The sequence below is a fragment of the Hyaena hyaena genome, unplaced genomic scaffold, assembly GCF_003009895.1.
Source record: "Hyaena hyaena isolate Hyena2069 unplaced genomic scaffold, ASM300989v1 scaffold_1470, whole genome shotgun sequence".
NCBI lineage: Eukaryota > Metazoa > Chordata > Mammalia > Carnivora > Hyaenidae > Hyaena > Hyaena hyaena.
Genome location: NW_024082100.1, coordinates 47,402 through 191,580, shown reverse-complemented (window position 1 = coordinate 191,580; position 144,179 = coordinate 47,402). Strand labels below are relative to the sequence as shown.

The following is a 144,179-nucleotide window of genomic DNA, read 5'->3' as shown; positions in this document are numbered from 1 at the left end:
ACTTATCTTTGCTGAAACGTATGGAATAGCTTCCTCAGAGGAAAAACGGTTCTTCTATCAAAGAATTGGAAAAGGGGAAGCTAAATAAAACAGATGTTCATTACCCACAGGACAATTTTTTGACTAAATCTTTCAGAAGATACATGAGATGTTCTGTTTTTACTATTGCAACATAGCATTTGTCTTCCAGCTCAGCAATAGGCCCTCTATTTGTTAAAAATTCATTATTTTCATAACAACAGAACAGAGAAGGAAGAAACAGGACCTGAACTGTTTAAATAGTCCTTTGTTGCCATAAAGCTTACTTTGGTTCACAATAGCCCACATGACTACAGCTTATAATTGTAAGAACCAAAAGAACATGGAAAGGGTGAACCAAAATTCTAACACACACAATCAGTACAAATTATGCTTTAACATGTTCTCTTTCAAATGAACCCTTTTCCTGCGCTTTTTCTTCTGCTTGAGTATTATTAATGGCATGGCAGGGTATGGGGCTAAGTCACCTGTAGATTCTTGGCCACTTTGCATTGCTTCTGTTTTGTAGTTGTCCTGCCTGCAAAGGGAAAACTCACTCCTACACCCAAAATCAATTCAAATATCAAGACTAATGACATCAGACATCACCAAGAGGGTATAGAAAGGTTTGTTACTCATAAAATGGGATTTTTTTTTTTTCATAAGGCAGGATAGGCTCCCAAGCCGGTTGGGAGCAGTTGGAGGAGAGAGAGAAACAAGTGGTGTAGGTATTTATTGTGGGTAAGAGTTAAGAACAGGGGTGTTCTGCTTATGTCCTGAAGTTTGTGTGATTTGAGTCTCCTTTTATAGTGACTTGCTCAGATGTAGGGCAAAAGGGAAATGTGGAGGGTGGTGCCTCAAAGCCGCCAGTGGTCAAACATCAAAAATGGAGGCAGCTGACTTATTAAAGCCTAGTGGTAGAATCCCAGCTCTACCATTTGCTAGCTACATGGTCTTAAGTGACATCAGGTTTCTAAATTGGCTTATATTGTAAATGAAGACCATCATACTTACATTATAGTGTTGTTGTAAGGATTGAATAAGTAATAGTAGAGGGCTTAAAACTGTGCCTGAATCATAGTAAAAATGTAACAGATATTATTTCCCCTCCCTCCTGTGCACCTGTAATCTTCTTTATGCTCTAGCTGGTATAGTCTAGGAGGCCATTCTTGATCTTCTTCACACAATACATTTATTCATAAATATATATGATATGTGATATATAATACACACACATACATATAATCAAATGTATGTTTGTTTATAAGAAGAGAATGCCAAGGTAAAAGAAAGGATTAACCCAAGACAATGAATGGCTAAAGAAGGGAAAATAAGCCATCTAACAGGCCACAGAGGACAAGTGGGTGGCTATAGCTCAGTTCAACCACCACAGACATCAGCCTACTTCATATATGTTAAGTGTACCATATCACATTCAGAATGATGGCAAGGCAGATATTACTTTCTGTGAAACAGCTTAAAGATGGACATAGGAAGTAGCATCCAAGAATGTAACCGGGACAGCTTTAATCTTTCCTCCAGATTGACCAAACTTTAAGCAGGTTTCTTCCTATCTCTCAGCTTGTGACCTCCCTTTCCTTAGAGCACTTATTTGAGAAAACTTGTAAATTCCTTTTCTACTCCTCTCAAATGTATATGAATTTTCTCCAAGCTCTTGCCAGTTTTACCACCTAGGAAATGTCTTTCTCAAGAATGTGTACACCAACCCTTTAAAATATAATCATCAGTGAAGAGAGCACTCCTATCTCACAGTTTCCATAGGAGAGTGAGACCCTTGCTCCAACTGGTAAAACTACTTCTTGTCATGAAGATACAAGAAAGCTTAGTTTTCTAATGGGTAAAGACAGTTAGCAAACACAGATGGCCTATGATCCCCTCCATCTCAGTTCCTACAAACCCTCCAGCACTTTGTTTCAGTGGACTTGGGCTCCTATGGGTTCCATTCTCTCTCTTATATTGCAACAGTCTTGAATAAAGTCTTTATCTGTTTATCTTTGTCAGGAAGCCATTTTGCTTTAACAGGTACTTTCTTTGTATATCCAATCTTATCATTGCTTTACTTTGCAGAAAATACTTTCATGCATGACCTGATAGGTTTTCTTTTCCTCTCTCTCTCTCTCTCTCTCTCTCTGTGTGTGTATGTGTGTGTGTGTGTATCCAGGGACATATGTTTGTGCTGTGCATTTATCCAGTGAAAAGGAAACTCCATTCAGGCAGTAAATACACTCTGAATGACACTTGAGTCTAAATTGCTCAACCTTCCTCAGTGACTTCCTGCATGAGATTTTCATACACTGTGGACAATGAGTTATCCCTCTTATATTTCAAAAGTTGCAATGTTATTTACTTCAGCATGAAGAGAAGAGTGTTATGTTCTAAGTGCAGAAACTCTTTGGGGAGGGTGGATGGCAGTACTCTTCAGACTCAGGAAAGGACTGTAAACTTCCCAGTGTCTCACTGAATGTCAGTGCATCTGTTAAAGCTGAATTTCCAGTCAGAGGCAATAGCCCATTGGAGAAGCACCCTATTCCTTTTGACCTGCTGCTATCAGTGTGGAGATGACAACTGGTAAGCTTAACCAAGAGGAACCAGTGCCTGGGAAATGAATGAGAAAGGGAAGAAAAAAAAATAGAAAGAAATGATCATGAGAATAACAGATGGCTCACTTAAAAGAAAAGATGGTCAAAATACTATAAGATGCAATTTATTCCCAATAATGTTACCTCTATTTACACTGTGGTTTTGTATATTTTACACAATAGTTACATTTCCATTCTCTGAAAATTTATGCCGTAATTCACATTTATAGGGTATTTTACATCTACTCATCAACTGAATCCTATTCTCAGAGTTGTAAAATATAGCATACCTACAAAAAGATTAATAAGAGTCTCAAAAATAGTTGTGGCCCTAAATTATCAGACCCTGTAAAATCTAGGTTAGGTAAACCAAGTTACCAGGTATATCACATACTACTGTAAGAGGCAGAAGGAAGTAATAGGAGACCTAGGCTTATGCCTCCACCCCAAAGAGCAGAGGAATGCCAAAAAGAAAAACCATAGGAGAGTATTCCCAATAACACTCTGGAATAGAACTCTAGGGTAAAAGCTGCTTCAGAAAGATAACAGCAATAAGTAGAGAGAGACCTCTCCAAAAACAAGAGGAAACATCCAAGTGAGTTCAAAACATGTTTCCTTAATAATAAAGAATATATGAGTTTCAATCCTAAATTTAATATTAAAATCATCTTCATTTAAATTGTTGAGCAAATAGCAATTGAAAAATATTTATTCAAGTTTTTAAAAGACATTTCCCTTTGAAAGTTTCTCTTTTAATTTTCTGTCATCTTAATTATTATATTTAATATATAAGCTAACTTATCATTTAAATGGTTTTTTAATTATTTTATATAATTTTACTAGGTCATCATTTTTTAATGCCAAAAGATATTGAGAAATAAAGCCATCTATTCCCACATACAACTTGGAAACTAAGAAACAAAACTACCTCCTCTCACAGAGCTGTCTACATTAACATGACTTTATTATTCCCACTTCTTCATTAGCATAAATTTATTATTCTATAAGCCTCATGCCCAGGCAAATAACTTGGTTGCTAATTACAGAAACTTCCTGAAATATCCATCTACTCTCCCATAGAATGCATTAATAGACAGTTATGCCCTAAGAATCTTCTGAACCTCTTGCCTTTAAATCATCGCCTTCAAGGTTCTACCAATTCTAAATGGTTCTATCATGGTACTTACTCGGTTCTAATTAAGCCTTCCTCATCCTCCCAGTGCTAACATCGAAAGACACACCTTAGCTTCCAATTATCAATAAATTCCAACTCTCATTCTCCCCTGAGACACTACCAAAGCTTTGGAAATTTTGTTTCCTCTTACCAAGAAAAGCAATACACTCAGTTTTGTCTTATCAATAGGCTGTGATTATTCAAACGATGACATTCAATGATATTTCTGCTTAAATGACTAGAATTCCCATGCTATGAATGAAAACTTGAGCTCCAGAGCATAGACAGTCAGGTTCCATCTGGCCACCAGATTGGCATCCAAAGGAGACATAAACAGTGTTCCAGACTAGCCACTGTTTTTGTCTCCCCAACAAATTATTTCTTCCTCCCTTCTTCTCATAACAGAACACATTTTCTTATGAGAAACTCATCCCAAAGATTTTGGCTGAGACTCTCCCCTCTCTCATTACTGCATGTGTGGCTCATGATGCCAGCCTGGGTAACCAGAGCACTGCAAGCCACAACAGTCCCAAAAGGATTGAATCAGAGGCTCCCCCGTAACTACCTATTTTGGAAAAGGGATGTTGTCTTCTCTGGAATGTCAAAGTATGTGACTGATTTACATTTACAGTTTCCAGGGACCGTCTTTCCTGCCAAATGGTGAGAACTTTTTTGAGAAGGAAACCAGAACAGGGGTAAGTAGACCTGGGGGTGGGGAATAGACATGATCTCTGATGACCTGAAAATTCCTGAATCTAGCCATTATTGAAATATTGCCCTTGAATGTCTATGTGAAATAAATTCACCTATTAAAAAGTCCATAAATCCTTTTAGTTCAACTTGAGGATGAGTTTCTGATATTTTCTGTGATGGAAAGAAGAACAATGCTAATGGACTGGTCACACTGAAACAAAATGTATAATCCCAGACCAGGGCTATACATATTGCCATGAGTTATTATCAAGTTCATTGGAGTGGCTCTGTGAGTACATCCACATGTTTCTGCTAACTCTGGCCTAGCTCCAGACATACCTGAAGCTCCTTGGGCTTGACTATCAATTAAGAGTCAAATGAAAATGTTCCTGTTATTATGAACAGGAAAACCTTTTCTCACATTCTGCCACTGAGAGTTTCATCCACAGTTTACAGATATGTATGCTCAGTGATCTCCTTTGTATATCTAGTAAGTAGTTTTTGATACTCATTCTTGGTATTTGTTCTCCTCACTCTAAGAACACTAGACCCACCATGCTGAAGAAATACATTTTGCTTTTCTTTCTTCTATCATACTCAAATAACTCTAACTTCTCTAACCTAAGATGATCACAGGCCATGGCATAAAATAAAAAGGAATAACTGGGAAATTATAAGGGAAAAATTGTCACTTAGTTTCAAGGAAAGAAAAGCTAATTTTGACTAAATTTTCAGATCTGAAAAAAAGGAAAATATTTATTCTGTTTCCCAAAAACATTTCACCCAATTTTGATTATGTGTATTACTTTAAGTACCCCTCCCCTAAAGATAACTTATTTACTTGGTATATAATAGTTATTGTGAGAGCACCTGGCTGGCTTAGTCGGTTAAGTGTCCAACTTGGTTTTGGCTCAGGTCATGATCTCACCATTTATTTGTGAGTTCAAGCCCTATGCCGGGCTCTGCACTGACAGCACAGAGCCTGCTTGGTATTTTCTCTCTCTGTCTCCTTTTACTCCCAGCTTGCTCTCTCTGTCTCTCTCTGGAAATAAATAAACTTAAAAAAATAGTTATTGTCAAATAAATTTGCTATTACTTCCCCTCAAATTTCCATAAAGTACATTATAACAGCATAAACTAGGTTATGCTGTGATAATAAATATCCCCAAATTTCAGTAGCATACAACAAAGGTTTATTCTTTATTAAAACCTTCTTGGGGCATCTTAACTCTGGGAGTGATACTGACAGATCAGCCTCTAGGTGGAACATTACTGGTTATTGTGGCAGAACTTGGTAACACACACACTGGGAATAAAAGCTGCCAATCCCATTTTGTTAACCAAGCCTAATATCAGTGGGGTAAGGACAGCATAATCCTCCCCCCCCCCAAAAAAAATCAGCAAATATTCCATTACAATAATGTTGTCTACGCTACACATATTGACAGAAGGCAATTGAATTTTTAAAAAATCAGAGATACTGTTGGAAGTCTATCACCTAATCTAAAATACTTTTTAAAACTCGAGAGAAACATGCTTTAAGACATAGATTACGGATCTGATAAAAATTCATTAGGAATCTGTGACAAGCATTTTCATACCTATTCTAGCTGAGGAGATATTTGCCCCTGCTCTGGTGTCAACTGAAAGATAGCAGAATGTGCCACTCCAAAATATGCCTCTTTGGCATAAGAACTATTTTGAGCTGATAGCAACTGAGAGGAAGCAGATACAAGAAAAGCTGTCTGCCCACCACTTATTTGCCCACAAGCAGAAAATAAATTTTCAAAAGTATCCCCACCCCCTTCTCTACCAGGAGAAACAGAGGTTAGAAGATAAATTTTCAAAAGTATCCCCACCTCCTCTCCATCAGTAGGAACAAAAGTTAATGACTAGAGACAACTTTAAACCCTATCAGCTTGAAGAGGGCACTAAAGGAATCTACATAACAAACTGTACTTTGAAGCCTAAACCGCTTTCTTTTGTTTTGCCATTTCTCCACAAATTTTCTTGTTCTTAATCAAAGATGGTCAATAATCTGGAGTTCTAAGCCACTGCTTTGAGTTACTCGTTTTCCCTGGATATCTCCCAAGTATACAAGAAGTTAATAAACTTATTTGTTTTTCTCATGTGAATCTGTCTTTGATCATAGGATGCTCCCCGAGTATGCAGAAGAGTAGAGGGAAAGTTAGTTCTCTCCTAAAAAATCAATAGGAAGCTACAATAAAAATAAATCCAACATTATAAGTTTAAGGAGGATCTAGCCTGACAGTCAATAAATTTTAAAGAGTTCAGTAAACTCTTCTATGCCCACCCTTACTTGGTAAAGCACATAGCAAGAAATATTTATTGGTTAAAATGACACCGTCAATAACACATACAGAAAACTCCTGAATTACAAACAGTCCCACTGACGATTCATGTAGTGCTCTTCCTAGCACTTTTCTAGTGCTGAGGAGTTGATGCTTGCAGATGATAAAAGTATTATTCTTTTTTCAGTACATTATCATTATATGATAGAAAAGATGATGATCTTGTCCTTTAATATAATACTTTGAGGGAAAAGAAGAGAGAAAAATGCCACTTCTATTGGTCAGTAGATTTTTTACAAGAAAAAATATCTAATAAAAACTAAATAATTGTATTCACTTTGTTTTAACATTTTTTTTAAAAAGGTTAGTATAGATTTCTCAGTTTCCTTTGTTTTGTTAATATGGAGAAAGCTTGTAAAATAACAATGGGCTTCCTTCAGAAATCAAATTACTTTAGTAATAAAGAGTTTCATTTATAAAATCCAAAGGAGGTAATACGATATTAGAAAAGCACTTGATCCAGTGTTTTTGGTACAGTTGGATTGATAACACTGTCAAACTCAGCCCCTGGACAGAACCAGTCACTAAGATGCCAAAAACCACTGACTCAGGGACCATGAAAAAGTGACAGCACTGATATGGAGTGTTATTAGGTTGCTTGGTATATTTTGCAGCCAATCTGTTCACACACAGATTTCTATATAGACTTATTGCATGAAACCCACGTCAGAATTCTACTTGGCATATAATCTATTCTTACTCTCAAACATGCCAGGTTTGTCTTTGGAAAATTCAAATAAAATGTTTTAGTAGGAGGGAAAAAAAAAGAACTTGCACTAATATCCTAATATATCACTAGAGGGAAAGAGGATCCCTGAGACACATTAGGGGCCATTAGCTGTACTTAGTGCAGAAGTACATTTTAGTTGTTCCTTTTGAAATGACTATAAACACGAGAATTTATTTGGAAAGGGTCAAATAAACTGAGATTGGATGAATAAAATTGATAAGGTAATTACTCTTACACGGCTCATCATACCAACAAACATCATAAACATGGGTAGCCTGATTAATTACAAGTATTCAATCACAGAGATGCTGGCTATATTAGCTTCATGGGCTTATTTAAAATGTGTTGCACTAATAAAATGGAAAGGAATAAATGAATAAAAATTCTCCCCAGAAGCCATCATAAATAATTCATGTAAAATACTTCTTAAATTGGTACAAATTTCAATGTAAACTGGGTGCAAATTTTTCCCACTATATCTCCAATTCCCCTTATTAGTTTGTATTCTGAGACCAGGGCAGGTATCCTGAGGTCTGAAAATCAGTAATACATTGCTATTGCTATTAATGAAAGGCATTCATTCATTCACTTATTCATCCATTCATTATGAAGGGGATTCCTTTTAGTTTCCAAAATTTAATATCAATGGGGGGGGGGGAGTCTTATTTTATGCCTTCATTGTTAAAATGGAAATAAGTCTTTTACTGAGAAAGTCTCCTGATCCCAGCACCTCCCACCAGCCCATAGCCCAAATCCAAGTCTGGATTGAAACCCTAGTTCTGCCTGTCTAAAATTTAGAAGAACTCAGTACACTTCTAATCCAGTCACACACATTGAGCTAATTTCTTAAAGCTGTCAGGGTCTCGCTTCTTTCACACAATGAGAGGAATGGTATCCTCACTGCTGGCAAGCTACAATTAATATTTTAAATAAAATTCAGAGATCTTTCCAGAAATAGTGAAGATAATTTGTTGTAGACAGAATTATAATCCATTGAAGTTTTCCATTCCCATTTACCAAAGTGTCTAGATAACTCTGTTGAGAGGAAAAACTTTTTCCTCTTTCAACCTGGGTCTAGTAGTTGAGGGTCTGCAGATGAACTGAAAATAGACATAGAGACAAAAGGAAAGAATACTTTATGTACACATGCACAGGAGAGTTGCTCTGGAAATGAATAATTTGTGAAATAACTCTAAGTAAAGGTTTATATGTATCAACTTAACAAAGCAGGGGTTTTTAGGACTTCAAAAGGAGATTATGGAGGATTCTGTTGGGTTTTCTGGGTATTCATGGGAATGAGCAGTCTGTTTCCAAGGCAGCTGAATTTTCAGGAAATTCCCTAGGAGGGGGGTTAAGGGTAGTTGTATTTTACGGAGGCTCTACTTCAGTCAGGTAAGTGTTCTTCCTGAATCTTCTGTAGCTCAAATATTTCCACTTTAAAATAATCTTTATATACCAACTCCAAGGGTCTGAATCTGTCCATACAGCTCTCTAGCTGCATATTCCTAGGGTCCAATACTGTCTTTACTTTTTTTTTAGAAAAATGCTGACCATAAACAGGGTCTACTGATGGAAGAAAAGATTTTAAAAATAAAAGCCCTTTTGCTTGGACTTTCATTTGCATTTAAAAGAGAGACCAACTAGGCTGTGTATGTGATTTGAAGATAATTACACAGCATGTGGACACATTAAATTTTGAGGATTTGTTTTAAGTTACTTTTAGAAAAAGAAACAGAGTCCTAAGTTGTTTTGTTTTGGTTTTTTAATGAAAAGTTTTGTAGTCTTTATGTAATTATTTGTCTAGGACAAAATTTGAATATTTTTATAAATCGATTTTGCCTTTTTCATAATATTTAGTTTTTCTCTGTAATATTTTAGGTTTCATCCTTATGTCTGCAAGGTTAGTGATCTTGCCAACTAGGGTTTATTCTTAGGTCACAATAAAACTTAAAGAGCATCAAAGCTTTTCTGTTTTTCTTTCTTCCATTCCATTTTTCATTCTTGTAGCCCACAGATGAAGTTTCTACAACATTTAATACATAAGGCATTTGTTTTCATATGAATCAAAGTTGCTATTATCTTTTTAATCAAACAGTGGATATATTAAGCCACTTACAATCTTGTGCAATGATGCAGGAATCAGAGAAACTGAAAGACAAAAATACATAGAGCAGAACACAAAACAAAAGGCAAATTAAAATAACGAGATTCTTAACTTTCATTAAGTTAAACTTATGCTAGTACTTAAATTTTTCCTGAAATCATGTAAAAGAGTTTATTTAAGCCTGAAGGATAGCAGAATATCCACCCTAAAATATGCCTTTTTTGGCATAAGGATTATTTTGAGCTGTTTATTCTTAAGAAACTGCAGTCACAGGAGAAGCTCTAAAAACAGATTACTCTTTTGTAAGGGAAATATACATTTACAAAGGAAATCTCCATTTATAAGGGTGTCTCCCAGCCTATACCAAGAAGAGAAGGACAACTCTAAATCTCAAGAAACTCTCATTAAAAGAAAAGGCACAGACTTAAATCTGCATAACAAATCTTACCATTGTTTACAGTACTTTTGCTGATAATCTCCCATAACTACACTCCCACCTCCAATCCCTAATATCTCTATTTTCTCTTTAGTTAAAGCCAGTATTTATGCATCACGAGATATACATATTATTGAGTTTGTTTTGTTGTGGTGGTTGTTTCTCTTAATAATCTGTCTTTTATTTTCAGCTACAGAACCTAGAATGGTGGAGTGAAAATTATTTTTCTTCCCTTATAGTCTTCTGCTCAGATAGTTTCTTATTCAGAATTATTACTAATTTTTGATCCTAAAGATTCAAAGAAATGTCAAAAACAATGGAACATTTTTTATGAGATCACTTCTCAAGTAGGGGCAATTCTGGCCCCTAAAGACAACATCTGGAGAATTTTTGGTGTTCTACTGATATCTACTGACTAGAGGCTGATGAGGTGATGGTGGGGTGGTACAGAGCATATGGCCAAGAAAGAATTCTTGAAGACATCTTTGGTGCAAAAAGTTGATTTTATTAAAGCATGAGGACAGGACCTGTGGGCAAGAACAGCGGCACTGGGGTCATGTGGGGTGACTGATTATAAATCCTCAGGTTGGGAGGAGGTTAGGGATAGAGTAATTCTCTAAGGAATTTCGGAAGCAAGGTTTCCAGGACCTTGGGAGTTTAGATGTTGTTAGGAAAATGCCATTTATTACCGTTTAGTAAAACCTCACTCATGAGGCCCTTCCAATGTACATCAGGAGACCATAAGCTTAGAGTATGATTGCCAGCATATATCTTGGGGCAGCTGAGATAAAGGAAGTTTCCAAAGTATTTTATATGTTAAAGTAGACTTATAGGATCCTCAAGGTTGGGGTAATGTTAAGCTAAGATTCTCTTTTGCCCCTCGCTGAGTGTCGTCATCCAGGCAGCTGAGTTCCTAGGTGACACTGCAGGTTTCAAGTACTTGTCAATGGGCTGTGGGCAGAAAGGGGATTTAAATTTCCATTTGTCTTGTTTCCCACATCACCATGGTAAACATTTAAACTCCTTTCCTTTGTTCTTGGGTAGCCAGGAGTGTCTGAAGAATATCACACATATTCCACTGGGGGAGGGGGGGTGTACTGTTAGTCTATATTTGCTCTCATCTTGCCCCAAGCTTCCTCATCAGGGACCAGGGATGCTGTTCAACATCCTACAATACACAGGACCTCCCCTGTAACAAATAACTACCTGGCTCAAGACGGTCTACCACAGGTTGAGACACCCAGTAATACCTTGAGAATACGAGGCTTGCTCTACAGACCCACACAAAATGGATGCTATTTTGAACTCTAGGGAGAAAAATGTATTTTAGTAGATTCAGGTTATGAGGAATTTGGTATGTAAATATTTTTGTTTTGGTTTTGATTTTTTTGTTGTTGTTGAAAAGTATAAACAAAATCTTCTTTTGAGATTAACCACATGGTTTTGTTGTACCTGAATCGCGAGTCCTCAGAGACCTCCAAGGAGCTGGCACCGATGCAAATACAAAAGAGTCTTTACTACAAGCTCGAGCAGAGGCTCATCTGTCTACCGGTGTCATGGCAGCAATGTGAAACCCCGAACAATAGTGAACAGGGTTTTTAAGGAGGAAGGGATGGGGGTGTTACAGTATGTATAACATCATCACATAAGCACCAATTACAATTGTACAGCCCCCATGGTAACAGTTTTGACCATTCAGTATCTGTGAGGTGTTCATTACTTTTGGTGGGACCCAATCATGACTTATGAGACTCCTTTGAAAATGACCAATTATGAGGTGAGTTCAAAGGTCCCATGTGGGGTTCAGGCAAACGGTTAGAAATTGGCTAGTTTGTATAAAATAACTGTCTGCAGTTCCCAGCCTTGACTCAGACGATAGGAATGTTTTTTGATTAGCTGATCTGAGGGCGGTCCGAGGATGGCTTTAGCCTTCAACAATCTGAGGCTTTTCCTGGAACTGGGGCTATGTGCAGCCCAAGGGTGCTCTTAATGGAGGCCTTAATTTTAGGCTTTTCAGTTTCAGATCTGACTTCATCTATATATCGGGCCAAATGCTTACTGTACAGGTAATTTAAATCCTGGACCTCCCATCTGTGATAAAAAGAAAGCAATTAAAGGCTGGCATCTTAATCTTAAAAAGGGAATTTTGAAAAATGTATTGTTGATGCTACATAATGGTTTATATCCATATGAAGCAAAATGATTCAAGAGAAAAACACAGAACCAAATTTACATCAAAAGGCACACAAGAAATTATGAATTGGATCATGCTTCTGAGGATTCTAAAATCATAATTATAAATAAATAAAAATCCAGGGCATTAATTGAAGAACACCTCTGCCTAAATAAAATTTTATGATAGGTACAGTCAACTTCATAAGGAAAAGTATGAGGTATTATTTTTCTTTTTTTGCCTTAATTTTTTATTTATTTATTTATTTTTTTTTTGAGAGAGAGAGAGAGCGCACACAAGAGCGTGCGCTTGCACTTGCATGGGGTAGTGGGGAGGGAGACAGAGAGAGAGAATCCCAAGCAGACTCTGTGTTACCAGAACAGAGCAAGATGTGGGCTCCATCAAGAACTAAGCTGAAATCAAGAGTTATATGTTTAGCCAATTGAGCCACCCATGTGCTCCTAGATTTGTATTTTAGAAAGATAGTTACTTAAAAAATTTAAATAAAAAAGAAAGGGGTTCTCTCTTGGAATTCTCATTCTCCCTGTCTCTATTTGCCCCTCCCCAGCTTGCAGAGGAGCACAAGCTCTCTCTCAAAATAAATAAATGTTAAAAAAAGTAAAAAATACAAATATAAAACTGTTACTTCTCTAATATAAAAATCCATATTGTCTCCCTGCCTAAAACACCCTTTACAAAATAATTCAAATAACTTCTCCTGACTTAAATCTCTGTGTTTTTTCCCCCTCTTATTTATGTCCTAATCACAATGTTCAATCAAAAAAATACCAAAATTTTTTGTTCTTTAGTTCTTTACTAGAAAGGAGGCAAAGTTTTATCTCTAACCTCTTGGAGTCTTTGGTTGGGTCTGAGAATTAAATTGACATAGAGCAAATTAGCAGGAAAAAACAAATTTATTTAATATAAATTTTGTGTGACACTGAAACCCTCATAAGGACATGAAGATGCAAAGAAGTGGCAAAATTTAAGTGCTTTTATATTGAATTAAACAACCAGAAGCAGTTGTCTAAAAGTAGCTAAACTGTATGGGGAGGGTAAAGGAAGTTAAGAATTATTTTGACAACATCTGTTTGTACAGATTTCTCTGGGATTTACCTTCCTGTTCTTCATGATGAGAATGTTTCTTCCTTCTTGGTATAAGAAGGACATCTTCCATAAGGGAAGCTTTATCTCCTGCTTTCAAGAAGAAAGGAGGGAAGAGTCAGAGTGCCCCTCTTTGCACTGGTTGCTTTTGAAAGTGCCTCTAGCTCAAATTAACTTTTATGTCAAAGTGGCAATATTTTGGGGTGACATATTTTGTCATCACTTGTCTTATGCCTTGTCAATTTTCCTGCCTTTCCACATTTTGAGTTAAATTTCTTCTTGTCCTGAGACCATTTTGGACTCTATTTTTCTGCTCACAGATCCTTAGCTTCAGCAAGTCATCCAAAGCCAACTGCCATTCCCTTTCAATTGTACTGGGTCATGTTTTCTTTGAATGTTTAAACCTGGTTGAGTTGACTGTCATCACAAATTAGTTTTGTAACTATTTATAACTGTTTATGCACATATTCTTGACAGATCTATATGTAACTAATACATATAGTAGACACCAAAATACAATACAAATACATGTATGTATGAAGAAACTGATTTTGTGACAAAAATTTCCATGACAATATTCTGATCTTCCTGAAGGCATTTTATAAACACATGAAGGGGCTTATTACTTCGGGAGTGGAGGAATCATAAATATTTTCATTAATAAGGATCTATTAAATAAATATGAATATATGATCACTAATTATAACAATGATATGCAATTAAGAATCTAAACAATACTCAATACTTGGTAATTCTGAGGTGTAAAATATGACCTCTGACTTTAAGAAGCCTCGAGTCAAGTTTAAAGACAAGCTTGATACAGTATGGGGAATACAATTAAATGAGACAAACCAAAGTGTTTTTTTCAGTTTCTGGCATGTATTAGTGCTCAATGAATATTATCTAGATAATAAAGATGATGCTGGTAATGATGCGAAGCATCAAATGAGTTGTAAAGATATTAAGACTCTTGTTGGCATTAAGAAAGAAAGATCCTGTGAGCAGAAACAATATGGCAAATCTTAATGATAAGAAAGACAGGAATTTGATCCCTGGAAAATAAAGATAAGAAATTATGTGTAGGTAGTTGGTACATGATCAGTGGTACATAAATAAGAAGATGCATTTGTATTAATTGAGCAAGAAAGAAAAAGCATTGTCTAAAAAAGCAGTAGTTAAAGGATACAGAGAGATAGGCAAGGTCAAATTTGTAGGATATTTTGAGTATCTGGCTTCAAATTCATGTTTACTCTGAAGGTTACAGGGAATCATCAGAAGTTTACGAATAGGAAGGATGACATTTACAAAAGTAGCACTTAGAATGAGTTTTCTTATTCAAAATTACTGCTAAATTTCTCACATTGCCAGATAGACAGAGGCAAAGTTGGGATAGTGAAATCATAGGGCCTTTTGAGTAGCAACTCACAACTCAAGCTCTTTCTCTCTCTCTCTCTCAAAAATATATAATCAGTACAAAAATTCTTAAAGGGTATGCATAATAAGTGAAACAGTTCAGAGAAAGAGTACAAGGAAGTCATTAGAGAAGGCTTCAAGAAGGAAGTGACTTTAATTTGTTCTGGAATGATGAATAATATTTAGGTGCCCAAAAAGGATGGGGGGGAAGGCATTTTGATGGAGACACACCATAAGCAAAAATGTGGAGATGTGAATGCGTATAGCATGTGCTTGGGACAAAAAGTAGTTAATGAATCTATGCAGGGGTTGAGAGAAGGGTGGATAAATTAATAAGGTCTAATAGAAGCCTAAAGGGAATTGGAGATCAATGTGTGTTTACCATCAAATTGACTCCTTAATGCTAGGTATTGCTCCAAAATTACAAATGTGACTTTAACACTCATAGCAACCCTGTGGAGTAGGTATAATCCCCAACCTACAGATACAGAAACTGAGGCCTGTACAGCCTAAATTAGAAAACAGGACTTGGGTTAACATTTCTGAGCTCCCACTATATGCCCAAAGTGCCAAATCATCATATATATATGATTTTTGATATGATTTTGATATATATATATGTATATATATATATATACATATATATATATGAGTCAATACTTGAATTTAAATCCATTTCACTCAAAAGACCCCATGCTCTCACTACCCTAATGTGTCTCTCTCTATCTGGCAACGTGGGGCCCAGCAGAGAATTCTGTATACATGAGTGACAGAAGAACTCTGGTTGAAATTTTAAGTTCAGAGGAATATCACATCAAGTTGCCTAACACATCTTTTTTCATCTTTTAGACAACACAGTCATCCCTTTTTTTGCATCCTTTAAAAAAAAGTCTTTTTTAGTCATAAAAAGCAGTTTCTAAAGCTAGAATTATAAATGGAGCCATAAGCCAGTACTTTGCAATTCAGATGAAATCATTAGAAGGCAGCACTGACATTCTGTCTCAGGCTCCTCATTTGGAGGGCGGCTCTGGCTCCACAGGATTCAAACCTGGGCTGAGACACATCAGAATGAGTGAGCTAGGGGGATACGCTGTAGTGCTTTGGGGGGAAAACACATAACATCATGTCGGAGCTCTCGGTAGAAAACCATATGGGCTGAAATGATATTTAAATTAAATGGATACCTGCTTCCAGTGACCATTATAAAGACCTTCAAGCTAGCAAGAAAATTAGGCCAAAGAATAGCTATTTCTAAAACTTCCTACTAAAATAAACAAAACAAAAGAAAACAAAATTTGGCATGAGAGAGGGGCGACAGGGAGAGAGACAGAGATAGAGAGACTGAAGGGTGGCAGAGTATATCACCCCAAAATATGCCACTTTGGAGTACTGACTATTTTGAACCGTAGGCACTTGAAGAAAGCAAACGCTGGTAGACGTTCTCTCTGAACTGCTCTTATCTGCCTAAAAATAGGTCCTTCAAAAAACACTACATTGTCATAAATCCCTTCCCCAGAAGTTTCATCAATTGGGGGTGGGGGATCATCTGATTTTTATCACAGGAGAGTAGAGTTCCATAGCCTGCCCAGAAAAATTTTCTCACAAACGATCATACCTCCCATCTATTCTTCTAAAGTCTCATTTATCATTCCTAAAAATCATTTACTCATCCCCAAGGGGCCTACATCTCCCCTCCCCTTTCCCTATTAAGATGGTATTTATGCAACTTTGGACAGTTACTCATTTTTCCCTGGGCATCTCCCACATTATTTGAAGTATACATGTTCATCGACTCCTGTTTGTTTTTCTCTTGTTAATCTGTCTTTTATTACAGGGTCTCAGCTAAGAACTAAGGAAGTTAGACAGAAAATTATTTTTCCTCCCCTGCAATATCTATGTCTATATCTAAACACACATACACACACACACACACACTACACAGTCACTTGCTGTTGGTTTGGCTACAAAAATGATGCCTTCCAAAATGATTATTTTACAATGAATATACTAATTTCAGCCAAACCAAATACAGGCAAAAAAAAAAAAAAAAAGCTACTGAGTCTAATATGCAATATGATTTTTGACTTATTAAATTGACTCTTAATGGGATGTTTGCCTTCAAATTCAAAGTTAACCAACTTCATGCAGTGGAAAGAGCATGGAAGCTGGAGTCTCAATAGTATTCAATAACCACTTACTACTTATTAATAATAGTAACTTTAGCAAGTTACTTATTATCTCACTCTCACTATTATAATCTACAAAATGACATACAATTACTAGGTTGCATAGTTTTTATGAGTAATAATTGAAATCAAGTTAAATAATAGTCTGCTGTAAGCTATAGAGGATACTAAAGAAATACTAAGTTCATGTGTCTGGCTGTCTTGATTGGGATGCCTGAGAAGCAGACCCTGAGACATGAGTCAGAGTATAAGTAATAACCTGGGAGGTGATGCCCGGAAATATAGTCAGGAAAGGGGAGAAGAAGAGAGGTGGGAAAAGAGGTCAATAAAGGATGGGTTATCAAACCATCAGGCTTTGGGTAAATGGAGCAAGATGCCACTATAGAAGTCTGGGAGACAAAGTAGAATACACATTAAAGTTACCCAAAGTGAGGGGCAAGGAAGCTGGGATATTTATCCATTTCTCTCCATCTGTCATGGCCTAAAGCATGCCTACCTTGGCAATAACTGTCTGGCATTCCTGGCCTGTCATATATACTGGGCTATGGTTCTTCCCTTGACCAGAAAAGAGAGTTCTCAGGCACAGACAGTCACAGGTGCTTACAAAGTCAAACTCCTTTAGAGTTGAGAGAGGTGAGCTCCAAAAGCTTGTGCATTAACAGCATCTACTAGAAGGATATATAGACAAGTATTTTAGGGGTGCTCTGGCTGGCTCAGTCAGTAGAGTATGCAATTCTTGATCTTGGGGCTGTGAGTTCAAGCCCTATGTTGGGTGTGGAGATTACTTAAAAATAGTTATCTTTAAAAAATATTTTTAAATACAACTCTTTCCAAGAATTTACCAAGATTCAGCCTTCATCACTTCAATTTGACTCCAAATTCCAAAGGTACAGCAGCCATAATGGTCTTGTTTACTGATGTTCCCAAGCTCCCAGGAAACAGTAGGCACTAACTAGGTATTTTTATTCATTTTATAATATGTAACACTTATTCTTCACTTATTAAGAACCAGGCACTCTGATAAGTGACATAGATACATTGTTGAGATATTATTTCATTCAGTCTTCATTATTTTTCCATTATCCCCATTAGTAGAGGAGAAAAAAAAAAGGAGAGAAGTTAGAAAATAAGCTTAAAGCCATGAAGTAGATCTGACTACAAAACCTATGTGATTGATCATCATAACACTGCCTTCCTCCCAGTACTCACACCCTTGCAGACACCATTTTCATACCTTGAGCAATCACCGTCAGTGGGTGATACCAAAACTTAATCTCCAGTTCTCCTTTGGAATTCACATCCATCCCTTAAATTAAACCTCTCTAAAGTGAAGCCCTCTCTTCCTCCACAAATTTATTTTGCGGACAAACTGTATGGAAGGCATCAGGCTCAGATCCTCTGAGCCATCCCTGATGCTGCTCACCGACTCCAGCATAGCATCCACAAGCATATTAGTTTATACTGATACTAATACCAATCCTTTCACTGATCCTCTATGAGGTATTAACAGCTTAAGTGACTTGGATCTTATGAAGAATCCTCTTATGGAGATTTGTGTATGTCCAGGCTAATTTGGGCACACACATCATGAAGGAGATAATAGTTAAGAGCCATACACAAAGTACAAAAGTAATGATGTGTGAAAAGGTGAGATGACAAGATTATAAAATTCCCTGCATTCTTTTTGTGACTCCCTTTTCTCTGCCTGCAAAGGGCCCCCACTATTTCAGGATAGGCTTCTATCTTAAAGAGAATAATCTTTTATTTACTCATCATGGCTGGGAATGATCCTCGTGGAATCACTGCAAGAAGAACCTCTGTTTTGCAGTGAGTAGCAATGGGTAAATGGAGGTGAGGTTATTTCACTACTGCTTTTGGCTTGGCTACAACGTCCCTGGTTCTCAGGAAAGTTAGAGACAAAGTCACTATTTTTTTTTGCCAGTCTCTTTTCAGGCTCAGATGCTAGAGGGACATACTGATTCAAGCTTTGTGATAATTCAGTAATTGAGAATTTTAGGTCCCAAAAGGCCTTTAAATCCTAAACATATTGAAATCTACAAAATAATTATTTACCTCTCAACTGGTGTCAATGTCATGAAGATGACACAAATGGTAGTGTTGTGTCAGGTGAGGACTTATTTTCCCCCAAAAAAGTTATTTATAGTCTACTACTGTATGGGAATCGTCTAAGTGTGGTGGGTACAGAAGTAAACAAGATGTGGAGGCATGTCCCTGGAGGGGTGTGCAGGGGTAGTGGCTGATGAGTGACTTCCTCTCCTTGCTGGAGGTAGAAGAGCCTAAATTAAAATTGTTCAAGGCCACTGTTGTCTCTTTTATCATTCAGAAGTAATAGAATCATACAAGAGATCATCTAGAATCTGCTAAACAAAGGAAGCCAAGAATCTACTGACCATTATAAAAGGCTCTGTCTAGACATATATGGCTTTTCCTCTGAAATTGTGATTAAACAGCTCCAAACACAGGTGAGCACATAATCTATTGAAAGAAAATAAGTAGAACAATCCGATATCCAATTCTCTCAGAGATTCCAGTCTTAACATGGCTTGATATTAGCGGGAAACTGAAATACAACATAACCCAAGCATTCACTACAGACAGATGTGAGACATGCCTCGAGGTTCCATGTGGTACAGATCATTTCCATTTATTACCAGTGAAATCATAAGGTGTTCATGTCTGTAGAGTAGTAAACCTTATTGCAAAGCCGCTATTACAAGGACAGCTTTGTTTGTATTTCTCACCTTAGAATTCATTCCACATTTTACCTTCACTTTCAAACAAATTATTACATGCCAAATGAACATTCTAGAGACAAACAGAACACATGTCCTTTTACCCTCCAACCAAAATTAGCAAAACTTGGCATTCTATTATGTTGGCTTCAGATATTTTTAGGGAAATAAAGTTATAAGTTCAATCAAAGTTTCTCTCATAATGCTTCCAAATATAATTCCTTTGCTCCCTCTCTGGAAGTATCACTATTCTGAAGTCCATGTGCATCCCTTCTTTTTCTATGTATTTTTGTATCTACAGATAAGTGTAATAATTTTGTCTACTTTTATGTCTTACTTAAAATGAACAGCTGGAAAAAAAAAACCAAACATATGAAAGAATCATTATACTTAACTCATTTTGACATCCATTCATGTTGGTACATTTGAATCTGATTTTCATTTTATCTGTTGTATGGTATTCCACCCAATGGGTTTATAGAACAACAATAAAAAAATCTATTACCATAGATTACATTATTATATTACTATGTAGTCCCATATAAAATCTGGCAAGATGTGGCTCTTTTATTTCCCTATTGTTTTAACTAAGGTGGAAATTCTGTTTCCCATGCCATTTAGCATAGAAAATATTGTATGCTCACAGATAGCTACTAACTAGGAACTAGAAATTGGACAGTTAAGTCCCAGATTTACTTGTAACCAATTATGTTACAAGTATGTCAACCATAGTATGTCAACATACTTGAGTTTGTCATAGTTGGCTCTGGATCACATTTTTCTCGCCTGTGTACTACTTGAAATGACTGAGTGTTGGAGTGAAAGCTACTGTGTCCAGAACAATCCCATTTCCCTTCAATTTCATATGTCATCCTTCTGAGTTGGTAGATAAGAAACTTCAGAACCAAGAAAATAGAGCAGAATAAAAATGAATAGCATTTTCAGATAGAATTCCCTGGCTCCATTTAGGGCTAGAAAACAAGGACTATAGTGGCTGTTACTTATACTTAACTACTAATATAGACAGCCAACCTATATCATGCAGGGATAGAAAGGCATGTGATTCGTTTTTGTTTTTGTTTTTGAAAGGCATGTGATTTGAAGGATGACAGAAAGCACCATACCCCTCACCTCATACAAACACAACACAATACCACTATCTTACCTTCCATCAGCTCACAAGTTTATCTTTCTCTAGAAATGTTCAGATAAGTCTTGATGACTAAATGGAGTGCAATGCAACATTGACTGGATTGTAGAGAAAGACTTCACTATCTCAATAAAATATTCTTTGCTCTGGTACCTCCCCTGCACACTTGTATGATCTGCTTCTTTTGTTTTCAGCCTCATTGATACCATATCCACTGTCACTCATTTTATCTCTTCTAGCATTTAAGACATTTTTTTCAATACACCAAGCTCCTTTTCAAGTCAAAGACTTTGCTTGTGGTATTCTCTTGCCTGGAGCACATTTTCCCTGCTTTTCACCTGGCCATTTACTACTAATCTTTCAAATTTTAACTTAAAAACTCAAATCAGGTTAGGTGCCTAAGCTATATAACTTCAAACATCCTGTACTCTACAGTAGCACCAACTGCATTTTTAAGTAAATAGGTTTAGTGGAATACTTCAGTTGATACCTTTCGTTCCTAAGCAATTCTGAGCTCTGTGTGTCTATCCCACTCTGTTCACAAGATGTGGCATGCAATAGAAAACCAGTAAATATTTGTTGAATCACTGGCAATAGAAACTCAATAAATATTTGTTGAATCAATGAAAGAAACTGCCCTCAAAATGCATTCCTATATGAACAGATAAAGATGTGTTTTATACATACAATGGAATACTACGTGGCAGTGAGAAAGAATGGAATCTGGCCATTTGCAGCAACATGGATGGAACTGGAGGGTATTATGCTAAGTGAAATAAGTTGGTCAGAAAAAGACAGACACCATTTGTTTTCATTCTTATGTGGATCTTGAGAAACTTAACAGAAGACCATGGGGAAGGAAAAGGGGGAAAAGGCTACAGAGAGGGAAGGAGGCAAACCATAAGAGAGTCTTAAATACTGAGAACAAACTAATGGTTGATGGGGATGAGGGAGAGGGGAAAGTGGGTGATGGGCATTGAGGAGGGCACTTGTTGGATGAGCACTGGGTTTTGTATGGAAACCAATATGACAATAAATTATATTTTTAAAAAGGTGGTCCTATAGTGAATCAGGTGGAAAGTTACATGCAACAGAGTATATGAAAAGAAACCAACTGAACATTTTTCATGATTCTAGATGCAGCTTCCACGAAACAGTGTTGTGAAAATTTGTTGTTCCTCAGATTTCCCCTCCTACTTCTCTTTGGATTGATCATTGGGTGATACCCAAGATGTTTTTCTGTTCAAAGGAAAACAGGTTTATTTTGTTTTTCTTTTTAATGCATTTTCTAAATCAAGAGGAGGGGAAAATGAACTAATATGTCAGGTTCCATACCCCATTCAGAATATGTTCTGTTCTTTGGTATTTCTAGTCTGTCATCTTTTGTCTCTTTTTTTTCTTGCTATCACATAGTTGTTGTCACAAGAATAATATGATTCCTCAAGAAAGTGTTACCTCCCTTTTGGGGCCCTTAAATCTGTGTTCACTCATTTTAGAAAGTCAGAGGGTGTGTGTGTGTGTGTGTGTGTGTGTGTGTGTGTGTGTGTAAATACAGATACCCATTTATTTATGAATAATAAGAATAATATATATTATGAATAATAAATATACAAATTTGTAATATATATTATGTTATTATTATTAGAGATCTTGCCTTCAATAGGGCTCTTTCTTACATTTATAACCTTTCAAGACAGATGTTTTTTACAAGTTCCTTCTCTACTTTTCCAGAGAAAAGGTTCTAAACTCTAATTTGTTTTATATGGATAGAAGAACAACTTCATCCCAAGTCCTAGGGGAAAGTGACACACTTGTCTTCAGCATGAGGAAAAATGTCTCACTAAAATAAGAAATTCAGAACTTGAACCAGCTGAGTGATTTTCTTTTATGGTAAGTTAATAATAGGTCTGTGGTTCTCAATTGTTCATGTTTATCAGAACCTGCTGGCAGTCCTGTTCAAACAAACAGTGAGGCCTCAACTCTAGATTTTGTGATTCAGCATATTTGAAATGGGGCCTGAGAGTTTATATCTCTGATAAGTTCTTAGGATATGGAGATGGGGGTGGTCCATTGACGCACCTTGAAAACAGCTGCATTAGATAGTTCACAGGTAAAGATGCTGTGAGGACAAATAAACTGTGTACAAGGGATTTATGATCTCGAAGAAAATGTCTTTGCAAAATGACAGAGATGAGTGTTCTTGATGAAATGCTCAGTAGGATGGACAATTCTGGCAATGCTCTGCTGAGGACTCAGGAAAATATGTGCCTTCCTGTGCCTCCCAGTAGACTGTAGTTATTAAACATTGCTTTGGGAAGTTTCTCTGCCATTGTTTCTCTATATTCCAGAATCCTTGGTATAGAAAGCAAATCTTGAGAAAACATTTATATAATGTATTGAACTCACACTAGCCACAAGAAGAAAATCCACATGAAAATTGAAAATGACAAAACAACAAGATTTATGCACTACAAAGTTATCACGGGGTAGGATCTGAACTGACTGCATTTTGAATTTCTTTCAATAATTATTTAAAATCTACATTTACAATTTATTTGATATGATCCTATATAGGCTTTTCTTTTGGAATGGTTTATCTATTTCTTATTTGGTGTGTCCCATTATAATGAAGCTAGATCTTACATTAATGTCACAAAAAAAAATCTACCTTTTGCTGAGAAGGATCCTCAATTATATTAGAAAAGAAATTAAAATCTCTAAGAAGACCAAAATAAAGGATGAAAGATGTTTTAATAAGAACTCGAGGCTTATGTTATGGGGAGAAACAAGTCCTATAACGCTATAGACTTGAGTTCAAGCTGCAGTTCCCAGTTTCTTAACTGTGTAACTGGAGTATGTGCTCAGCTATGAGTCAACTTACTTGCCATCACAGTGATTTATAGGAAACTTCTGATAAAATGACTTGCACACAGTCTATGATCTATACTTTTCCCTTTCCCCTAATGTTCTCACAACTCTGGTAAGCTAACCTGTGATATGGAATGATGGGGGGAAATGCCCAGGGGCTTACCACATATCTTCTTCAATAGAGTTCAGGCCAAATTTTGTCTATTTCTACTAAATATAAAGTAATTTTTCAAACTCCAGATGAGATGGACATAAAATTGCATTCTTTCTGTTTCTTTAGCAATAGGTGACTTTCCAATATCACTCCTTCTCTGAAAAGAACTATTCTTGAGGAAGAATTTTAAAATCTTACAGCATTTAAAAATAATCAGGGACAGAAGAAGTAAAAAAAGAGAATAAAATGAAAAAGTCCCTAATAATATTATATCAGATAGTGATTAGAAATTTCTTTGACCCTAAATGGAGAAAAGTTGAGAGTAAATGAGAAGTTAAAGTCTTTGCATCCTCTAGAGTGCTGAGAACTTGCACATAAATTCTCACTTAATATTCAATAGGAAAGAATAAAAGTAAATTATATATTTTTTCCATCTAGAGATTTACACTGTTCATTTCTGAACTTCGAATCATGGTCACATAACAAGATTATTTTTTTTTTATTTTTTATTTTTTGGAAGCTCAACTCATCAGCCACTGTAATAGTCTTTTTCTTTTTATTATTTGATAGTGAGGAGTTTGGAAAATAGGAGAAAAAAAATGAGACTGTCTTTTCATTTGTTACTGTCCAAATCAAGTCATCTTACTTATGACCTAGATGACTTCCTCAACAATAATATCTGAGGATGCAATTTTATAAGCCTAAAGCCTACCCAATCACTTTAATGAACTTCCACCAAGTCTGAAAAAGAAAATGCCATTTATAACTAATTTAATGATTAGAGATAAAGTTGTCTTGATTTCTCTCCTAAACTCCCTGGCCTAGCAGCCACCATTAGCTTCAACCCCCTTTATATAATGGGAAAAAAACTGAATTAAACTGTAGAGCCTTGAGCCATTATAATGGTTAAATTATATTTCTCTACTTTTTATGCCATGTATCTATATTTCTGCTATATAATAGCAAAGGAACTTAGAAAAGGGACAGCTAATAAATGAAGGAATATTGTAAGATAATAACTACAATTCTCTTTAAAGGTTATCTATAGATGAGAAAGTATAATGCACTATTAATACTGCTTGTCATTTTATAACTGGGCATCATTTCCTTATAGAAATGTACCCCAGATGTTACTTATTCTCTCTCCCACACACACACACACAAAGATTAACATCTGACAAAGTATTAATCTTGAGAAATTCTTTGCCTTGTAATGAATTTTTAAAATGAAAAAAATATATTCTGAATGAGGAAAAATGTTCTCTTGCAAGTTGCCAAGGATTATGTCATTTCTTTCTCTTTGGTTTTCTCTGGTCGTCCAATCTCTGAAAAATATTTGTCAGAGGCTTTCATCATAAAACAAGATCAAATAATATCTTGCCTTTGCCATTAGTATAAATGAGAGTCAAATGAATATATTAATTTTAATAATATATAAAGAATATTATTAAACATTCTAAAAAATATATTTGGTATCTGAATATTAATGCTTTGTTATTTGCATATTATTTAATATAGCATATTAATACATATATATTCATGTACTAATTAATAAGTATTGTAATTTACAGCTAATGTTTTATTAACATTAAACATTATATTATTTATTATTATTTTTTTAGCATTGGATAGTTAGTTATTTCTATGATGTAAAATAATGCTCCATGAACATTCTGGTAGGTCGAGTTTTATGGATATCAGTAATTATGTCTTCTTACAATTGTACTTTGAATATTGCAATCTGGTTCAGAGTGGTTACCAGTAAACACATATACAGTCTTACTAAATTGTGTAAATAATACATATTCTTGAGACAATAGTCAAAAAACTACCTTTTTCATATTTGATACAAAGACCATATATGATACAGATACTTCAAAGAACTATAAATCCTCACTGAGAATGCTTAGGTTGACTTGAAACTTAATAAAGAGTTGGTTTCTTTCATGTGTTTAATATTCCATGTCCTGGTTACTTCGTGATATATGCAGATTACTTCTTGGTATCTATCTTCATGTGCCTCAGGCATATCTGCCTTCCAAAGAATCACACCTCTCTTGAGAAACTTCTTTCCTCCCTTTACTTATTTTTACATTTCTAACACAATTGTCTATTTTCATCAGGGACTGATTCTGTGCTTTATTAGCCAGAATACTTATGATAAGTAGTTAATTAAGATGTTACTATGTGACCAGCACTGTGATGTACACTATGGGAAAATACTGAATTAGCATAAGTCCTGTTTCATTTGAAGATATGGTGATTTCTGTCATTAACTGACATGTGTTATGCAAACAGGAAGAGCCCTAAAAGCAACTCAGGGTTCAGGTTAAGAAACAAGATGACACAGTATAGGCTAAAGTAATTGGGAACTTTTCATGGAAGGATTGGGACTTGAAAAAGCTGTGAAAAATTAGTGAAATTTGAAGGAAGAAAGAGAAAGTCACGTCTGGTCAAAGGAAGAACATAAGGAAAGGTATCACAAAACCCATCCTTATAGATTTAAGACATTCTGTCAGGGAACAGTAGGGAAGTGTTAGTCAAAGTTTGAAAAGTCAAAAGGAAAAAAATGAGGCAGGAGGAAGGGGTTATATGATGAAATACCTTCCAATGACTCTAATATGCCAACGCAGGGTTCCTCCAAAGTTTGCATTTCGTGGAACACATAGAAAATAGCATTTATACAACATAGTGAGTAAAGTGATGAAGTTATAAATGGTTGCATGTGATTATCCTGGGGGTTGCAGCTACTCAGGTGCAGCCCAGCCTGCCCCCAAAGACAGAAGGAATGAATCATCTCAGCAAATCTAACCCTCAGATCAGGGGAAGTCTGTGTGAAAGGTCTGGATATGCTAAATATCCTAAGGTCATGACTAACTTGTGTTCCTGTTCTCAAGGAACAAACTTTAATAAAACAGAGAACTGGTGAATAAAATTGTAGCCCCAAAGGAAATCTCTGATAGATGACCAATATTTTGGTCGATTGAAATTTTAGCAATATTCAAATCAGTATAGAGTCTTTAAAGACCTATGCCCCGTCTATGTAACTTATAGTCAACTGGCTTTGTAAGTAGGCAATGATATAGGCATAGATAAATGGAATGACTGGTTAAAGTAATCTAAAATCTAAAAATATATAAGTAAAATATGTGTTCATGTCAGGGTCATGTCAGGGTCACCAATAGCTCAATCAATAGAATACAGTTTATTCTTCCATTATATAAAATCTAGCTAATGTTTTAGTTGTCTGTGTCAACACCATGTGGAGTTCCATAATAAAGTTAAATGGGAATATGTATAATCTTACATCTTAATCCCTCATTTTAAATTTATGTAAAGGAGAACCAGTGAAGCGAAGCAATCAATTTAAAATACCTTAGGGAATTGAAAACCTAAGTCAGGGCTAGAACACAAGTTTCTTCACAACCAGCCCATGGCTCTTGATAGGATACCACACTGACTCAGTGGCAATTTTATATGGATATTAGAATACAATCTAGTTAGGTCCTAAGAGTGCCAAGTCATCACATCTGGAAGATTCAGGTGGAGCCAGTATCCCTCCAATCCTCTATCTTTATCAGATGCTAAAAAAATGAAAGCAAAATGTATCAGCTATTACTGTGTAACAAACCTAACACAACATCAATAGTTAAAACAACAACTATTTATTTACATTATGATTTTGGGTGTTGGCAACTTGGATGGAGCTCAGACGAGTGTTTCTTCTGATCCTAGCTGTTCTCACCCATGTGTCTATGATCTGGCATTGGGTTAGCTGGAGGCTGGTTGGTCTAAGATGACTTCAGCTGGGATGGCTTATCTCTGTTCCATATGATCTTTCATCCTTCACTAGGCTAGACAGAATTTGACAGGTAACTTGGTGACAAGGCAGAATTCAAAGAGAGACAGAAGAGAAACAGACAAGGCCTCTTGTGGCCTATGCACATAATTAGGATAGTATCACTTCTACTACATTTTATTGACTACAGCAAGTCATAAACCTAGCCTACATGCAAAAGGTAGATAACAAAATCCACACCTTGATGAGAGGAGCTGCAAGTCAGCTTGAGAAAAAAACTAGGGCCTGTTTGCAAACAATACTACAGAGAGGAGGGGTTTTCATCAATATTCTTACTGCATTTACAATATAATAAATAACTAAATTGAATGGGGCACTTGGCTTATTCAGTCAGAAGAGCACGTGACTCTATCTCAGGGTTGTGAGTTTGAGCCCCATGTTGGGTGTAGAGATTATTTAAAAAATAAGTAAATAAATGAACTTAAAACATGTATTTTAACTTAACTGAAGCTAAGTCAGTACTTTGAGTATATAGTAACCCAAGTCTTTTAGCAGTAGAGTCCTTATCCTTAAATGTGCACTTTTGGGGGGAAAACAAACAGAAAATAAACAGAAAAAAATAAGCAGAAAATAATTTTTAAAAAACTGATTTAAAGAAATGAGCAATAAACCTGAACTAATAAACTGAGAATGTATTACTGCAAGTAAAAGCATGTGAGACCTTGCGTTCCTCCACCAAGCCTGCAAATAAATGTTGGGTTCCTATAGAATTCTGTCCTTGGAATTTTTCTTTTTTCTCTCCATATTTTCAAATTAGACATCATCAGCCCTATCATCTTAAATATCACAAGTATGCGGATGGCTATCAAATTATTTTGCCCATTCACAGCTTATATCCAAAACCAGATTTATAAGCAATAGCTTACTGCCTGTGTCCATAACAACTCAATTTGACCTTGCACTAAACTACTGTACAGACCTGATTCTGTAGCAAACAAATAAAATCTTTCCCAAGGTATTTCTTTTCCTCCAGCAAGATTAATTACCCAATGTAAAGGTAAAAACTTTCTTTCCTAAATTCTTCATATTCATCTATTAAATTTATTTGTTTCTATTTACTTCTAAAAATGTACCTCAAATCCAAGCACAGTTTACTAACCTACTGATTAGTTCAATGAGCATTTATTGTTATTTCCAAAAAGTCTCTCACCATCTCCCTGGTTCCTAAATCCCATCCTCCAAGAGTAGCCAGAATAACTTCTTAAAAATGTACAATAGACCATGTCATTTTTCTATCTAAACCCTACTAGTAGTACCCCATTTTATTTACAATAAAACTTGAATCTCTTGCTTACCACAACCTAAATGGTCACACCTAACCTGGACCTGCCTCCATCTCCAACTTCATATTTACCATCCCTTATGGTGTTGCATCTAGGCCTTTTCACATGTTGTTCCTTCCACTTACAAATCTTTCTCTTCCTGCATGACTGCTTTCTCATTGTTTGGGATCCAGTGCAAATAGAATCTCTGAGAGGTCAACCCTAGGCACACTAGGCAGAATCATCCCCCACCCCAATTACTCTACCATATTATGTTCTTTTATTTTTTTAGCAGTGAAAAATAACTGAAATCTCTACTTATTTTCCTAATTCTTTATTGTCTATCTCCCTAGAATGTAATTTCATTATTACAAAGATTCTATTTTGTTTACCACTGTCCTCATAGGGTATGCTTGAAAAATATCCATTAGCCTCTAATATTTTACAAAAACCTACTTACTCAAATATCTAGAGCAAACTCTATTATCAATCCCTACTGATCCCCCTTTCAACACTGACTCAGTGAGAATTTAAAATATCTATTACCAAATCTGTAGTAAAAGAAGTAAATCTAGAGGTAGAGAAAATATTGAACTTAAAGGTACTATCTTAAATTGTAAAATTTATCTATTCTAAAGTTTGTTGCTACTGTTGTTTTTTCAAACCTAGGTAGAAATTAAATCTTTCATATCTCTTGGAATCATCATTCCTACCTCTTTTCTCACATTTCTTTTAAAATGACCATAAATTGTTATAAATACATGGATTAATTTCCATGAATAAATATGCAGATACTTGGCAGAACAATTAGAGAAATTTATACGTCCAACTAAGCTAAACATTATTCTAAATTCATGTTATTTTGGTATTATGAATATCTTGTCTAAAATAACATTAATGTTAATTTTTCTAGGACCATGGATGTAAATCTGAATATCCAGGAAACCAAGGAAAGGGAAGGAATGATAGTAAATAATCCAATGTGATTCTTTTTTAAACTCAAAATTTCCAAAAACATACAGCAGTCTCATTTGTAACTGAATTGCATAGATTATAAATTTTTCAGATGAAAATTAACTTTAGTAAAATATTTTTATCTACTTTAAATGTCTTAAGTGTCTAAATATAAAATAAAACACTACAGGTATTAGCTAATTCTTTATTCGGTGTGGCATGAAAAATTTAATACCCAAAGTATTTTCTCCTCTATAAATTACTGAATGGAATAGTTCAGATAGTGCTATTATTTTTGTTCATTTGAAAATTCATACTTTACAGATCAGGACTGGGATTGTTTTTTTCTTATAAACAGCTAAAGGAAATAGTAGGTTTATATTTGACAGTGTCTGAATCTGAATAAGTTTAAATACTTGTCAAGATAAGACATGGCAATGCTTTCTGTCTTGTGACTATTTTAACCTGTGAGATTTACTGCAGAATCTATAAAGTAGTTTGGATTTCCTCAAGCTTTGCTTTCATTATCTGTCTGATATCATTATACCTTTTTTCCTGTTTAGATACAAAACCATGCTACAATTCTCTGATATAATGAAAAAAGAAATCTAGTAATACTGAACTTAGTGTCTCAGTTCCCAAGATTGGCACATTTCAGAGTTAACCAAATCCATTTTGTCAATAAGATGCCAAGCTGTGTACCATGGTGAGCATATTAAAGAGGGTAATTCTGCAGAAAATGCAACTGTAATGACTTTAAAAAATAATACCAAAACAATTCTGAAACAGAAAACAGGGAAGAGGCAAACTGTTAAAAAAAAAAAAAAAAGCCAGAAAAGATATTCTTCTATAAAAGAAAGGAAGGAATTCCATTAATAATCATGGTGTAGATACAAGATATGAATTTAACCTACAGCCTCAAACAACTAGAAAACTGGAGAGAACATATCAATCAAGTATTCTCAGACACTGGACAATGGATATAAATGACTTATGATACCTGAGAGAAGGGAATTAAGATGAATACTATAATTGTTTCAGTTTATCATGTGGCCTAAAAGCAGTTTCCAGACTGTAGGGAAGAGATGGGACTCAAACAGAACCCAGCAGCCTCACTATGTTCAGGAGACAGAAATGAATGTTCATAGAAGTAGAAGCAACCAGAATTAACAGGGCCCAGTGCTAGAGAAAAGAGAACTTCCCAGCAAATTCTGTGGATACACAGAGGAGTCCCTCCATGTCTTTATTTATTTTTTTTTTTGAAGACTGATTAAGATTTATTTCCATAGAGACTTATGCAAATATTGACAGTATTTTTCACACAAGAGCTTTTTTTTTCCCCCTCTTATTTCCCTCACACACTTAATATGCCTATGGAGACATATTTTTCTGGTAAAAATAAGGAGATTATCATTTCTCTTTTCCTCTCCATTTTTTTGCTAATACTAAATGAGAATTTACAAGTTTTATCAGCAGATAGATTGCTCAAACATGACTGTGATCTGTGGTAGATTAATTTTTGTGTACCTCAGAGTATCTAGTAAAATGTTTTGCATATAATTATTATTGAGAAATACCAAACAAATGAAGATTTTTACAATTTGAGTTAATAAGTTTTGTTGAATTTAACAACAATTTTGTAATTTGGTTTAGTTACTGAGTTGATCCATGTCTTTAAATGAGTAATGATCTGTGGACACGTGAGAGGAACCTAGCATGAATAATCTTTGCTTCTCCCAAGCTTCCTATCTTCTGATGCATCAGGTAGAGTACTCAGAACATAGTGTCTTATATTTGGAGCTTAATTAGTCCTCGAATAAAACCTAGTCTGGACCCACCCCAAAAGAACTAAAAACCATGTCTCAAAAGGATCAAACTGAACCCAAATAATTTAACTGTCTGCCAGGACAAAAGTCAAATGCTAATGAAAAGATAAAACACAATCTAAAATTCAGCAGTTTAAAATTTACAATGTCCAGCATCCATTGAAGAAATTGGGAGGCACATGGGAAAGCAGGATATTTTGACCTAACCAGGAAAATATGACCCAGTAGACACAGAGAGAAACAGTGGGGAAAAATGGAATTATTAGATAGGGATATTAACACCACTGTTATAAAAGTGCTCCATTGTTTTTAGAAGGTAGAGGAAAACAAGTATGATGAGAAAAATAGAAAATATTCTTTAAAGATCTACCTACGACATCTAAAGATTTAAAAAAAATACAATATATGAAATGAAAAATATACTAGATATGATCAATAACAGATCAGATTCTTTGAAAGAGAAAAATCAGGGAACTTGAAGATGCAATTGAAGAAGCAATAGAAACCATCCAAAATAAAGCATGGAGAGAAAATAAACTGGAAGAGCATCAATGACCTATGATATAATATCAAGCATTCCAACATACATGCAACTGGAATGTCTGACAGAGAAGAGTGGGCCAAAAAGATTTGAATAAGTAATAACCAAATATTTCCAAGGGTATCAAAAAAACCTAAACAGAAAATATAAAAAATACCATGCCAAGGAACAGCAAAATCAAATAGTTGAAAACCTTTGATAAAGAGAAAAACTTAAAAAAAAAGCCATGGAAAATAAAACAATTTTTCTAGAAACCATAAATCTTGCTTTTGAGACGAGGTAGCATAATAATCACAAGTGTCTTTTGGTTTCCAAATAAATAAAAATTCTTGAGGCAAATGAAGGATAGCAGATTATGTCACTAAAAAATATGCCACTTTGGCATAAGGATTATTTTGAGCTGAGGCAGATGAGGAAGCAGAAGCAAGAAAAGCTTTTTGCCCTCTTCTATTTGTCTAAAAGCTGAATATAAATTTGCAAGGTTTTCCTCCTCCTCTCTCTATCAGGAAGGACATAGGTTAATCCCCACAGACAACTTTAGATCCTATCAGACTGGAGAAGTCACCAGAGAAATCTACATAACAAACTGCCAATTAGCCTTTATCTCAGCCCTTGGAATCCCTAAAATCTGCTTTCCTTAATTTTATCATTTATCCACAAATAAACTGGATATCCACAAAGATGGTCTATGAGCCAGAATTCTAAGCCACCATACTGAGTTACATATTTTCCCTGGGTATCTCCCATTTATATATACATGAAATATACATATTCATAAATTTATATCTGTTTTTCTCTTCTTTTTTCTTCCTCCTCTTAATCTGCCTTTTATTACAGAGATCTCAACCAAAAACTCAGAAGGGTAGTGGGAAAATTACTTTTCCATCCTTACACATATTTGACAAGGTGAAGGTGCTTATAAAGAAGAGACAGAAAACATGTTCAGGGAGTGATAGTGAGATTAGAAGATAAAAACTGTAGTGCCTGGTTTTATTTTCTAGTTCCCAATATTGTGGTATTTCTACAAGACTTTTTAAACTATCTCGACTTTTTTTAATTTTAATTTTTGTAAAATGTTTATTTATTTTTGAGGGAAATCAAGAGCACAAGTGAGGGAGGGACAGAGAAATGGGGGACAGAGGATCTAAAGTGGGCTCTGTGCTGACAACAGAGAGCTCAATGTGGGGCTCCAATTCACAAATTCTGAAGTCATGGGGTGCCTGGATGGCTCAGTTGGTTGAGAATCTGTTCAGCTCAGGTCATGATCTCATGGTCTGTGAGTCTGAGCCCTACATTGGACTCTGTGCTGAGAGTTCAGAGCTTGGAGTCTGCTTCAGATTCTCTCTCTCTCTCTGCCCCATCCCTGCTCAGTTCCTCTCTCTCTCTCTTAAATAAATAAATACATAAATATATAAATAAATGTTAAAAAAAATTGTGAGATCATGACTTGAGCCAAAGTCAAACACTTATTTTACTGAGTCACCCAGGCACCCCTAATTTCTTTTTTTTATTTTTAAAGTAATCTATACAGCCAACATGGACTCAAACTCACAATCCCAAGATCAAGAAACATATGCTCTACCAATTGCATAACTGTAGGATTTTACAGGTCAACAATTCCATAGGGATTACCTAGTCCTATGCTCTTGATTTATAGAAGACATGTGATAACAAAAGGGTTAATTAAAATCAGACAGCTAAACAATGACAGAGATAAAGCCGAAGCTTAGTTCCTTCTTAAAGAAAGCAGCTTTCCCTTTCATGGTTTCCTACTTTACAAGAATTGCCTGAATGTTGTTAATTGAATATTTACACAAACAAATAAAAAGCCTTGACCTCATCTCACACATACTAAAAAATGAGTTAGGATGAATCAGACACCAAAATATAAAAAGTAAAACAATAACACTTATGGCGGGGGGGACAGAAGAATACCATTATGGCTTTGGAATTGGCAAGGAATTTTTGAATAGAATGTAGGAACCACTAACAATTAAAAAAGAATTGCTTAACTGGCTTTAGTGAAAATAGTTTGTTTATCAAAAGACACTACTAACATCAGGAAAAACGCAAGCCACATACTTAAAGATATATTTGGAATGCATATTTCTGATAAAGGACCTATTTTCAGAACATATCCTACAAATTTAAAAACAAAACAACCCTGAGAAAAACACAGGCAAGCATTTCACAAAAAGAGGGTATCCAAGTCACTAATAAGTATATGAAAAAAGTACCTGGTATCATTACCCATCAAGGAAAGACAAATTAAAGCTACTATGAGATACGTCTACATACCTACCGTGATGTCTGAAATTAAAGAACTCACAAGGATCTGAAACAACTGGATTCGCCTACGTTTCCTATGGGAGACTCCACTGGTACAACATTTTGGAAAACCGCAGTGTCTACTAAAGCTACTTGTAATATACCTTAGGACCTAGCAATTCTACTTGTGGTTATATAATCGAAAGAAATTAAACTATATTTACAAGAATGCTTTTTATCATAATAGCCCATCTGGCAACAACACAAATGTGTCAGCTCTAGAATAGGTAAGTGAAGTGTGGTATTTTCTTTCTTTCTTTTTTTGATGTTTATTTATTTTTGAGAGAGAGAGAGGCAGAGTGCAAGTGGGAGAAAGGGGCAGAGATAGACAAGGAGACACAGGATCCAGAAGCAGGCTTCAGGCTCTGAGCTGTCAGCACAGAGCCCAATGCGCGGCTCAAACTCACAAACTGAGAGATCATGACCTGAGCCAAAGATGGACACTCAACTGAAGTGTGGTATTTTCAAACATCAGAATACAAAACATCATTGAAAAGGAACACAATCCCTGGTACACACAACAGTGAGTAAACCTCACAGGCATAAAGTGGAACAGTAAAAATCCACAGTGCACTGTTTTGCACAGCCATGCTGGAGAGCAGTCCAGAATGACTTAGGCAAATTATGTCTATACATATCGTAGGAAGCCATTCTGCCCTGATGATCTGTCCCCTATTCTTACAGGTTCATAAGGGACCAAGTCTGAGGATATTCGCTGTGATACCACATGTTGTGGCTGGAAGTAGAAGGCGGCCCATGTGTCCTGTAGGAGAGTGGCAGGTAAAATATTGTAGCTAGACTGCAATCACAAAGTACACTACACTAGGGTACACAGGGCAAAATGAAAAAAAGTATTTAAAATATTAAATTCAGTATAATGCTGAATTTAAAAAATGAAGAATAGAATGAGGTCAGTAATACAGTTCCTCTTCTGTAAACTATGTGCAGTAAAACAATAATGAATTTTGCTAGGGCACCTGCAAATAGAATATGCAGTAAAAAAATAAAGGGGCACCTGGATGGCACGGTCAATTAAGCATCTGACTCTTGATTTCAGCTCAAGTCATGATCTAAAGGTGCTTGAGGGGGTTTCCTCCCTATCTCTCTGCCCCTCCCACCTCAGGCATGGGTGTGCACTCTCTCTCTTAAGATAAATAAACATTAAAAAAACACATAAGAATGTTTGAAGGGAGGGGGTACAGGTTAAATATGAATAATTGGGAAGAGAAACTAAGAAACAGGCTTTGCATGGACAAATGATAGTGTGCCTTGAAATGAGGTGTGTGATTAATTCAGTGCTCTTCACCTGATGTTCAAAAAAGTTAAAAAAAGAAAGAAAAAAAACTAAAGCAGAGGGTAAGATGACAAAGGTGAGAAGTATAACAGCTCTATGAGCGTCAAATGCACACGGCAGTCCATTTTGTTTCATTTTTTAACATCCCTTCGCAAATAGGCTCTGGGATCCAGCAGTGAAAACTGAATCAGACACTGAAGAAAATGCTGTGTTATAAAAATACACCTCTGTTTAACTTGTACTTTGATTTCTGAGGCAGGGTCACAAAGTGAAGAGAAACACGATTCTGTCAATTGTCTGGAGCAAGCCAACATAAAATGTCCCAATTTAGAATAGGAAGGGAACTCAGGGTTCATTTAGCTCAATTATCTCAATGTAAAACCCTGGAAATATTGGGCCACAGTGAAGTGACTGGCCTGAGATATACATCAGATAAGTGGTAGAATAATTGCAGCTAGAACCTCACTGTTGGCCCCTAGTCCATGAGGTTCCTTTGGTTTGCCTCATTGCTCAACTGAGGAACATATCAGACTTGGGAGGCTACAAACCATGGTGACAAAACACTCAAAGATCCATATAAAATTATAGCCCAGCCAATCTGAAACTAGTTAGAATACCTTTTTTCCGGGTGATTGATTTTGATTTTGAAGTGCCTTTATGAAAACCACTTTCAGTTTTGGTACTTATGAAGTAGACTGTTTCTTCATCAAAATATCATTACCCCTTTTTGGCCTGGGTAGGCAATTTGAAGAAAAATTTAATTCATATTCACTTAAATGATAGATTTCATGGTCCTCATTTGGAACTCAAGTCACTGTTTGTGACCAAAGATGAAGGAGATACAGAAGATTCTGCCAGATCAGTTCTTATCCCAAAGTTATTGCCTGGAAATTGTGCGTTTTGATGGTTTTCTTGCTATATGCCACTTTCTCTTAAAGTTTCAGTATTAATAATAATGGTTTCAGTTACTGAGGGTTCCATTAATTCTGGTTCTATTAATTAAATTGGTCTGTGTAATGAAGATTTTGTAGTTACCATTTGGGTAGGTCACTTATTATAATTAATACAATATCCATTTATAGAAAATGCTTATATGGAAAGAGATGCTCTGTTGTCTCTACCAGCCCTGGCTCCACCTCTTTTTCATCACATAGCAACCACAGAATTTACATGGCATTGACCTCATTCCTCCTCCAGAATTGTCTCAAAGTAAAGCAATCAGTTTGATGCTTCCCATGCAGTAGTGACTGACGCACAGCTGGGCAGCAACATCCAACCAACCCAACCCATTCAGTGTGGGTGTTCCTCTGACCTCAGTGTCTGCCTCTAGTTGGTCAAATCAGATGAACAAAACTCCTCTTTTATGGTCAAGGTTAAGCTAGTTTGCCATATGTGGCCTAGAGCCACAGCTGACACTGTGCTTCATGAAGCACACAGGCCATCCTGAGGATCAGGCCTTCACACAGAAGAGGAGGCAGAGCTGGAAACATATGAGAGGATGAGAATGGGCCTCCTGATGCAGCTACTCCAGAAAGCCACTCTACTCTGAGGCTCTTTCATTTTTAAGCCAGTATGCAACTCTCATTTTTAAGCCAGTCTGAACTGGTTTGGTGGTTCTGTGCAACCAAAAACACTTGAAATGAGACAACCTGTAATTTTACTATTCAGAGGTAATCATTGCTAACAATTTGGTTTAGGGACTCTAATTCTTACGTTGTGTTTGTGTGTTTGAGTTAAAACATTTTAAGACAGGTATTTGAGTGGCTCAATCAGTTAAGCATCTGACTCGATTTTGGCTCAGGTCATATCTTGGCAGTTCCTGAGTTCGAGCCCCACATCAGGCTCCATGCTGATAGCATGCTTGGGATTTGCTCTCTCTCTCTCTGTCTCTGCCCCTCCCCTGCTTGTATGTGCTCACTCGCCCTCTCTTTCTCCCTCAAAATATATAAGTAAACTTAAAAAATATTTTAAAACAAAGTTGGGAATCAATAATACATACAGTTTTGTAGGCTGTTATTTTAATGAAGATGTCATGAATATATTTGCATGTCATTAAATTTAAATCATATTTTTAATGACTTACACTATTACATTATATATTTGTGTCATGATTTATTAAATAGAGACTTTATATTTGGACACTTAGGTTGCTTCCAATTTCTTGCTGTCTAAACAGCAATATAATGAAATTTTGTGGCTCTATTCTGTCATATTCATGCTTATTACTTTTGAATAAATATCAAGAAATGTGTCAATTATAGGGTTAAATACTGTGCATAAGTCTAAGGATTTTGATTTACATTGCCAACTTGTCCTTTAAAACCACAATTCCACCCTCAAAAAAATGCGTAACAGTGCCCATTTCAATATTACCATGATACAGTTCTTGGCAGGAAAATAATGATAAAAACTTCCTCAAAGATATGAAAATTATAATTGACACATTATTACATATTTTAAGCAATATGATATTATTAATATCATAGTTAATAAAAATATCTATCATTATTTGAGCAATTTATTTTGTGCCAGCCTCTTTTAAAGTTTTCCTAATTTAATCTTTCACAATGTTCCAGGGAGTTAGGTATTAATAACTTTATTATGAATAGGAAAAATAGAGTGCAAATAAATATCCTGAGATGGCATAGCTAATAAGTTGCAAAACAACTCAATTTTACTATTGTTCAACCCAACACCCTCTGGAGAGCAGGAGCACTCAACAGATGCCCTGGAGAAGTCCAATCTGGATAAGGAATGTGATGACCATATATTTTGTCACAATTCATTCTTAACATATTCATATTGTCACAGCATACCACCAAGATTAATATTTGTGTAAGATTTTTCAACTTTAATAAATTGTTAATATTAACTGTATTAAAATAACCCGGGATGATCACTGTGAACTTTATTTATTTATTTATTTATTTATTTATTTATTTATTTATTTCCAGTATAACTAGGGTAGTGTTGTATTAGTTTCAGGTATACAATATAGTGATTCAACAATTCTATACATTACTCAGTGCTCATCACAATAAGTGCATCCTTAATCTCCTTCACCTATTTAACCCATCCTCCCACTACCTCCCCTGTGGTGACTACCAGCTTGTTCTCTATAGTTATGAACCTGTTTTTTGGTTTGTCTCTGTTTTTCCTCATTTTTTTTTTTAATTCCACCTATGGGCGAAATCCTATGGTATTTGTTTTTTCTCTGACTGAATTATTTCACTTAGTATTATACCTTCTATATCCATCCATGTTGTGTTCATCCATTCATCTATCAGTAGACACTTGGGTTGCTTCCATATTTTGGTTATTATAAATAATGCTACTATCAACATAGGGGTGCAGGTGTCTTTTCAAATTTGTGTTTTCATATCCTTTGGGTAAATACCCAGTAGTGGAATTAGTGGATCACATGGCAATTCTATTTTTAATTTTTTTGGAAAACTTCCATACTGTTTTCCACAGTAGCTGCACCAGTTTGTATTCTCATGAACTGTGCACAAGTGTTCCTTCTTCTCCACACACTTGCCAATGCTTCTTGTGTTGTTGATTTTAGATATTCTGACAGATGTGAAGTGGTATTACATTGTGGTTTTGATTTGTATTTCCCTGATGATTAGTGATGTTGAGCATCTTTTCATGTGTATGTTGGCCACCTGTATGTCTTCTTTGGAGAAATGTCTGTTCGTGTCTTCTGCTCATTTAAAAAAATGTTTATCTTTTTTATTTTGAGGGAGAGAGTGTGTGTGGGAGCAGGGGAAGGGGTAGAGAGAAAGGAGAGAGAGAATCCCAACCAGGCTCCAAGCTGACAGCACAGAGCTTAATGCTGGGCTTGATCTCACAAACTGTGAAATCATGACCTGAGTCAAAATCAGGGGTCAGAAGCTTAACTGACTGAGCCATTTTTAAATTGGACTATTTGTTTCTTTTTGTGTTGAGTTGTGGGTCTATTGTGATTCCATATGAATTTTAGGATTTTCTTTTCAATTTCTGTAAAAAAAATGCCATTGTAATTCTTACAGAAATTACAATGAATCATAGATCACTTTGGTAGTATGGACATTTTTGCCATATTAAGTCTTCCTAACAATGAACACAAGATGTCTTCCAAATTACTTATCTTTTCTTTAATTTTTTCATCACTATTATGTAGTTTTCAAGTACAAGTCTTTCACTTTCTTGATTAAATTCTTTCCTATGTATTTTATTCTTTCCAATGCAAGTGTAGGTAAGATTATTTTCCTAATGTCATTTTTGGATAGTTCATTCTTAGTGCATAGAAACACAACTGATTTTTTATATGTTGATTTTTTATTCTGCAACTTCATTGAATTTAGGTATTAAACAGGGTTGTTGTAGTTTTTTTTCCTTTTTTGGTAGTCTTTGGGGTTTCTATGTATAACATTGTGTCATCTGCAAACAGTTAATTTTACTTTCTCCTTTCTGATTTGGATGCCTGTTATTTCCTTTTATTGCCTAGTTACTCTGGTTAGGATTTCTAGCACCATCCTGAATGTAAGTGATGAGAGTGAGCTTCTTTACCTTGCTCCTGATCTTAGTAGAAAAGCTTTCAGGGGCGCCTGGGTGGCTCAGTCGGTTGAGCATCCGACTTTGGCTCAGGTCATGATCTCGCGGTTCGTGGGTTCGAGCCCCGCATCGGGCTCTGTGCTGACAGCTAGCTCAGAGCCTGGAGCCTGCTTCAGATTCTGTATCTCCCTCTCTCTCTCTCTGATCCTCCCCTGCTCGTGCTGTCTCTATCTCTATCTCTCTCTCAAAAATGAAAAAAAAAAAAAAAAAAAGAAAAGAAAAGCTTTCAGTTTTTCACTGATAAGTTAATATAAGCTATGAGTTTGTCACACATGAACTATTATGCTGAGTTAAATGCCTTCTAACCTTATATTTTTTTTCAGTTTTTATCGTGAAAGGGTGTTGAATCTTGTCAACTGCTTTTTCTTCATCTATTGAGATGATCGTGTGATTTTTATCCTTTATTCTGTTAATGTAGTCTATTATATTAATTGATTTGTATATGCATCTCAGGAATATACCCCACTTAGTCATGGTGCTACTTTTGAAACTGGACTAAATACCATATATAGGAAGGAAGTTTTATAAAAGAGCTCTTAAATTTAGGTTCCTTTTTGTTCAAAATCATTTGAATATTTTTAATATTCAAAGTATTTAGAAGTGTAACACACAAACACAGGACTGCTTTTAAAACTTTTAGCAAAATGTAAATGTTAAACATCAGTATTTGCTTGCAAATAGGAAGATAATGAAACATGTCAAAGTGAAGTATGAATCTTCAGGTTCATAAATTTGGTAATAATATACAAATATAATTTTTAAATTATATAATTGAACTTTGGAATGTCTTAAATTTGAGCAAAAGTATTTCTTTTTTTTTCCTTAAATAGATTATTGTCAAGTTGGTTTACATAGAACACCCAGTGCTCATCCCAACAAGTGCCCTCTTCCATGCTTATTTCTAGAGATTCTATTTTTGTTAACACATTTATATTCTAAATCTGCATAGAGTTGAAGTCTGCAATTTTATGTTTTACCTTAAAAATGTTGTCTTTAAAAATTTTTCAAGCAAGATACTTGGAATGGAGTAGAGAAAGACAGCACATATAAAACATTAGTGTAGCCATATTTCCATATTTCAAAACAAAGCAAAACTGAGTGAGAATATTCTCTATTTAGAATTTGATCTTATTTAACAAGGTACATTAGCATCTATAGAGAAAACATTTCCTCAACTAAAAAAAACATGGCAAATCAGCTGAAGATGACAATATCAAATATATTAATGATAAAATGCAACTGTGAAAATGATTGGAGTCAATTTAATTTTACAAATAAGAGCATATTGCAAGAAATCCATTCTTTAGAAAAATACTAAAATATATCAGAAATAGACAAGACTAAAAGTGTAAGTAAAGCATATAAGCATATACCATAATTATTCTGTTTGTTATTTAATGTTCAGATCATTAAGAAGAAAAACTTTTTAAAATTTTTCTCCAATGTACACTGATGTTACTTTAATTTTTATAAGAATTTTTGGTTCATAAAATAATTTTGCATAAGTTTTTTTTTATCTACTGATATAATAAAAACCAATTTGTTAGTCAAGGAATACCCAAATATACAGATTAAAAAAGCAGACACTAAATTTTTATATATGTGTTATATATATATTCAAGTGCACGTGTGTGTATAAAATTGTAATTGTTTAAAAAATTGTAACTATTTTTAGTGTCCCCTTTATTTTCAGAAGTATTCTAGTGTGGGCAAGAAGTTATATCACTGCCCTAACAAAAAGAGTCCAGGGACACCTAGGTGTCTCGGTTTAAGTGTTTGACTCTTGATTTCAGCTCAGGGCCACACAAGGTCATAGGATTGAGCCCCCCATCAATCCTGAGCATGGAGCCCACTTGGGATTTGCTCTCTCTCTCTCTTTCTCTCTCTCTCTCTCTCTCAAAATAAACATTCTAAAAAGAGTCCATTTTCAATATTATTCAATATTGAGCAGTGTGCTTTCATTGCAGGTCAGTAAAGTAGGTATAATTCTCCTAAGATGGGAAGCTTCAGGGCTCAAATCTAATTTTGAGTTGTTAAACACGGTTGAGAAACTGAATGGCTCTATAGCAGTTCCCAGGCCTAAATATGGTAGGTCTGATCAGAAAGCTGACAGAGGAAGTTGGTTTCTAAGTAACAACACCAAGCAGGGTAGGGGTGCATGCTCCAGCACTCAGTGGCAGATACAGGCTATAGTCAGGTTGCAATTTGGTGATTGTTTTTCACTTCTCTTCTGCTCTTACCCTACTGACTTACCCATCTGCTTCTTACCCATCGGCTTCCAAATAGCACTGTAAGTGTTCTAGAAACTCAATTAATGTAGCAGAATCAGATGGCAGAAACTGGTATTCTCTGAAGTGGGCCAAACGTTTCTATCTGTGGTCAGCCCTACACAATTTACAAAGGACCTTCATTTTTCTTCTACATACAGTACCAAAGTAGGGGCCTTGTAATTTAAATTATGTTCATTACAAACTTCCTCATTTAAAACTTCACAAAGTCAGATTGCCCATGGAGCAGGAAAACTGTAATGAGCTAGCGCCTGCCAAAGTTAGGGCAATAATGATTTTAAGGTCATGGACTGACAGAACGCTGAAGGAGAAATGGCTGGCAAATATCAAAGATGCAGAAGAAGGAAGTGTATTCCAAGGATTTGTTGAAATGGTGCCACAGCTAGAAGTTGCTTAAGTAGGTTTGAGAGAGTAACATTAGCAGGGTTGGGAATCAATGCTGCTTTGTGAATGAGTCTCGTGCCTAAGTAAACCAGAATGATTCTACAGCCAATCTGAAATGGGAAAGGAGAGCAAGAGGTTGCGGGGGCGGGGAGAGGGTAAGGGTACAGGTGTAGAAAGAGAAAAGAGGAAGTGATTGTCTTTCCTTGTTACTTCCTCTGTCAGTCATGAAAGAAATAATAACCAAATCTCACTGAATAAAGAACTGATAACTTTATCACACAGCCCAGAGGAGAACCAGCTAATAATAATATGTAACATTTTTCATGTTTTCACCTATTTCTGAGTGCCCAGTAAGATAAAATGCAGTTTATGGTATAGGTGATTTAGCAGAGAACAAAGCAAAAAAGCCTACTCTCAAAGGGGTTCATATTTTCGTAGACAGCAGGCAAGATATCTGAAAGAAAGGAATCATCAGAAAAGATATTTGAGCAAGAGATCATAATAAAGTGAAGTAGCTAGGTGTCAGAAAATCTGGGGGATGAGTGTTACAGGGCTAAGAGAACAGCCGTTGCAAAGACACCATGTCAGCAGCATGCTCGGGAACACTGAAGAGAGGAAGAAGTGCACTCAGCCCTGGAGTGGACTGAAGGAAAGCAACAGGGTTAGGAAATAAAGGAGAGATACCATGCAACAGACCATCACAAAACACAAAAATCCAGTTATCTTTTGGGCTAGTATTTTAGAGTTTGGAAGTCATATGTGAAAGTATTGCTAAAACCTTCTTTGTGGCTGAGTGCTGATTTCAGCATTTCAGACATTTCACATGCTTTCAGTGTACTCACGGCCCCTAAGCCTTTCTCGACTGTTTGCTCTGCCACTGCCCTTGAAACAGAGCTGCCTTCTCAGGGTCCCCAGGAGTTTGCCAAGGCTTTCTTCCACCCAGGAATTCAGTGACTTCTTTCCTAGCTCATGGCAGGCCACCAACTATGGGTTTCACTTTGAAGAACCCCACTGGACCCTGCTTTGTAACTTATAAACACACGACTGTGACTCCTTTGGCTTCATCCCACCCATTCTTCTCTCACTCAGTCCCCAAAACTGCCACAGAAACAATAATGTAGCAATTAAAACTGAGGCAACCAGATAGTACTTAGGAATCTTTTCTTTTCTTTCTTCTTTTCTTTTCTTTTCTTTTCTTTTCTTTTCTTTTCTTTTCTTTTCTTTTCTTTTCTTTTCTTTTCTCTTTTTTCTTTTTTCCTTTCCTTTTCTCTCTTCCTCTCTCCCTTTTTCTTTCTTTCTTTCCTTCTTTCTTTTTTTTGAGAGAGTGTGTGCATGTGATTGAGGAGAGGGTGCAAGTGATAGAGGTGAAAGTGATCTCCTCAAGAGAGGGAGAATCCCACAAGGGGCAGAGAGACAGACAGCGGCTGGGGGGGGGGGGGTCATTTAAAGCATGGCTCATGTTCACCTGAACTGGGGCTCAAATTCATGAACCATGAAATCATGACCTAAGCCAAAGTAAGATGCACAACTGACTGAATCACCCAGAAGCTGCAAGAACCTTTCTTTCCAAGCAAAGGAAAATATGAATGAGCTGGCATGTTTACCCAGGAAATCATGGATTAAATTTCCATGAGCCCAGGCCTCAATTCTTTGCAGAGGCTATTGGAACCCAGCATCTTCATCATTAGTTGTTAATAAGTACATCAAGCAGCACTGTTTCCTATCTCAACCCCAGGGCATCTTCCCATTAAACTTCCTCCATTAGAACAGAGCACCCTCTTTTCTGAGGGCATAACCAATTTAAACCTATGTCAAGATGCTGCTTCTTCACTTATCATTATTTCCAAAATAACTCATTTATGAGAGACCTTATCAAGAGCCAAATAAAATAAGAAAGGAAAAAGAAATTTATGTTCAAAAATTATTATCCACCATTTTATTAATCTTTTTTCTCCTCCTGGAAATTCCCAATAGGTTAGAAAACCCACAAGCTTCAGGAACAACCATGTGGTTTAACCTTATTAGATAATGCTTACTCTCAGGATTATAGTGTTGGGTTTTCAAATGATCACATTAATGTTTCTTAATTAAACCTTCTCATTATTTTTAAGCAGCTTAAATGAAGAGCCTTGGTCTGCAATGCCTGAAATTGGTTTTAAAAAGAAGTGTTTTTACATGGACAAGGCAATAAAGAAAGAAATGAATAACTCTCAAGCATTCCTAGATCAACCCAATTTCTTTGCTAGTTCTGTCGTGTTGTCACTCAGAAAAAATACCACCGAGTTCTGTCAAGGTGATAGAAGTATCTTAAATTTTTCTTGGGCTTCTCGTAAACTGTATTTCTTATGAGACATCACCTGATTCATTTCCATTCAAGATTCCTTTATTAAAATAAACATCCCCATAGAGAAAGAATTTAGATTATCAATGTCTGTTAAAAACTAACCAAAGGAGACAAAGAAAGAAACCTACTGGTGTTGGCTAATCAGTCATCTACTTACCTACGCTTTCAACAATCCTTTTATAAAAATATGTTAGTACCCTTTCTTTTGTTCTTTTCCTTTCTTGGTTTATTCTTAAGTAATTTTCTTCACATTCACAACTGACTTTGGTTTGCTTCTGATGGTGGGGACATATGTGGTAGTTTGAGATTCTGTATTATGGAGAAGAATATTAGTAAGAAAATTAACTTAAATCTCAGGATAGGATGTAATATATGATCATTTCAACTATCCCTTGGAATGTGATTCTTTAAAAAATGGTTTAGGCCAGGGGCGCCTGGGTGGCTTAGTCGGTTAAGCGTCCGACTTTCGCTTAGGTCATGATCTCGCGGTTCGTGGGTTCGAGCCCCACGTCGGGCTCTGTGCTGACTGCCAGCTCAGAGCCTGGAGCCTGTTTCAGTCTGTGACTCCCTCTCTCTCTGACCCTCCCCTGCTCACGCTGTCTCTCTCTCTCTACTAGAAATAAATAAAACATAAAAAAAAAAATTAAAAAAAAATGGTTTAGGCTGTAAACCTTAATATAAAAAAAAAAATCGTGATCTTCTCTAAGTGCTTAATCATTCCCAAGGGACTTCCGAACACATTTCGCCTGAAAGATTAGATGAAAATGGAATCAATAAGTGCCCAGTAAATTCAGCAAATGTTTTTGAATGTGAGCTGTCATTTGCCAGTTTGCCCCTTTACATGTACCAACCAAGAGAAGCTAAGCAAGCAATGCATCTACTAGATTCTCCCCTCTGGGTAGGTATTTCCTCTAAAATAAATTTATCCCTGAAGGGAAATGGAACTATTCTCAGGCCCAGATTTTGACAGAATGACTATGTCTGAGATGCATTAGCTACCCCCAAATCCACTATATACACAGGACACAGAAATACATCGAAGTTGGAAAAACACTAAACTTATTGTAAAACTGCAAATATTACCATACAGCTTTGAGGAAAAGCAAAATTACAGAGAACATTAATAATGTAGTGGAACCTCAAAAGTCTGAAACACAACTAGTACTCTAAATTTGCCAGTATTTTTCAAAAGTTAATTATTCAGAGGACTCAACTAAAATACCTGGAGAAATATGCATCAGAAACTTAGGTGGTAGTAATGCTTTGGAGTTTAAAATTGAGACCAATGGCTATTTAGTTGTCAGTACCATATAGAACTATGAGACTAGACAACCAAATTTAATGGTCCTTAATTTTAATATCATCAGTCCCCCTCCTCTCTCCTTCTCTCATTCTCCCTCTCCTTGTCTTTCTCATTCAATCACAGCCCTCTTGAAAATCTTCTCTAAACATCAATTAGATGTCACACTTCTGGGTCTCAGCCTGACACTTTGATCACTCCTTCTCAGGTATTAGCAAATGACTGCAGGACATCTTGATGTGAATGTTTCAATAGTATCTTAAAATTCAGTATTCTTCAAATAAACTCGTCTTTTGCCCACAGACTGCTCTTATTTCCATGTTCTCAATCTCCACTGGTGGAGACATCGTGTGCCTTAATCACGAGGATGCAAATGTTGGCTGTATATGTAACTGATCCCATTCACACTTTATCCCATCTATAATCAACTGTCAGGCCCCTTTTAGTACTATCTCTACAGTATCTTGTGGATTTGTTTTTCTTCTTTTTCATCCCATTCCCTCCACCATTGTGTAGACCTTTTTTAGCATTCCCTACAATATCAGAATAGCTTTCTACTAAGCATATGTCTGTCTTCGTCTTTTGTTCATTTCACACACTGGAGAATTGTTAATTATTCTATACCTTTTAGTGGACTTCCAGCTTTCTTAAGGACAAAGTCCTAGCTTAACTCAATGTCCTCCCTGCTCTGTGAAACAGGTTGATGGAGATCTCGTTGTTGCAAATGTTGCTGTGACATGGAAAAGGAAAGAAAACAAGACCCAAATGAACTATACAAATCTCATGGCCATACCCAATTTAAAGGCAGTTGGAAGGCACAATCCAGCCATGTGCCTAACAGAATCAGACTATTTGGTGGACAGTAGTGACGACGACCAAAGAGCTGCTCCCACATGCTTTACTAACCAGAAACTCTCTAGGAGCCCCTACAAAAGAACTATAGTTTAATTTGCTGTAGCTCTTCACCACTATGGACAAAGATTTTGCTCCTACTGCAAAGGAAAACATCTTTTGTTATTCTGCTGACATGGATTTATTATAACAAATTGGGAATAGTCTTATAAACATGGGATTTATAATAGATCTGTAATCTGAAAGAATTACACCATCAGCTAGCTAGGTTTTTAATAGTTCATAATTTTAGAAGATCAGAGACATTATTTGCACATTTTAATGTATTTAATCCTCCCAATATACCCTAAAACAAGCATTCTTTTTATCAACATTCTACAGAGAAGAAAGAAAAAAACAGAAAAGTCAAATAATTCACTCAGGCTCATACAGCAAGTGTGTGAAACACAGTAGAAATCAAACTCAAGCAGCCTGACCCCAGAGCTAGTCCTTTTAACCATGGCAATGTACTGCTTTAGTTGAATATCTTTAATGATTTATTAAATTAATTATATGGTCTTCTTCCAAGAAAGAAAAAAAACTACATGTAATTATCAAATGCTGAAAGAAGAAGAGTTCATTAATCCTCTTAAAATGCAGAAATACTGAGTGCTAAGTACCTTTATCCAAGAAGTTTAGTCATTAATTCTTTGAGGTTATGATTTACAGCTATCATATATTGGCACAAGTCTGAAGTCTTCATCAAAAGCAGATCACATGTAGAATATTAATGAGGTCCACGTAGAGTCTTGGAAGCCAGTTGGTTAACGACTACCCTTAGTAGTTTATTCAAGTCAAAACCCCTTCTCCCAAGCAAATGAGATAGATACATAGGATCTCAGAGGCCTTAGCCAAATTCTTGAACAAATTCTAATTATTTTTTGAGGGAAAAAAAAACAAAACTATGTATTTACACCTGGCAGCTTTTTTTCCAAATGGGAGTTGAATGACCCTCTGTCAAGATCAGAGTGTGAGCCAGGTTCCTCAATTTTCTGATGAGAATGCCAGGCTTTCTGCCTGTATGCCACACACATAAAAAGCATATGGATGGTCTCTTAACTGACAACACAGAATATCTTCCCTGCAGCATTCCTGAGAGGGTACAGCCAAGAATTTACTATAGCCCAGCATTTGAAAAGAGCCTATTTGACATATTCTAAAGGGCATAATATCTGCTCATTCCTCTAGGGGCTTCAAGTTCCATCACTATATTAGATTGGCTTATGAGATAATAACTTTTGTTGCCTTTACTATCTTGAATTTGCCCCCCAAAATCCTTAAAGACTTTGTTGAGTTAAAGTCGAGGTTTATGAACTTAGTATTTTTAGAGGGCTCACAGAAAAATTCACTAAATCACATTTCTCTAGCTCTTATTAATTTTTTGGCAAAGACTCATGTTGTATAAGAATCCCTGTCTACAGATCTATAGGAAATGCTACTTTCAGAAAAAAATAATCTAATTTGTCTATTCATTGTCTAGTGCCATATAACAAATTATCAAATTAAAATAAAATACATGTATCATCTCTCAGTGTCTGTACTTCATGAATCTAGCTGCAAGGTAGTAGGGTCCTCTGCTTTTGTTTCTCATGAAATTGTAATCAAGGTGCTTTCAGGGCTAAGGTCTCATCTGAAAGCTCAGGTGGGGAAGGATTCCGTTCAGGCTTTGCTTACACGATTGTTTGGTGGTATTTGTTTCTTAAGGATTGTGGGACTGTGGTCCTCATTTCCTTGCTAGCTATTGTCTGGAAGTTGCCCTATAGTTCCTATAAATGGATCTCTCCAGCATGACTGTTTATTTCATCAATACCAGCAAGAGACAGCCTACCACCCAGAAAGACAGTAGTCAAAATTTTATGTAGTCTAATTATGGAAGTGACATTTTCTCCTCTTTGTTGTATGCTATTGTTTAGAAGCAAGGTACTTGGGAGTGCCTGGGTAGCTCAGTTGGTTAGATGTCCGGCTTCGGTTCAGGTCATGATCTCACAGTTCATGGGTTCAAGCACTGCATCGGGCTCTGTGCTGACAGGGCCTGGAGCCTGTTTCAGATTCTGTGTCTCCCTCTCTCTCTGATTCTTCCCTGCTCTCTCTCTCGCTCTCTCTCAGAAATAAAAAACATACAAAAAAAAAAAAAAAAAGAAGCAAGGTACTCGTCCAGGCCATACTTCAGAAGAGCCAATCTTAGAGTCTGCCTACCACATCTTACTAGATGAATTTTGATACATTACAAAATCATAGTGTCCTTTGAATATTGATAAATAAGCTTTTAGGGGTAAGTTATAGTAATTAATTCTTCCAAGTTTTTCTAATGTATTTTTCTCTTACCACTAAATATTTCTTAATCTTCCTTTAAACTTAATTTTCGTTTGCTTTACTTGATTTTATTATCTCACCATTGTTAGTAAACTCAAATATATTTTGGAACAAGGTGTGATATAGACTAAGAAATTAATAATAGATTGTGACCTGGTGTCTTAGTCTGCTTGAGTTGTTATAACAAAATACCATAGACCAGGTGACTGATAAACAATAGAGATTTATTTCTCACAATTCTGGAGGCTGGAAGTTCAAAGGTGCCAGCAAGTTTTGCGGGGACCCTTTTCCAGAATGCAGACTTCTCACTCTGTCCTTACACAGCAGAAGGGGTTAGGGATCTCTGTGAGACCCCTTTCTAAAGTACTCATGCCATTCATGAGGGCTCTACCCTCATGACCTAATCACCTCCCAAAGGCTCCACCTTCCAACACCATCACACTGGGCATTAAGATTCCAATGTAAATTCGGGGAAATATACAAATATTTAGACCATAGCACTCTAGCTCCTTAGATCAAGGTCCTAATACATAAAGTTGCTAATACCTCAACTCAGCAACATAGTCAAGTAAATATAAATAAGCAAGATTTGTGAAGAGTGCATCCCCTTCTTATGCTCTCTACTTGGTTATTGATGACCAAACAATTTCTCAAGCCTGAATGTGAAAAAAAAAAAAAAAAAAAAAAACTTTGAGTGCTAAATGTCAAGTTAAAGAAAATTATAGCAATGTCATTTAGGATGTATACCAATATACTCAATAGGAAGTAATTACAGCTGGGGTAGATATATCTTCTTAATGCTATTCACAGGTTTTGAAATCATATGTGGATTTGACTTAATGATTCTGCCATTTCACTGTGCCTTTATTTACCTTTTAATTGGAGTTGTAAAATAATTCANACATAGTCAAGTAAATATAAATAAGCAAGATTTGTGAAGAGTGCATCCCCTTCTTATGCTCTCTACTTGGTTATTGATGACCAAACAATTTCTCAAAAAAGAATGTGAAAAAAAAAAAAAAAAGACTTTGAGTGCTGAATATCATGTTAAAGAAAATTATGGCAATGACATTTAGGAAAAAGGACAGCCAAGTCAATAATATGTAATCACAGCTACAGTAGATATCTTTTCTTAATGTTATGCACAGGTTTTGAAATCATATGTGGATTTGACTTAATGATTCTGCCATTTCACTGTGCCTTTATTTACCTTTTAATTGGAGTTGTAAAATAATTCATCATTTACATCTTAATGTGTTAGTTGTATTCTATGTTGAATTTTATGCATTAAAGAACCCCATTTCATAATCAAGACACCTAATTTAAAGCTTACCTCACTTCCCATGCAAGGTAACAATCATAAATAATTTTAATGACAACATCAGGAATGCTTGAAATATGTGAAGGGTCATTTGTCTTGCCTGAGCAATATTCAGAATTGGAAAAAAGAAATGATTTACATTTTAGTAATTAGGCCCTTTTTTAATTCCTTTCATTCTTTAATCAAGCTATAACCTGGTGAACTGAAAATATAAGATGTCAGTGCCTTTCAATACAACAACAAATATTTTTTGGCATTTCTCTGGTTTGAGCAAAACTTTGGTTTCCATGGATGCCAGTTATACAGCTTCCAGTTGCTCAGCATCACAACAAGGCAAAGGAAAAAAAATTGTTTTTAGTGCTGATCTTTGAGCATGAAGCATAAAGGGAAACCACAGAATGGAGCATTGAGAAATGATTGTTCTCCCCAGGAGGAACGTCCTTTCAAGATGATGAAACTAGCAGATTCATGTAGGAAGGACAAGGAAGTTCAAATGGAACTATTGCTCTCATGTCTTCTATTTAAATGGCTACAGCTTCATTTGTGAGGAACTGGGTTCTGAGCTCATACTCAAGTTAATTGCTGGATAACTGCATGAAATACTCAATAAGTTCACCATGGTAATTTCAACAGAAATTTAAAGACTTCATGGGGTGACCTGAAGTTGGCTATAAGCTTGGGGGGAAAAATCATTACATTATTTTAACAGATCCCACAAAATAGATGGTTCCTACTAGAACAGTGTAGTATGCATGGAATTAATGAGTTCCTTGAGGGCAGAAATCATCACTCAAATTATGTTGAATATCAACATAATGGCTGACCCATTGTAGGTGATTTTTAGAAAAGATGTTAGAAGTCAACCAAAATGTTTTGCTTCTACAAGTTACATAATCACTTCCATTTATTTCCATAAGTATTTTGTTTTTGATATTTATGCAATTGGTCATTAACAATCTACAAAATGGCGAGAGAAACTTAGTGAAAGCAGAAGTAAACTGTGGAATGTAGAGTGCTTCAAAGAATTAGTGGAAGTCAATAAACACCTTGCATGATTCTATTGTATACTGGAAACATATTGTAGAATTCTATACAGAAGACTACAGAAGGAGTTTGCAATCCCAAATACTGAAGTTTATAATCATATCAAATTAACTTTATATTCAATGGTAAAAGTCTCTTTACAGAGGTATCATAATACAAATTATACTAATTTGAATGTACCTATAATTATGTCCGCACGTGTCTGTGTGTGTGTGTGTGTGTGAGAGAGAGAGAGAGAGAGAGAGAGAGAAAGAGAGAGAGAGAGATGCCTTAAGGTAAGTTTTAAACCAAGGCTGTACTTAGTTTATAGAAAAAATACACGTCAGATCCATTTCTTCCCCAAATGATTTTACTTTCAAAACTAAAGAATGGTGCTAGGCCGACATCTATGTGTGTTTAATAATCTCTTTCAGAATGTAAGCAGCTTGGAACTCCAGATGCTTGAGTTACTTTGGGGTTATAAGAATTTTCTCTGATATGATAGACAATAATGGGTAGCTCAGCCTCGGCTTCAGCAACTAGAAAATCACTAATTAATTTAAAAAATAGTTGAACTATCTAGTGAACTGAATTAACAGTATCAGCAAATTGCTACTGATGCATAGAACTAACATTTGGAAACTCAGCAGATGAGGACTCTTTCTACAACAGGAAATATTATAAAAATGCCTGGTTCTCAGTTATTAAATCAGTAGCATTTGGTTGAAAATAATCAACGCAAAATATGTTCCCAAGTAAATGTGTAAATTTTCCCTGAACTATAAGCTTATATTTTTAGGAAAGTGACAGTCATTCCTTCTTTTTAAAAACTTGGTCTGTTTTTAAATTAAGAGCAGTAGAGAAAGGTAATTAGAGGCCATATTAAAATAATACAAAACTTTATAAAGGAAAATTTGAATGTCCCACCTTAGGCTTAGTGGAAAGGTCATTATGATAAATTTAAAATAACATAACCAGAGTATATAATAATTATTTTAGGTAAACCTCCTTGTCTTTAAGGACTAAATCTAAACTGTTCTACAAAGAAAATTATCCATCATAGTCCTGACATTTTCCAGAGAATATTATCAATATTCATTGGCAATGTAACCTATAATTGCACAACTTTCTGCAAAATATCAAGTGGACAAAAATAGTTCTGAAAAAAAATTAAGAAAATTATCCAGAGGAGTAGTCTGCAATATTCTAGTTTAACTGAATTATGATTGTAATGTATTCATCAGGACAAGCAAAATTGTTTTCTTGATGTGTCTCTTAAAAGCTGAAGGGTACCAGAATATGGAACTTCAAAATATATTCCACTTTGGCATAAGAATTATGTTGAGCTGAATGTAGTTTACAAGTAGCAGATACAAAAACAAAACAAAACAAAACAAAAACCTCTCTGTCCTCTCCTATTTGCCTAAACCAGACATGAATTTACAAATTCTCCCACCTCCCCCTTCTATGAGAAAGAGCAGGAGTTAAATTACCAGCGAAAACTAAACCCTATCAACCAGGAGATGGCATTAAAGGAATCCACATAACAAACTTTAATGAGCATTTACCTCTACCTTTGGAAGCCCAAATGGCTTTCATTTGTTCTATCACTTCTCCACAAATATACTGTTCTTTGTCAAAAATGTTTTGGAAGCTGGAGTTCTAAGCTATTACCCTGAATTATTCATTTTACTTGGATATCTCCTATCTATATCTATATAAAATATGTACATGTTAATAAATTTCTGTTTTTCTCTTGTTAATGTCTCTTTTATTACAAAGACCTCAGGCAAGAACTCTGAAGGGCTGAGGGAAAATTGTTTTCCCTCCCCTACAAAAGAGTAACTCGCTAAACAGGACCTTAGGGATCTGAAAGAAAATATTTATGAGCTAAACAAACTTTCCTTTGGTAGAAGGTCACTAAACACATTGGATGAATAATGGATTCCCATTTTGAAATAGCAGCAAACTTGGAATAATCCCATCAAAATGTGAAGGTAATAAGGTATTGGGGTATTGGAATGTAACTAAAATGTAGTAGTACTAGTAGAAACAGTCTAAAAATACCATTTGTGCAGCACTCGCTATTGATGTCACCATTGTCAGGCATTACTCTAAACTCTTACTTGATTAAAATATGACAACCTTAAGAGGCGCCACATATTTTAAAGAAATGCAGAACATGTACAAATTCATGTCCAGCTTCATCTGACCTAAAAACCTATATTCTTAACCGGTGGAACACGCTTAAAAACCATGCAACATAGTCACTGAGTTGAAGCAGTAATTTATCATCTAGAACTGAGTCAACTGACATCTACAATGTTGATCAGCAAGAGGGCTCAGGCTACCAGATCATCAGTAGAGGAAAATATGCTCACCCCTATGGTTTGTTATGGAAATCAATATTCTAGCCTAAAAAGTATATACAATTGAGGATTTTAGAATTTTAATTTCTAAAAGGGGAATATGCCTAGAAATAGGCAGAATAAAAGCAGGCAGAAACAAAAAACTCAAGGAGACTAAATAAGAGAATAATAATCATTAGCATTGATTGTGACCTTCCTTTATATTCTTGCAGGCATCCTATACCTACTACCTCTAATCCACATCAGGAACTTTCAAAGTAGATTCACCTCAGATGTCTGAGGTGAAGCCCTAGTAGTATCTGTCATGGCATCTTACCCTTATTTTCATAGAAGAGAGAGAAAACAGAAACTTAGTGTGGTCAGTTACTTTGACCAAGGCCTGGGACCCTAAGTCAGGTATGTTTGATACCAAAGCCCCAGCGTTTTCAAACATTATATTCTCATTCAGTTACAGGTGATCCTTGAACAACAAAGGTTTGAACTGCATGGGTCCACTTATATGTGGATTTTTTTTAATACAGTACTGTTGATATATTTTCTCTTCTTTATGGTTTTCCAAATATTTTCTTTTCTCTCATTTAATTTATTGTAACAATACATATAATACGTATAACATACAAAATATATATTAAACTACTGTTTGAGTTATTTGTAAGGCTGTCTTTGCATCCACAGTAGGCTATTAGTAGTTAAGGTTTGGAGGGATCAAAAGTTTTATAGAGATTTTTGACTGCACAGGTAGTAGGTACCCCAACCCTTGTATTGCTCAAGGGTCAACTATACTCTTTGGCTTTAGTTGTTTGTCATTCCTGTTTTCTGCGACTCAAGCATTTTCCACTACTAAATAGTAGCAAGAGTTAGCATACCACATACTGATGGATTCCACAAATCCCTCTTAATTAATTTTCTAGTTTTGCCAGTGCCAACCTTTGCTGAGATCAGCAGTTCCTGCCATTCAGTGCTTTGGGAACACAATGTTACATTAACCAGAAGACAGAAGAGCTCAGAGGCTCCACTTGGTCCCACAGAGTGTTATATAATAGAACATTCTATTATAGACAGTCTCAGGTTTAAAGAGCTTTGAAAAATTATATAGAAAAGACTGGCATGGGGAGAAAAGAGCAGTCTTAGAGATTGGGTGTGAAAACTGCAGTGCTGAATTTTGGAAATTACAAACAAAATATCTAGATTTAAACAGATTTTCTTCCCACTTTTAAGATTGTGTTTTGGTTCCATTCAGACCAAGCCCAAACCTGAACTTGATTAAAGTTTTTGCTTTTGTTCTTTTCTCCCCAGTGCTCACTGGGAGTGGGCAGGGTACTTCGTTTCTAGACTTCCTATGGCTATGTCTCTATTTGCATCCTTTCTCTCTAGGCAATTTGGGCACATCTCTGCTCATTTATTAATATCTTCATAAATGTAAAACCTAGGGCCCTATTTATCTAGTCACTGAAAGTCTATAAAACAGTAATGTGGAATGTAAAATATTCAGTGATTCGAAAGGGAAGAGAATTCTATATTTGACCTTATTTCCATTGGTCCATTCATCAATGACTCAAAAATATTATCAACTTGATCATCATACATAAATAAGAACTGAATCCCTAATGAGGGATTAAACTAAAATTACTTTTAAAGCAAGCATATCCAAGTCAATGTTTTATAAAACCTTGACTTGGATCATAATTTTGCTTGTCATCTTTTTCATAAAAGAAGATTTACACATCCTATGATAGCACTAACCTTTTCAAGAATGGCAAGTACACTTCATATATTTAAGTAATTATGAATTATGACCACTAAATTATGATACCTAAAGAAATCAAAGATAATGTGGGAAAAGAGGAGAACTCAAATGAGAGAGTGACTTTTTTCTATGTTCAACCTTTTTGTGTTTAACTCTGTAATATTACCATATCTGGTGCTTTTGGTTAAGTGATTCTAATTTCTTTTTATTTTCCAGATCATAAATAGGCACATAAACAAATTAATTAGATAATTCAAATTATTGAATTATTTATTGAATACCTACTTTTTGGCCAAGTGTACAGTGTTTCAGTACCCCAATGTTGTTTAGTTTGTGAGGGAGAGCATGGTGTATCCATAATAACACTCATTCATTAAATCACTCAACAAACATTTATCAAGGATCATCTCTGAACCTGGGACAGAGAGGTGAATCAGAACTACTGCCTTTCCTCAGGGAGCACAGGAAGGTGAGGGAGACTGGTGAATACATAGAGCTGTATACAGCTGTAAAATGGCATAGGAAGCACTTTGTTCAAAATGTACATGAGGTATATATGTGGCACAGAGGAAGAATAAATGCCATTCAGGGATCCAACAGCTGGGTCTTGAAGGACTGTGTGGCAAAGTGCAGGGTAGCAGTAGAACAGCTATTTGCATTCAATACAGAGGGAAAAAACGTGTGCAAAGATGTGGAAGAACAAAATGTAACTGCAAGTGGTATAGCAAGAGCATGGTGTTGGACAAGAGGCCTAAGGGGGCACAATCCATCAAGCATAGACTTTGAATGCCATCCTACAAGAAACTGGGAACTATTACCAGATTTCAAACAGCAAACTTATTATATAGTTAGATCTGCAATTTAAAAAATATCTTTCTGGAGGCACCTGGGTGGCTCAGTTGGTTAAGCAGCTGACTTCAGCTCAGGTCATGATTTCATGGTTCACAAGTTTGAGCCCCGTGTTCGACTCTGTACTGAAAGCTCAGAGCCTGGAGCCTGCTTCAGATTCTGTGTCTCCCTCTCTCTCTACTCCTCCCCCACTTAGTCTCTGTCTCTCTCTCTCAAAATAAATAAATATTTAAAAATTTTTAATTAAAAAATTTAAAAATTATATCTTTCTAGACATATTATGGAGGATGGGTTTAGAAAAGAAGAGATTTTGAGTCAGAGAGACCAGTTAAGAGTCAAAATATAATGAAAACCTAAACTAACCATAAAAATAATAATCAGCAAATATCACCTAAGTACTCCCTATGTGCTAACCTCCACACTAAGCATCTGAATGGATTCTATCACTGAATTTTTTCCATCAACCACAATTAACTTCCCCTGATGTTCACATCTTTAACAGATTTACAGATGAGTAAAAGTGACCTAAGAAGGTGAAGAAATCTGACCAAAGTCACATAGCCAATAAGTGATAGACCAAGAATCAAGCCCAGGGAAACATTTAAGACATTGTTATGAGACAGATTCAAAACAGATGAATAACCAATTAGATGAAGGAGATAAGAAGCTACAGAAGGTACTCCACCACCATTCTTTCCTTTTTCCCTATTATATCAAGAATATTGGCATGGCTGGAGAGGACAGCCATTATTATACATGTAAAAGCAACCTACAACCCCTGACCATAGTTAGGACTTCCCTCAGATGACCCATATGATTGGGAAAGAATAACTGTTATACCAAACAGCCACAGAATCTATGGGAAACCTGTACATATTTTGGCAGTCTATGGCTCCTATCTTGCTCAGAAAAATATCCTCATTCTAGAAGATGCAGTAAGAGACCACATAAAAATTCTTCCACAATTTTTGATTGGCCCAATAAAGAGATTCCTACAGTGAAAACCTGACAGATAAAATTTACTCTAGCAAATTGAGGATGCCACATAGCCATGATTGGAATGGCTTATATTCCACATCCTCCATAAGATTTACATTCCCAGACTCTTTACAGAATTAAAAGCTAAATAAAGAAAAAAAAAAAAACATGTGGTATAAATTAGAGAAAAGCAATGGTACCATCACAGTGAATAAATTTAAACCCTCTAGCTGTACCATGTATGTTCCATATGTTTTATGTACATATATACTACATTACTGTGGGGGATTTTAGGTCTACATGGTTTTTAACAAATAATTTCTATGAGTTGAGAATGTGAACTCAATTGGTAAATGTTATTGAAGTACATTTAATTCACAGACTGAAAGAAAGTAGTCTTTTACCTACTGGACAATTCCAATACACTTCTCTGTAAACCTATGTCACCTATATTAAGACCTTTATTACTGCCGGAGACCGAAACTGCACAGATCATCCCTGATGGCAAGGCCCAGGGAAACACCTGTGTGAAAGGACTGTGCAGATCATCCCTGATGGCAAGGCCCAGGGAAGAGACTGCAATGCAGTCAGAAGAACCCCCGGAAGAATTCTTCTTCTCTACTTTGTCTGTACCTTTTACTCTCACTTCTGCTGTTAGTCTATTCTAGGGTTAATATGAAACTAGAATCGCCCAAAGTTCCCCCTTCCTCCAAAATGGAATGTACCTAAATATCATGTCTTCCCCCTCAATCAGATGTTGTCTAATAAATATTGTAGCAATTAGCAAAACTGGGGACAGTCCAGTATGCATTGGGTCTATAAGAGACCTAGAATTCATTTTCCTTGTATGAGTCTAATTGCCAATAATACATATTATGCCATAAGCAGAGACAAAAACAAGACTTACTAGTTGTGGAGGGCTTTCTCGAAAAAGTGTTAGAGAAATATTTGCCTGCTGACCTCAAGCCTGTAAGGCAACTTATGGATTGTTCTGGTCAAAGAATGAGATTGGTAAATGCAGAGACCAAATTCTAGTTGATCCATGTAAAACATTTCCATGCGTCATCTATAATAAATGTTGACATTGTTCTTTCTTAGTAAGGGATTGTGAAAGTCTGTTACCTACAACTGCAGGTACAAGTATATCCTGTTTTTGCATGCCCACTGAAATTAAACAATTAAAGGGCACTGTGATCTCATGTATTCTGGCAATATGCTTCACTTATCCTTAGATACCCTGTCATACATAGTAAAGAATATGTAAAACTTTGTTATGACTACCAGGTTAAATTTTATTGGTTGAAGTGGAAATTACGTACCGTGAAATCACTGTTGCCAAGAAAACTTAGAAATGTTAAGTCCTATGACTGTACTCAAAAAATGTAAATTGTTTAAGCATGATTGTTTGAATTTGCTATATAAAAACCCTAAGCTGAAAAATAAATTTGAGCAGTCCACCTGAAGAGGCTGGCTCCGTGTCTTCTTTCGCCGACACCAACCATCATTCTCTGGGCCAACCCTGGCTTGCAGAGGCTGGTCCCCTGCATATAACTTCACTCATATACCTAGCCTTAATTCATAAACATGTTCCTCTAATGATCCAATAAGAAATTATTTTTCCCATATAAAATGAATATTTAATATTTAACAAGTCATACTCCCTATAAACCATCATCTAGCATGTTCCTTCAGGGCAATTTAGGGTTACAGAGTAACCAACTATTAGAATTATAAGGGGACCATAGAGAACATTCTGTATAGCATTTTCTTTGATGTTTATTTATTTATTTTTGAGAGAGAGAGAGAGAGAGACAGAAAGAAAGGCACAAGTGAGGGAGGGGTAGAGAGACGGGAGATACAGAATCTGAAGCAGGCTCCAGGCTCTGAGCTATCAGCTCAGATTCTGACGCGGGGCTTGAACATATGAACCAATGAACCATGAGATCTTGACCTGAAGTGAAGTCAGACACTTAACTTACTGAGCCACTTAGGCACCTCATCTGTATAGCATTTCTAAGTTGAGTTATATGAAAAGGTTCAGCAAAATGGGTTTTTTTTTCCATGAATACTGGATACTTGTGTCAAATGCTTGGGAAATTGGTTTATATCAAGTTCAACACACTATCAAAACCACATTAAATCATATTTTAATGTGCTAATATGCAAGATAAATTCCCAAGAGGTATGTCTAGAGATCTTTTTAAATTTATTTTTAACATGGAAGTCCTTTATTTTAGGAAGAATAAATCAACACCAGTGTTCTTCAGAGCATGGTTCAGATAGATAATCTAATTTTGCTTTTTCATTTTATACATAACATTAAGGTATAGAAAGGATAAGTGAAGTTTCTCAGGGTCATAAAATTTCATATTGACAGAGCCAGATCTAGAAACCTGTTTTCTAATATTTCATTCAACTCTGATTTTTTTTTTTTTACTTTGCTCTCACCTTTCATGTGTTTAACATTTGCAGTATTTTTCCTCTGGCACATTACACACATAAAAATGACAAGGGTGACTTGGTAATCACTATATACAGTATAATGAAGAACACTAACAATGGCTACTATTATTGAGTACCTATCATATGCCAGACAAATTCTAAGGATTCTAGCACTGGCTTTTTTTCTCACAATAACCCTGCAACATATTGAGATGCATTATTTTCCATATTTAACAGTTTAGGAAAATGCTTCAGACGCATTTGTAAATGGTCACATAGCTTAAAGGGACAGAGCAGGTGTCGCTGACTGAAATCCCCTGCTTTTGCACCTGACCACACATCTTGTACGTTAGAAAAAGTAATGCTCTTCATAGCATTCACCTAGACTATTTCCCAGAATAAATTTTGCAGAAGTGAAAATGTGAATGTGCTTTCTGAAACAGCTCTTCTCTCTTTCACCACGGCACCTGGGAATCCATCAAATACTGACTTTTCCACATTATGGAAAAATCTCTACTTTGGACCACTTTTTGTCCTCTATTAGATTTCTGATTCTGAAACCTAATGATCCAAGATATTTTGCAATTGAAAATGTTAAAAGTGATCACTGAAGCATATTCTAATCGTTAAATTCTATATAAAAAAAAAAAGTAGCCAAAATATTCAAGGTAAAATTTCATTTACATCTACTGATAGGTGACTTCAGCTAAAGTAACTAAAATAATGAAATATAGTCTAATCAACACAATTAAAGTATATCAAGCTTTAATAGAGAAAGCCAATATAATCTTGTTCTGCCTTATATGAAGAATCCACTGATCCAAGGGCATGAATGTGACTGATACCAATAGTAATGAAAATATTATCCATTGAGGCTTGTCAACTCTTCTTGCTTGCTGCAGCTTGAGGAGATCCCCTGACAATGATTCATAGCTTGAAACTCAGAACCATCTGCTCTATTGGAGAGTTCCTCAGCCAAGGTGAAGAGGGGAGCTTTCACAGCTGTATTCTTTTTCCTTCTATAGTCTATGAAAAAGCATCCAACAAACCACAAAAACCTGGCACTAATTTGAACATGGCAGACATTATCCTCCATATGCTCTTGTTTCACTGGACTCTTTTTACAGTAACTATCTCATTTGATGCCATTTCTTATCTCTCTTCACCATGTGAACTGTCAATTTTGCTCACTCTATAAACTTCCTAATATCTTTTTCCATCCTAGGCAGTTCAATTATTTGTCCATCTATATTTTAATGGACAGTATTTTTTATTGTTGATAAAATTTTAGGATTTAACTGAATCTCATCAAGTTACATCACTTATTTTATATTTTAAAAAATGAAGGCAAGGAAAGGTTAGATTGTGACCTTAACATCCCATAGTTTGACAGTAAAAGAATGAGGACTCAATCATTTGTCACCCAAAATACTTTGCACAGCACTTACTATTTTATTGAAGGAAAGGTTTAGTATCTCTGCTATTCTCACTTAGATATCTTAATAAGGAATTGTTTTTGGCTCATTTATTACCTAACAAACCACAGGGAACTTGTCAAGTGAACCAAATAATTCTCATCAAACCAATATGAACAGAAATATATGCAACTCTAAAAGTCTGCTTTTCTTTCTTATATAGAAAGATAAAACTTTTAAAACTAAACATAAAAATTGGTTTTATAAATCTTCACCTCATAGTCTAAAATGTGACTGCAAATAAGTTCTAAGAAAATCTACCATATTAAATGATTAGATGATTACATGATAGAGACAAGACTATTGCTATCTGAAGATACCAAGTGAGCTATCACAGGATTCAAATCCCTGAGACTAGACAGTGGGTGTGGTTAAGCCTCAGTCTTTTAAGTATGAATAGGTATGGGATACTCCACTTTTGGGAGAGTGAATATGGAGCTACTGTAGCAGATATGGAAACGATTAAACAATTCAAAAAATCATTCGTATAAGCCATTTCTATAAGGAGCTACAGTTACCAAGGTTATTTCTTTCACATGATGTAAATAAGAAACTAAAAAATGTGGATAGAAACTTGCCTGGACTCAAAAGTGTTAGCTCTCTTCTTCCATGTTCCACTGATCAAAACAAACCACATAGCCAAGAACAATATCAATGGGGTGTATTAAACCATGAAAAGAGAAGGGAATAAAGAAAGGATCATAAGCAAATAATCCACTGTTATGGGGGAACAGCTGTTTTAGTGGAATAGTGTAGGTAGAAGCCAAATTTGAGTGTGTTTTAGAAAGAATGCAAAGAGCAGAAATTGGAGAAAGTGAGAACATTTTTTTCAAGAAATTTGTTTCAAAAGACATCAAGGAATGAGGATGGGAGCAGGAAGGGGTGACAGTTTTATTTAAAGGAGTGTCTTATTGTTTTACATAGTGGGGAAAATATCAGCTGCTCCTGTACTGATGGAAATGATCCTAAAGATACTGAAACTTAATGGTTCAGGTGAGATGATGTGGGAATTTCTTGTGTGATATTCTTGACTAAGCAAGAAGGTAAAAGTGTCTCCTTGAGAGAGTATGGGTGAGCCATAGAATGGGTGGAAATTTTATCTATAATAACAGGAAGACAAACTATGTTCTAATGCAGGCAGTTGGTTCACTGTGGTGATGAAAGCTTATGAGAGTTCTCTTCCTATGGCTTCAATTTGCTCAGTGAATTAGAACAAACATCATCAGAGAATAAGGATGTCATATGAAATGTTAAAGATGTGAGCAATCAAGAAAAGTACAAAGTTTTCATCCTAGGGAATTGGTGAGTGAAGGAATAGAGAAAATAGGATTATCAATGTCTACTGATACTGAAGAATTATAGATAACCTAAGTCTACAACCAGAAGTTATGGTTGAAATAAAAAATATATGAGGGATTTCAGCTCCAATAGGTAAAGAATTTGGCAGTCATTGCTCCTGTCTTTAAGATAAGAAATTAATAAGCAAACTAAAATTCAACAACGTTTTTTGGACTCGAGAGATAGTTAAATTCATAAGGCAAACTGCCAACCCAATATCTGGAGATAGCACAAATACAGACAATCACAGCATTCTATATAAACTTTAAGTGTTTGTAAACTTTAAATCAGAGCTACAAACTCTCAGTCCGTGCTAATTTTGACAAACTGCTGGAGGCTGAGTGTGTACTACCTTGAGAGTGAGAACTCTTAGGGGCCCAGTCTTACAGGATTCCCACATATTCAGGGACCCCACAGTTTCTCACAAAAAAAAGACTAAAGAAAAAATCCCTTGTGTTTATAGCATGAGAGAGAGAAAAATAACCATTTCAAAATATGCCCAGAGCATTCATCATAATGAAGCCCTACTCTCTAAGGGATAAGACTTAACAAAATCCTTCTATGACATGGAGAAGGGCAATTGTCCAACTCCAGTCCCTTCTAGTCTTCCTGCTTCCCCTGAGGGGAGAAAAAAGAAACACTTATGAAGGTTATAGCCCAAGGACATGAGCCCATAAAAAGACTAAGGTTTAATCATAAGTTTCCTTCCTCCACATCTTACTACAACACCAGCACATCTCCAGTAAAATAGTGGATTTCAGCTGAATGAGCTATAATATACAGATTTCTACTTGAGAAGGAGCTTTTAGGGAAACCCAAACACAACAGGTGAAACAAAATAATGACACTAGAGGAAACAGAAGCCTTTGGCACGTAAAGCTGAACCAAATATTAAACAGTCCAACTCTCAGACATATTAACACTGAAGGTCTATTTACCTGTTCTCTAATACATCATGTCTGGCTGTCAACAAAAATATTACAAGGCATGCTAAAATATAAAAACAAGCAAAAAAACAAACAAACAAAACACAGTCTGAGGAAATAAAGTATTCATCAGAAATGGTCTCAAATATGATACAGATTTTGGAATCATCAGATAGGGAATTTTAAGTCACAGTGATTAATATGTCAAGGGCTCTCATGGAAAAAGTGAAAAACATGCAACACAGATAGCTGATATATACAAAGAGATGGAAATTCTAAGAAAGAATTAAAAGAAATGCTCAAAATCAAAAACACTGCAACATACTGAAGAATGCCCTTAATGGGCTCATTAGTAAACTATACGTGGTGAAAGAAGTAGTCAGTGAGCTTCAAGATATATTAATCGAAGCTTCCCAAACAAAAATAGAACATCAAAGAACCATAAAATATTTTTAATGGAGTAACATATACTATTTGAAATAACAGAAGGGGAATAATTGATCTAATAGATAACTGTTTATATCAAATAAATAATAGTAACAATGCATCAGTGATTATATAATACAGGTAAGTTAAATAATTGGCAGGTATCTGCACTTCATTCCTTTTGATGTCTGAACAATATTTCATTAAATGTATGTACCATAATTTGTCTATCCATTGATTAATTTTTGGGCATTTGAGTTGTTTCTATCTTTTGGCTATTGTGAATAATGCTGCTTTGAATGTACATGCACATGTATTTGTTTGAGCAACTGTTTTCAATTCTTTGGAATACATAACTATATCATGAGGAAAAAAATTTAAATGATCTGTTTTAAGGAACCTTTACTACCCATAATTGACATGATGGGAAAGGAAAGAAAATGGAATCTCATAAAATGCTCAGTCCAAACTAGAGATGGGAGAAAAAGAAACAAAGATTATAAAAACAAAAAAGAAGCGGTGCAGGGAAAAAAAAGGAGCAAAACAGAGGAAACAATTATAAACATGGTACATGTTAATGCAACTCTATCAGCAATCACTTTAAATGTGAATTGTCTCAATACACCTATTAAAAGATAGGGATTGTCAGAATAGCTTAAAAAAAAAGGAATCAAATATAATTTGTCTTTAAATGTACAGTCACAGATTAATAGTACAGGTATGGGATGAAAGTTAATGTTCAATGTTAAACACAGAATCATGATCTGACCCAGCAATTCTACTTTGTCTTGGTCCATTAGGGTAGCTATAACATAATACCATAAACTGAGTGGCATATAAACAACAGAAATTTATTTCAAACATTTCCAGAAGCTAAAAAATCCTAGATTAAGGTACAAACAGATTTAGTGTCTGGAGAGGGCCCACTTTTTGGTTTATAGATGGTTACCTTTATGCTGTGTCCTCACATGGTGCAGGCAACAGGAATCTCTTTAGAACCTCTTTTATAAGTGCACTAATCCCATTCATGAGGGCCCTCATAACCTAATAATCTCCCAAAATAATCTGAATGTCTCACCTCCAAATACCATCACATTAGAGACTGGATTCCCACATATGAATTTTGGGAGGATATGAACATTCAATCTACAGCACATTCCTGAGTATATACCCCAAAGAGTTGAAAACACATAGTCAAACAAATGTGTGTCCATGCATGCATGTTCACAGGAGCAGAATTCACAATAGCCAAAAGGTAGAGACAACCCAAATTGTTCATCAATGGATGAATGGATAAAATGTGGTATATACCATACAATGAAATATTGTTCAGCCATAGCAAAGAATGAGGTACTGAGATACATATGCGACAGTGTGGCAGAACTTCAAAAACATTATGCAACATGAAAGAAGTCAAAAACAAAATGTCATAGATTGTATAATTCCATTCATCCAGAATAGGTAAATCTGTAAAGGCAGAAAATAGATTAAAGATCACCAGGAAATAGAGGGAAAAGATGGTGGTGGAGCAATTGTTTAATAGATATGGTGTTCCTTTGAGGTGATGAAAACATTTTGGAACTAGATGGTAGTGCTTGTGTGACATTGCAAATGGACTAAATGTTACTGAATTGTTCACTTTAAAATGGATAAAGGTATGTTATATGAATGTCACCTAAACTTTTAAAAAGACACATTGAAAAAAAGAAAATATGGGAAAAGGTGTTCCTTGCTATTGCAATTTAAAAGGAAGTTTGAGGAGCTATATCAATTTCAAAGTAGCCATCAGACAAAAGAAATTTCAGGTCAAAGAGGGGCTTTATATAATAAAGCTGTCAATTCTCACAAAAGACTTAACAATCTTTAACACATATGCTCCTAACAACAATGCATCAAAATACATGAAGCAAAAACTAATAAAACTATGAGAAATAGACCACCCCACTATCAAAGTTGGAGACTTCATACCACTATTTTTTAAATTAATATATCCAACAAGCAGAAGTATTTCATATAGGATTGTATGAACAAAAAAAATTATAATATGCATGTAACAGTGTATGGAAGGAAGAAGAAAGGGATCATTTTGGGGCAGTTGGGTGGCTCAGTCGGTTGAGTGTCTAACTATGGCTCAGGTTATGATCTCATGATTCATTGGTTTGAACCCTGCATCAGGCTCTGTGCTGATGGCTCAGAGCCTGGAGCCTGCTTTGGATTATGTGTCTCCCTCTCTTTCTCTGCCCTTCCCCAGCTCATGCTTTCTCTCTCTGTGTCTCTGTGTGTGTGTCTCTCTCTCAAAATAAATAAACATTAAAAAAAAAGAAATTATTTCAAGGCTCTTAATGTCAGTTCTAGCATTTTGGGATTAACATTTAAAGTGTCAAATATATTGGGGCGCCTGGGTGGCTCAGTCAGTTAAGCAACCGACTTTGGCTCAGGTCATGATCTCACAGTCTGTGGGGTCAAGCCCCACACTGGGCTCTGTGCTGACAGCTTGGAGCCTGGGCCTGCTTTGGATTCTGTCCCTCCCTCTCTCTCTTCTCTCCTGCTTGTGCTCTCTCTGTCTACCAAAACTAAATAAACATTTAAATAAAGAAATAAAGTGTCAAATATATCATGATGTAGAGCAGAGATAATAATACCTAAATTAGAAAGAACTCTTTTTATCCTGTCTTGTTTTCAGAGAAAGCTTACACTCCCAGAAGGAAATTATTAATATAACACTTCCAGGTTTCCTTTCCACTCCTTGTTCTCCTCATCAGAGACGAGTGAATTATTAACTTCTAAGCTTGGGAAAGACTTGAGCCAAGACTCTTTATATTCCCAGCAGTCTCCTCCATTCCTATTTGGTCAGTATTGCTCCTTGGATGTAAGACTATGGAGCTGCCTGGTTTGGCAGCTTCCATGCCTGGTTTGGTAGATCTAATTATTTAATAAAAGTATTAGGAAACTCATGGCACTGCAAGCCAATGTCACGAGGCCTGATTCAACTCTACTGACAATAAAACTCATTTCAAGGTCTTTCAGTCTGACAAAAGTGTAGGTATCAATAGGATCAAAAACTCAGACTAAGCAATGATTTGATTTACTGGCCCCTCAAACCTCCAAAAGCTATCCAATAGGGTTGTAAAGAGAATAAAATCAGATAGCATTTATTAAACACCTGTCAAGTATTTGAACTGAAAACTGAAAGAATTATGTGTTGAAGTAAATTTCTGTAACTAAGCCTATCCTGTTGGTCTGGCAATGATATCTCAGTTGCTGGTATTTTCAGCTACCTGGAGTCATCTTTTCAGAAAGCTGAAAATATACTCTTTCACAAACTTTAAGTCATAGATAGAGACTACCCAAACCTTAAATAAATGCCTAGAAAAAAAGTTTTGTCTCGTTTTGTTTTACTTATTGGTAAAAAGGAAGTGTAAAAAATTTCTCCATGTTTAGGTACCTAGCTGGTTCAGTCAATTGAGCATGTGACTCCTAATCTCAGGGTCATGTGTTCAAGCTCCACATTGGGAGTGGAAACTACTTAAAAAAATAAAATATAAAATTGTAGACAAAAATATTTTTAACAAATATCCCCATGCTATTGCTTCTGCCATATTCTATACCATGGTCTCCTCTAAGTTGCTACTTTTTTGGATGAGACACCTTCTGTGTAAAAAATATTTTAAAAGCTTACAGCAAAAAATCCCTACTGTGTTCATTGGCCTCAGAGTGAAAGGTACATTTGAGGAGTAAGACAGCTCTATGGAAATTGTTCACAGTAATAAATGAAAGATATCTATAAAGTTTCAAGAGTTCAATGTTGGCAGTAATATCAAAAGGCTACCAGAGAAACCTGTTTATCAGCAAAGTTTATTAGTCTTACTTTAAGAAAGATCTCTTAAAATACAGAGAAAAATTGAGGGTTGATGAGGGGGGATGAGGAAGAGGGGAAAATGGGTGATGGGCATTGAGAAGGGCACTTGTTGGGATGAGCACTGGCTGTTGTATGTAAGTGATAAATCACGGGAATCTACCCCTAAAACCAAGAGCACATTGTTCACACTGCATGTTAGCCAATTGGCAATAAATTACATTTCAAAAAGAATGCATTTATATGTTACTAGAGTGTCAAGTGTTTTTAATAACTAAGTAGACATAATAAGTTTAAAAAAGAGAGAGAACACTGTACAGTCTTAAAAATGTCTCAAAATGAAGAAACTAGGAAATGGTATACATAGGGTTTTAGGTCATGGGCCATATGATTTTAGGTGGGCTATTCAAACAGGAAAATTCTGGGATTAAATAGAGCTGATGACATAATAGCTTTCGATCAATGAGCACATCCAGGTGAATTTCTTGAGTGTGTCTTGTGAAGTAAATAATTCCACTTCATTAAAATTCTTATCTTTCAGAGGCAAGTATTTCCTGCAAGAAGCAATTAAAATTTATTTTTTCCTGCCTAGTCCCAGTGTTGTTTCACCTAGGGAAAAAAAGTATGCCTGGAGTCACTGTGGTTTAATACATAGATTAACAAAGGACAGTTTCTTTCTCCCCTTCTCTGCAGGTAGGATAGGTAGGTAGGCAGAAGAGGTGGAAACAAACCAATGACAAAATTTTTATGCAAGGTAGCCTTCTCCAAATGGGGCAACTTCATTGGTAATTGCTACCCATTCCAAAGTTCCCCAAGAAGGCATCAAGCTCTCTGCTTATCCTTTTTTTTTTTTTTTTAATGTTTTATTTATTTTTAGGAGAGAGAGAGACAGCGTGAGCAGGGGAGGGTCAGAGAGAGAGGGAGTCACAGGCTGAAACAGGCTCCAGGCTCTGAGCTGGCAGTCAGCACAGAGCCTGACGCGGGGCTCGAACCCACAAACCACGAGATCATGACCTAAGCAAAAGTCGGACGCTTAACCGACTAAGCCACCCAGGCGCCCCTCTCTGCTTATCCTTTGAAAGGCCTGTGGTAGGCTGACTGCTGATACCCAAAATCATCTAGATCCTAACCCCTGCAAATGGTATCTTATATGTGAAAAGAGGTTTTACAGATGTGATTAAATTAGGAATCTTGAGATGGGAAGATCATCCTCTATCATATCCTTGTAAGAGGGAAGCAGAGGGAGACTGACAATGTCATGACTGAAGTAAAGTGTTCTGCTGATGGCTTTGAAGATAGAGGAAAGTCCCATGAGCCAAGGAATGCTGCTCTAGAAGCGGGAAAGGACAAGGAAATGGATTCTCTCCTACAGCCTCTTAAGGGAACACCGTTCTGCAGACACCTTTATTTCTGCCCAGTGAAAATGACTTTGAACTCTGACCTCTAGAATTTTAGAAGAATAAATGTTTGTTACTTTAAACTACTAAGCTTGTGGTAATTTCTTACTACAGCAACAGGAAACTATTACAGAGCCTACTATTGATAACAGGTGAGCTGTAACTATGAAAGACTCACCAATTCAAGCCAATCACCAGGTTTCTCTACCAGCCCAGCTCACTTCCCACCTCCTTCTATCCTCGGTTTAAAATAAGTAAAAACTTCAGAAGATAAATATTTAAAAAATACTTTTAGTAATCTAGCAAGCTCAAAGATTTTTTAAAACAAAATAGTTTGTTAAAACAAAAGAACTCAGGGGTGCTTGGGTAGCTCAGTCGGTGAGTATCTGACTCTTGATTTCAGCTCAGGTCATGATCCCAGGGTCATGGGATTGACTCCAAATTGGGCTCCGCACTGAGCCTGCTTAAATCTCAATCTCTCAATCTCAATCTCTCTCTCTCTCTCTCTCTCTCTCTCCCGTTCTCTCTCTCTCTCTCTCTTTCTCCCTCTCTCCTTTTACCCCTCTCCCCTACTAGTGTGCTCTCTCTCTCTCTAAAAAAAAGAACTCAGGTAATCAATTGACTGGACTTTCTCAAACATACTTTCTTTAACTTTTATCAATACGAATAGCTAATGCCAGAGAATTTCTGGCCTGTTACCTTTGGGAAAATGCAAGCTAATCAACCCAGAAGGCTAATTCCCTCTGTCTACTTTTCCTTTTTTTTTTTTTTTAATTGAAGTATAGTTGACATACAATGTTAAATTAGTTTCAGGTGTACAGCATAACAATTCAACAGTGCTATATGTAATGTTATGCTCATCATAAGTGTAGCTACCATCTGTCACCATACAACATTGATGGTATTCTCTATGTTGTACTTTTTATCCCCATGACTTATTCATTCCATAACTGGAAGTCTGTACCTCCTACTCCTCTTTACCCATTTTTCCCTTTACTTCCCCAGCAACCACCAGTTTGTTCTCTGTATTTGTGGATCTGTTTCTGCTATTCCTTCTGGCTAATTTTAAACTCAGTACCTAACTGGCACATCTGCTTATACAATAAACATTATGCAGGGATTCATTTTTAGAGACAAACAAAACATAAGATTTTTCTCAGAACTTATCCTCTATTATGTCCTATTTTTGCTGTGTTTTCATAGTCCTGGAAGTAACCCCTTTCCTCTCAGAGATCCATTTCAAAGTCATGGAAAAATTAAAAACAAATAAACATCTCTCTCTTGCATTAAGAAAGTTGAGATATTCTCGTTACCTACTTTTGAAAATCGATCTACTTTAACTTACAGTAAAATAAGTTTTAGGCTACATTTATGATGGCAACAACCAAATTTGATGATGTATTGACAAGTCAACTCTCTGGAAATAAAGGAGGAGGAGGAAAGCCTCTGATTTACAGCAATTTCCAATTTCTATTGGAATACTCTTCTCATGGCTAATTTCGAGTTATTCATAGTTGAACACCCAGCTCACAAAATTTCTGAATATTTGTCAGTCAGCCCTTATTGCCAGCCAGTTCTAGCCCACCACTGCAAAATATTAAACAATATGTAATTATTAATGTTACCAATACTGGTCTCTCTCATTTACTTTTTTGGATATCAGAAGACAAAGAATAAAATGAGGAGAAAAATACTGAACTATGAAATGCAGATTTATTATCCTTTTGGTTCAGTGTTTCACAACACAAAGACAGAAGGATAGGGCAAAAACAACATATCAGATTAAGTCCCTGAAAAAAACTCAAGAATGATAGAACAACTTTAATTATCCTAATTAGACTAATCTCTGTCTATGATCCAAGAACCTAATGCATCGCCTACCCTAACGAGAAATTAAAGAACTAGAAGAGAGAATGAAACATAAATAATTGAGAAGAGCTGATGAAGTTGAGTGCTAATTCATCAGAGAGAGTAGATAGAGTCTTCTTAGGGCATATCAAGAAGGAACTTAGATGGAACAAACTGGTGTTTAAACTACTTCACTTTTTGAACTAAGAGTTTCTAGTTCTCCCTGAAGTTATTATAAGAAACCTATAGCTATCTGGGACCAAATCAAATCTCTGTCCTCCAAGGATGGTAATTAAGAGAACATCTTCAGATTGCAAGGGGCAGCTAAATCTTATAGTCTTTAATCTTATCTAGGGACAAGATTGTTACCTCTAGTATTCATATTTCTATGCATGGATTGACTTGACCCTTCCCTTAAACATGAATAGCATAGTTAGAAGAGCTTTTGCATTTATTTAAACCAGACTTTATGATTCAGGCTAAAGGAGATGATTCCAGAAAGGCAAATATAATATTAACTGATCTGACAACAAGATGGTATATCTCCTAGGGGTCCACTTAGCCACTGTCATGAGGACCAGCTCCCAATAATCTCCACTTGGTAGAGACCATCTCTCTATTACCACCAGAGGTTATTCTTGAACATAGCATAAATCCTTAGAATCCGAATCCAAGAAAAGAAAGCATTCTATCTCTCCTCTGCTTGAGACTCAACTTCCGAAACCCCATTTTCTATCTTAGGATTTACCTCTTTATAAGATGATGAACATCAGCAATACCTCTTTACTTCTGGCTAGCTTTCTTTTATCCACAGGGGTATAGCTCAGACTTGGTTTCTACCAGAACTACACACACATCAAAAAGCTGTAAGATATCACTTTACTGTGCATTCAATGAGTGTATGAATGATTTTGAGATCTTCTTTGTCCCTTCTTTCTGGAGATTTCTGCCCTAGTTCTGGACCATCTCCAAATGTTTTAAAACACATTTGTTTAGTGAGTTCTCTAAGAAGCCTTTCTTATCGGGCCAACCATTTGGGAAAAATAATATACCTTGATCACATTATTATGGGAATGGGATCTTGCCAGTTGCACTGGGTGCCTTTGGTTTAATTCAGAAAATTAAAACTCTAATAGTAGTATTGGAAGCCAGAAACAGAGTGGGCAGAGGGCTTCTGTAAAGACTCATAGAAGGCTCTCCACTGTGAGAGAGAAAATGACCTGGAAACTGGCATAGGGATTAGAGATTCCTAACCCTTAAAAAAAATTATAAGCTCTAGGAGACTGTCTTCTCCTAAAGTAATACTAAGTAAATGAGTTTGATCCTTTGTTTCTCTGATTCCTTATGGAAAGTAAAATATCAATTCTGACTTCAACTGAAGGAACAACAACAGAATTATACCACAGAGAAATTTACATAAGGACCATAAGGAAAACTTAAATCTCTTCAAAGCTAAAGGTAAAAGGTAGTGCCAGGGCCAAAGACGATAACTAAGATATAAGCTCAGGAACTCCAATTGTAAGTTAAGGGGTGGGATATGACTATCCCAATACAGACACCATTTCTTAGGTGTGCCTTGTAGGCCAGGCTGGATAAATAGTTCACCTTACCAATATGAAGCTGCTCAGAATCTCAGGAGCCACAGCCAAAGCTACTATGCTTATGGAATATTTAAGTCCTCACTGCCTACAGTCTAAAAGCTACAAGAGCAGTTGGCTTCACTCACTGCCAATTTGCATGGAATTCTACCCCTCTGCTGTTGCAAAAGAAGCTGTGTTCATTATCAGTATCTGGGTTAGAAATCAAATAAAATAAGGCCACAATCCAAAAGAGAAAGCATTGTGTGTTTAGATGTTGTTGCAATATGGCGACATGCAGTACTCGACAAACTCTTAGTGAGAGCATTGGTAGAAAATCTGGATGATCTCACTATTATTTAAAACCAACATCCATTCTTCTACAGATACCTAAAACCTGTTTTTTAATCATTAAAATCTCCTTCAGACATAAAATGCATTAATACAATTAATACATCTAGTATTGTACTGATCCCATAGTATGTGTTGACTGAAAGGCATCACCTCTTATGCAAACTTTGAGGGCAGATGGTGGGATGTCTTGATATAAATGATGTGCCGAGCCTAAACTTTTCAGATAAAGTTCATTTTACTCTAAGTTTCCTACAGGAAAGTTACAGGCAAAAATATCTCAGCAGAATTGAGCAGTGACACACTTGCATTTCTTAATGGCAGTTCTAGAACATTAGGTACGTAGTTTCATCCTCATTATTAGTAACCTCCTATAATCTTTCATCTGCCTAAGAAACCCACATTAGCGTGATGGCTGAATAATGTAATAGTAAATCCTTTTGGCCAGTGAAACTCTTTCTCACTGCTTTTAAATGCTCATTTCACACTCTATAGTTTAAAACCAAAAGTAAGGTTTGATTTGAATGCTTTTTTAACAGAAAGCTCTGTTGAGTGTGTGTAGATGTATGTACACGTCTACATGTGTGGATGTATTCATCCATGTGTTTTAGATGGATATACATAAATAATTAGGTCTGAGAGAGAAAGACAGAGAGAGGCAGACAATTATTTATCAGAGCAACCTCACAAGGTTATCTGGTCTACAATCATGCCTTTGAATAGGTTATATATTCAGATATTATCATCTGTTTTTCTAGTTGAAACAGCTAAAATTTATAGATTTTAACTGCCCACAGTAAAAATGATAGTAGAAAGTAGTAGAATAACAATAGAAACCCAGATCATCTGCTTCTTGACAGAATTTGTTTACATTATTAATATATTTCATTCTCTGTATTTTAAAATATTTTTAATCTTAAATATTTTCTATGTAAAAAAAGTTCCAAAAATAGCAGAGATTTCCCATATACACTTACTCAGCTTTTCCAATGTTAACATCTTGCATAGTCATCATACAATGATCAAAACCAACAAATTAACATTAGAACAATACTATGAAATAAATTACAGACATCACCAGCTTTATACTAATCTCTTTTTCTTTTTCCAAGATCCAACCCAAATTTCCACACTGCATTTGATTTTCATGTTTCCTGGGTCTTTCTAATCTAATTGAAAAAACCAAATTACTTAGTACAGGAAATTTGATATTTTGAAAGCAATAATTATTCAACATAGAGCCCAAAAATGAGCTAAGTATTAATTAGGGACAATATCTTGGAGCCTTCATATTCATTTTAATTTTATACTTCATAACGGTCATTACACATTTTTCTTTCTATATTCTAAAGAAGAAATATCTGAAATTTATGTATCCCTTTTCCTTCCATAATTTTCCCATTTTTACATGGCAAATTTATGATTCAGTAATTATTATTTTTTTAATGTTTATTTATTTTGAGAGAGAGCATGGAGGAGGAGTAGAGAGAGAGGAAGAGAGAAAATCCCTAAGCAGGCTCCTCGCTTAGCACAGAGCCCAATGTGGGGCTCAATCTCAAAATGGTGCAATCACGACCTGAGCTGAGATCAAGAGTCAGACACATAATTGGCTGAGCCACCCAGATGCCCCTGTGGTTCCGTCTTTACGTCAAAAGCAGCATCAGAATGGACAAATTAGCAAGGAAGAAAAAGCTGATCATTTGTGAAACTGAAAGCAATAATGTCTACTTCTCAGGGTTGCTGCAAAAACTGAATGTAAAGCTCCCAGCCCAGTATTTAGAATATGATCATGTACCCCAGTGGGACATTGGCAATGTTTGGAGACACTTTTACCATTACAGTTGTAAGGAGGTGCTACTGGCATCTAGTGGATAAAGAGGAAAGATGATGCTTGCATGTCCCAATGCACAGGCCAATTCCCCAGAACAAAGAATTGCCTAGCCCCAAATTTTGACAGTGCTAAGATTAAAAAGCTGAGTTTCAATGATGACATCAGTTATTCTGCTTCCCGCCGCCCTGGGACGCAATTAAACTGAAGTTAACGGAGAAACAAAAAATACTTCCCAAATTCAGCCCTTGCAAACATAAACTAACCAAAGGTTTATCTTTACATTTAAAAGTGAAGTAAATAAAGGAAACCCAAACTAAAACATGGATACTCTGGAAACTAAGATCTTAATCCATCTTGTTCTGCTTTATTGTCTTCCTCCCCTGGTTTGCCTGATCTTAGACCACTACCAAAAGAGGGAGTGCATGAAAACTAGGCATGCCAACCTTTCCTTAAATTAAGGGAAGGGTAAGTAAAATGTTTGCTTATTCTCTCAATTAACTGTTTCAGAGAGATGACAATAAAGGTTGGCCAAAACTTTCCTACTCCTATCATACATTTCATTTAAGATATCTCATGGGCACCTGGGTGGCTCAGTTGGTTAAGTGACCTTACTTCAGCTCAGTCATGATCTCATGGTCCATGAGTTTGAACCCCGCATCAGGCTCTGTGCTGACAGCTCAGAGCCTGGAACTGCTTCAGATTCTGTCTTCTTCTCTCTCTGCCCCTCCCCCACTTGTGCTTTTTATCTCTCAAAACTACATAAACATTAAAAAAAAGAAAAAGAAATCTCAGTACTATTATTACTTTTCTCAGCTACCTTTCTCCAGGAATATGACATGTTTGGAGCACAACTCATCTTTTTGCTTGTTAGAAAGCCACATCGTTTTCAACTCTCTGGAAAAAAAATGAACAAACAACAAATTTGGTAATCAGAAAGAAACGGCAGTTTCCTTGGATTTAACAAAAGTCAAAGATGAAATATTTTCTATTATTATTTTTCTGTATAAAAGAACATCACAGGAAGTGATCATAAAAGAATGAATTTACCTTATTCTTACTGTGGAATCATGTGGCAGCCCAAACACTGCAGTGAATATTAAATCTGAAGAGTTAGGCTGTAACTGGGATGCTGGGTCCCTTAAAATAACTTACAGATATAAAGATATAAAGGTGATCCAAGATGGCAGTGGAGGAAGACCCTGAACCCACCTCCTCCCACAGACACACTGAATCTACAGGTACAGAGGGAATACTTTCCTCTGAAAAGACCTGAATACTAGCTGAACAGCTCCTCCCAAACAAACAATTAAAAGGTCACATTGAGAGGGATAGAAAAGGCAGAGACAAGGTCTTGCAAAAACCCTGCCCCCAGTGTAGCAATCCACAATCAGGAGGGATCACACAAACCTGGAGCTTCTCCCTGAGGAGTGAGGGATTCACACCCCACATGAGGCAGCCCAAACTTTGAGACTTGGAGAGAGTCTCAAGACCCTCATATGACCTTGAAAAACAATGGGACTTACATCAAGGAGAACCAAAGGGCTGCAGGGAACTGAGATTCTTTTTTTTTTTTAATAGTTTATTGTCAAGTTGGTTTCCATATAACACCCAGTGCTCATCCCCACAAGTGTCCTCCTCCATGCCCACCACCCCCATTTCCCTCCTCCCCACCCCCAGCAGCCCTCAGTCTGTTCTCAGCATTCAAGAGTCTCTCATGGTTTGCCTCCCTCCCTCTCCTGCACTATTTTCCCCCTTCTTCTCCCCCACGGTCCTCTGTTAAGTTCCTCCTAATCCTCCTATACGTGCAAACATATGGTATCTGTCCTTCTCTGCCTGACTTATTTCGCTCAGCATAACATCCTCAAGTTCTATCCATGTGGCTACCCATGGCCAGATTTCAGTCTTTCTCACTGCCATGTAGTATTCCATGGTATAGAAAAACCACATCTTCTTGATCCATTTGTCCATTGATGGACACCTAGTGGACACCTAGGCTCTTTCCATGTTTTGGCTATTGTTGAGAGTGCAGCTATGAACACTGGGGTACACGTGCCCTTATGCATCAGCACTCCTGTATCCCTTGGGTAAATTCCCAGCAGTGCTATTGCTGGGTCATAGGGCAGTTCTATTGTTAATTTTTTGAGGAATCTCCACACTGTTTTCCAGAGGGGCTGCACCAGTTTCCATCCCCACCAACAGTGTAGGAGGGTGCCCGTTTCTCCACATCCTCACCAGCAGCTAGAGTCCTCTGATTTGCTCATTTTCACCACTCTGACCAGTGTGAGGTGATATCTCAGTGTGGTTTTGATTTGTATTTCCCTGATGAGGAGGGACACTGAGCATTGTTTCATGAGTCTGTTGGCCATCTGGATGTCCTCTTTGGAGAAGTGTCTGTTCATATCTTCTGCCCATTTCTTCAAACAAACTGGATTGTTTGTTTTTCGGGTGTGGAGTTTAGTGAGTTCCTTATAGATTTTGGATACTAACCCTTTATCTGATATGTCATTTGCAACTATCTTTTCCCATTCATTGGTTGCCTATTAGTTTCATGGATTGTTTCCTTTTCCATGCAGAAGCTTTTTATCTTGATGAGGTCCCAATAGTTCATTTTTGCTCTTCATTCCCTTGCCTTTGGGGATGTGTCAAGTAAGAAGTTGCTGCGGTGGAGGTCAAGGAGGTTGTTTCCTGCTTTCTCCTCTAGGGTTTTGATGGTTTCCTGTCTCACGTTCAGGTCCTTCATCCATTTTGAGTTTATTCTGGTGTATGGTGTGAGAAAATGATCCAGTTTCATTCTTCTGCATGTTGCTGTCCAGTTCTCCCAGCACCATCTGTTAAAGAGGCTGTCTTTTTTCCATTGGATATTCTTTCCTGCTTTGTCAAAGATTAGTTGGCTGTACATTTGTGGGTCCCATTCTGAGTTCTCTATTCTGTTCCATTGCTCTATGTGTCTGTTTTTGTGCCAATACCATACTGTCTTGATGACAGCTTTGTAGTAGAGGCTAAAGCCTGGGATGGTGATGCCTCCCATTTTGGTTTTATTCTTCAGTATTACTTTGGCTATTTGGGGTCTTTTGTGGTTCCATACAAATTTGAGGATAGTTTGTTCTAGCTTTGAGAAGAATGCTGGTGCAATTTTGATTGGGATTGCATTGAATGTGTAGACTGCTTTGGGTAGTAATGACATTTTAACTATATTTGGGAATTGAGATTCTATTCTTAAAGAGTCCTTGCACAGACTCATGTCCCAGGGGCCCAGCACAAAAGCAGCAGCGAGAAAAGGGCCTAGACTATATTTGAAAGTGATTTGTTTGTTAATCTCAAAAAATTTCCCAGAGGGTAGGGACCAATCATAGAACTGAGGCACTGGCAGGGGTCATTTTTGCATTCCCCCTCTACCTTGCTAGTGCTGGTGGCTCTACACATTCCCTGTACTCTCTGGCTGCCCCATTAAAGCCGGAATCCATGTCCCACCTGTGCACCCTCCTGCTGCCCTCCTCAAGTAAACGGGCATGTGCAATCCACAAAGGGGATGCTCCTAGATTGCAGGGCTCTGGTGTCCAGCTCTGGGCTTCTGTTCCTGGGCACCATGGGACTGTAACAATCAGAAATACAGTTCTTGGCAACCTACTACCCTCAGGGCACTGAACAGTCAGCTGACTGAAACAACAGAACCCCAGTCTTCCTGTGAAAAAGGAAGATGTCCAATTTACATGTCCTGGAGCATCAGCCCCAGGGGCACGCCTCAGGTTTGCCACACAACTAGAGGCTATGGAGGTGATCTCAGAGAACAGAAGCCATGGGCTGCCATCTCTGTGCTTCCCATCAACCTCACTACAGCTCAAAAGTATTTTCTAGAAAGGAACTCATACACACATCTGGAATGCTGGTCTTTGAAACTATTGCCCAGGGACAACTCCAGATCTCTTCATCCGGAGACTCGCAGTGTCTATGATTAAGGTCCTAGCTACCAAAAAGTATATATCTGCACACTTTAAATGTTGCTGCCTGAGGGTCTGACTTAAAGATAAAGAGACAACCAAGAGTTCTGGCAAGGTTGAATAATAAGTTTCATCTCCTGCACAAGGGCACTCCTTCAGACAAGCACATAAAAACAAACACAAAGAGCCAAGCAAAACAAAAAAGCAGAGAAATATGTTCTAAATGAAAGAACATGATAAAACCTTAATGAAATGGAGATAATTTGCCTTATAAAGACTCCAAGGTAAGAGTCATAAATATGTTTACCAAATTTGAGAGAAAAATGGATGAACTATCACAAAGAGAAACTTTTAAAAATCCTACTTAACAATTGCATCAAGAATAATAAAACACCTAAGGAATGAATTTAACCAAGGAGGTGAAAAGCTTGTACATTTATAAGATATTGATGAAAGAATCTGAAGAAGACAGAAATAAGTAGAAAGATATTCTGTGCTCATGGATTAGAAAAATTAATATTGTTAAAATTTCCATATTACTCAAAGCATTTTACAGATTCCATGCAATCCCTATCAAAATTCCAATGGCATTTTTTACAGGTACAGAACAAACAATCCTAAAATTTGTATAGAGACACAGAAGACCTCCAATAGCCAAAGCAATCTTGAGAGAGAAAAACAAAACTTTCTGTTTCTAAACTACATTACAAAGCTATAGTTATCAAAACAGTATATCAACATAAAAGTACACATAGATCAGTGGGACAGAATAGAGAGCTCAGAAAGAAAACTGCACATATACAGTAAATTAATTTATGACAAGGAGGCAAGAATATGCAATGGACAAGTACAGTCTCTTCAATAAATGGTGTTGAGAAAAATGGACAATCACATGCAAAGGAATGAAACTAGACTACTACCTTACATCATATGCAAAAATTAACTCAAAATAAATTAGACTTGAATGTAAGACCCGAAACCATAAAACTCAGAAGAAAACTTAGGTGATAAGCTCCTTGACATCTCACTTGCCGATGATGGCTTTTTGAATCTGACTCCAAAAACAAAGTCAGCAAAAACAAAAATAAATAAGTAGGGCTGTATCAAACTGAAAAGCTCCTGCACAGAACAGGCAATTATCAAGAAAATGAAAAGTCAACCTATTGAATGTAAGAAAATATTTGCAAATCATATATCAAATAAAGGGTTAATATCCACATTTTATAAAGAACTTATAAAACTCAATAGCAAAAAAATCTATTTTTAAAAATGAGCAAAGGATCTGAATAGACACTTTTCCAAAGAAGACATACAGATGTTCAATGGGCACATGTTAAGATGCTCAACATCACTCATCATCAGGGAAATGCAAACCAAAACCACAAAGAGGTATCACCTCACATCTGTTAGAATGACCATTATCAAAAAGACAAGAAACAAGTGTTGGTGAGGACTTGGACAAAATGGAAATGTCACACATTATTGGTGGGAATATAAAATGGCACAGTTACTGTGGAAAACCGTATGAAGTTTTCTCAAATAAATTAAAAATAAGATGACCATAGGATCTGGTGATTCTACTTCTGAGTATTTTTATGAAGAAAATGATAACACGAATTTGAAAAGATATACACCCTCCTATGTTCACTGCAGCATTATCTGCAACAGCCAAGATATGGAAACAACCTATGTGTACATCGAAGGATGAATGGATAAAGATGTGGTACACACATGCAAACACATACACACACACACACACACACACACACAGAATACTACCCAGCCATAAAAAGAAAGAACTCTTATCATTTGCAACAACATGGATAGACGTCCTTGAGAGTATTATGCTAAGCGTAATAAGCCAAAGACAAATGCTGTATGATTTCACTGATATATGGAATCTAAAAAATAAAATCAATTAATAAACAAAACAAAAGAAAACAAAACTCATAGATACAGAACAGAAAACAGAACAGTAGTTGCTGGGGGCAGGGGGGAGGCAATGGGAGAAAGGAATCAAGAGATACACACTTCCAGTTGTAAAATAAATAAGTCATTGGGATATAATGAGGTATCTATAGTTAATTATATAGTATGTGGGGGGGGGAGTACCTGAGTGACTCAATCCATTAATCGTCTGACTTCAGCTCAGGTCATGATCTCATGGTTCATGAATTTGACCCTCACATTGGGCACAGAGCCCACTTTGGAACTTCTGTCTCCCTCTCTCTCTGCCCGCCCCCCCCACTCTCACTCTACTTCTCTCTCTCAAAATAAATATGTAAACTTTTAAAAAATACTAATATTGTGGGGCATATTTGAAAGTTTCCAAGAGAGTAAATCTTAAAAGTGCTCATTACAAGAAAAAAAATTTTTTTGCAACATTTATAGTGACATATTAACTAGACCCATTGTGGTGATCATCTCACAATGTATACAACTACTGAATCATTATATTATACACCTGAAATGACTATAATGTTATATATCCATTTTACCTCAATATATATATACTTATGATATTTATCATATATATATGATATGACATATATATCATATATAACACATATATATGATAATTATGGCAAGGAGAGCTTGTGCCATTGTAGCTTCCAAAAATAGGTAATCTTACTTCATAGGAGTTAACAAGAGAGGGGCTTGAACATAAGTGAAAACCTCTAATATTAGTACAAATAACAATAGTAACAGCAACTAATAAAAACTTATAATAGTACTAAGAAATTCTGAGAATTCAATATGTATCAGGCAGTAGATTCATTTAGGCTCATTATCAAACTTCATTCAAATAGTAAAATGAGTTGTGAACTTATGAACTATCATTATCTGCAATTTACCAATGGGACAACCGAGGCACACTGTCACAGAACTAATAAATGGTGGACTCAGGACTTGAAACCATACCTATTAGCACAGCAGACTACACTTTTGATAAAAGCTTGGATGCAATCAAACCACATTTATCTTTAGTAATTTGAGCAAAGGAAAAGATTTTGAGCTAAGATAATTTGTGTTTAGCAAACCCCATTTAGAGTGCAAGGTAATATACTCACTCTTTCAACAAACATTTTTAAGTGTTTAGTATGTGCAAGGTGCTCACTCAGAAACTGTTAGCAAACCCCATATAGAATGCAAAATAATTTACTCTTCCATTTATCTTTACTCTTTAAGTTATGATTTACTCTTTGTCTTTCAACAAACATTTTTGAGTGCTTAGAATGTACAAGGTGCTCTCTTGGAAATTCTTGGAAAGACAAATCAAATAACAGATTAAAATCTCAAGGAATTTACGGTGTATTATGAGATATTAAAAAGAGAGAGAGAGAGAATCAGATGTTTCCAGGAAGCTGAAGGAAAGGATATTCCCTCCTGTAGAGTTGTATCCAGGCTGTATATGGCTCATTAAAAGCAATGAATGAATGAGCACATACATAAATGAATGTGTGAATAATCAAAGGGAGAAAATGAACTGGGCCTCAACATACAGCTAGAATTACGTGCAAAAAAAGAGATGAAAACATTCAGACAGAACTACTGGAAAGAGTTAATAGTACAGACAATACTTAGTTTATTAATCTATTGTTTATAAATAAAAAAACAATTTTCCTTTATACAAACATAATAGGTTTTTGCAGAAAATTCAAATATAGAGAAAGATATACAGAAGAAATTGAAAAAAGGGGTGCCTGAGTGGTTCAGTACGTTGAGCATCCAACTTTGGATGGGGTCATGATCTTGGGGTTCATGAGTTTGGGCCCCGTGTCAGGCTCTGTGCTGACAGCTCAGAGCCTGGAGCCTGCTTCAGATTCTGTGTCTCCCTCTCTCTCTACCCCTCCCCTAATTGCACTCTGTCTCTTTCTCTCTCAAAAATAAATAAACATTAAAAAAAATGTTTTAAAGAAATATAAAAAGCCAGGGGGACATCTGTAAGTAATTAGTGGACCAATAAATCTGAGTTAATCAATTTTCCTCATCCTATGTCCATTTATTAAAAATTAGGCACATTTTACTGCTCTATCATCACTGTTTTTTTCATAGAGACACTCATGTTTATTATATAGGTGAGAACAAAGATATCTGTTGGACCTCAGACTATACAAGAAACTATTGAAACCAACAAAAAATGAAAAAGCAAATGTTTGGGAAAATGTCATGTGAAATCCTGGATGAAAAACTATAGCTAACTTTAATTTTTCATCATTTGCTTGGGAATGAAGATGTCTTCAATAGCTAGATCTCTGGCAGTGGCTGAACTAGGATCAGTGGTTTCCATTTTAAATAAAGGTCAATCAGGGAAAAAATCTACCTCCCTCAAATAGTAATAGGAATGCGGAAAAAACATTCTTAAACTCTTGCTCATGTATTTCCCATTCCAAAAATTATTTCTCATCCTGCTCCCCTACACTCTATTTAACTTTGACAAACTTTGATAAAAATACAAAGACCTGTGGTGCTTTAATAATTGTGTTGTGCTTTTTAAGTCTTCCTTACCCTCAAGATTAAACTCTCAATTCTGTGTGCATTTTTAATATAAAAGGTTATGACTAAATATCTTTAAACAAAAGTGAAAGAGAAATAATACAGAGATTACAGTAATGGCTGTCCAACACCCCAGTTTGGTGACCCATTTGCAAGTAGAAAATTTAATATCTTTTTAAAACATTTATTTTGAGAGAGGGAGAGAGAGAGATAAAGAGAAAGANAGAAAGAAAGAAAGAGAGAGAGAGAGAGAGAGAGAGAGAGAGAGAGAGTGTGTGTGTGTGTGTGTGTGTGTGTGTATGAACCCCACGCAGGCTCATCTGTCAGCGAAGAGACCCACATGGGGCTCAATCCCACAAACCACGAGATCATGACTTGAGCCAAAATCAAAAGTCGGATGCTTAACCAATGAACCACTCAAGCACCCTGATTTAATATCTTGTCAACGTTGGATTTGTCTGAGGGGCTGATTCCAGGATAAGTATCCACTTTGCGCTGATGGGGTTCTCAATGAATACCCAAAAGGTAATACCTTTTATTGTCCTCCTAGGGAGGGTTCAAAAGGATTGACCATCACATTTAAGTGTTTATAATGTCACCAGAGTAAAGAAACCAGGGTGACCCATGAAATTCAAATAAGGCAAGATTCCATCAGACCTACACTGCCTACAATTTCCACATGCCATCTGATGAAACACGCAGACATTAAGATGGAAAACAGAACGGTCCACACAACTTATAGCCAAAGCATCCAAACCTGAATCTATAAGGACGTCCACTTGGAGCATTACTTGAACTTCACATCCCCTAACTGCCCCAATTTCCTAACGCCCTGAAGGCCTAAGAACAAATGCTGAAGCTGCATATAAGCCAACTGATAGCTGTGGTATAAACTGTTATTAAAATAAATACAATTCATGGCTAAAATGAAACGGCCCATGGCAAGGCTCTTGTGTAAATAAAACCATTGTTCCTTTGTATATAAAAATTGTATTTATCAAACACAGAAGAAGATGAACACAAATTGCATGAAAAAGGCAACTCATTTAGGACAAGATGATGGTGTGTAATAAAAAGATTTATTGTGTGACTAAAATGAAAATTAAATTCCTGTTAAAATATTTATGTGGATATGGCTGAAACACTCTGCTGAGAGATAAATCAGAGCGGCCTTTGGCATTTCGCAGATATAATTCCTCTATTCTTCTGCTGCAAATTTAGAGCTTACAAGATGCTAATGGCATCGTGATTTCCAGGACAGTCTCTGCAGACTACTTTTGCTCAGCAGGTGGTAAGAATTTGCATCCATATTTCAAATATACTTCTATCTCATTACTGGCATCTTATTTCTTTGTGATTTATATCTCTATAAAATTCCAGCTAGTGCAATGGGGAATGGGATTTCAAAAAGGCAAATTCTGCATAATATGAACATTTATCACCTTCTTCCTTCTTTATTTTTTTTCCTTCATCTCCAGGGAGATGGGGGGAATGACATGTGGCACTTAAAGGGGGGGATGTGCTTTTCTTAAAATAATACCATTTGAAAGCTTTCCAAATTAGGAATATTGTTCTAAATGACCCTTTCTAGTGAGTGGCATTATTATTTGCATCACTGCCTACATTTAACTGAATTGTGATCTTTAAATAATATATGTACATTAGAAAGTAAACTCACTTGGTAGCTATTAATTTGTAAGAGTCTTAATCATTTAAAATTCAGAAAGTGCTTTTTGTAATAAGTCTGAACATAACGAATCTATTTGGTATTCATGCAGGTGTCACAAGCAATTTCAGAGTTGTTACACTATAATTCTGCGCTACTTAATAGATATTAGGGTGGTAGCAGTTGTGTCACTGTAGATAAGACTCTTTCACAGTTCCTGTGTCAAAGTCACCTCTTACTGGTGTTTAGAATTTAGCTAAAGCCAAATTACATGCTTGTGAAACCTGACAGGTTCAGGGATTTAGAGGCATATTCTGGGGGCGAGAAAGAGCGGGTTGTAGTGAAATAAAAGGCAGCAGGGAAGTATGTAGGCAAGGTAGTTGAATATTACTAAGATTAAACTTAGATATGTAAATTTTTAATTTGTATGGTAAATTAAAGAATGTAAATCCATGTATTTCCTTCTAGGTCTTCTCATTTTAGTATTCCATTCCAGAAGAGAAATTAAAACAGTTAGTGAAATTTTATAGGCCATATGCTAGAATAGCAGGTACCAGGCTGTCTATCATATTTAAGAATTTCATTGATATTTTAAGTAATTTTCTCAGTGAAGTTCAAAACATTTTGCCATATGACTCAAAATATAATTGTTACATTTAATGAACAGTTATTAGGTATTTAGGTACTCAGACATTTTTTATTATATCAACAGGCCTAAATGAGAAAGAGGATGTACTGGTTCACATAATTAACATATTCAGACAAGAGGGGTTATAGGGCACCTGGGTGGCTCAGTCGGTTAAGCGACCGGCTTCGGCTCAGGTCATGATCTCGCGGTTCGTGGGTTTGAGCCCCACATTGGGCTCTGTGCTGACAGATAATTCAGAGCCTGCAGCCTGTTTCAGATTCTGTGTCTCCCTCTCTCGCTGACCCTGCCCTGCTCATGCTGTCTCTCTCTCAGAAATAAATAAAACATTAAAAAAAAAAAAGAGGTTTGCTCCCATAACTTAATAGTGTCTCCAAAGATTGAATTGTACTCTTTCTCTCGCTCTGTTTCTCACAAAAGCCAGCAATGATGATGCTTCCACATTTGCACCCAGCAAGGGATAAGGGGAATCTCTTTGGGGAGTTCATGCAAAAGAGTAAGAAATCTTCAGTCTCCAACCCCTTAGGTCTCATTGCCCCAAACTGAGTAATGCACCATCTTTAAATCAACTTTTTTTTGTCCAGGAAATGGGATGCACCAAGTAGATTAACCAGTGCCAAACTCTGATCCTGGACGTGGGTGTCAAATCTGTCAGAACAGAGTGGCTGAGAAATCCATGGGGGCTTATGAAAAGGAATGCAGGAAATGGATGCTGGTGACGCTATCCACATGTGTGCCCTGGGCACCATGCATTTTAAGTTATGATTTCACTTACCCTTCAGAGCAATCCAATGTCCAATTTGGATACTGGCGATTCCAAATTTTCTAAGGAATAAAGAAATTGAGAAACACTGTGAAACTCACTCTGATGTAAGAGTAGAAAAAGGTTTGAGCCACAGTTTATTTAAAATCTGGGTACTATGATTTAACCATCTTGTTACTCATGAGATTTCCTGGCCTGATCATATTCCCTTCTGCCAGAAACATTATCATTGAAATAAATAATATAAAAGACAGGAGAATCATTTATTTTTTCCATTTAGGAACTAATTATCTAGTTTTAGGTTCGGAGCCAGAAGCAGTTCCCTCCCCACTTTATTTCTTTGTTTCTAAACAAGAGAGACTTTTCTCACAGATTTAGAAGGTAAGCTTTAGTGCTGCCTTCTGTACTCCTAAGATGTAGTGGAGAATAACACGAAGAGTGCCTGACTACATTGTAAGATCCACCAAGCAGGAATTTCTAATTGTTTTCTCTCAAATACATACCCTTACTTCTAGGAACTTTGTCTGAGACAAAGTAGGAACTTGACAGATACATGTTGAATGAACAAATGAGAAGAGAATGAATGAATGTAAAGACAACAGTTAAAAGTCAGAGTCTCTCATGATCCTAGGCAAAGTTTGATGGTTGTTGATGTGGAAAAGGGAGGTTATGGGACTGCAATGTCTCAATAGCCTGCAAGGTCTTTCTTTGTCCAACTTGATTAGGAACAAGACTCCAGTCAGTGGGTCTCAGCAGGTGCACACAAAGAAGCACAGACCAGCTGTGTGCTCTGTGGCCTTGAGCTGCTCAAGAGAGTCAGCCATCTGTCCCCCCACCATACACCAGCACAAGCAGAGTCCTATCTCTTACCAAGGAGAGCCACATTTATAAGCTGGACTTCCTGGGGACATTTAAGGACAGCCACACACTATGGGGCAGGGTCCCCTAAGCAGAAGTAGTTCCATACATTCTTAAAAATATTCTTAGTTAAAAGCCAATTATCAACCAATGTTTTCAACAAAACATTTCCACTTAGATTTCATTGTATGAACCAGCTTTATATTTAAGGCTCCGGACTTTATTTCTTTTTTTAAATGTTTATTTATTCTTGAGAGAGAACAAGAAAAACAGAGCATGAGCAGGGGAGGGGCAGAGAGAGAGAGGCAGGAGGAGACACAGGATCTGAAGCAGGCTTCAGGCTCTGAGCTGTCAGCACAGAGCTGGACATAGTGCTTGAACTCAGGTGAGATCATGACCTGAGCTGAAATCAGATACTTAACCGACTGAGCCACTCAGGCGCCCTCGAGGCTTCATTTCTTTAAGAGGCAGTCTATAACTAAAGAGAAATTTGTTTCAGGATGGTTTTTGCTTGAGTAGATCTCAAGATCTGTTGATTTTCCTGAGGAAACACTTACCAAAAAAAGAGTTCCAGAAAATCTTTTAGGTATGCAATCCAGTTAAATCTGGGTCTCATAATCCTTCATGAGCAAGAGACACATGCTAAAGTACAGTCTGATAGTCAAAGGTAGTCAAAAGTAAACAACTATGTTAATATCACCTCTGTACAGAAATAAAAATATTCTTTTCCAGAAGTCCCCTGTGTATTCTTATATTATAACCCCTCTCCTCTAAAAAATAACCATCTGTAATTTTTGCTAATCAGTTACTTTTCTTTATAGTTTTAAACCTATGTACATATCTCTAAAATAGGATAATGTATTCTTTGCCTACGGTGAATTGCATATATATTTACGGGTGTGCGTGTGTACACACACACATATCCTCTTCAGTGCCTTGCTATTTTCACTCAGATAGAGATACAAGTATACTGATATATAGATACACAACTTTATATATGATTCATCCATGGTATGGTATGTGCAACTATACTTCCATTTTAATTTTCATTAGTGTATATATTTACTTGTTTGATTCTACCATGATTTTTTCATTCCCTCTACTACTCATGGATATTTAAATTGATTTAGATTTTTCCAGTATGGGGCTCTTACAAATTGCACTGTATGAACATCCTCCTACATGCACCTGGATAAAATATGAATAAGTTTTGCTAAAGAATATAGTTAGTATTAGAATTGCTGAACCATAAATGTACCTCTCTCCAACTATACTTATTTGTCCCCATTTTGCAACTGAGATTTCTACACCAGAAGCTGACTGGGACTGCTTGCAAACTGAGCACCCATGAGAGAAGCCAAAGAAGCAAGGTTGAGCAAAATAAAGCTACAGTCAGTTCCACAGAGATCCCTGAAGCTATGACTGACTCAGAGTCACACTAAGTTGAGGCAGTGGGACTAGGCCATTTCATACCCCCACTGACCTATTATTAGATTCAGGCTTCCCCCAAGATGGAGGAGACTGTGTTTGAAGTCTCTGCATCTGATGGCAATTCCTGGAGCTGAGGGCTGCCCACGAGCACCCCTCGAAGCAGCTGAGAAAATAGGTCCTTCAGTCTAGAATAAGGATCTGAGCCTGCAGTGAAGTGTCCACTGGGGCAGATAATACCAACCAGCTTTCCAAAGGGGTCATCAGGTCATATCTTTACTAAATCTCTTGAAGGATAGCAAAGGGAGGGAACAAGTTTCTTAAAGGCAAACATCCTAAATTTCCTCTTCGTGTTGCCGGAATCACCAGAGCCATGTGGAGTAAAGATCCCCATGCCCCCAAACTCTCTCTCTTCTCTACTTTTCAATCCTAGTGAGGTCTTTTGTGAAGGAACAAGAGGAACACAGAGTTTGAGAAGAAATTCTGACACATGGAGAGATGGAGAGGCATTTTCTCCACTAACTGAGAGGCTTGGAGAGTAAGTAAGGGAGTTTGCCAGGAGAAAACCTCCAAAGGTAAAAATAACCCACTGAAAGGCCCCAGTGAGAGACCATTGTGAGTAGCATCATTTTAATACTTATCTCTCTATGCTGTCATTGCCTACACCAAGCCCCTACCCTCACCTCCACTCAAGGGCAAACCTAACCAAATGGGTCTAGAGCTCTGTTATAGTCAGTTCTCCATCAGCTTTCAGCACTTTGCCTGTTGATACCCTAGCAGGAGTGAGGTCTGTTTGCACTACATTTTGTTTTTACTTCCCCTTCACACTTGTCATCCCAAGAAAATGATTCCAAACCTATATACTTTGTAGAGTAATAGCAGGGAAGCCCTAGCATTTGGGAAGAAAGAACTGATGTTAAGTAAAAAAAAAAATCCTTGACCTATGAAAGTAGTGAATGACACTTTCCTTGATGTCATTATTTTATATGTCAGTGCCTCTGAATTTTGGTTTCATGCCCTACCCTGAACATTACTCTGATGTCAAATGTAAACCTTATTTGTCACTTATAAGGACAAAGAAAGAATTATGCAATTACATCGGTGTTGCTATGCTGCAAAGCAGATAGCTCTCACTTTCAGGCTTGATTTTTTTTTTTTTTTAGTGAATGTATCAAAGTGCCTCTTCCCAGATAATCTGTTAAGGGATTACTGTACCTCTGACACTCCCATAATTTGTCCGTGAAGCATGGAGGAAACATTCATTTCCTCATTTTCTTTCCCAATTAAGAAAGAGCAATAGAGTTCAGATGACTTGTCTAGGGTCACAGAGCAAGTCGGTGGCAAGAACCTGAGTCTATTAATTCCAAGCAGACAGGACACATTGAGCATTGCTAGTAAGTTCAGTTCACTCAGTGACCACAGAGAAGACAGAAGTCAGATATTTGTTACTGAGATTTTCTCAGGGTGAGATCCACTGACCTGCAGAGGATTGATTGAGCCTTCAACACTGCCAAACCCATTGATAGCTCACTAGTGAACTAAACCTTGGCTTATGACTTGTCCTTCAATTCTTACTAACCCTTGGGATGAATCAGGAAGCATCATATGTTCAAGTATAGTATATGACTAACACAAATTTTATTAGCCCATATTTTGTTCAATTCCACAGCCAAGAAGTGGGCTGAAATTTGTGTTCCTAATACATTTTGTTAATCAAAAAAAAAAAAAAAATGCCTGTGATCTACATTTGCATAATTCTGTAAGCTTTACAGATTCTGTTTAAAACTGATCCATGCAAGAACTCCAGAAGTAGGTAGAGTTCTTTTTTTTCAATTTCAAAACAATGGATAAATACAAGTGTATCATAAACAATTCTATCATTATGGAAGGCTACAGAATAAAATAGCGCAGGCCCATCCTCACTTTTCCATGATTATAATTACTAGAGGTAATTATTTTAGTCAAAGTGGTGTGTATAATTTCAGACCTTATGCTATGAATTTTCATATGTGTATATGGTATATATACATTTATAAAAATAAAACTACACTATACTTATTTTTCAGCAACTTCTTCTACAAACATCCTCTTTCCCATACACTAAAACTCTATTCTTCCTATGCTCAGAACAAGCATCATTTAAACTCTTCTCACACCCAAACTGGCTTATAACCAAATCTTACCACTGCTACCTTCAACATATGCCCAGAAATCATCCTCAGACCATCACTCTGGCACCAGCCACCACTGCATCTCATCTAGGTCATTGTGGGAACCTCTGCAATGCTATTCAGCTTCCTCTCTTACCCCCTTCAGTCAGTTCTCACTGAAGTAGCAACACAAGAAATTCTATTATAATATAAAGCAGAGCCTCTTCCTCCTTTTGCTTAAAACCCCCAAGTGGCTTCATATCTCATTCCAAGTAGAAGCTAAAGAATACCCACCAGGAGCTACAAAACCCTCTAAGGCATGGCCCCCTCCCCATAATTCCATGCCTTCATCTCCCTCACTCACTCCACTCCAGTCTCAAAGCCTCCTTTATGGCCCTCAAACACACCAGACACACCCCCACCCAGGAACCCATGCCTTGCCCGGTCCTCCTCCCACACTCCAGGTCTGTATCCACGAGTTACTGTCACCAAGAACCCTTTTCTGGCTACGGAATCCAACATGTCAATGTCTGCTGTGTTAACAGCCCATTCCATGCTTCATTTTTTTATTTCTTCTTAGCACATTTCCCTGTGCCAGTTTTGTTTTAATTTATTTGGTTTATTATATTTCCTTCAAAAGGATGTAAGCTATGAGAGCAGGATTATTTTCACTATTTTAGCTGTAGTGCCCAGAAGCTACATTCAATTTTTGAAGGAATAAAGAAGTAAAATTAATAAATCAGATTTTTTCATGTCTGTCTTTCCATGGTATTCTCTATAGAAATTTCTATGGCCACACTATGTGGTCATCCCATTTTTATGTAACTAATTCCATATTTGTGAATTTTCATTTTCAATTTTTTATACAAGGACAATAATCTTTCTGTCCTGTACAATTCCATGCTTTTTATCCTATTTTACAAAGAAGGACTGAAGCCCAAAGATCCCATGAGGGTTGTGACAATCAGGAAATAAGAAAATGGCAGAGTTGGCACCATGTTTTCAGACTCCAGCCCCGCACTTATTTCCTTATTTGGAGCTGCATTTCACCAATTGTGTTTGTTATGAGGGTTTCTAATTCCAGACTCCCGCCTATTTTACTTTAAAAGTGGATCACTGCAGTCTTCACGGATGGCTAGTGACAAAGAATGTTGTTACAAGGCTGGTCAGAAGCAAAGAGAAAAGAGAAGGGAAGATCAACACTGAAGCCAATGACGACAAGCAAGAAGGGGGGTGGGGGAGACTAAGAAGAAATAGGCTCCATGACTTAGGAAAGAATGAGAAGTGTGGATCAATAATTCATATGAATATGGAAGTATAATGAATGTGGGGGGGGGACACATGAGGTGGCTATAAAAAAAATTTAAGTAAGCATGAAATAACAATAGTTATCTGAGAAAGGGAAAGTAGTTGGACACTCTGATAATTTGAATTACAAGCCTTTGCATGCCTAACAAAAATATCTTTGTGAAATTATACCCACAGCTAATTAGGTACTGCAAGGAAAGCCTAATAATTATGCTACATTTGTGTCTACAAAGATATATTATGGTTAAGAGAGTAACCAAATGTTTCAGTGTTATGAATTGTCACTCTCATTCATCCTGAGTGTGGAAAGGTAAAGAAGAGGTGTCAGCCCTCACATGGTCTATAACTGAGAAAGTCTTTCTGTGGTAGGTGAATATTATTGTTGTCAATTCCTCATGCTCTTCCTGATCCAGCTTTAGAATTTCCTACCCCCATCCTATAGCATTTGTCTTTCTGGTTCCTTTACAGGAGAGCAAGCACCCTCCTCCCACTCCCCATTATTAAGTATAGCTATATGACTTGCTTTTATCAATGTAAAAGTGTGAGGTGGTGAGAGTGCTAGTTCTGGGTCAAGTCCTTAAGAGACATCATGTGTATTTGCTCCTGTGCTTACATTTCTGTGATCACTATAAGAAAAGCAGATCCCAAAGAGCTCTGCCCTTTCAAACAGGCCTCAGGATGAGACAGATGGAGATAATCTGAAACTAACTGAAGATGAATTGGCAAAAAAAAAAAAGGGGGGGATGGTTGTTATATAGCATTATTGCTGCAGTAGCTAACTTATACACTATCCAAAGGACTTCTCTGGCTCTCGCTCCCTGTGCCACCTGTACCTACACGGTAGTACAGTTTAGTGCTATCCAATGAGCTGCCTTCATTTCTCAATTCCATCACTGTCTGTCTGACTGTGGGCAAATTATTCAACCTTTCTGGGTTTCAGCCCTTTTATCTTAAACTAGGAATAGTAATGTCACATGGAGGACTAAAGGAGATGATGCATGAAAAGTACTTAGCAAATATTTAATAAGTAATAACTGCTTCTGTTGTTAGTACCACTATTCTATTATTATTCCCATGATGATTCAGAATTTCATCAGCCAAAACATATGCCCTCCTTGGGCATCTGTTAGTAATTTTGTACTTTCTGGAAAGCTTCCCTCATACTAGCTCCTTTTCCCTGATCTGCCCCCATCTCTAAAGTCTACCCAGGTTCTAAGCTTGGATCCAAAGGTATCTCCTATCAGGCTCATTTCACCTTCAGTAGATAGGAAAGAAAAGGAAACAAGAGAGAAAAAAATAGCTTCATCCTAGTTTCTAATTCTAAACAGTATTCCCAGATTATTAACTCCACCTGCTCTCAGGTCTTGGTTTCCATTTATCCCCGAGACCCTGGCATATAGAGATACTCTGAGGAATGCCTATGGCTTCCATGCCATCTATTGTCAACTGATCTAACTCAGTTTACGTACATAGAAGATGAAGCTGTATCCAAAATGAAGGGTTCCCAGCAGGTATAAGTAAATTCTGAAGATGTTTCTTTATCTATAACAGCAAAAATTTTAATGAGGATGTGACTATTAACATTACAGAAGGCAAACCCCACAGAGTACAGAGTAAATTCCAGAGTCTTGGGAGGTCAAACTGCTAGATGAGGCTATAAGTCTTGCCAACTCTGGTAAGAGATGTTTTTACTCCCACAGTGACTTCCATATGGGAAGTTATTAGTTGTATCTCTTTACCCCTCATACTGGAGGTCAGGCCTCCTAGGAGAAACTGGGAAACCAACTGGAAGATATGTAGAGGACCTTTGAATCCCAAGGTCATACAACCCTACTAGATTCTTAAGTACACATTTAGGGAAAAGACTTCCTTATGTGCTTGACATCCCCAATGGTAAAGAAATTTCCAGAGAAAAACAATTCAAATAAATGTTTTAAGGGTCACAAACTGCTTTTGTAGAAACATCAACCGCATAGACAATTCTTAGAGAACAATGAGGAGGAAGGCATTTGACTATTTTGCATTTTACAATTTGGCATCTATCTCAATGTCAAGCTCTAAAATAGTGTTTCTCAAACTTTTTGCCTTATCATCCCCTTAAATATTTTTCTACTTTTTATTCCCTGAATGCTTCCCTTCCTCTGAAATGTTAACATGACAGATATACTGCATACATAATGGATCTATGTTGATGCTTTATACAAAATTAGAAATTTATTCTTCCTCTCCCCCAAGAACAAATTTTTGTCCTCTTAGAAGAGATAGCACCCCATTGCAAATGTATGCTCTTAACAGAGCTCAATATGTGACTTATATATTTAAACCAAATCAAGTAATAATGGTGACCCAATCCAGAAGATACACTTTACATTATTCTAGAATTCATTAAGAGCAATTTCTGAATCTTTATGTCCATTTATTTATAGAATAGCAATCTATAACTCTTCCATAACTTATTAATGACATTTTTGGTGGACTCTAAGCACTAGAACTAAAATGTCTTCCTCCCTAAAATGAGGTCAATGATCTTGGAATCATAATTAGTGATATTTATTAATGTAGCTTAATTCAGTAATTTCCCAGAATGATGAAAGGTGAGGTAATATTGAATGGCTTCATCATTAGATACTTTTACTCATCTTGATGAAACTGTCTTATGTAACCCTCAGGATACAGGGATATTTGTGAATCTGAGAGACACAAAAAATTCATTCATTTTCCCAATAACACTAGAATTTCCCTATAAGAAACTCTCTACTCCACTGTGTGGAATAGGTAGAAAAGTAAATGCAGGAGCCTAATAAAGGTGCTTGCTTTTCTTGCAGACGTGAGAAAAATCCAGTCTTTGTCCTCACCTCAAAGGAAAGGCCCTTGCATGCAGCCAATGAAGCATGCTCTTTGCAGCCTTAACCCTCAACCAAATAAAGCAGTAAGAAGAGAAACATAAAGAGAGAAACCCGACAGGTGATCCGAAGCAGATCGCGGCAGCTATGAAGCACTGCTGAGGGAACTAATCTCTAGCTTTCTGAAATTATTCTGATTTTTCACCATTTTACAAGCCCATGTGCTACCTCTTTTTAATTTCAGTAGCCTCCTATTTCTTTCCAGCACATTATTTTGTTGTTTAAATTCACTGTTGGTTTCCATTTCCCCTCAAATTCTAAAAACACTAGAGATTTGATAAAGAATGAATTGATCAGCTACTTTGGTAAGTCTCTGGGGAATATTCTAAAACCATGTGTCCAATATAGTAGTCACTAACCACATGCAGTTCTTTAAATTTAAATGTATTGCTTTGGGTGAGAGGGGCACTTTACAATATTAATTCTTCCAGTCCGTGAATATTGGATTTTATTTGTATCTTCTTCAATTTCTTTCACCAATATTTTATAGTTTTCAGTGTAGGGGTCTTTCACTTCCTAGCTACTAAATTTATCCATATTTTTTTTTAAATTATTGATGCTATTATAAATGGGATTGTTTTCTATAACTTTTCTTTCAGATAGCCCATAGTTAGCACATAGAAATGCTACTGATCTGGGTATGTTAATTTTGTACCTTCAACTTTCCTGCATTCATTTATTAATTACTTTGGCTGGAATTTCCAGGATTCTGTTGAATAGAAGAGGCATCCTAGTCTTGTTTCTGATATTAGAGGAAAGCTTTATACAGGCTGAGTGTAATCTCTATCAAAATCCCAGTGGAATTTTTCACAGAAATAGAAAAACAACTTTAAGTTCATATAGGACCACTCAAGACACATAAAAGTCCAAAACAAAACAAAACAAAACCTTTGAGGGGAAAAAAGCAAAAAATTGTAGGCAGCACACTGCCTGATTTCAAAATATACTACAGAGCTATAGTAATCAAAACACTATGGGATAAGCATAAAAACAGACATACAGACCAATGAAGCAGAAGAGAGAGCCCAGAAATAAATCTGTGCATACAAGGTGAACTGGTTTTCAACAAAGATGCCAAGAACACACAATAGAGTGGGCAAAATTTGGGAAGATGATCAAAAGGTACAGACTTCCACTTATAAGATAAACAAACCCTAGGGATGCGGTGTATAGAATGGTGACAGTACCTAACAATACTATGTTGTAGATTTGAAAGATGCTAAGAGGGTACATCTTAAAGGTTTTCATCCCATGAGAAGACAATGCGTAACTATCTCTGGTGGTAGATGTCAACTACATATTATATACACACACATATATATGGGGTGGGGAGAGAGATAGAGAGAGAGGGAGGGAGACAGAAATAGAGATAGAGATAGATAGATAGATAGGGATAGAAATATAAAGATATAGATAGTTGTACACCTTAACTAATACAATGTTATATACCAATTATATCTCAATAAAGAAAAATCAACTCAAAAAGTACTAAAGACTTTGATATATGACCTAAACTGTAAACTACTAAGAAAAAAAAAGGGGGGGGGGAAGAAAACTTCTGGACATTGATCTGGGCAATAATTGTTTTGGATATGAACCCAAAAGCACAAACAACAAAAGGAAAAATTGACAAATTGGAATGCATTAAACAAACATATAAATCTTTTGCACAGCAAAGGAAATAATTAACAAGAGTAAAAGAGATAACCTATGGAATGGGAGAAAATAATTGCAAAATGTACATCTGAGAAAGGGTTAATATCCCAAAAATATAAGGAACTCAAACGATTCAATAGCAAGAAAACAAATAATCTGATTTTAAAATGGGTAAAGGATCTGAAGATATTTCTCAAAAAAAAGTATAGAAATGGCCAATAGGTATATGAAATGGTGTTCTATTCTGCATTACTAACCATCAAGAAAATGCAAATAAAAACCTCAAGAAGATATCACTTCACAGCAACTCCAATCAAAATAACATCAGTGAAAATGTCATTACTACCCAAAGCAATTTACACATTCAATGCAATCCCAATCAAAATTACACCAGCATACTTCTCAAAACTAGAACAAACTATCCTCAAATTTGTATGGAACCACAAAAGACCTCGAATAGCCAAAGTAATATTGAAGAAGAAAACCAAAACGGGAGGTATCACCATCCCAGGCTTTAGCCTCTACTACAAAGCTGTTATCATCAAGACAGTATACTATTGGCACAAAAACAGACACATAGACCAATGAAATAGAATTGAGAACTCAGAATTGGACCCAAAAGTATACAGCCAACTAATCTTTGACAAAGCAGGAAAGAATATCCAATGGAAAAAAGACAGCCTCTTTAACAGATGGTGCTGGGAGAACTGGACAGCAACATGCAGAAGAATGAAACTAGATCATTTTCTCACACCATACACCAAAATAAACTCAAAATGGATGAAGGACCTGAACGTGAGACAGGAAACCATCAAAACCCTAGAGGAGAAAGCAGGAAACAACCTCCTTGACCTCCACTGCAGCAACCTCTTACTTGACACATCCCCAAAAGCAAGAGAATCAAGAGCAAAAATGAACTATTGGGACCTCATCAAGATAAAAAGCTTCTGCATGGCAAAGGAAACAATCCATGAAACTAATAGGCAACCAATGAATGGGAAAAGATAGTTGCAAATGACATATCAGATAAAGGGTTAGTATCCAAAATCTATAAGGAACTCACTAAACTCCACACTCGAAAAACAACCCAGTGAAGAAATGGGCAGAAGATATGAACAGACACTTCTCCAAAGAGGACATCCAGATGGCCAACAGATGCATGAAACAATGCTCAGTGTCCCTCCTCATCAGGGAAATACAAATCAAAACCACACTGAGATATCACCTCATGGCGGTCAGTGTGGCTAAAATGAGCAAATCAGAGGACTCTAGATGCTGGTGAGGATGTGGAGAAACGGGCACCTTCCTACACTGTTGGTGGGAATGTAAACTGGTACAGCCCCTCTGGAAAACAGTGTGGAGTTTCCTCAAAAAATTAACAATAAAGCTCCCCTATGACCCAGCAATAGCACTGCTGGTAATTTACCCAAGGGATACAGGAGTGCTGATGCATAAGGGTACATGTACCCCAATGTTCATAGCAGCACTCTCAACAATAGCCAAAACATGGAAAGAGCCTAAGTGTCCATCAGCGGACGAATGGATCAAGAAGATGTGGTTTCTCTATACAATGGAATACTACATGGCAATGAGAAAGACTGAAATCTGGCCATGGTTAGCCACATGGATGGAACTTGAGGGTGTTATGCTGAGGGAAATAAGGTAGGCAGAGAAGGACAAATATCATGTTTGCACGTATAGGAGGATTAGGAGGAACTTAACGGAGGACCATGGGGGAGAATAAGAGGCAAACCATGAGAGACTCTTGAATGCTGAGAACAAACTGAGGACTGATGGGTATGCGGGGGAGGGGTAGGGGGGTGATGGGCACGGAGGAGGTCACTTGTGGGGATGAGCACTGGGTGTTATATGGAAACCAACTTGACAATAAAGTATTTAGAAAATAAATAAAATAAAATTTGCTGGGAGCCGCACTGGCCTCACCGGATGACAGTCACAGTGAGAAAATGGCAGTGTTTTCACAGCTCCTGCCATGAGAAATGAAAACTGGTATCTCCTTCTGCTACTACTGCCTCTTGTTGGAAATAAGGCTGCTGGTATTGACCAGGCCTCACAATATTCCAGATCAGACCGATATTCCCCACACAGATTGCTCATAAGGAAAAGCATATACCTGCCTTTTCGAAAGAAACTTCAGATGAAAGCACTGTGGATGATTGTAAAAGGCTCTTCCTATGGGCCTTGCAGATCCAAGACTTACATAATAAAGGGGTCTAAGAACACAAGAATTACAATTGAGTCTGGCCCTGTGACAAAGAGCCTAATTTAGAGTTAAGGACAGATATCCACTCCCTACCCAATTGTTTCTGCTTGGAGCCTTCTGTGAGTGACTTATATTGGCCTTGAATATGCTGATTGCTCCCTGTGAAGGAACCTATTGAGGAACTTCTTATTTTGTGATTATGGGAGCAGAGGTGTTTCCTGAAAGACCTGTTTGACCCCTGCTCACAAAGGAGTACCTTCACCCTTTTTATGCTAAAAACATTGTCTTGTATGCTAAAGATATCTTTCTTCCCCATAGGATAAGCATCTAAATCATCTACCTCAATCACTATTGATAAAGTTTATGCAGGAGTCTTCTACAAATCTATGTTCCCGGAAATTCTTACATATCAAATAAGTTTGTCATCAGAAATCATTGTCTAAGGCAAATGGCACTTCTGTGCCATCCCCCAAACACTTAATTATAAAATAAAGTTGAGCACCAGTCAGAGTGGAGATGCCTGCCTGGTGGCCAGAAAGATTCTCGGGGCTCTCTCATCCCTCCCTCGCCGACACCGTCCATCCTTCAGGGCCCCCTGGACCTGCTGGAGCTGATCTCCAACAAAAACTGAGCACCTAATGCATAAAAAAAAAAAAAAAAATCAGAGAAAATCAATCTTGAAAAAGAAAACCGAAGTTGAAGGCATCACAATCTTGGACTTCAAGCTGTGTTACAAAGCTGTAATCATCAAGACAGCATGGTACTGGCACAGAAACAGACACCCAGATCAATGGAACATAATAGAGAACCCAGAAATGGAATCACAAACGTATGGCCAACTAATCTTTGACAAAGCAAGAAAGAATATCCAATGGAATAAAGACAGTCTTCAATAAATGGTACTAGGAAACTGAACAATGACATGCAGAAAAATGAACCTGGACCACTTTCTTCAACCATAAACAAAATTAAACTCAAAATGTATGAAACACCTAAACATAAGACAGGAAGCCATCAAAATCCTAGAGGAGAAAGCAAGGAAAACCTCTTTGACCTTGGCCACAGCAATTTCTTACTCAACATGTCTCCAGAGACAAGGGAAACAAAAGCAAAAATGAACTTTTGGGACCTCATCAAAATAAAAAGCTGCTGCACAGAGAAGGAAACAATCAGCAAAACTAAAAGGCAACTGAAGGAATGAGAGAAGATATTTGCAAATGACATATCAGATAAAGGGTTAGTATCCAAAATGTAAAAAGAACTTATCAAACAGAACACCTGAAAAACAAATAATCCAGTAAAGAAATGGGCAAAAGACATCAATAGACACTTTTCCAAAGAAGACATCCAGATGTCCGACAGACACATGAAAAGATGCTCAACATCACTCATCTTCAGGGAAATACAAATCAAAACCACAATGAGATACCACCTCACACCTATCAGAATGGCGAACGTTAACAACTCAGGCAACAATGATGTTGGTGAGGATGCAGAGAAAGAGGATCTCTTTTGCACCGCATTCGTGCAGCCATTCTGGAAAACAGTAAAGAGGTTCCTCAAAAAATTAAAAGTAGAACTACCCTAAGACCCAGTAATCGCACTACTAGGTATTTATCCAAGGGATACAAGTGTGCTGTTTCTAATGGGCACATTCACCTAATGTTTATAGCAGCACTATCAACAATAGCCAAAGTATAGAAAGAGCACAAATATCCATCAGTGGATGAATGGATAAAGAAGATGTGGTGCACACACGCACACACACCAATGAAGTATTACCTGGCAATCAAAAAGAATGATCTTGCCATTTGCAACAATGTGGATGGAAGTAGAATGTATTATGCTAAGCAAAATAAGTCAGTCAGAGAAAGAAATATATGACTTCACTCATATATAGACTTTAAGAAGCAAAACTAATGAACATAGGGGAAGGGAAGGAAAAATAAGATAAAAACAGAGAGGGAGGCAAACCAGAAGAGACTCTTAAATACAGAGAACCAAGTGAGCATTGTTAGAGGGTGAGCAAAATGAGTGATGGGCATTAAGGAGGGCACTTGTTGGGATGAGCACTGGGTGTTATATGTAAGTGATAAATCACTAAATGCTACTCCTAAAACCATTATTATACTATATGTTAACTAACTTGGGGTTAAATAAAATTTTAAAAATAAGAGTAGATCTTAAGCGATACACACACAGAAACACAAATGGTAAGTATGTGAAGTGATGGGTATGTTATTTAGCTTGATTGTGGTAATCATTTCTCAATGTGCATGTATGTCAAACTAACACGTACACTTTAAATAGATATAATTTTTAGTTTTCAATTATACATCAATAAAGGTAGAAGAAATAAATTTAATTCAATTAAAATTAAATAAAAACAAAAATTCAGTTACTTAGTTGCAGTGGATACATTTTTTTTTAAGTTTTTTTTAAATGTTTATTTATTTTTGAGAGAGAGAGACAGAGCATGAGCGGGGGGAAGACTGGGAGACACAGCATCTGAAGCAGGCTCCAGGTTTGAGCTGTCAGCACAGAGCCCAACATGGGGCTCAAACCCACAATCTGTGAGATCATAACCTGAGCCGAAGTCAGATGCTTAACCAACTGAGCCACCCAAGTCCCTGGCACTAGATACATTTCAGGTGTTCAATACCCAAATGTAACTAGTGGCTACATATTGGATAGAACAGCCATGGAAAATTTCCATTATCACAGAAAGTCATATTAGTGCTACTCCAAAATGCATATGATCTGTGATGGAATATGGAAAGCTGGATCAAGAAATACTCAGAGAAAAATAAAAATTGGCTTGTAAGAACAAGATCTATCATATCTAGGATTTACTATGATGAAATCTGGCAAAAATGGGTATATGTCTGCTATACTACCTGATACATGGTAATAGTCACTATGCATTCAGTTAATTAATAGCCATTGTGTCAAAGCTTCCTAAGCTACGGATGATTAATAAACCTCCAATCTTTGCTGTTTCTGCAATTTTTATTATTTGCCTTCCCCAGGTCACTTGGAAGAAATTAAGGAAATAGGTAACACCTCTTAAGTTTCTGTTATAGGAGGAAAAAAACTCTGAAATGAGATTATAAATATGAGTGCCTTGAAAAGTACAATGCTTGAAAGTACCACTGTGTATAATGTGTTCTGCAGACTTTTAAAGGTGTTTATTTTTAACAGGTGAAATATCCTGGTAATAAGTTAGGGAAACAAAACCTATGCTAAACAAATGTAGGAGGATAATATTTTTGAGATAGGAACCAGTATCTTTGTCTCCAGACAGTTGGCTTTCTTCTTCCCACTGCTGCACTCCTCCAATTACAGCTGCTGTTCTTTTCTGTGTGCAGTGCCTTAGGGAAGGATGTGGAAAGCAGAGAAAATAGTTGCCATCCTACAGCTGGTTTCTAAAAGTCTAACTCCTTAGGGGAAAAGCAGGATTGGACGCAGAGACAAGTGATGTGGGAGAAATGTTAGCCGTGAAAGCAGCGCCTATGGTCTTCCTCCACCCACTCCAAAAAGATGGTGTTCTGGACTAGGGGAAGAAAGGGAGAAAGAAAAGAAAAGAAAATTAGTGAGAGTACAGACATTGGTGGTTTCTGGAAAGAGACTCTGAGCCTCACCTTGGAAAGTGTGATCCCTGTAGATGAAAGGTCTGTGTCATTTGCAGAGTTAGTATGTCTCTGCAGAGGACCAGTTAGGTAACAGAGAGCTCTCTGTCCCAGCACAGCACAACTGCAATCAGTCACACTCAGCTTAGAGGGGGAAGAGGGAGCATGGGACCCCAAAGGGCCAAGCTGACTGCAGTAAACACTGGTCTGCCTTGACTGACCATGTGGGGCCAGGCAGGATGAGGGACTGTCAGAGGACAGTCTGCATGGACAAATTTCTGAAAGAACGGATAGCCTTGCCCTTAGGGCAAAAGAACTCCCTAGCAAAGTAGAGCTCCATGCTGGCTGTCACAGTCATGCAAAGGGCTTGGGAAAACATCACTGGCTGCAAACGGGAACTAACAGATATTCTGCAGCAGTAGGAGGCAGGCATTCTCCCCATTTTCTCAGCACTGCACGGCACGGAGACTCGGAGACTCGTGTTCGGGCAGGCACAGCTGCACAGGGCTTGGATCACAATCTGGGACAGGGATCTGCTCTTGCTGAGGAGACTTGTAGGACTTTGACGGAAACAGCCTTGCAGTTTGGGTGCTGGCTGCTCAGGGAAGAATCATGATCGTTCAGAGAGCCCTGTTTCTTGGGAGCATCTTGGAACACACTCACGAAAATGCTTTTGATCCAAGGGCTTTCTCCTATGCACTAGCTTACATCAAGTTATCAGTGAAACACATTTTTAAGTGGACCAGAGCGGGGGAGGGGAAAGAAAGGTGTGATTTGGGAACACGAGTCACCACAACATGGGGTGTAGGCCACATAGGGCAGGGTGTCAGTGCAGCACTCAGCAATCAGAGCAGGGCCTGATGCTTCTTGGATCCTGTGCGTGTGGGAGTAAATCAGCCCAGAATGAGGATGCAACACAAGAACAGGACAAAAGAGGTGAAAAAAGGCAAAAATAGGCGACTTTAGGGAAAGAGGTTCTAAGGCAATTTAGAACCATAAAAATTTTGACATATATCTGTGCTCTAATTAACAAGCTGGAAAACAGGGCTAAGTTGTAATTTTTTAAATAATTACATACTTAATGTAAATAAGGAAGGCAATCCATGCCCGAAGAAGTCATTTCATAATAAAATGCTATTAAAATAAAAGCCATCATTTAAAATGATGTTTAAGAAAACTCTTATAACAACAAGAAAATTGTTTATGCTATATTAAACAACCTAAATTAGATGTATTATATGCATAGTATAGGTTATATAAAATTAAAATACATTGAAAATTAATAATAGTTATCTCCTGATAGAGCTACTGTTTGGTTCTTTACTCTTCTAAGTGTTCCTAATGTTCTATAATGATTAGACATTATTTTTACAAAGCAAAAATAAACTTTGCTTGAAATAATATCTGTACCTTTAACAGTTTTTTAATTAAGATATTAATTAAACAAAACTAGGCCTGTGATTATTAAAGTTTTACTTTTGAATAATGATCCATTTACTACCCAAGTTATATAATACTGATTAATTCAATTCATTCACCCTTTTTTTTTTAATTTAGCCATCTACTTCTCACTTATTATTTCATTCAGCTATTTATCTTTAAAAAATGTTTTACAACAGAGGTCAAAAAATTATCGTCCATTGACCAACACAACCCATCCCCTGGTTTCATATAGTTTACAAGCCAAGAATGGTTTTTATTTATTTTTTTTCTTAATGTTTATTTATTTTTGAGAGAGAGAGAGAGAGAGAGAGAGAGCGCACAAGTGGGAAAGGGGCAGAAAGAGAGGGAAACACAGAATCCAAAGCAGGCTCCAGGTCAGGAGCCTGTACTGTCTAAGATAGCAACAGCTACTATAGCCATCTCAAGAGAAATCAAACATCATTAATTCTAAACTCCACCCCTGAAATCATTTACCTAGTGATGTAATATGACTGAAACATCCCTAATTTGCTGTACCAAATGAATCAAATTAAAAGTATAACTGCAAGTATGTTTATAGTTTTCACGCATGGTACCCCTAACCTTAATGAACCCACCTGGGACTGCTTTCTACCATAACTATATGTGCTTCCATTTCAAAGCTTTAAATGTCTAGAATAGAACAGACCAATGATCTTTCAAACAAATTCTCAACTCGCAGTCATTTAGGAAGATGAATGAGAATCTCCTAATGTCTCCAGCTGCCTACTATATTCAGAAGGGGTATTTTGTTTGTTGGTTTGCTCTGCTTTGTTTTTGTTTTACATGTTATAATGACTCACATAGAAGCTGAAGCACAAGAGTCCATGATGGTTCTTGCAATGTCTTTCTTTCTATTTTTTAAAACGTTTATTTTTGAGACAGAGAGAGACAGATCATGAGCAGGGGAGAGGCACAGAGAGGGAGACACAGAATTGGAAACAGGTTCCAGGCTGTCAGCAAGAGCTGGACGCAGGGCTCAAACTCACAAACTATGAGATCATGACCAGAGTTGAAATCAGACGCTTAAGTGACTGAGCCACTCAAGCACCCTCTCACAATTTATTTTTCTAATTGTAATATCTGTAATAGCATACTGGGGTAATGATGAAGGAAATCTTAGATGACAGAATTAAATGCTAAAAGAATTTGATAGGCTGATGGTAGACGCAAGCTAACACAATTTACATTTATCGGAGTCACGTGTAACAATAAGCATTCATGTCTAAATAATATACCATGCAGGTCACTTGGTCACTTACTTTAACAGTGGTCCTTAGTGAAAAACAGACATAGGCTTCACAGATAGCAAATGCCAAATATGTGTCAACTTTTAAAGTCCTTGCATCATATAAAAGGGAGAATATAATGTAGTGTCCAGTAGGAAAGTCCCAACACTCATTTTGTTTTAAGTTTATTTTGATGGGGGAGGAAGAAAGAGAGGGAGAGAAAGAGAATCCAGATGTAGGGATCAATCTCACAAACCCATGAAGAGTCATATGCTTAACCCACTTTACCAAGTGCGCCACCCAGGCACCCCTAGGTTTCATTATCTTTGAAGTATCTACTCATGTCATTTAATCTGCACTTCTATGAGGACGTTGGCATTGTCTTTGGTTTTGCCCAAGCTTTTATATATGAATGATTTATCTCTTCTATTTGTTTCAGGGTATCACTTGTAGGTAATATGATGCAGCATATAATCCAAAATATAGTGTCTTATTTACAGTGGAAACAGAATTCTCTGAATAAGTGGAATTGGATGGATCTGTTTTCCAACCATTCTTTTTCAAACTTTCTCCCTTGCACAATATCCTATTGACATTCTGGGGAAAAAAACGACATAAGGAAAACATTAAATATTATGAAGATGGTCCATGAAGCAAAGAATACACATTTAAATCAAATGTGTTGTTTAAGAAAAGTGTTGGTGGAATTCTCTCTCTGTCCCTGAAGGGCCACTTCACTGCTGGCCCATCCGTAGCCCACAGCAGAGCAGACTGACCTTCGTACTACCTTTCCTTAACCTTGCATTTTGCCTCCCAGTAATGTTCAAAAATTGTTAAATAAATTCAAATTACTTAACTCTGTTTAAAACTCAAGTTCACGGAAATTATATTTAAATATGTACAATTTCCTACACCCTTGCTAATCCAAACTGCCAATCTTTATAAAGTGAGAGTTTCATGGGATGACGGGAAGAGGGTGGAACGGTGCTAAGTCAGTGAAAAGACTCACCAGGTTCCCATCTGCCTATCACCCAGCATCTTTTTAAACTCTTTTAATGTTTATTTATTTTTGAGAGAGAAACAGAGCATGAGTGGGGGAGGGCCAGAGAGAGAGGGAGACACAGAATCTGAAACAGGCTCCAGGCTCTAAGCTGTCAGCACAGAGCCTGACGCAGGGCTTGAACCCTCGAACTGCAAGATCATGGCCTGAGCCGAAGTAGGATGCTTAAACGACTGAGCAACCTAGGCACTCCAAACCCAGCATCTTATTTAATGCACATGCTCATGGAAAATATTAACATAAAATTAAGAGAAAAATAAAAGATTAGTCCCATAGGACAGTTAATCTAATTAATGGCATGGCCTGCTAGTGCAGTCTCAACAATAGGAAGAGCATACAAGCATATGAGAAAAGCAACTTCCGTTTTTTGGACACTTAAAGAGAAATGATGATTTAATACAGTACAATTGGCTACATATAGGACTTCTAGTTGACTCAGTCTCTCTAATCACAAATAAAACCTAGTCCTTGGGGTGGAGGCCAAAAAGCAGGAAAACATGGACAAAATTGGCAGGGTTTTTGCTTTTCCTAAATACAAACCCCTTGGTTTGCCAAATAGGATCAGTCAAGAGTTTAGCAATGTAGTTAACATCTGGCAGAAAATAATGACATCTAAATCACTTCAAACACATCTATATCTCACCCATCCTTTTAGGGATAATTTAGATGTGTTGTCAGTTGCACATTTCACTAAAAGCGAGAAGAAAATTTTACATTAATAAGAAGCTTTGTAATGATGAGAATTAAGATTCTTTAAGTTGCACAGATAAACTGATGTTCTACAGTTAATGTAAAATTTCCTGTTTTTTTTTTTTCTTTCTGTTTCTGGAACACAAGAGTATTCCAGGGAATACAAGAGTTTACAAGCAATAATGCCTTTCTTCTAATTAATATGATGGATAATTGATTATGAGTTATCCTATAAGATGGAGCCATAGTATTATGTAAAAAGTGATCCAGAAAGCTAATGATCTCCTAATACCAGGTCATTCAGATATCCCTGTAGTCTGATATAATATAGGGAAATCACAGAATAATAGTATTTAGCAGCTGGTTAGGACCTCAGCAATCATCTGGTCTAATTACCTCAAGGAACAAATGAGAAAAAAACTATGACCCAAAATGTTAAGTGACCAGGTCATGGTCATGAATCTAATTAGCACCAAAGATTGAAATTGAACTTGGTTCTCCTAATAATACATCCAGTTTCCTCTCCACTGCGCCTGCTGGCAATTCTCTAGAGGCCAGAATATGTCAGAATTTATCTGTACATTCAACATATATTTGGATGGGATAAGATAGCCATTGTAATGCAAGTACAAAAAGAATGGAACAAAGTTATTAATACATAGTATAATTTCAACAAAAAAAGAAATGTAAAATGATAATAGTCATCAACTATAGATTAGAGGGTTAGAGATGTTTTACTATCTTCTTTGTAATTTTCTATATTTTCTATAATTTATAATTATAACATAATAACATTAATAATACACATAAACTATGTCTAATTATTATTATATGCATAATCAATGTCTAATTATTAAATATCCAAGGAGATTATATTATTATATATCACAAACAGGATACCATGCCATATGCTATTGTATATTATAAAATATATGTTATTATAAGATAGATATTATATATAATTTATTAAAATATACCTTTATTCTCATAGGAAATTGGTATCAGTGTTTCCCAAAACATTATTTCTTTAATACAAATCTGTTAGGACAATCCTCATAACAAGAGCTCGATGGAGAAGAAATTAGTTTCGAAATACTACACCTTTGGAAATGGAAATCCTCTACCTCTAATGAATGATTCACAATTTACACTGACATCTGAAGAGTTTTGAGACCTACAGTTTTGAGCAAAGAAAGCAACTTACCTTTGTTTAAGCCAGCACTTCCCCACCTTATTTGAACACAGCACTGTTAGGAGGCACATGCTGAGTAAGACTGCATGGAACACACTTGGAAAAATCTCAAATCTCTTGGAAATTGTAGATCAACCACTCATGGGAAGGTCAATCATTTAAGGCTCTTAACTGAGCATTGCTTACAAATATCTTTATGGTACATTTATAAAATGAATTGTAGGTTTGAAATGTATATATAATTGGACCTATATCTAAAAGGTTCCTTTTTTAAACTGTGAGTCTAATGAAATAGGCAATAAGAAGGTGATTTCTGTGAGTTACTAATGCAAGTTTTCACATGTTTTGCTCATTGATTTTAATGTTCAAGGTGATAAATTTTAATTTTGCTTCTGCCCCAAGGCTTTCTTACAGAAGATCAATAATATTACAATTAAGAACATCAATTGAAGTAAGGCCAGAGCTATGTCACTTTCTTTATCTTGGTCCAGACTCTTGTGCTTAAAATGCGATTAGTTCCATGACTTTATCTTCACACTCAGGGCATCAAACCAGCATGCTGACTTCAGAAATCCATACACACAACCTGAAACATACTTGAATATGCATATCCTTTCCATTTCTCTTCCTTCTTAAAACTCATCCTATATTTAAACTACTTACACTTGAATATTTCCATTTGCTTCCACTGCATGTGTTTCTTAGCTTCTTTGTGCCTCAGCTTTTTCATTTTTTCATCTATAAAACAGGAAGGAGAATGACATTGACCATCAGATTTATTCAAATTAAATAAGACACTACATGATACGTGCTTAGAACAATGCCTGACACACAATATCTTATCACTGGTATTAATGTGAAATGGGATATAATTTTTTTCTCTCCCTCTGTTCCTATTATTGGAAATACCATCTTCTCTCAGTTATACAAGAAAACTATAGCATCATCTTATCATCTTTGCTTTCTCTTTTACTTTTATCTTCTCAACTCTACAAACTATACACACATATTCTCCAAAATTTACTTTCATCATTCTCTCTCTCTCTCTCTCTCACACACACACACACACACACGCCACAAAACACACATATTATACAATCCATTTAGAAGTCTTTTTGGTTCTTCCTTTGAAATCACTGTTAAATCTATCCCTTTTGGCCCATCTTGTATTCTCATTATGATTTCAGGACTCTTTCTCTTATATCAGAACTAGTATAATAGCAGAACACTTAATCTCTGTACTTGAAAATTATTTCTTCCCCAACCTGTCCTGTAAACAATATGCTCTAAAATTTCATTTTACTTAAGTCAGTTCTCAGCTTGCAAATTATCACTAACTTCCTTTTTCTTACAAGATTAATATTTAAACTTGAAAGACAATTCCAGGCATTCTATAGATAGGTCACACATTCTCTTCCACACTCCCCAAATGAAGTCTCCATTCCAAATTTCATTTATGTGTGTCACTGGTGTGAAATAATCAGATGCCTCTTCTCTGTATTTCCAAACAAGACTGACTGATCTTAAAGACTCAGCCCAAATCACATTTCTTTATAAATACTCCCTAAATACTTGGATGTAAACTTTTTACCATCTTCTGAACCTCCTGCAATTCCTTAAAATGACTTCTTTAAGATATGTTACATGTTTGGGGAAAGTTACATCCTATTTTGAGTGTATATAATGAATCTCCTCATGTTTTGGCAGCAGGGGTTGGGGAAGACAGATGCATACCTAGATCGAGCATCTGCTCCAGTAAGAACAAAGCACTGTCCCTTCCATGATGGAAGACACAATCAATCTGCCACCACTTAGCTGATTGATCTACCCAGGGAATGGTGCCATACTGGGGACTTGGGGTTGGGTTAGTATTTCTTGATGGAAAATAGAGTACTTAGCAATGGCTGTAACCACTTATTTGGGTAGGTGGAAGTCTATGTTGCTGAGCCCATGCATAACCTCTAACCCAGCCACAATGGCCACTTTATACGTGAGTCCATTAAATAATGTCAGGAGTCAGAAAAGAGAGGTATTCATAGAATAGGCCATCCTACCCACTAGCTTCATAACATTATCCTTTACTGAGTGACTTTACTGAGGTCACTCATTGGTGAACATACACATAGGATATAAATACTTCAAATATCCTCACATATTTTGCCTAATCAGAAAGGTGTCCTCATATACCACATTCCATTCCCTTGCAAGGAATTGGCTTACATGATTGTGGGGACTAGATAAGCAAGTTTGAAATCCACAGGGCAGGCCACAGGAAGGTGAGGTTGGAATTGTCAGGCAGGGGCAGAAGTTGTTATCCACAAGTGGACTTTCTTCTTTTTCAAAGAAGTCTCAACTATATTTCTAAGGTTGACCAACTAATTGTATAAGTCCCATCTAGTTTATCTAGGATAGCCTCCCTTACTCAATTTCAACTGATCATGGACTTTACTCACTTTAGCAAAACACTTTCACAGCAACACCTAAACTGGTATTTATATTTTATTGAATAATGGGGAACTATAACATAGCCAAGTCAATGCATCAAAAGACCATCATAATGAAGTTGACATATACTGATGTAGTAAGACTGAGGGATAAACTGAAGAGAAAAGATTCAGAAATTCGTTTCTAGACATGCTAAGTTTGGCATGTCTATTAGAAACCTAAGTGAATATATTAAGAAGATTGTTAGGTGTACAGGTCTTGATTTGAGGAGCTAAGGAAATACATTTGAGAACTATCAGCTATTGAAAACCAGAGACTAATGAATCACTGAGGGAGTAAGCCCTGGGGTACATTAGTACTAAAAGGTTTGAGACATGAATGTTAAACCAGCAAAGAAGAGTAAAAAGGAAAAACCCTTTCAATCAAATGCAGGAAAATGCAGCATCTTGGAATCCAAGTGGAGAGAGTAGTTCAAGAAGGAATACCTAGCTGTATCAAAAACTGCATATTGTTCAGGCAAATTGAAGAATAAAATTTGGACATTGAATTTAAAAATTCAAATGCTATGTGGTGACCTTGCAAAAGCTAAGGTAAAGGACATGAAGGGATTAGACCTAATGGACTCATGATAAATGGTCTCAGCACGGCTATGAATGTTAGGGCATTGGCAGTAGGCTGGAAAGAAGGAGGCTGAGATCTGAGCTCCTTCACTTTTGCTAATGCTCAAGCAGAGAGTGTATCATCTTATCAGCAACACATAGAGGTTGAAGGTGCCTTTCAGATTCCAATGGAAGCATGGAGGCCAGGAAAAAACAAGGTGATTTATACTTGATATCCTTTAAAGTGCTAAATGACCTGCATATATTTCTAATAGGAAAACAATATTCACTCGTAATTATTTATTAATTATTCAACAGAACCGTTAGTTTTAATAATTCCATTTTCTATTTTAAAACAATTGCAGAAATTCTTGGGTATTACCACATCAGACATCAATAACTAAGTATGTTGTAGAATGCCTCTGAAATAATTTTCTTTTTTATTAAAAAAAACCACTAACTGCAAGAAAAATTCTGTATTCACAAATGAAAATGGTTCTTTGAACTCTGTTATCATCTAGCTTAATACAATGTTTCAAGATAACAAACTCATCCAAGGCCTGGAGCACAGAATTGAATAGAAATACAAGATAGAGGGGTGTGTGTGTGTGTGTGTGTGTGTGTGTGTGTGTGTGTGTGTGTGTAGTTGCAAGCACTGTCTCTACTCTTGCCTCTTCTTCTTTAGAATCAGGAGTGTTAATTCAAGCACAGATGATTTAAACTGTTAAAGCCCTTGAAATAATTTGGAGAGAATATGATATGTCCTGAATTTTCTTTAAGGCATTAGGCCTTAATGTCCCATAAGAACTTATATTATTTTTTTTATTTTTTGAAAATAAATTTCTGCAAATAAACTGCCTATTTAATACAATTTAGAAAAGTAATTAGAAAGTCTCAGAAAAATTTTTTTATTGAGCTGAAGGATGACTTATACCCTATTTTGACCAGTATGTGGTTATCAGCTGAGCCAGCCACCACTAACAGAGACCTGGGTCTGCTTTCTACCTGCCTAAAATGATACAGAAGGACATATCTGAAGCACCAACAATGCCATCACAATCTCCAAATACTAGTTCCAAAAACTGAAACCCAGTTTAAATATTAGTCAGGTTAGTGACACAGAGTGAGACATCTCACTTTCTTGCTCTCTGGCTCATGTGCACATGAGGACAATGGTGCCCCAGCAGGCACAGGCACATACACACATAGAAGTGTTAATACACCTGTTGGGCTTCCCTACTAGCCTCGGAAGGAGCATGAACTGTCAGGCTGATGTCCCCTCACCCCTTCTCTAGGTTAAATCTCATGATTAATCATTATCTTCACTCTCCGCATGTACCTTCAACTCCTTTGCCCATCTCATATCAACATCAATTCTTGGCAAAGCCACGACCAAAGTTAATCCCCGCCTGCTCCCCAGCTGCACTCCCACAGCTAAGAGAGGCTGTAGAACAGAGACTGGTGAAGCATTCCACCACACAGTCTTGTTTCGCTTCCATTTAATGGCAGTGAACCTCAATAGGGCCTTCGATGCTGCCAATTGCTAATTGCACTATTTTCCTTTAGTCCAATCATTCTCTCTCTTATTTAATACATTCGTCTCTCTCCTTAAACCCTCAACCTCTTTTCCAATCTCTTTTCCAGCTGATCACTTTGCCTGCCATTTGACTGGAAACTAAAGAGAGCAGTCAGAACATATCCGCATAGTCCAACCACTGCGTTTACCTACCTACCAACCCTCCCCGTCTATGCCCTCTGTCACTCACTCAACCACATTGCTCCAGCGATTTTCCTGCTCTCTCCTTATCATCAAGTTTTCAGTCTATTGGATTGTTCCCCATCCACATCCAAACCAGCTGTAATTTTTCCCGCCTTAAGTTTTTCTGTTCCTCACAAGATACTGCACGATGTCATAGCAACACTTCAGGGAGTGCTGAAGGAAATATGTCCTTGACACTTGAAGGGCAATATCTATACTTGCTTTTCCAATTATTACTCTCCCGTCCACTCTTAAAACTATTTCACTGCAGCTTTCACCCCACGACTGTACTGAAACGGCTGTCAGGATGCCCAGCATTTGACACAGTCAATCACTCCTTCTTCCTTGATGTACATTCTTCAGTTGCTTCTAGAATATCAGAATATACTCTTCTAGATAATTCCTCTTTTTTCATTCTTGGTCTCTTTTTCTTGTCCTTCCTCTTGTCCTCACACTTTTGATGTTGGAGTGCCCCAGTGTGTAGTCTTTAGACTTCTGCCCTTCTCTATTTCCCTTTCTTGGTGATCTTGGCTTGCAATCCTTGGTGTCATTCTTGGTGCCTCAGTTTACCTTAGTGTACAAATCAGAAATCTCTTGGCCTTATTTTAATTTTTATTTATTTTGAGAGAGACAGAGAGACAGCACAAGCAGAGGAGGGGCAGAGAGAGAGGGGAACAGAGGATCTGAAGTGGTACCCATGCTAACAGCAGAGAGCCCAACGTGGGGCTCAAACCCACGAAACATGAAACCATGAGATCATGACCTAAGCCAAAGTCAGACACTTAACCGACTGAGCCACCCAAGGCGCCCTTTTTGGCTCTACTTTAAAAATATATACAGAATCTGACTGCGTCCACGACCTCCACTTGCTATTTTCACTGATTTCATCATTATTATTTTTTACCGGGATCACTGTCCCAGAGTCCTAACTTGTACTGCACTTTATACCTTTCTCCCTAGAGTCTGTTCTCAACACAGCCACCCAAAGACTCCCATTTAAACAGTGATCCAAGAAGGTCTTTTCTTGGATTAAAATTCTTTGACGGATCCTGACCTCACTCACTTAAAGTCAGTACAATGTCCTAAAGTCTATTTGTGCCTTAACTCTACACTTACCCTCTAGTACTTTTTGCCTTCACTCATCCCATTCCAGCCTGGCTTTTTCTCAGTCACACCAAAAATGTTCTTGCCTGCCTGCCCCTTGGCACTGTGTGTCTTCGTGCCTGACCCATTCTACTCCAGATACTAGACTGCTAACTTTTCACATCGCCTTCCTGATCACTCCTTTCTCTGGACAGTCTGTACCTGCATATGATTCATTATATGGTCTGTGTGCCTTCTCTTTGAGACTGAGAGTCCCTCCGGGATCTGTACCCTATTCCTCTCTGTACCTCAGCACAGCGCCTGGCCAGCCCCCATATGCATTCAGTTAATATTTGTCATCTCAAATTTCTTAAGAAGGAAATTTCTTTTCAGAAACTTTATAGGTACAGGAAAGAAAGTTGGCAAAAGTTCATAAGGCCGGAGTAAAGGATAACAATCCTGTATCCCTGTTATTAAAAAAGGTTGGCATTTTGGCATCTATTCTTCCCATTGTTTTTCCATGCAAATGGTGTATGTTTGTTTCAAAGACTTGTTATTTAGTTAAATGCATACTTAACAGCACACTTCCAAAGCCTGACCCTTAGCCCTATTGTAATGATCCAGAATGTGGATCTTTACTATTGTTTGAAATGGATATATTGCATTTCCTCAAGTGAAAGAGAATGTTTCTCCATTATGGTTGAATGTTTAGATAATTCCCATCTTTTTAAATAGATGTTAAAGGGCTCCACTCAAGCTATTCCATAGAGATAGGCAAACTTCTTGACCATGATGTGCTAAACTAAGGAGTTGCCAAATTTTCCAGTTAATTTAATAAATGACACTACCCCAGTCTCACAGTATGAAAATATGGATTTAATTCAACACTGAATGACCCACCGGAGAGGGTGTCCCCTTCTCCCAAACAAATGGAAGTTTTAGTTCAAGACTACAGAGGCTGTTTTCAATAAAAAGTTCCACATTTCTTTTATAAATTTCCATTGCCATCCAAAAATATCTGATGTTTGCAAAGGCACAGGATGCTTTACATGTTAAGAAAATTGCTTCCAAGAGCCTTTTTCCCCCTTCTACCAGGTCTTTCTATGCCAGGAGGAGTAAGTGACTTGTGACCTTTACTTCTTGACACAAGGGTCATATTCATAACTGATTCAGACTCTTGGGGGTAGCTGTTAACTGAAGTTCCTGCAGAAATACTGCTGACACACCTCAGTGTCCGAGGTTGTTGCATCTACAGGCCTGGAAGAGGAATGAGTTCAGTGCAATTTTTTTCTTCTTTGTTACCCTTGGGTTCTATCCTATCACTTCTGCAACAGGAAGTTCAATTTGAAGTGCAAATTCAATATTGTATTATGGTACTTTTACTTAATTTAACATTTCTACAGAAATATGTATTAAAATTTGAATGTGAGATTTTTCTTAACACTTCTAAAAATAATTGATCAAATTAGCGGGTAATAATTAAGATATATTACTAAAGTGAACATATACAGATTGGTTTTTCTACTAAACTGTCAGGTTGTATCCATGAGGGAAACAGTTGTTCTGTTTCCTATAAATGAGACATAAGTGATTTTTTATCCTCACATTCAGGGCAACCAGGAAGACCACGGCGCATATACATACAATGGAACATTACTTAGCCATTTAAAAAAGGAAATCTTGCCATTTGCAACAACACAGATAAAATTTGAGGGCATTATGCCTGGAGTTGCAAGAAGGGTAATTTAATTTTAAAGACTTTTGACATAATATTCAAAACAACGACAAAACTGAAGACATTAGGCAATGATGGTTTTGCTTTATTTCCAAGTGACTTATCTTTATTTTCCTTTTTATGTGACTATATATAATAGTAACCGCTATCACTTATTTAAAACTTTCTATATGCCTAATACCATGACAAGTGCTTTAAACATTAATTTATATAACTCAACAGCAAAACAAAACAAAAAAGTATCTGATTGAAAAATGCGCAGAGGATGGGGTGCTGGGGTGGCTCAGTCGGATAAGCGTCCGGCTTTGGCTCAGGTCATAATCTCAGGGTTCGCGGGTTCAAGACCCGAATCAGGCTCTGTGCTGATGGCTAGCTCAGAGCCTAGAGCCTGTCTTCGGATTCTGTGTCTCCCTCTCTCTCTCTCTCTGACCCTCCTCTGCTCATGCTGTCTCTGTCTCTCTCTCAGAAATAAATAAAACATTAAGAAAAGAAAGAAAGAAAAATGTGCAGAGGATCTGAATAGACATTTTTCAAAAAAAGATATACAAATAGCCAACAAGTACATGAAGAAGTGTGCAACATAAGGGAAAAAGTGCTCACTAACCATCAGGAAAGTCCAAATCAAAATCACAATCAGATATCTCCTCAAAGCTGCTAGGAAGACTTCTATCAAAAAGACAAGAAATAACAAGTGTTGGTGGGGATGTGGAGAAAAGTGTACCCCATTCACTGTTAGTAGGAATGTAAACTGGCGCAGCCACTCTAGAAAATGGTATGGAGGTTCCTCAAAAAAATTAAAAGTAGAACTACCATATGATCCAGCAATTTGTCTTCTGGATATTTATCTGATGGAAATAAAAAACGCTAACTTGAAAAGACATATGCATCCCCATGTTCATGGGCAGAATTGTTTGCAACAATCAAGGCACAGAAACAACCTAAGTGTCTATGAATAGGTGAATGGACAAAGACCATGGGGCATATACAAACAATGGAACATTACTTAGCCATTAAAGAAAGGAAATTTGCCATTTGCAACAACACAGATGAAACTTGAGGGCATTATACTAACTGAAATGAGTCAGAAAGAGAAAGACAATACTGTATGATCTTATTTCTATGTGCAATCTAAAAAACAAACAAACAAAAACAAACAAACTCATAGAGAGAACACATTGATGGCTGCCAGAGGTGGTAGGTGGGGGAGTTGCCAAAATGGGTGAAGGAGATCCAAAGGTACAAATTTCCAGTTATAAGCGACTATACATATGATTACATATATTTTAGTTAGATGACTATAGCTAATAATACTGCATCATATATTTGAAAGTCGCTATTAGAGTAGATCTCAAAAGTTCTTACCACAAGAAAAAAAAACTGTAATTGTGTGTGGCAATGGATACCAGCTAGATTTATCGTGGTGATCATTTTGACATATGTACAAATACTGAATCATTGTGTTGTATACCTGAAACTAATATGTCAACTATATTTCAATAAAAATTAGACAATTTAATTTTCCTAATAACACTGCGAGGTAAATCGTATTTTACCCATTCTACAGATCAAAAAATAAAGATCAAGAATTTAATCTACTCCAAATCACACTGATAAAAATGCACATGGAACTATTATTCAAATGTGAGCTGTGTAAGTAACCACAGTGCTCTTCCCTTCGCTTCTATCTCCATGTCATTCTCTCATTTGATCCCTTTGTACTTTATGTTAATATATCTCTTAATAACACATTGTAACTTTTCCTTCCCTTGTATACTTACTTCTCCTTCTAGTTCCCTAAACTGACCATAAAAGAGATGAAAAATGTATTAGCTATACTTTTTGTTACTGGGTTTTATGTTTTATATTCTAAGTTTTAAGTCTGTGATTAGCAATACTATTAGAACTATTAGAACTCAAAACAACATGGCTTCCTCCAACACTCCGTTCTGACCAGAAGGCTAGAGAGGACAAGGAGGAGAACAATGCCCTTATTCTAAATGGGATAAGGCTCCACCAACTAGTTCTTTGTTGAAGAATACACTCTGGGATTAGTTTGAAAAGATTACTCTTCCCCTTTCCTTGTCAGGGCTGTGAAGGGCTCTTTCTCAGATTCAAAGGTTCATGAAAGTGTGCCCTTTACTAACCATGGTGGCCCTCAGGAGCTTCTCATAATTATGCTAGTCGACATTCAGCAGTTTATCAAAACTATCATATACATATTTCTGTTTATGGCTCTAGCAACTTCTGCTCCAGGAAACCAGATCACAGCTGTGACTCTCTGGATTCAGTGGCTGCTTTAGATACTTTTGGGTAGTGGTATGCTCTGCAACCTCACTTCTCTAGGGGGTCTGCAAAAGTTGTTGATTTTCAGTTTGTCCAGCTTTTTATTGTAGGAAGGATGACAGCAATTACTTCTGATTTCTTTTATGTTGGAACTAAAACCAAAGTTCTTCACTTAAATTTTTAAAAAGTATTTTAAAAATTGTACTCAACTGAACTTTTTCAATTGAGGTAATGATTTTTAAAAAAAAAAAAGTGTTTCCTTATTTTGAGACAGAGACACACACAGAGAAAAAGCACATGAGTGGGACAAAGCCGGGGGGTGGGGGTGGTGGCAGAGAATCCCAAGCAGGCCTCATGCTGTCAGTGTAGAGCCTGATACGGGAACTGTGAGATCATGACCTGAACCAAAATCAAGAGTCAGATGCTCAACCAACTGAGTGACCCAGGTGTCTCAAATCTCTCATATATATTCTTGTGGTCTTATGTTGTTCCGATGGTAGAGGCATTTAGATTTATTTTATTGGAAACCATGCCACTGGTCTCTCTTAGTGACCCTCTAGGTGACATCCAAAATATGCCATTCCACCAACAATCCATTTAGATATATCTATTCTTGTCACTGATGATGAAAAATCGCTGATTATTATAATCAAATGGGGCTATGTGCTAATTTCCTGATTTTCCTTATAGATAACTTCTGTTCAAGAATGTAAGTTAGGAAAACTGTAGTCTGTACTAAATTCTGATCAACAATGAGGAGTTAACTGGAAAGTCAAAGTTACGGGAATTTTGCAGGAAAGTTTTTAAGGTCAGGATAGAGAAGGCTCTAAAGAAATAGCTGTGTATATGGAATTAGAAAAACATTTGAAAGGTTTAGAGGAGTGGACCAGATTACATGACATGATATCCAGAATGTGGCTGATGGCTAAACAGAACTGAGATGCTCTAAAAGGCAAATAACCAATTTAGAAAATTGCCATCATGATTGTGAAAGGCACTGGCATCGTTATCTGAAAAACATTTAAGAAACAGAGGTTTCATTGCCTTGAGAAGAGAAACTTAGGCAATAGAAGAGGTATCTTCAAGTATTAAAGGATGGCTATGTAAGAGAGAGGATTTAATATGAGTCCAAGTGGTAGCAATAGGACAAATAGTTAGAAATTACAGGAAAGGTGAAGAGCATCTTAATAATCACAAAAGTTCTAAGATAGAATGGGCTATCTCTGGATTTAGTGAATGCTTCATCATAAGAGACTTCAAAGTCAAGGTAAGTAATAATGTTTTCCTTATTTTGGAGTCACTTTAAATCCTTCCCGAAAAAAGTAAGGCAAAGTACTGTACCAATAAATTAAATATAATTTTGTCTTGATGTCCTGAATTGCTAGAACATTGCCTTGAACATGGTGGCTCAGCATCCACTGAACCAATTCAGTTAATAGACAATCACTTGGGGAAGGGAAGCAAAGTTGCAGAGGGGATTCAAGCTTTGGAAGGATGGCTGGACTGAGGAACTCCAAGTCCCTCTAACTAAAGGATTCCATGATTGTGTCTATTTATGTGAGTATTCCTTAGTAATAAAACAACAGTGGCCACTCAGTATTTTTGTCTAACAGTTTTAGACATATCAGAGGTCTTTTACATACATGTACTCCTTTACTCCCAGACTCTCTAAGGCACAAAAGAAGGAGAGAGAGCTGAGATCAGACCACGTGGATGTTTTGTCATTGTTTCACTGGATAAACAGCAGATGCAGGGTGTGGACCAGGATTTGATTCAATGGATATTCAACTTCTTTTTATCAGATAAAATAATTCCTGCTTCATTAGCCCTTTGTCAAGGGTCCCGATTTTAAATCTTTCCTACAGCTACCTTAAGGAGCACAATTAGTCAACCGTGGAAAGTAGAAATAATACTTTTAAGACTTTTCATATCAATTACACTGATTATCGATTTTGGTGGATGATAATGTTATCATGTGGTTACATAATTTGCATGCACATGACATTCTGAATAATTAAAATAGTTGCTAAAACTAATATATGTAGAACTGTTAAAATTTGTTGCAATTGTTATAGTGAGGGAAGTTCAGCAGGAATTAAAATTCTAAATAGATTTTTAACATTTTCAATATCTAGATGGCAGCATATATATATATATATACATCTATCTATCTCTATAGATAATCGATATCATCTATATATAAATTAATATACACTGTGTAGATGTATCTATATCTATATATGGAGAGAGATACAGATAGTCTCAGATACCTTAAATCAGAGAGACAAAAAACATCAAGGTAAAGTCCAACATAGGTTACGTTAATCTGTCATTTTACTGACATGAGAAGCATGGACAATGCTAAGACATGGTTATTTCCAAGAGACTATACTTATAATCTACCACCTCTCCATATTTGTATTCCTTGCGTAAATATTTTGGCTCTGGCATGGGACTTTGAAGCCCCTTTGAGGAGCCATGAAAAGCAAAATGCTTCCATTCCTCACCATAATTCTTACTGTAATTTGTTCAGAGATACATTGCAGATACTACTTGAGCATAATTACTTGGCTCTAAAACTGTTTCCAGATAAACTTGGTTGTAAACACGTGAGAATAGAAAATAACAATTCTTTGCATAGAAGAGGTCTTTGAAGTCCAAGACCGTCCCCTGATTTGAAATGTCCATGAATCAACAACCTCAAATCCAAATTTACCTTTCCTTCCCATGCTGAATGTAGTCTTTTGCAAGGAAGAAATTTTAAGTTTGCATTTTATCTTTGTCTGCTAATCAGGTTAAGGTGACCTAAGTGTCTGCCATTGTATACAATGTCCTTTCTAGCCTTTGGTTTTCATCTCTGTAAAAAGTCTGCTATTTGAAGTTCCTATGGGTGGTTGGAAGTGTGGACTCAGACACACAGACCACAGAGGTTCTAAGTGAGTAAACTCTGATTGCTTCATAAAATATAGGCTCAGTAGCAGGAAACACAAATCTAGCTTTGTGGCAAGATAACACTGATGCTGCTTAACTTTGGAACTCGTGACATAATTTAATACAGTAATGAGAAATGTCAGAATTTTTTTAAAGTCAATTATGCATGGGAAAGAAAAAAAAACTTTTAAATGTAGACAGTTGTTTATTATACACTCCTTTTGGTTAAATCCAAAGTACAGATTGGCCTAAAGAACATAGAGTATGACTTTGGGGCCATAATATTGTATTTGATAGATTTGATTAATAAATTCTACTTAAAAGCAGACTCAGAAGAGCCTACCTTGAGAAGTGCCCCATCAGATGAACAAAAAAAAAAACTTTTACAAAGGGTCTTCACAGATTTAAACTCACTGGTGAAGATTTTGATTAGATTCACCCAAAGCACTGCTTTAATCCTGACTTTTTTTTTTTTTGGCTAATAAAACAAAAATCTTTTTTGTGCTCAAAGGCATAGATCAAATCCCAAGGATTAAGATTTAAATGAGTGAGCAATCAAAGCGGGAGTTCTGACAGAGGTTTAAGATGGTAAAGGAGTTGGACACAGTAACACTTATATAGACTGAATATGAGCTTTTAAAAATATTCATACTTGATTTTCCTCCAAACTAATAATGGTTCTGACTTATAAAGCTATAAAAATCTCTGTGTGAATGAAGTGATCACTCGGACACCAAGCCACACACTCAAATTTCAGTGTATAAACAAATGTCAACTTCACTCTTGGGTTACTTTCACTCACTTTATTGCAAGTATGTTTTGCAGGATACAAGAAAACGTCTATAAACTGACATGTACCATGCAGTGGTATTAGATAACTGAATTCCATGGCTAATGTAAAACTCATTGACTAAGACAGTTGAGTTTTGGTTTTTATATGTATACATACACACACACTAAACACTGATTTTAAAAAAATTAGCCTATGGGGTGTCTGGGTGGCTCAGTAGATTAAGCATGTGACTTTTGATTTCATCTCAGGTCATGATCTCACAGTCCATGAGTTCTAGCCCTGAGTGAGGCTCTACACTGAGAGCACACAGACTACTTAAGATTCCATCTCCCAATCTCTCTGCCCCTTCTCCCCATGTTTCTCTTTAAATAAATAAAATAAAAAATAAACTTAAAAAATTAGCTTATTTTCCAGCCTTAGGAGAAGAATATAATATTGATGATGATGATGATAATGATGATGGTGACAAGCCTAATTATTTTTAGACATCATGTCACCCTTACTCTTTGTGATCCAGAAATGTAATTTTGGATGTATAAAATATAGAATTTTTTTTTGTTTTAACTAAGATATTCCCCTAGGTATCCTTTGTAAATCAAATTTCCTATATCAGTTTGTTTTCTTGCAATATCCCAAAGTAGAATTTAGTAATTTAAAAGTTCTGGTTAGTTGGCTTCCAATTAGTAAAAGGTCTACTATATGATCCCTTAAAACTGATAAAGATATAATAAATCAGTAACATAAACAAAGTAATTGGGAAATTTATCAGAGATAGTTTTATTTCAAATGACCTAAAGCTAACCTTGAGTTGAATCCTTCTGTAGCTATCACGATATGAATTTAGATCAGGTACAAAGTAAACCCTGAAAGTTTTATTCCACTGTTGCTAGGTTTTAAAAACTGAGGAGGGAGTATGGAATAAAAATCAAATATCTGATACTTCTGTGAAAGGTGGTATGCATAAAAGTCAAACAAATTTTAGTAAAGGGGGGGATTTTATGTTTCTAGTATTACAATTCCAGAATACATAAGACAATAGAGATCTAAAATATTATTTTATATTGCCAGTGATGTTAGATTGAAGTCAGGATAGATGAGAAGGCTGAGGCTGGATGCTTTGTATAGTTTTCTGACAAAAGTAACATGGCCACCCTAACACAATGTGTGTCAGGAAGCAGGCAAGGGGAGCAGGAAGCAATGTATCTGAAGTGGGTCTCTTCCTAGCTCGCTCCTCACCTTTATTCAGCAACTTGAACAGCTCCTTGGGGTTTTCTGGAGGAAAATCACATTTCTCCCCATTTCAATCCATATGGAGCTAGCTGTCCACTAGGTTGCGCCAATTACAGCATCACAGTTTGCGCTGAAGGCAACGAAATGGCCAAGGGTAACTAACTGTGTACCATGAGCCTGTGATTACAGAAGAATTTTCAGGCACTTCTTTTCCTCCAGTATTTGTGGAGTCGAGTTTAGTAATGCATCATTTGGGCAACAATCTGTCTGATTTTTCTGGTTTTCCCTAGCATGCTGCTAGAAGAGAAATTCTAAAATCAGGAATGTTGGCCTGGAGAAAGTAGGTTCTTTCCTGATGCTCTGAGTAGAGGTTCAGACCAACCTAGGAGTGTTGGTGTTTAGTTCGCCCTTCCCTTCATCCTGGGTGATCGGGTCCACTGAGAGGGAATAAGAAACAGGTAGTTAACAAGCACAGTAAAGAAATCTAGCAAAGGACTAATGATATCTTCGGAAGTGTTTACTAGAGGAGCCACAGAAAGGTGTCCCCTGTGTTAGCACTGTGCTTGAGGTGTTGACCAATAAAGCATCACATGAAAAAATTTTTTAAAAAAGATATGTATGGAAAGGAAGCAACAAAACTGACATTTATCCTGAACCCCAACTGTCTATATACAGAATCCAAACACGTGAATTATTAAACTAGTAAGAAAAGTCTGTAAGATTGCTGAATATAAATTCAGCACACAAAATTCAACAGCAATCCAATACATCAACAATTAGAAATGTGTAACTTCATTTTTTAAAATATTTTTAACATCTATTTTTTGAGAGAGAGACGGGGTCTGAGTGGGGCAAGTGCAGAAAGAGAGAGAGAGAAGGAGACACAGAATCTGAGCTGTCAGCTCAGGGTCTGATGTAGGATTCAAACTCATGGACTGTGAGGTCATGACCTGAACCAAAGTCTGATACTTAACCAACTGAGCCACCCAGGCACCCCAGAAATGTGGAATTTTAAAATGTCATTCACTGTAATGATGAAAACTATAAAGCACATGGCATCTAGCAAAAGATAAGCTAAGACCTTTGCAAAAAAAATTATATATTGTTAAAAGGCATAAAATAAGATCTAAATAACTAGAGAGACAAGTCATATATACAGAGACTGGAAAATGCAAAGCCATGAGGATATATTGATTCTTGACAAATTAGTCTATAAATTCAAAAGAATTACGATCACAATGCCTAAATAGTCCCTCACGACACCGGCAAAGGGATTTGAAAATATTCATGGCAAACTAGATGATCAATTACAGCCAAAACACTCCTAAAGAAGATCAATGTGGGTAGCTCGCCTTCTCAGCTATCAGGAGTTATTACGGAGCTATAATAATGATGTCATTACTCTGGGGACTAGACATGAACTAACAGAATAAAGAAACAGAAGAGGGAACATGTAAGACATGGTGCAGGAACAAATGATTATTCATGTGTACAAAAAGAATGTTGTGTTCTCTATCTTTTATCATATACAAAAATAAAGTCCACATCAGTTAAGAACCTACAATTGAAATGCAACTTATTTCAACTTTTAGCAGAAAATGAAGATCTAGAGTAGAAATATATCTCTTTAATCAAGAAAGATTATTTAAAAATTATAATCCTTAAGAAAAAACAAGTAAATTTGTCTACTTTAGAATTCAAAAATATCTCTCTAAGGCATCATAAAACCATTAAAACTCAAGTAGGTAGGGAGAAGGAAGACATTTACAATGCTAATTATCATAAGCAAATCATGACTATATATGCTAAAAATTCTTAATATTCTGTGACAGGAATAGATGAGTAAATTAATAAAAATGAAAGCTAAACTCGCCCAAGTATGAAAAGATGTTCAGGGCACCTGGGGGGGCTCAGTCAGTTAAGCATCTGACTCTTGGTTTCAGCTCAGGTCATGGTCTCGCAGTTTGTGAGTCTGAGCCCCTCATCAGCTCTGCACTCAGAGTGTGGAGCCTGCTTGGGATTCTCTCTCTCCTCTCTCTCTCTGCCCTTGTCCTATAAGCTCTCTCTCTGTCAAAGTAAATAATCTGAAAAAATTATTATTTTCTTTAGCATGGCCATCAGCACAGGAGTTCTGACCTGTTGCATTTCAACCCAGGTCAGTCCGTCTCTCCTGAGGCAGCCTAACCTCCCGAGGCAACACTCCCGAGAGGTCACAATAATGATGCAGAACTTAGTGCAGATCCCTCATCAGTGCAGCGCTCCCAGCCCAAAACCCCTGGGCTCAAGCAATCCTCCTGCGTCAGCCTCCCAAGTAGCTGGGACTGTGGGCAGGTAGCATCTGGAAAAAGGCAGTTATGGAGACAGTTAAAAGATCAGGGGTTCCTAAGGGCTGAGGTGAAGAGAAGGAACAGAGAGGATTTTAAGGGTAGTGAAAATACTCGGTATGACACTATAATGATGGATGTATGCCATTACACATTTGTCCAAACCCAGAGAATGGACAACTAAAGTGAACCCTAATGTAAATCATGAAGTTTAGGTGATACGGATGTGTCAATACAGGTTCACTGATTGTAACACATGTACAATTCTGGTGGGAGAGGTTGATAATGGGGGAGGCTATGCACGTAGGGGAGGAAGCGATACGTGGGAAATAGGGACCTTTCTCTCAACTTTACCATGAACCTAAAACTACTCAAAAATCACCTTAAAAAAATCAAAGATAAAGAACATGGTGGGGTGCCTGGGTGGCTCAGTCAGTTAAGTGTCTGACTTTGGCTCAGGTCATGATCTCATGGTCTGTGAGTTCCAGCCCCATGCCGGGCTCTGTGCTGGCAGCTCAAAGCCTGGAGCCTGCTTTCAGATTCTGTGTCTCCCTCTCTCTCTGTGCTTCCCCCACTTGCACTCTGTCTCTCTCTCACAAAAAAAAAAAAAAAACAAAAAACTATATATATATATATCAATAAAAAATTAAAAGAAGAATGTAGTACTAAACTAATAGGATATTAGATTTCATTATAAACTACTAGAAACATGTCCTAAATGCCTAAATATATGTTATTATCAGGTACGTTAATGAATCTTTCAAAACTGGAATACCTTGTGCTTAATATTTTTAAAGAAAACTTTAAACATTCTTTAAAAACATGATACTAGTTCACACCAATTACGCTGACAAAAGTTAATAAGTCTGTTAACAACAGCATTGAGAAAGGTGATGGAAAGGAAGAATTCACCCATCTCTGATGGGAGAACCCTTTGGAAAGTAATTAGGAAACATCCAATAAACTTGAAGAATGCAGTGTGTGGCCCAGCACTCCCACTGCTAGAAATTTACCCTAAAGAAACATTCACACATTTTCAGAAGTAGACACTTACAACAAACAATAACTACAGAGCTGTTTGTGGGAAAAGTGAAGAAATGGCCACACCACAAGTGAGCACAATCGAACACGTGAGTAACCAGCAAGGAGAAAATAAATATTGGGTGGGCAAATAACAATGCATAACACAAAACATGTTCACAAGAGTTCTTTTATATATTTGTGTGTTTTTAATTTTATTGAAATGATCTCATTCTGAATGGCCTTTCTGCTCATTATATTTATAAGATTTGTCTACATTTACACATGAAAATGTAACTCATCTCATTTCATTGTTGGTATTATTCCACAAAGTGACTGCAACGGATGTTGACTTCTATTAGCGATGCACTGTTTTGTAACTTAAAAATCATGGAATTAGAAAACACTTGAAAGGTAATAATCATCACACCACCACCATCACAATCACCCCCACCAGCTGCCATTTATGAAGCCTTTACTACATGCCTGCCATTGTGCAAAGCATTCTAATTAGGTCATTTCATTTCATCCTCACCACCCTACTACACACTACTTATCAATCTGGCTTCACAGGTGACAATGTGAGTCTTAAAGCATTAAAACGCCTGACCTGACAAAGGTTCCACATTTAGCACATTAAAAAGTCCAAGCTTGGGGCGCCTGGGTGGCTCAGTTGGTTGAGCGTCCAACTTCGGCTCAGGTCATGATCTCCCTGTTCGCAGGTTGGAGCCCCACATCAGGCTCTGTGCTGACATCTCAGAGCCTGGAGCCTGCTTCAGATTCTGTGTGTGTGTCTCTCTCTGCCCCTCCCCTGCTCATACTCTGTCTCTCTCAAAAATAAGTAAACATTAAAAAAATGTTTTACAGAGCCCAGGCTCAAACAGTCCTAGCATCACAAAACCTGCACTGCTAACTACCATCTGAGGAGTGCGTTACCCTGCTTAATTAAGAACAGGATATTTTCTATCAGCTTTTAGGTTATTTTTAAAGATCTCCAGGAAATGGCAATCTCAAAGATAAACAAAATCTATATTTTAGAACATGATTTTTATATGGTGACGATTCATTAACTCCCCTTTCCTACTATTCTTCTCAGCATATTTGAGATGATCTGTTATGCTGAACAGGCAACTTTTGCACTTCCCCATTTTATCTCACCCCTGGCAGGCACTATTAATGTAAGTTGGTAGAGAGAAGTTTGATTTAAATCGCATCTAACTGCTGATCCTGATTTCTGTAGATTGCATGTTAAGAATCTATGCTGGCAAACAAAACCTTTAAAGGACTTCCCATCATCAGGTGTGAAAGAGGTTTCGCTCGCTTCTTGGAGCTTCTGTCATAATCTGTTTCCTGCTTTCTATTAGAGAGGGTATATTTGGGACTGCATCTATTTTCAAGTGATTTCCTCAGTTGAGGTGGATGGCTGCTAGGGGCCATGCTAAAGTCTACCATGGTGGCATTCAGTTTCCAGCTTACCTAATCTGATTCTGGCTACCCTGAATTTAGAATTTAGAAGAGAGAGTCACAGAGACTGGGAGGTCTTAGCAGTCGAGCCACTGTAATTGAAACAATCTAGGAAGAAGGCCCACAGATTCACACCACCAAGGTCAGAGACCCCATCTGGTTGCAGTGCTTTCTCAGGCTTTGAGTCATTTCCCCACCCCCACTTATTTAATCTATGTGAAACAATCACTACTCTTTTTCCATCTCTCACCTGTCTTCCAAAATACCAGACAACTATTAAAAACATTTTCATAGACATTGTCTTTTTTTAAGTGTATTTGATTATTTTGAGAGAGAGAGAGAGAGAGAGGGAGTGCAAGCAAGGAATGGGAAGAGAGAGAGGGAGAGAGAGAATCCTAAGTGGCTCTACGCTGTCAGCACAGAGCCGAATGTAGGGCTTGATGTCACAAACCGTGAGATTATGACCTGAGCTGAGATGAAGACTGATGCTTAACCTAACTGACTGAGCCACCTAGGCGCCCCTCATATACACTATCTTAAAGGAGGTTGGAATGATGGCTGGGATTTGCCCCATTATATAGAAGAGATCACTGAGGTTGGAGAGATACCTTCTTCACAGGGCAGAAGCAGTAATCAGGTTAAACATTCACTATGGACAATCTGCAGCCAGAATGTCTGCTGTTCTTACAGACAGTCAGGCTCAGCTCTCTCTGGAATGATGGGTGATCTGCCAGCAACGCTTTAGCAAAGATTTATGTTTCAGGGGCACTTGCCTTTGGACCCTTAAATGATTCTTCTACCAAATGTCAAGACACCTTGCTTTAACAATAAATGTTTAGTAGTTAACAGATTTTGTTATAATTACATAGCCTTCTCCCCTTCTCCTCTCACTTTTATCCATATCAAGGGTGAAGCCTCATCCTTCCTGGTAAACCCTTTCTGCCAAGACTAGTATTTACCTTGGAAAACCATATTGGGTACAGGAGAGAGAACGGATCTCCCTGAAAACACTTGCTACCCCAGGAACCCTCCAGCCATATGCTTCAGAAGGGATAGCAGGGTCAGTATCAATTAGTCCTCTAGTAAAAGGTTCTAGACACCTAGAAGGATACAAATGTCAAAAGAGCAAAATGCTTTTTCCTTTTGTCCAATTCTATGCTCTGAGCCCCTAGAATATTATCCAGCAGATAACAGGTGTCGATAAATATTAAGTGACCAAATAAGTGAATTCTAAGCATTGCTGAATCAAACAAAAACAGGACAAAACTTGCAAGAGGAAGAGAACACTTGTTCTGATACTAACAGAATATTTCTATTGTTTTAAGCAAGTAATTAACCTCATTGAACCCCAACAGACAAATGGAAAAATTCCACCTAATTGACAGGGACATTGTAAGGACTGAATAAAATCTGGGACTGTGCATAGCATATGTTTGATAAATATGTGTTGAATGAATGTTGAATGAATGTATGCACGTATATGCCAATCATCCTTTATTAGCTCAATTTATCAAGCAGCACCAAAAAATTATTTCATAATAATAAGGATGCAGAATAGAAATCTGACCTTAATTGCAAGTGTCTATGGACAGAGCTCTTCACTATGTCCCAGTGTCTTTCACAATAAAATGCAAAGTCCTGAGGCTTTCATGATCTGGTTCTTATATTCCCTGACTGATGCCCCATACTATACTGACCTGAACCAAACTACTTATAGTTACCCAAAGCATACTATGCTGTCTCATGTTTTTCTGTTTAAAGTACCCTTTTTTGGGGTGCTTGGGGGGGCTCAGTCAGTTAAGTGTCCGACTTTGGCTCAGGTCATGATCTCACAGTTCGTGGGTTCGAGCCCTGCAATGGGCTCTGTGCTGACAGCTCAGAGCCTGGAACCTGTTTCAGATTCTGTGTCCCCCTCTCTCTGTCCCTCCTCTGTTCATGCTCTGTCTCTCTGTCTCTCTCTCTCTCAAAAATAAATAAACATTAAAAAAATAAAACTAAATAAAGTACCCTTTCTATACCCCCTTCTCAGATATCTGCTTTTTAAATTTTTTTTTAACATTTATTCATTTTTGAGAGACAGAAAGATACAGAGTGTGAGTGGGGGAGGGGAAGAGAGAGAGAGAGAGGAGAGAGAGAGAGAGAGAGAGAGAGAATCTGAAGCAGGCTCCAGGCTCTGAGCTGTCAGCACAGAGCCCAATGCGTGGCTTCAACCCGGGAACTATGAGACCAAGACCTGAGCCAAAGTCAGATGCTCACCTGACTGAGCCACCCAGGTGCCCACAGATGTCTGCTCTTTAAAGACTAAACTCACATGTCAATGCCTCTGCCTCCAGGAAGCCCTCTCAGACTGGACTGAGTCCAGTCTCTTCCAGGCTGGACTAAGTCTCATCTTTCCTGTACATATAGAGCCCTTACCTCCACCATTGTATTTGCTAACTAGGAGATGAAAAGAAAGAGAGAACTAATCATTCTTTTTTCTTTAATTTTTAATGTATGTTTATTTTTGAGACAGAGAGACAAAGCATCAGTGGAGAGGGGCAGAGAGAGAGGGAGACACAGAATCCTGAGACAGAGAGACAAAGCATCAGTGGAGAGGGGCAGAGAGAGAGGGAGACACAGAATCCTAAGCAGGCTCCAGGCTCTGAGTGGTCAGCACAGAGTCTGACACGGGGTTTGAACCATGAGATCATGACCTGAGCCTAAGTCAGACACTTAACCGACTGAGGCACCCAGGCACCCTGAAAAGTATTCATCCTTATAATACTACACTAAAATGAAATATCTTCTTGCCTGTTTCCCCCATAAGGCTGTGAGGTCTTTGAGCCAAAAGATCATATACATACTAATCAACTTTACATTCTAAGGATTTACTAAGTGTCAGAAAATGGTAGGTAGGTACTTCATAAAATTTACTACAAGAAGAAAAAAACAAAATGTTTCTCTTTAATTAAACAAAATTATACCAAGAAATAGACTAAATGCTAGACTAAATATGCAGATATGAACAGATATGCCCATTAACTTCATGGAGTTTATAATCTAATAGGGAACATAAATGATAAACATGTACTGACTGTGATGGTTACTTTGAAAGGGAAGGGGTGGGGTGCTGTCAGCAAAAACTAAGGAAATTAACTTAATCTATGGAGGGGATTTTTGAACTTTATAATTCATAAGAATCATCAGCAATGTTTGCTCAAAATGTAAATGTCTGGTCCCCACCTTATAATTCAATTGTTCTAAAAAAAAAAAAAGCTCTGAAAGCTAAATTTTAACACCTCTCCCCAATACCAGTATAGGTGATGAAGAAACATTAACATGGGCTCCAGGATTTCATAATTTTCATTTGAGACTTACAAGAAGACTATGATTTAGCCAAGCTGGTGAGGATAAAGAACAAACCTGGAGTTTTTCGGCACAGGAAAATTATGTCAAGTCCTAAAAGAGAGAGGGAGGGGAAAAAAAACATAATGTGCCTATCAGGAAGCCAGGTTGATTAATGAAGAAGGAGAGGAGGATGACTGGGTCATGGGAAAGGTCTGAGCAGCCATATTTAGGATATGGAATATTCACTTACAGGCAATGGAAAATCGCCGAAGAGCTTTAGGCCTGACCACCTCTCTGTGACTCAGCTACTCCACCCACAATAACGCCTGCATCACAGACTGTAAGGGTTAGATGGGGGCAATGCCTGACAAAGAGTAAGAATTTAGTGAAGTGCTATATATTATCATGGTGACAATTCTTACATTTGTACATTTATTTATTTTGAGAAAGAGAGGATGCGCACATGTACGTGGGTGCAGGTGAGAGAGAGAGAGAGAGAGAGAGAGAGAGAGAGAGAGAATTCCAAGCAGGCTCCATGCTGTCAATGCAGAGCCCGACATGGGGTTCGATTCCATGAAATGTGAAATCATGACCTGAGCCAAAATCAAGAGTCAGATGCTTAATCGACTAGGCCACCCACTGAATGAGCCACTCAGGTGCCCAATGATAACAATGTTTATATTAGGGTTGTTTTAAAATCTCAGGTAGAGCTAAGAACACAGTTCAAATTGAATGAAATACTATAACAAATTATAGAGCCAACAACACCTGAGTCTGGGGAATGTAGGGGCAGGAGGCAGTAGTGCAAATGCCAAGAAAATAAACATTACCCAAAGAAAGAGAAGGTCTCAGAGGAGGAACAGAAGTCTCTCTGACTGCAGATACACAAGAGTGAGACAGGACCAGAGATGATTTACTACTGAAACCGGCATGGTAGTAGAATTAGAAGGTCTTACAGCTGGCTTTGTGAGAAGACCGTAATTACTGTCTTTGAAACTACAACTCCTAAGTCAGTAAGACATGGCTCAGCAAGATGGGACTTTAAGTCTAGATCTGGCTCTCAGTTGGGTTGAGTTAAGCCATTATAATGTTGGCTGATCCTTGAATATGTTCTAAGATTTCTAATCATCACTTTGCCTCTTGGTGAATCCCAAGAGAAGTCACCTTAAAATTGCTGGTGACTTGCATCTCCTCACTTGTCATGCCCATCCTTCAACCTTCTACGTGCTCAGCTTACAGACCAAGTGAGCAAAAGTAGGTTCAAATGAGCAATATCCAGCCTTTGGCAGCTCTTACCTAAGAGCATCTTAAAACACTTTCAGGTGGAAGCCAGGGATGCTTAGCTTGGAGAAAGGTGGCCTACTTGCATGGATTCTGTACATTCGAAGAAAATGGGTGATGCATTCCATGTTTTCTACCTTCAGTTATATCAGTGGTTATTAAACACGGCTATCATCTAGAGAAGTTTGGTTTTATTTTTGAGATGACAATGTTCCAGCCATAAGAGAATCCAGAGATTCCAGATGAGAATGAGAATCTGATGGCTCTAGTTTTATAATAGGGAGACTGGTCCAAGAATCTATTTTGGAAAGTTGGCCAGGTGGTTCTAGTATCCAGCCAGGTGATTACACTGAATTATGTAAAGTTTGCTTAAGGCTGTCTTGCTTACAAGTACAAAAATGCACTCAAAGCATGCAAAGTAGGGTTCTCAAAGCACTCATGCAGGTGGCATTCATGGGAAAAGCAGATAAGGTCTGGGGACTCCCCAGAAAACTGGGGAGTGTGGAAAACCGGGGAGTGAGAGTAGCAGATCCATGCAGAGGAGTCATCACGTTCTCGGGTACATCCAATTGTTGCTTGCCCCGTGGTGTCAGGTCTTCTCATTCATTTTACAAGAGCAGCTAAAATTCTGGATGTTTGTGTTATGCAAAAATCTTGACACTTAAGTGATGACAAAGAATTTTTAAACCATCTTCTGAGATTTATGTTATAACCTAACACTTAACAAACTCCCGATGCCAAAGATCCTCTGACAGCCTACCTAATATCAGGTGTCCAGCCCTGGTCTTATTAATTATGACCAATGGACAGTGTCTTATAATAATGGTTACCACTCCTCTTGGGAACCAAATGCGCAAAGCAGTTTTCAGACAAATTAAGAGAGCTTCAATTATCAGAGTGTATTCATTTCAAAGAGCCAGGAAAACAGAATGGAGAAACTAGTCTGCTGCATTTCCCAAAACAGAAAACCAAAGTTCAGTGAGTGAAGTTATAGGCGAGGAGGTTTTGACTCATGGTTCTCCACAAACAGAATCGCCTTCCTCATGAGGTCTGTTGAGTTTTCAGTCACCACAGTATTCAAGCAGTGAGTGAAAGATCACCTAATGGAGATATGCCCACATATGTGCATCTGATAACAGGTAATGCCCCTTCCACCCTAATATCCTATAATTATACCTCTACTCTGCTGGGTTAAATTGTGAATGTCCCTCACTCCCAGTCTTGTTGAACTAAATGTCTCCTGAAAGAATGTCCAGATTACTTCTCTAATCACACAAGACTCATAGTAGTAGTAATCATGAATACAGAACTTTATAGGAATATGTCCCAATATATGCAGGAAAAAAACTTGTTTTTAGTGTAACTGTCTTCACATTTTATCATGTGTTAATTTTTCCTTAACACTTCCTTTTAAATCCTGATAATTCTCATCCCCAGAGGAGATCACTGATAATTCTTTGTAACAGAGAATCTGTGTCTCAATGCCAGGCCTTCTGACAGAAATGCACAGGGAAGAAGAAGAATCACCCCGGACCAGTCTGTGAGCTTATAGGTCAGGATGGAAGGGAGCTCTTCCTGCAAATAAAAAGATGACCAAAAGCTCTTTGTAATAACAAGGATGATTTCCAGATCCCATGAACATTAAGCCAGCTACAAAGTTTCCAAGAGAGAGAATGCAGCCTTGCCAAACACTTCTGGAGCTCTGAGGATAAAATTGTAATTAAATTTATAATAGCACTAATGACTGAATGCCTCCATACATTATCTTGTTTAATCTTTGCCCCAAACCTGAGAGTAGGCATTATTATCCCCATTTTATACATGAATAACATGAAGCTTAGAGACCTTAATAAAAGGGTGATTTGGAGGCAGAGAACTAATTTTGTGTCTTGACTCTCCTAGTTAGTAGCTGCATGATATAAGGAATTTTTCGTAACTCACCAATAAAGGGAAGATGATAATAGTATCCACAGAGAAGAAATGTTATGGGTATTAAATTAAATAAGATAATCTTTGCACATAGGAAACTCTTGAGAAATATTAGCTGCAATCGTAACTGCCAATTCATGGCAAAATTAAAACTCTAATTGATGCTCAAATCAGTTTTCTTGGCCATTAGTTTCCTTCTCTATGGTTTCATACTCTGTCAGAATAACTTCTCTACAAGAAAGTACATTACTTGCTTTATTGGGTCTATATAGATCTCCTTGACTCAGTCAGTAAACCAGGCACCTCTCTCTTTGAGGCTGATTTACTATTTCTGTTTAGTTATAGGACTTTGACATGCATTTTGGCACCTGACACATAAATAGATTGATCTCATCTCTGCTGTACAGGTACCTCCTGGTTGTATCAGTTGCTTCTCACCATGATAATGTGGTGGCACACAACCACAAAAGCGCAGTGGCATACAACAGTAAGCATGAATTTTCTGGGTGGTTCTGTTGTTCTGGCCAAATAGATCTGGATTGCTCATGAGTCTGTGGTCATCCGGCACATGTGGGCTGGGGCCTGGCTAACCTAGGATGACTTTACCTGGGGGAGCCTGTCTCTCCTCCAAATGGACTCTGAGCACCAGAAGACTAGCCGGGGTCTCATTCATGCAGCAAAGCCAATGGCCCAAAAGACAAATGAAGCTCAACAAGAATCTTGAGGCCTAGACTCAGAACTGGCACAATATCGTAAGGCCAAACCAATTTTTAGGGGCAGACAAATAGGTTCTACTTTTTGATGAAAGGACCTATTAGGTCACATTGCAAAAGACTGTACAGGAAAGATACCATTTATGAAACCTACTACACTGTTCCATCAATGCCTGGAATTACAAGTTCAGTGGACAGACTGTTTCCCCAAATGGGAAGACAAAGACTTGCTATGCTAAGTCAAGGACATGGAAAATATTTTCAGTCATAAATTTCAAAATTATATTTAGGCAATGGACTTTTTTTAATTTTTTAAATGTTTATTTATTTTTGACAGAGAGAGAAAGAGAGCGCGAGCAGGGGAGAGGCAGAGAGAGGGAGACACAAAATCCAAAGCAGGCTCCAGGCTGTCAGCATAGAGCCTGACATGAGGCTCAAACTCATAAACTGTGAGAACATGACCTGAGTCAAAGTCTAACACTTAACCGACAGAGCCACCCAGGAAATTGCTCCCTGGGCAATGGGCTTTCTAATACTCTTGCCTGAAAGCTATTTTCTCTCAAGGTATACCTTGATGCCTAGTTAGCACTAAAGTATCCGGACAGTACCAAAAACACTGTTTTTAAATTTATTTTTATTTTTTATTATATTTTTAATGTTTATTTCTGAGAGAGAAAGACACAGAGCACAAATGGAGTTGGAGCAGAGAAAAAGTGAGACACAGAATCTCAAGCAGGCTCCAGGCTCTGAGCTGTCAGCATAGAGCCTGACATGGGTTCCCAAGCAAAATTCATAAAATAAGTGATCCTAGCTATAGACAAACCTGTCTTTAATTTGCTAGGGGACATCATAAATTATTCAACATCTTGAAGGCTTTTCTTACACCAGTATAAAGTTCAATTCTATTTAGCAAGCATTAGCAATATACCTCAGTGAATGCTTAAGGCTGTGTAGAAAAAAGATGCAGCATTTGTTCCCCGTGAAGTCCAAAGTCCTATATATTTTATTTTCTCATCATTTATCATAGCTGTTCTTCTATCTCTATCTACCTCCTTTACTTCATCTTCTAGTCATTTTCCACTAGACAATTATAAGATACATCTCCCCCTCCCCCTCAAACTGTTCTTTCTGTCTTCAGTACTATCTCTTTACCATCCATCCTCCACATCCCTTCTGGGGTGATCTTACAAAATGAAAATCTGACCACATTTCTCTAGTCTGTAGAAAACGTTAACAGCCTCCCATTACCTGCCAATTAAATCCAAACTTCTCTCCATGGTGTACGAAGCATTCCCTTATTCCTCCCCTCCAAGTCCAACCTTTTTTCAGTTCACCTGACATCTGCCCCATTTCCAAATCTGTGGTTTTCTTTACTCCAAACTACTTGTCCTTCCATGAGCATATGTCTATACCATAGTCTTTACTCATGTTGACTCCTCATTCTGGAATTCCTTTCCATCACTCCTCTTCCTCTTTACTTTTCTCCATTCTCTACCCCCTAATAAATACCTTATGTTTTACTAGAAACTCACCTTTCAGGTCTCTCTTCTTCCTAGCTAGTATTCATCACTCTCTCTTTTATATGTCCAATGTGTCCTTTTATATTTCCTTTTCTTTTTGTATTTTTTTCCTCATTTAATTTTTTTAAGTAATCTCTACACCCAACATGGGGCTTGAATTCACAACCTCAAGATCAAGAGTCGGTTGCTCTACTGACTAAGCCAGCGAGGCGTGCCCCTCCTCTTTATACTTTTGTTATAACATTTATGTCTGACTGTGCTTATTCCCACACTCTACTCAACTATAAATAGGATTTCATTCATTCTCATGTCTCCAGGTCCTAGCACAGGGCCTGATATAGAATTAGTACTGTGAACTGTTTCTTCAATTAGAACATAGATAAATGAGCTGAATAAATGAATTCATGTTATGATAGTGAGACATATAGATATTGTCTTAAATTTGTTATATTTTGCCTATATGCTAAATAAGTAATATGGTCAGTAAGATGTGAAAAGTTTCAGATGAAGGGAAGGGAGCTCTGAGTTACTATCCCCTAAAAAATATAAGACTTGAACTCGGTCTTACAAAGTAAGTATGCATTCAGAGAGGGAGAACTGGGAAGAACACGCAGGCAAAAGAGAAAGAGTCAGAGCAAAGGTGGAGATGTAGAAATGTAAAGAATATTCTGAACATGGAAATATTGGCATTCTACTTGTGAGACACGAGTGACATATAGAAGGAAAACAAGTCAGAATGAGGTTTTGTGTATACTGAGCTTTTGTAATTTGGAAACAATGCATATAATTTTCATGAAAAAGCCACCTCCTGCTCTATTTTAGTTTAATTTTGCCACTTTGTTCTTTTTTATATGCTGTATCTATTTCATACTGGCTGGCGTAAAAACCAAGGAGGACTCTAGATTACAGCCTTTGGAATTTAATGAGAACGGAAGAAATTGATAACATTATTCCATTCTCGTTAAGATACTTTACTTCTAAGGGATTAATATGGAGGGAGGCCATTTGGTATTCCCCTCGGATTGTTAGCCACCAAATGAGATATCAGGCTGCTAATGGCTTTTACATTCTCCCTCAGATAGCCTGTATGTCTGACCTTTCAAAGTTTGGTAACATAATTGGGTGGCCATGTTTTTCCTTTCCCTCAGGGTTACTGAAACTCTCAAACACAAGTGAGAGAAAGGGAAAGTTAAATATTTGTCTCAAGAAAGAAGCCAGTCCTAAAAGATCACGGATGGTTCAGAACAAGACAAATCTACCACCACTGCTGGAAGGATAAGAATTTTCTCAACTGATGGCAAGCCCATCTTATAACTTGCAAAGCCTTGAAAACACGAACCATATATCACTTGACAGCTACCTATTAATGAATGATGTATTTCAGTAAAACATTAATTTAATTCAAGGACTTGAGAGAGTGGAGGATATTGAGTGATAACATCTTCTGATTACTGTTTCACTCAGGTAATCACAGTCTCTTTTCTTTTCAATCACAATAAGCTTCATTCATATATGAAACACTCAATAACTCCTTTGTTGAATAATTACTAATTTTCTAATTTCTAGAGAAAATAGATTAACCTTTTTATGTTAGCTTAATGAGTCAGGATTTTATTAGAATATTGGGGAGACAAGGTTCTGAAGAATAAATATTATTCTCCATGATTATATCAGAAAGCAAAGAGACAGTAATCTACAGAGTCCTCCTTATTTAGGGGAGAGGGAGGTTCCAGGGACAAAACTGTGTGCTTAAAATTACAAATGACTGGTCATTACAAATGATCAGTAAACCCATGAAATCATTTGGAGCCAAGCAGTGCACTGGGGGTTTGAGTTAGATAATTTTCAGGTACTTGAGACTGAACAGAATTAAGAACGGAAAGAGGGGGACATGATGTGATGGGTCATGCAACTCACCAAGCAAACAGCCTTGTCTATCCAATATGGCTCTTACAAAAAGTACAAGTCAAGGTAAATGAGAACTGTGTGGGGTCTTCTTTCAGAAGGATATGGAACCATCCTCCTACCCCCATCCCTGCCAAATGGTAATGTTCACTTAGATTTAAATAGAAATTTGATCTTGTTTTAACATAGTCTTTAACTACTTAGGAATGTAGGTACCTGCAAAAACACAGAGCCATCTATTCTGGGATGCTTATCTTGGAAAATAAGTTTTCTCCTTCAACAAAGACTTTCCTGATCTCTAGGTATGGGTTAGAAGTTCACCCATGGATGCCAGGATAGAAACAAGGACTCTCTTTAACTCAGACTTTTGTTTCTTAACTCTCATGAAAGATTAGAATCTGGGACAACTATATCAAGCTACATATGTATTTGTGAAAGACTGTATTTACCAAACATGCCTCCAAAAACATCTCCAATCCCACAGTTTCTTTTTTTTTTTTTTTAGTTTATTTGTTTTTGAGATAGAAAGAGACAGAACATGAGTGGGGGAGGGGCAGAGAGAGAGGGAGACACAGAATCTGAAACAGGCTTCAGGCTCTGAGCTGCCAGCACAGAACCTGATGCGGGGTTCCAACCCATGAACTGTGAGATGATGACCTAAGCCAAAGTTGGATGCTTAACCGGCGGAGCCACCTAGGCGCCCCTAATCCCACAGTCTCTTCTTACAGTGTAATCTTGACTCTCCCATCTGGTGACAAGGTCTATGTCCTGTCACCTTGCACCTAAACAAAGTATTGCAACTGCCTCTTAGATCCCAGTCAACAGCTATACCACCTGCCAGACACATGGGTAAAGAAGTCTCCAGATGATTCCAGTTCCTAGCCTTTGAGTCATCCCAGTTGAATCCCCAGATTTCATGGAAATATGACAACTTGTCATCACTGTATCCTATCCAAATTCCTGAACCACTGAATCTGGGAGCATGACATAAAAAGCACTCATTTTATTCATGCTTATAAAATCATCACTTGTTCTCGCTGGCTAGGAAACCCAGGTGTTTTAATTGTTGGGAAATCATAGTAATTTGATCTCCCCGCCTCAATTCTTTAAACTCTTCTTTTATAAATATAGTAAGTAGAAAAGACCATAGTTGATAGCATTCCAGTTGACACCAATAGCTCCGATGGACCTATTCCTTTAAAAACAAGGTTGTTCCCACTTAACACAAAAAGATTAGGTGCATTTTTGGATAAGTAAAACAGTCTAATGCCCATTCAGATTCACTAGCTGTCAGATGCAAAAGAAAAACAAGATAATTCCAGATGTTTTGACTTTTAGGATATTGCCTCTGGGATTTGTGTACATACTCTCCACTTTATCCATTCTTTTCAACTGGTTTACATCCTGCTCATCAAGGAGGTTTCAGTGTAGACATCACTTCTTGCAGGAAGCTAAAGCACCCTTCATTTAACCCAATGGTTCTCAACTGGGTGCAGTTTTGCTTCTCCCCTCAGAGGACATCTGGCAATGTCTGAAGACATTTTTGATTGCCACAACCTAGGGGCATTCAGTGGGTAGAAAAAAGCCAGAGATGCTTCTAAATATATTGTGCAGGACAAAAAATTATCTGTCCCTAATGTCAGAAGGGCTGCTATTGAGAAACCTTAATTTAACCCACCGTAATATTTATCATATTCTCTATATTTGCAGGGTTCGTGCATTTGGACAATAAAAGCATGCCTTGATTTCCACTGCATGCACCTTATGTACCTGAAACTGATTAAATAGATGGTAAAAATGCAATGACTGGCTAGGTAAATGAATAAATGGCAATACTAATTATATACAAATGAAGGAAGCAAAAGCAAGATCACAGAACATTTTTTGTTAACAAATATTTTTTAGATTGTCTGGTTAAAATGTTTACAGTTTACAACATACTTTAAAACCACTGTTACACATGATCTAATAATGTAGCATGACCACAGAACATAAAGTATTAATCCCTTTCTTACAAGGAAGGCATCCATTCTCAGAGGCATTAAGAGGACTGCAAATGTAATGATTCAAAATGACCTAGCACTGGGGGGTTCTTACACAGCATTTACTGATTTGTAACAAGATTGTAGGCACTTAGAAATAACTAGTTAGCTGTGGAGTAGACATTACACCATCTCTTGTATACTGCCAACAAAGAGAAGTTTTTAGCTTTGGGCAATCAAAACGCGATGAACACTCTTCAGCTAACAAAAGCAACCAAGGACTATTAAGGAAAAGACATTCACTGACTCTTAGAACAGTTATCCTAGTAATACAGTACAATTATGAAATAATGTGTCACCTCACAGTCCCCTTATAGGGAGCTCAGGCACCAGGGACACATCCTAGGTAAAGAGGAAAATAACCTGTCCCTTGTTAAATCTCAAATCAGCCACGTTCCCTGCACATTTGGAACTTAGGATATATAGCAAGTGGATTTTCAAAGCAAATCAAATTTCCTGGATTTGAAACAACTGTGCAACGTGTTAGCTGTATTACTTTGGGAAGGTTTTTATTTTTTGTTTGTTTGGTTGGTTTTTTTAAAAGTAGGCTTCTTGCCCAGTACTGAGCTCACTGTGGGGCTTGAACTCATGACCTGACATCAAGACCTGAGCTGAAATCAAGAGTCAGATGCTTAACTAACTAAGACACCCCGGTGCCCTCTTTGGAAAAATATCTTAACATCTATATGCTTGTCTTAGATTTCTCAACAGTAAAGTGAGGACAATAATTACAACCATTTTTAGGACTGTTGAGAGAGTGAAATACATTCATACACAGTACCTGAAATGGAGAAAGCACCCAATAATTTTCCTTCCTCTCTACCTTCCTTCTCTTCTTCTTTTCCTTCTTCTTCCTCCTTATCATCATCACCACCACCACCACCATTATCAGCACCGGTATCATCATCATCATCATCATCATCATAACTATTTCTGTCTGCTTTCTCATGTAAAGAATTTTTACTGGAGATAAATAACCCACATCAATATGTTATATGTGTCTCATATAAATCAACTATCTATTTTAAAACATATGTAACTATTTTGACTAATGTAGTGAAGATGTATATTTCTTGGCTCCTTGTGATGAGAAAACAGCTATTTTGAGGTGCTGCCAAGCATTTCACATATGCAACCCTGCTCACACCCAGAGTCTGGACATTTAGATAAGGACCTCAGCTCAGGATTCCCACCACAAATTCCCAGGGCACCTTTTAAAATAACCACTTAGATTTGAGTCCACAAAAAGTTAGTGCCCTCCACACCAACCATCTTGTAAGTAATAGGTGCTTGCTGGTCTATTCTCTGCCTCCTGCTGGTTCATAACATGGGTGGGAAGACTGCCTTGCCCCTAGCTCATTGTGCCCTCTCTCCCCCACGCTCTCCCCCATTTCTGGGATCAATAAGTAATAAATTTTGTGATTTTACTTCCTTTGTGCGGGTGTATTGAAATTATGCCTTCAATCAAAAGGACCCTGGGATTTTCACTTTCCTAAAGTGGGAGCTCAGGTGTCCAGAGAACTACCTGCAGACCCCCTATGGATAAAGTGTGCTTCCTCATTCAGCAGTTGATAATCCACATATTCTTAACCTAATACACCAGTTATGCATCCCCTCAATACACTTTCAAGTGTCCTATCTAACTCAGATTCTTTGATAACAAACCAAATTCTCTGAGGGAATTGCCTCACTCACATGATGTACAGTTTTGATGGGACTGTGTATCAGGTGCTCTGTTCTCCTTTAAGCATGGGGGAGGAGGAGTGCATTGGATCCAACTCTGACTATGGCCTCTCTCTAGGAACTCTGAATCTTGAAAAGAAAGATGTAAACATCCAAACAGAGACTAGAATGTATTGATTACAGTGACAGCTACATGATGAGACTGTCAAATAAATAATCCCTGCTACCTTAACTTTGAAAGACATCCTGGTACTTGGCTGTATGAGCTTGCCAGGGTGCTATTAATAAATATTACTGACTGAGTGGCTTAAACAACAGAAATTTATTGTCTGATAGTTCCAGAGGCCAGAAGTCTGAGATCTAGCTTCTGGTGTTGCTAGCAATCCTGGTCACTCCTTGGTTTATAGACACAACACCCCAACTTTTGCCTTGATGTCCATCTAGCATTCTTCCTTTGGGAGTATCTGTTTCTTTGCATGGCTTTCTTTTATAAGGATCCCAGTCATATTGGATCCGGAGCTCCCTACTCCAATACCTCATCTTAATTTAAACGGCAATGGCCTTCTTTTCAAATAAGGTCACATTCTAAGGTGCTGGATTTAGGTCCATTACACTGGCTTCTTCCAACCTGTGGTCTATGACCATCTCTATCTATTCTGTGAGCTGCTGAACTTTCTTCCAGTAAAAGTCTTTCCATCTTAAGTTATCCAAAGTCCATTTCTGCTGCTTTCTATCAAAACATTCTAACTATCACAAGTCATATCGCAGATAAGTTCAGTCCCAATAACACTACTTTTTTTGGTAGTTTATTGCTCGAAATAAAATTGATACATTTTTATATTACCTAGAATGATCTCCCATTGTGAGTGAAAAAGATACCATCATGTAGCTTAAAACTATTGATGTAATTCTAAAGAAATACATTACTAACTGTAACAAAATAAGAAGTAAAA

General features: G+C 37.0%; 1 long non-coding RNA gene across 1 annotated transcript; it reads right to left on the bottom strand.

Moving 5' to 3' along the window:
- Positions 1–27,622: 27,622 nt before the first annotated feature.
- On the bottom strand, positions 27,623–109,896 carry LOC120225663. The gene is made up of 4 exons (XR_005526852.1): positions 109,824–109,896; positions 87,385–87,434; positions 76,680–76,756; positions 27,623–27,782 (listed from the first exon to the last, which is right to left on the bottom strand). It is a non-coding gene; the product is annotated as an uncharacterized LOC120225663 (long non-coding RNA).
- Between the last annotated feature and the right edge of the window lie 34,283 nt (positions 109,897–144,179).